This window comes from Hyperoodon ampullatus, assembly GCF_949752795.1.
Source record: "Hyperoodon ampullatus genome assembly, chromosome: 1".
NCBI lineage: Eukaryota > Metazoa > Chordata > Mammalia > Artiodactyla > Ziphiidae > Hyperoodon > Hyperoodon ampullatus.
Genome location: NC_136914.1, coordinates 110,071,296 through 110,215,474, shown reverse-complemented (window position 1 = coordinate 110,215,474; position 144,179 = coordinate 110,071,296). Strand labels below are relative to the sequence as shown.

Genomic DNA, 144,179 nt, shown 5'->3' with positions numbered 1-144,179 from the left:
TCAAGGAAAGTATTATGTTTTATGGACAGGATTTGGAGGAGACTTTAGAGTGTTTACAGATTGCAGAAAAGAGGATGGTGGGGCAAGAGAGACCGAAGTGACACCTAATGGAGCAAAGTCTAGGAAACAGTGAGAGATGATGAGATCAAGGGAAAGAGTTTTATGTCCTTTCTTAAGGATACACATTCGTGTGCTGGAAAAAAAAAGAAAGGAGGGGCACAGCTAAGTTTTCAAAAACAGCCATTTAGGTGGATGCCCATTTGAAACTTCATGTGTGATGTGAACACGGTCAATAGCCAGCATCATCGCTGGATCCTTAGCATGTGCAGAGTTCTCATCATCTACCAGGCACTGTACCAAAGCACTCACGTAGATCATCCCGTTCAATTACCACCCTGGCACCTTAGCATGATAACACCATGAAGATATTAAATGCAGCATAAACAACTTCTACTAGGAAAGCTTATCCAAAGGGTCATCTTTTTAAACTGAATTGTAACAGGAATGTCTTGGTGCCACTTATAGGAATTGAAGGGGGGTGTTCAAAACACGTCTGCCTGCAGAATACTCCCTCTGACAAAGTTCCCACGAGGCAGTTACTGGAGTAACTGGCAGTACTTTTCTGGAGTCGTAATAAAGCAAATGATTCAGTCAGCTGATTCTTTCCACTGTGTGATTAACGGAGGCACAGAACATTACACAGATCACCAAATTGCGGCGTGATTAGAGCGAAGCCCGGAAGCCTTAGCTTGAGAGCCTAGAGGACCGTATATATACCACTGTCCCAAGAAAAACCAGCCTCGCCAGTAAAAATACTTCATTAGAACAGAGTCTAGAAACAGGGTGTTTTTTTTATTGTTGCTGTTTTTTTTTATTTACTATTTTTCCTTTATTGCACAGGTAAACCAAGCATCATTTTAAGTCTTTTTTTTTAAAACAAGGTATACATTACTCAGGTAACCCTTTTATATTTTTAAACAATATTATTGAGAAATACTTGTCACAAAGATATCAGGTACCTGGATATCTGTCACTGATGAGTCTCAGTCATATTAAGTATTTATGTTCTGAGATCATAAATTAAAAAAAAAATCCTAATCATTGGGTTAATATACAGACATGCAGCAAAGCAGAAAGGGTTAACAATAATAATAATCATAGCACCAACAATAATAAAAGCTATGGAATATTTCATAATATACAGAAAGAAGTAGAAACAAATTAAATGAAATTTTAAAAGACAGCCTAAAACCAAGAAAGTGTGTCTAAGAAGCAAGGTATCTCATCAAGATCACTTTACTCAGAACATCACTATCCATTCAAACTGCCCTATATTATCCCAAAATGCCAGAGTTTCAAAAAACAAACCCTAAACTCAAGAGGTTAGTCTCACCTCACACCTCAGACACAACTTCACTTATCATTGCACAGGGAGTCTTAAAACAAAATCTAAAGAGAGAGGGACTTCCCTGGTGGCTCATTGGTTAAGAATCCGCCTGCCAATGCAGGGGACACGGGTTCGAGCCCTGGTCTGGGAAGATCCCACATGCATCGGAGCAACTAAGCCCGTGCACCACAACTACTGAGCCCGCACGCCTGGAGCCCACGCACCACAACCAGAGAAGCCACCGCAGTGAGAAGCCTGTGCACCGCAACAAAGAGTAGCCCCTGCTCGCTGCAACTACAGAAAGCCTGCACCCAGCAGCAAAGATCCAATGCAGCCAAAAAAAAAAAAAACTAATGTAAACAGAGACTGAGACATTAAAACACAGAGAATGAAATGAGTCCTGACAATAACTATAGCATTCCAAAATCCAAAAGAAACAAAGCTAAATTGAGATGAAACTGACTATATATATATATATATATATTTGTTGCCTTAACTCGTACAGTAGAAAGATTATATTACAGCCAGATTTTATTATTCTATTGAATTCGCATAGATTGAGGTATTCTATCTACCTTGTATCAATAAATAACATTAAATGAAGTAGGACTGATTCACAGTTGGCATAATTTTTTTCTGTATTACTATCAATACTTTCCATGGACATTGCTGTCTGATACCAACACACACACCACAATCATAACGGTAAACTAAATGACTGCATACTCGGAATAGGTGGCTGTTAGAAAATACTCAGACTAATTGATAATGACATCATGCTGGTATGCACATCACAATGTAAATGAGGCTTCCAGACTCATTTATGGCTCTTTTATTCAAAGTTTAGTACTTATTACTTTTTTTCATGCTTTAGAAGTTTCTTCTTAAGGCTGTGGGATTACTCATTCCTGCTGATTTTGCCCCTTGGAATTGGACCAAGAGTACCAATTTTTAACTGTATTTTAAAACAGATGCTTACCAGCAATGAAACAGAATTGAAATGTCTAATGGAAACCACATTACTAAAAGAAAACAAGCAAAGAGAAAAACTGATTAACAGATTTACCCAGGCAGCCATTTGGCTTTATTAAAAATTTGAATTACTCTTTGCATCAAAATAGAAGAATAGTTTCCATGCTTTTGTCTGAGTATGTGTGAAGAGAAACCACCCAAATGAACACTTTTCTTTAATGATGTATGTTGAAAGGTGGCTTAAAATCCATCTCAAACAAGTCTGTAAACTTAAGTGACTTCTCGGGGTCATATGAAAGATCTAGGAATAAGATGCAGAACTCTGAACTTCCCCTGAAGTGTTTGTAAAACTTAGCCAGATTTAGCAAAACCTGGACAGAAAACAATGCTTGATATAATGCCCAACTTTTCTTTGGCTCCTATTAGAGATAATTCACAGCAAGACCACATGGTTTCCTAATGTCTCAACTCCTTTTTCTAAAAGCTCATGTTTCTAGAGCCTCCATTATTCTCCATTCTTTCTCACTAGAAAGTATAGAGGAAAATTAAAGAAATAGAGCTGGGGCCCTGATGAAGATGTAGAAAAAATTTTCTTTTTCTTTAAGTTACAGAAAGCTGATCAATCACAATATATGGTAGTAAATTTTTAAGTGCAAGAAGGCTTACTTTTGCTGAGTTTTACCCATAAGAACATTCCTCTATGTTTAAAATAATTGCACGTTACATATATAAATCATAGCATGTAATTCACTGCCTAGATATTGTTTACCTATTACACTGTTCCTGATGAAGGTGGGAGAAGACTTCATGTGTTTTCAATTTCAAAGAGCTGAATAGGTTTTTTTTTTAATTAATAGACCATCTACCAACAATTAATATAATGAAGGAGGAGAAAACACTTTACTACCACAAGTAATTTACTGAGATGTAAAATCGGGATCAGGAATGCTGGAAACATTAAGAGAAGCAGGCTGTGATGATCTCACCAACTGATATCACTGTAGGCATTTTTCAGTGTACTAGTAATTTGGCAGAGGGATGGTCTGACAGTAGCTCTACATGTTGCTTAGCTGAGAGCTTCCCTTGTAGCATAATACATCACGGAACTGAAAGCATTCAGCTTTGTTTTACAATTCACAATTCAGCCCAGGTGGGCCACTATTACACAATAACTGTGCAGCTGTTAGTATCATTGCCTAAATTGCCCTTCCTTTTTAAAATTTACAGTATAATCTGCTCAACCAATAGATACGAACGTCCAAAAACTCAGCTCTTATTTACCATTTACTCCCTATAAAGGTCCAAAATAACTAACAAATCATTCTCAAAGGAATTCCAATTATGCTGCCTGTTCCCTTAAAGAGTATAAAGGAGTAAAATGTCAGCATTGTAAGAAATACAGTACTCACAACACCTGCTAACAATACATACTGTATAAAGCACTTAGGCTGTAATGCGTTTCTGGAAATCATTTCAGAAATTTACAAACATAATTTTTGGCCTATCTTCCCACCATTGTAAAGGCTCTGCCATGTGCTCCAATTTTTATCTGAATTGCACGATTCTCTGTTCCTGACGTTAACAGGGAGGGAGGGTCCTACAGACACATAGGTTATGTCAAATACATAGATTTTTGTCAGTTAATGCTCGTAAAAATTAATAGCTTCTGCTGAAACTTTCTGATCCCAATGAAATTGTTCATTTATTTAACTGATCATGTTTGTCTCCATCCAGGAGCTGTTGAGCACATCCAAAGAACTTTCTTCAGTCTGACAAAATGATAAGTAGAACATGTGTTTACTCATTTGTTTTTAAGGCTTTTAAAACATTTTTTTTGGATGTTCTAAGTGCCTTCAGAGAGGACAATAAATTAAACAAATTAGTGAGTGAGAACTGAAAGGTCAGACTCAAGTGCAGCCTATGACTTGTTAATAGATAGTAGCTAAAATAACACAGGCTACTATTCTGATTATTATACAGGTGAGACTGACTACAAGCTAAAGAAGCTGTTACAGAACCAAAACCTGGGTCCGCTCACCTGCGTGCAGTAAAGTCAATCTACTGACCCCAGGTTGTGGTGAAGGAAAGTGCAGCGTTTATTGCAGGGCCCCAGACTAGGAGTCCAGGACAGCTAATGCTCAAAAAGCCTGAACTCCTGATGGGGTTTCAGCAAAGCATTTTTAAAGGCAAGTTGAGGGAGGAGAGTCCGAGAGTATGTGATCAGCTCATGCACAATTCTCTGATTGGTTGATGGTGACGTAACAGGGTGTTGTCACAAGGGTTAACAATATCAATCCTTAGATTCTAGTAGGTCTGGGGGTTATGGTCATCAAGTAGTTAATTCCTTCCATTTGGTGGGGGTTTTAGCATCTGTAAAACAACTCAGGAAAGGTACAGCAGGTACAACAAGTCTACAAACAATAAATGCTGGAGGAGGTGTGGAGATAAGGGAACCCTCCTACACTGTTGGTGGGAACGTAAATTGGTGCAATCACTGTGGAGAACAGTATGGAGATTTCTCAAAAAACTAAAAATAGAACTACCAGATGACCCAGCAGTATGCATCCAAAAAAACCAAAATCATTAATTTGAAAAGATACATGCACCTATATTCACAGCAGCATTATTTATAATAGCCAAGATATGGAAGCAATCTAAGTGTCCATCAACAGATGAATGGATAAAGATGTGGTATATATATATATATATATACATACAATAGAATATTAGCCATAAAAAAGAATGAAATTTTGCCATTTGCAGCAACATAGATGGACTTGGAGGGCATTATGCTAGGTGAAATGTCAGACAGAGAAAGACAAATACTATATGATATCACTTACATGTAGAATCTAAAAAATACAACAAACTAGTGAATATAACAAAAAAGAAGCAGACTCACAGATAGAGAACAAACTAGTGGTTACGAGTGCGGGAGAGGTGGGGAGGTACAACCAACGCTCCGGCAGTCAGAGATGCAGCTGTGTGACCATGCTTTATCTAAAAGGGAGAACCCCAACTAATGCCCATCGGAGATGAAGCCAAAATGACTGTCCAAAAGGGAAAATCCCAACCAATGCTCTGCCGTAGGCGAGGGCAATGCAATAAGGAAGGATACCATGGTGTCATCACACGCGAGACCCCATTACTCACCAAAGACGTCTCAAGCGGCCAATGTGAGTGCCTTGTTTTCTTCACCACAGAAGCTCTGTGGGCCAAGGACGCCAGTGTGGCAGCAAGAGCTGGGGACCATCCCTGAGGAAAAGATGCTTAGGTAGCTGCTGGACAGGTCCTGGGAGCCACCACGAGTCAGGGTCAATGTGCCAAGGGGAGACATCCACTCGGGACCGTCCGTAGCCCACTTTGGGTACCAAAATTATTACCAAACCAAACTTGGGTCCGCTCGCCTGTGAGCAGTAAAACCAATCTACTGGCCCCGGGTTGTAGTGAAGCAAAGTACAGCGTTCCTTGCAGGACTAAGAGTCCGGCACAGCTAACGCTCGAAAAGCCAGAACTCGTCCGGCAAGTCACTTTTAAAGGCAAGGTGGGGGAGGAACGTCCCAGGGTATGTGATCAGCTCGTGCACAACTCTCTGATTGGTTGATGGAGAGGTAACAGGGCGGAGTCACAGGTGTTAACATTACCAGTCCTCAGATCCCAGTAGGTCTGGGGCTGTGGTGCTCGTGGACATTAAGTAGTTAATTCCCTCCATTTGGTAGGGGTTTTAGTACCTGTAATACAACTCAGGAGATGTGCATCAGATACTATTATCTAGGTACTTCAGAAAGGAGCTAAAGCAGAGGATATGGGGGAGGGGTCTACCCCAGGGAAGTCCCGTAAGGTCCTGCTCAGTTACAAAGACTTCAGCCAATATATTCTCTCTTAACTAGTCTTTTTGGCAACTTTTGTGGGATTTATCAGAAGGGGAACATGTTTCTCATGAAATTTCTGCAATATCATGTTTAAAATCAGTTCAGAAACAGATTTACTCAGGCTTGCGCCTTATATGCATCTTCCTTTATTGCTCACACCGGCCAGGTGGGCTCAATATCTGTTTTCTTACTGAAGTAATGTTTCCCTCTGATATAAGTATTTCTACTCTGAAGTATTTTACTAAAAAGCCTATGAACATACCTGACACAGTTTGTGGCTATAATCTCAATGAGCAGTTTCTCAGTTTGTGTTATTAAAAAGTTATCTGATCCTGATTCTGTTGTTTTCTGCTTCTCCAAAACAACTTTTCTTCATTAATTATTTATTTCATATATATGAGATGTGCTCACTGCCCAAGGACTTCTGGGCTTGTGCATAAAACTTAAACTAATTCAGCAGCTAAAATCCCTCAAACTAAAATGAAATTACCAAGTTAATGGAGCAGTGTAATCAACCCAGAGTTAATAAATATGGTGTGGCCTTAATAGATGCTGTAAGAACAAATGTCAATACATATTGACAATTTGCCACGTGAAAGCATGACATTTATTATGTTTATCTTCATGTTGTCACACATTTATTATTTTTATGGTCCAGCTCTACTGAGTGCATTGGAAGCATAGTATTGGGCCTTATGGAAATAAAAGAAATAAACAATTTTCCACTTTCCAAAAGTATGTTATCTAGGATTTAAAAAAATAGCACACATTTAAAGTTCACCAGAGGGGTTAGTTCATCAAAATACACACACTCCCACTAACATACAGTGTGAAAATGTGCCTTTAAAGCTGATACAAAAACAGGAGTCTGGAAGAGAGGTTTTTAGTTATAAACATACTAGATGGTGGTTTTTTGCACCTCTTTGGGTCGTTCATTCTTCAGTGGGGAAAATATTTAAACTGGTGGGAATCTGTTTTTTGCATGGAAGCACATAATCCTTTGGAGCAGCCATGGCTGGCTCTTAACTTCTCCTAAAATCTGCTTATCAATATCTGCTTGCACAGCACGTTCTGTATTTCAGATTCTGAGTTCAAGAATGAAAGTGCTCCCCAAACTGATTGCAGAGTATATGGACCCTTTAACTTAAATATGCTTTACCAAATTCTGCCTAATCCCTAAACTAAATGAAGAAAGAGATGCAAGGACCTCACACAACCAGCCACGTCGCCTTTTGGATCTCATTTTTCATAAGCTTCTTGTTTATATATTCAGAGAAACAGTGATAAACTGCCAGAAACAGAGACGTGGCTTTTACTTGGGTAAAAAAATTAAAAATCACATTATTGATTATTTTCATTAACAACACTGAAATGCTTTGAGCTTTCTGTAACAAAAATTTTTGGTGACTAAGCCAATGTTTCAGAAACAGGATTTGGGCAGTGGAAACAAAATATTTTTCGAGGGAAGATATGAGAAATCCTCCATGAAGAATCACAGTAAGTAGCTCCAGGAGCTTTGGGTACAATGGTTTGTGGGTAATTGAACTTCAAAAAAAATTTTTTTTTTAAACTTTTGTTGATAGTTGTTGAAATGGAGTGATAGATACATGGAGGTTCATTATACTGTTCTCTGTACTGTTGTGTAAGGTTGAAATTTTCCATTAAAATGTAAAAAATCATGCTGCCTGTTTATTATGGAAAATTTGCAAAGTACAAATAAGCAAAAAAAAGACAAATCACACAAAGACACCACATATTTTAGTGAACATTCCTCCAGTTCTTTTACTAAATATGTATATAATACATACTATATATATTATACCTATATATTAGTATATGTATACAGACAGATACATAAATGAGTATCATGCTGTGTATATCTTTGTGCTGTGCTTTTTATTAATCATGAACAATTTCTCAAACATGATACTTCATAATCATATAGAATTTCATTTTATGGATCTAACAATTTATCTTTGCCCCATTATTTGACATTATTTTATTTCTCTTCCCTAACCCCACGATTATAAACAATGTTATACCAAAAATTACAGATGAGTTTTTCAGATATGTATGATTATGTCCATAGGACACATTTCTAAACATGTAATTTCCAGGTTAAGGAGTATGCGAATCTTTATATTTTGATGCATATTGTCATATGAACTTCCAGAAACTCTATTAATTCACAGGTCCACAAGAAGTACCTGAGAATTTGTGAATTTTGATTGGCAAGAGATACTATGATTGTTTTAACTTGCATTTCTTTTATCTTTATTGAGGTTGAACCTTTTTCATGTGTTTCTTTTCATTAATGTTTCTTCTTTTAAGATGTGCCAGTACACACCCTTGTTTATTTTTCTAGCTGGGGCATTTTTGTTTTTCTTATTACCTCAATCCATTTCAATAATTCCACTAATTCAATACAAATTTTGGGTTAATATTTTTTCTCAATCTTTCTACATGAAGACATGGCTTCCATATAAATGAAGCTATTTTCAACATATTAATCAACCACTGAAGATAATTTTCTCTAGTGGCTAAAGTAATACTCATGGAAATAAATATTATGAATGCCCACCTCTCATATTCCTCGCAGAAAATAACTTACATTCTGTCTACATAAGAAGGTGAACTTCAGGTGTAAGTCACCAAGTGAGTTGAGGGGTAAGGAGTAAAATTTGGAGACCTGTAGTCACAGCAGTGGCAATCTCAAACTCAAGTGAATTGTCCCTTTACCACCAACACCTCAGCAATCACCTCCTTCCAAGTTCAGTCACCTAAAGTCAATGACTGAGTAATGAAATCATGAAGGTTTTTATACTATTCTGTTTCCTTGATGTCACGATTATATAGATTAAAATAAATGAGAGAAAACACATTATTTTGTTTATTGGACTATTCATATTTTAAAATGGAGCAGTATTTCCTACTTTCATTTAGGGCAACTATGGGCACAGTCTGTTATTTCCTAATTCCCTAGGTAATTTTCTTTATAGAAACTACTTCCATGTTTATATCAATAGATTTCAACCTATACCCCCTCCTACTGAATTTTTAAAAATTAAGCTTCAATAGGTAAATAGATGAAAGTATTATATTATTTATATAAATGTATGGTATATAGTCTATTTTAACATGCATTTATTATAACTATAAACATATTTACTTAGTATAACATATTTGTTTCTAACTATAAAAACTAACATAATGAGACTATTCCAGCCATGTCAGTCTCAATATTGAATTTATTCCAATATTCTGACTTGGCTTCATAATATTAATTTAAAAACTTGACCTACATTAAGTAATTGCAGATGGTAGATTAAAATAAAGAAAAAGCTTCCCTGTAGTCTCTCCTGTAGTAATTCAGAGCTCAAAATAAAAGCAATTATATATATATATCTCAATTATAAGTCAGGCAAAAAAGCATCTGAACCTAACCAATGGTGCTAGAATTACCATTCATATAACATTATATAAACATGTTATTGGTTCTTTTTTTCAATGAGTTGTCAATGATTCCACTATGATAAGAACACACAATCAGCAGACATTCCCGATCCTACCTTGTGCTACACGAGCTGTTTTACAATTTTATGTTGAACAGGCCTGCTAACACCTGAATTTTCTTAATCATACAAAATTTAAACATTCCTAGACAATGAAACATTTGTACAATGTTCAAATATATGCACAGAAGTGGAAAAATTTTGCACATGTGCAAAAAGTACCTAACCCATAGTTTAATAGGTTGAGACCCTCCAATATGTCAACATGTGAATTATTATATATTTGAGTACATGGTTTTAAACCGAGTTTTAAAGATATGGCTAATAATAGATGCTTTGAAAAACTAATGTCAAATCAAATGTCACTGCAACCTCCAAATACAGTTAGGAAACCACTGCTTTGAGACGCAGTACAGGATGCACAACGTGGCCCTTGATCAGATAGTCCTGAATTTAAATTCCATAGCCTCCACTAAATAGCTATGTTACACGGGGTAAATAATTAACTTCTTTAAGCTTTGGTGACTATATCTGTTATGAAATTTAAATAAGAAATGCACAGAAAGCAGTTAGCCAGAATGCTAGTTATGATAATGGTGATGATAAGCTTGCTCAATTGTCATCTCTTTCCAAGGCCTATCCTGACCATTCTACTTGAAATTTCAATATGCACAGATTCTCCCAACCCCACACTTCTGATCCCCCTTCAAGCTGCTCTGTTTTTCCCCATAGCACTTATCACTTTCTAATAAACTATTAACCATCAACCAGTAGGATATGATTTCCAGTTAAAGAAACATCACATATAATATCAGGCTCTTTGCAGATCTTAAGTTCTCAAATTTGCATAGACAAAAAGCCTTCCAATATACTAATTAGTGGGTTCTTATGTCTTGAAATGGAATCTAGGTTTAGTACCTCATTAAAATGGAATTTTTGAGCAGACAGAGAGAGTTTTTGTCTTTTTGTTTTTTCTGTTTAGTCTTCTTGATATCCTGTAACTTGAAAACTGTGATATAAAATTAATAATACATAAATACTGTGATATAAAGTCAATACACCTTATATTGCATAAGGGAATAAGAGAGGAAAGAAAACACCCACCCACACACACACACAAACACATTCATAACAAAGTAAGTAGAAAATACTCATGACAATTATAATCTTTGTTTCTGTAACTCATCAGTGGTGGTAGTATTTATAACTACCTTCTTCCACTACCTGTTACATATTCTTTTTGCCTTCAGCAAGCACTTCAGCTGGTCATGGTTTCTTGTCTGGTGGGGCGACCTAAACCTTCATTCCAAAAGGGTCTGGGCCATTAGTAGTCCTGCCTGGATTGGGTTTTGGTAGTTTTCTATTGACCTTAATCACAGGGCCTGGTAATACTAACAGAGGCCCTAAGGGGTCTCCTATATACAAGATATACTCTTCTTTACCTCTGTTGTGGAGTAGTAGCCCAATTTCCCCTTGGTAGTCAGGGCCAATCACCCCAGCCAACACTGTAAGTCCCATCTTCGCCTGTTGATTCAGAAGTATGGGGTTCGTCTTAACATCCAGTTCAATGGAATCATTGTTGTGTCTCCTCGTAGAAGCGTTCTTCCCTCTGGAACTAAGACCTCTAGGCTAACAGAGCATAAGAACATGGGAACAGGAAGCAAAATTTTGCCAGTGGGTCATTAAGGTAGTAATAGTTTTGCCACTCCCATTTCCACTCCTTGATTCCTGGACCCATGAATCCTGACTGTGGGAGAAACAATACCATATACTGGATGCTGGTTCAGAGCATGTACAACCATCTGGATAACCTTGCCCCAGGCCTGCAAAGTAACTGAGTCTTCAAAAGGCCATTCCACTGTTCCATCAAGCCAGCTACTTCAGGATGATAGGGGGAATATGGTAAGGCCAGTGAATTCCATGAGCGTGGGCCCAGTGCTGCACTTCTTTTGCTGTGTAGTAAGTTCCTCCATCAAAAGCAATGCTATGTGGAATACCATGACAGTGGATTCTGATGATTAAATGAGATAATGAATGTTATTTTCCTTCCCTAGAATCATAAACATGCATATACATCAGAAATGTTTAATAACAGTAATACTGTGTGTTTGCCAAAGTGATCATTTCAGGCTATGAATGCTTTGGGAAATTATATTGTACTAGAATTTTCAGAGATGAAGTTTCCTTAGAGATTACCTAATGGCTTTCAAACTTTTTAAAGCTCAAAATCCTAAATTCACAAGAAAGCTATTATGTAAAACAGGTAAAATTAGACTTGCTATATTTAAAAGTAGAGTGGGGCGGGATACAGCACAGAGAAGGGGGCAATACTTGCTCAGCCAAGGCCCTTCCCAGAACCCCCAGGATAAATTTTCTCAAAAATATATTCAAAGTGCAATGGAGCCCCCTGCCATTAATTAAATGGCACCCAGTCACTTTTAGGCAGTCTTAGGAGGAAAAAAAAATCAGTGAAACTGTTTTGATCATACATATTTCACAAATGTAAAACGTAGGATAAATTTTGAGTTTCACAAAAATTGTTTATGACTAACTCAAATCATGTGTTTAAAGATTCTGCTTGCACTTCAGGAATTTGCATCCGTTTGCCTGGATGAACGTTCTGGAAACGGTGCCGTTTTTTTCAGTGGAAGCATTTTCACTTAAGGTGTGTATCGTTGCTTAGGTTTGCTAACTTGTTTTTTGCATTAAACTACTAGTCCACAAATATGGATCAAGGACTCAAAAGTAGTTCCCTGAGGTGTAAAAGGAGTGGTAAAAATACTAACGTAAATGCTACAATAAAGAACAATTTTTAAATGAAAACAATTAATGTGCAAATTATAAATCTACACACGCAGGGAGAAGTGAATCTGTGAATGACATGCGTTCTCACAAGCATGCTCCCCTGCCAGGTGTGTCCCTCCCGGTTTCCAGGTGAATTCCCCAACACCACAGGGCACAGGGGAGGTTTTACTGGGAAAGGTCAAACCTTGAAGGCCAGGATCAACAAGAAGAGAAGAGGAAGGCACTGCTCCTCCCCCACACTCCCTCATCATCCATGGAGAGGGATGGCCAGGCCCAGGTTATCTGTTATTTTGCCTTTTTTAGAGGGCAAGTTTTAAAGAAGTCTTGTCAAGACTGGGACAGACAGCTGCCCAGGACATGGATAGCACAGGACCCACGGGGAGTTCTAATCCCCGCTGTTGGCTGTGAGTCCTGAGGCAAACCATCAGTTCCTCCACATGCAGAATGGATGGCAGTGAGATACAGTCTTACCTGGGTAATTGTTCAAGGTCACTTACAGACAGTACTGCTCATTGCACAACAACTAAGTAGAGGACAGCAATGGTGTTGATCAAGCCAGGCTTAGTCTTCCACACTAAATGTTTTGGAGTTAATTTTTGCTGATGTCAGCCAAGGTACCAACAGGAAACAGATGGCACAAAGGTGGGAACTGAGGGAATTTTGGTAATGGAGCTATGTATAAACACGTGGGCAGACAACAGGGAAACCAACAAGGGATGGGGAAGCAGCCTGGGGCTCCGCAGCAGGGGGCAGCCATTACTACCCCTAGGCCTGAAGAGGAGATGGCGGGGCTGAGGGACCAGAAGCAGCCATCAAGTCCTTTGGTGTAGGAACCCGGCCACTCCCAACTTGTAATCCTGCAGGAAGGAAACAGGGAGAATAAATGACCCTGACCTCACTTTCCTACCATTAAGCTGATGGTGTTCCCACTGGCCGGACCCAATCACAAGTCTGAGGGTGAGGAACTTGGCAAATCCAGCTGATGGGTCAGCCTTCCAGGGTACAAGGTCAAGTGGAGAAGGCAGGAAGTGGACATTAGGGACAAACAGAGAATGTCCACACACCAAGGAAGACAGGACCCAGGGGCAGCCCTTGAGAGGAGAGCTTTAGGAGAGCAAAGGAGGTAAGAGACCAATCGCAGGGCATGGAGTGGTTAAGGAGAGGTGATGAGTAAGAGACCCTTTCTCTTTTTTTTAAAGATTATCAGGAAGAAAAGGAACAAGTTACAAAACTGACTTAAAGAGGGCTTTGGGTTAGGAAAAAAGAGTATTTTCTGATTCGGGAAAAAGACAGAATTTTCATCTGAAGGGCCTAAGGATCCACTGTAAAGGGAATAACTGGAGAAAGAAAGAATAACAGATATGCCCACCATGGGAGAGTATAGAGTTTTGAAGACAGGACACAGTATTACATGAACAAGGTCAAAATCATACCAACTGTTAATAGAAAATCATTACACTCCCCTCCCCCCCACCAATAATAGTCAGTCATAGAATGCATTCTACTGCAGTAGGTTTACGATGCCATCTCCTAAAAGTGCTTTATTAAGGTGAGACTTTAAAATGTTCTCAAATATGACTTGAACAGATTAAGGCACTTGATTGAAATGAGAAGACCAGATGTGAGAATTATGTAAAGGTTAAGAAAATGAAATATATTTCAAATTTGATTAGCAATTGGAATACTTTCTTGGCTAAAAATTAAATATGTAACCAAGAGTGAAGGCGATTATTCACAAATTAAAATGCTTCTTACAGTTTTTCTTTCTACATCTAACAAATGTATCTGAAGGCTTGAATACAGAGTGTTATCTAAATTCCACCTCCACAATTTTATGGTCTCTCAGTACTATTTCAAATTGGAATTTTTCCAGCCTGATCCTCTTAGACTATCACGGGTGTCACCTAATAGATTGAAGACCTCAGGAATCACAGTGTTAGAACTACTACTATGTCATTAATCTCATTAGTGACATTATTTCATTTATTGTTAAAGAACTTCACTTATACTTAAAATGAGCCAGTAACACATAAATCATGAGTGGAGTAGAAACGTTTCCCTACCCTAAGAAGACAGCTGAAATCTCACCATCGGTTTTCATTGTCTTATGTTTCCACACCAGACCATCAATACCCATTATAAAATTATCTAGCCCTTTCCTAAATGTTTCTCTGGTATGGTTTATTTTAAACATCCAATACCTCAATTGGTAAAATTATGAAAATAACCCTCTTCAAGAAAATCTGATTCCATTTGTAAAATCTGCTACTTACAGGTTTATAGGTGTGTAGATTGAAGTACTTTCATTAGAACAAGGGCCAATCCAATTGAGCAAATAATAGTATCAAGCTACCCCATATTTCACTGTGATGTGCTAAAAGTCAGAGGTCTTTTAAAAGAAAATAATTGTAAACTACCAGACCCATATGTTTCCTTTTCTCTGCTAGCCTTAAAACAATAAACTAAGATAACGAATGGAATTTTCAGGCTTCAGTGAGAAGCCTTTATCTTCAAAAGAGACTTGAGAAGGAAGACTTAACTGACCTTTCCATGTAAGAAAGCATATCACCTACTGAGATGTATCTTTCTTGTTGGCACCTCCGTACAAAAGAAGTGAGAAGCTAAAATCAGCTTCAACTTGTGCAAATTAAAAGTAACCTTCAGGCTAATGGGTTTTCAACACCACTCCTTACTGGGCAAAAAAATTGTGCCCCGTAAAATTAAATTACCTCCTCAAAACTGACTTCTCCAATAAATTATGATATTAAATACAGTAAAATTGAAATTCCTACAAAACAATTCCCCCCTCCCTGGGGTAACCCTCCTGTCACTGTTAGAACTGATTCCATCTTTAATGGAGTCCTCCATCTAGCTCCGGGGTCCAAAACCAAAAAGGGGTGAAGAAAACATAAAAACTGTCAAAGAAATGGCAGAACTATTAAAAGCCAGGAAAATAAATCAGACATTTGAGAAAACTAGAATTACAGTTTAGAGAAATAAATGCTTTAGCAATGTACCAAAGGCTAAATTTAAAGAATGTGAAGGGTTCTTACTTAGCAGAAGATGACCCGTTGTTTTCCATTTCTTTGAAGTAGCGATCAGAAGGAAAAAATCAAATAATTAAGCACTGTAATGAGTTTGTAAGGTGGTAGCACTTAAGTATTAACTCTGGCAATCACTAAAAATTGACTATATTTTCACTAACTGAGGAAGTCTAACATAGTCCTTTTTAAACAGTGTTAGAAATCATAAACTCATTGTTGAGTGAATATTCTGTACTAAGAGCTAAACCAGTTTCTTTAGGCATGAAAATATCAAGGAAAGGAGGACTCCACAGTCCACTTAAAAGACTAATCAGGGCTTCCCTGGTGGCGCAGTGGTTGAGAGTCCGCCTGCCTATGCAGGGGACATGGGTTCGGGCCCCGGTCCAGGAGGATCCCACATGTCGCGGAGCAGCTGGGCCCGTGAGCCATGGCCGCTGGGCCTGCGCGTCCAGAGCCTGTGCTCCACAACGGGAGAGGCCACAACAGTGAGAGGCCCGCGTACCGCAAAAAAAAAAAAAAAAAAAAAAGACTAATCAAACATATACAAAAGTAGAGACAATTCATAAACACCAGTTAGTACAAATTGTGTGCAAAATCTTAATAGTAAGACAAGATAAGGCACAATTATCATGAGGTTATATAAAGCTGAAGTGTTCAATTCGGTTTGAAAGGCAGTGGGCAAATGTAAGAAGTCTATAATGGAAATATTTTGGCAGGTGTTGTACAGGATGGACTAAAGTCAAGAGAAACGTACACATTAATACTAATCCTAATAATATCTGACTACAGGTACCAGATACTATTCTAAACATTCCCATATATTAACATGTTAAATCCTCACAGTAATGCAATGAGCCCGACACTGTCATTATCTCATTTTACAGATGGCGAAAGTGAAGCATTTAAATAATGTCTGATTTTTTGCAGTAAGCTTCCTGCATAGCAACTCCCACACAGGTTAATATAAGCAAAGCACATTTCATTATCAAAGCAGGTACTATCATCCAGAGAAGACTACTGATACTATTACTAAATATATTGTTTTTCAATGTTTTTATTATGGAAAAATTCAAATATATATAAAGTAGAAATAACAGTATAATGACCACACCCCCTCCATGTACCCAATCTTGATTCTTCCACTATACCTCCACTCATTATCCATCTACCCCTCATGATTTTGCAGTAAATCGCTGGCATTTTACCATTTCATCATCACTAAATCTTTCAGCATGTTGTCTCTAGAAGATAAAGACGGTTTTTCCTTGTAAACATGACAATAACCTCCTAACACTTTAAAATGACAATTCCTTAATATCAAATATCAATCAAGGGTCAATTCCAATAATATATCTCACTTTAATACTTATTGAGAACTTGCTATGTGTTCGCAGTGGTCACTTCCACGTACACTAGTTCGTTTAAATTGCTTTTTTTTTTTTTTTTTCTTTTTTTTCGCTCTTACTAACAGGAACGAGTCTGTCTCTACTCGGTGATTCAAGGCACCGCCGCGGGCCTTCCCGGCAGAGCGCCCCGCAGCGGCCGGGCCCGGATCTCCCGCTCCCACCGCCACCGGGTCCCAGCCCTCTCCCAGCTGGGGACGCGGCTCCGGACCGGAAGCCGCTGTGCGTGGTGCTCACTTCCCCAGCCCAGCGACCCCGGCCCCGCCCCGGTTGCCCCGGCGACGAGGGGCCGCCGTGCGGCGGCTGGATCATGGCGGCGTCTGTGGGGACGACTCCCGGGGGGACGACCCCCGCGGGGATGACTCCGGCGGGAACCACGCCCGAGTCGGAGGTACGCCGTCTCTGCCCGGTACCCGCGACCCCCGAGCGCCCGCCCCCTGCCCGCGGCCGAGGCTGGTCCTGGGGAGGCGCCTCCCGCTGGGGGTTGGGTGCGCGGACCCGAGTGGCGGAGGGTTTTGGAGCGGGTCCCGGGCGGCGCGGGCTCCAGGGGAGTGAGAGGGGGTCCCGGAGCCACCGTCCCGCGCTCCCCGAGCCCTGCCGCTCGACGCGCCTCGTGCTCTCGAGTGTAAACTAGAAATCCTTCCGTTGGACGGTTCCTTCGTTGCCCCAAAGGCCTCACAAGGACGCGCTTTCCCCCGGATTCTCAGCACTTGAGAGGGAATTCTGGCAATCTTAAATGGGCCCGACTCTTTTGGAAATTACTACTAATTCACTTCAGATGATCACAGTTCCTGTTGCTCAAAAGCTGTCGTGGAATAATTACTCTTCATTGGTAGTGGATAGATTAATATTTGAAGACAAGTGTTTCCCTTATTATTTTGCTGTTTCTCTAAATAATAAATACATAATAGGAGATGGGACAAAGGAGGAACGCCTGGAAAAATCGACCTTCCGGTTATGGCTTAGTTGCTCATCAGCCCCTTGTTTTTAGGAAAAGTATTTAACGTCCTAGGGCCTCCAGTGGTTTCCTGTGTAAAATAAAGATTTTTCCTCAGGCCCCTCCGAACACCAGTTCTCAGTAATAAATGGGTTCTAGGTAACTTGAGTTACTCACAAGCTTTGTATCCTGAGATTTTAATTAAGAATATATGCCAGATATTACTAAAAAATGTTTAAATCTTCACATACTTGAGTCAATCATGTTGTCCTAAGAAGTTTTTTCTTGTTTTTTTAAGACTCTGAAGGTGAATAATGTTATAATTAACATTGCTAGGCTCAACTTACTTATTTGTGTAAATAACTTTTTTGTACAGAAGATAAGTATAGCTGCAGTTTTTTTGTTTGTTTTGTTTTTTTAGCTGCAGTTTTATAAATGAGGAAACGCAGAGCCAGTGAATTCAGTGCCTTGCCCAGAGATGTGCAGGTCATTCCCAAGCCATTCTTCCCAATACTGTGTGCAGACCACTAAAGTTTGCGGATTCTCCTATGAGCCTTTTGAAATTAGCATACATTAAAAATACATTTTAATGTGATAAACTGGTTACTAACCCAGTTACTCCCTTGTGATCTCTAATGTAAGTAATATAGTTTCAAAAGTGGCATAGGAAATTCCCCAATTAAATCGTGTTATTTAAATATATACAAAAACGTATGAGAATGTACAGTTGTCAGTGTACACCCACATATATAGTTTCCCATGTAGATAATGTCCTTTGTAAGAAAGACTGATAATTTGGGGTTAATGAGCCTGTACTTCGAAAAAAAATACCCCATAATTTTTTTTTTTAAAGATGTGAAGAAGTGCCATGTTCCAGGAAAAAAATAATCACTTTTTATAATGGACGAGTCAAACGAATACATATAGACGTTAGGTGATTATCTGCCATCTTAGCCCTGTCAGTGGGCACTTTTGTAAACTTCTTGGAGAAGCAGGTATTCCCCATGACAATCAATAGTCTTTTAGTTAGTAACAAACCGAACAAATCAAGTTGGAATTTGGACTCACTTAACTGTGCTCATTTACTAAGATTAACACACTGCATGGTCAAAACTCCATTTTCCATTCTAATGCAAGCAGAGTTCCTATAATTCATGGAGTAGACAGTTGATCCTTAGTGTTACATCATTCATTAGAATAAGTCCTTCATGCCACTCATTTGTGCCCACTGTGGGTTTCAGGGGTTAGATAGAAAAGACAGCAAAAATCTCTCTCGGTGTGTCTGTTCCCAAGGCTACATCTTTTCAGTTAGGTACTGAAAGGTTCTTCTCAGGTCAGATTCTTTTCTGAGTTGATCCCCCAAGACCTAGTCCCTTATAGTATTATTTCTTAATAATTCTTTATCCAAATTGACTTAGCCAGTGCACCATCCAGTCATCTGAGCCAAGCAGTAGTGAAATATTTCTTTTCTTGCCAAGTCTGTTGGAAATAAAGCATAAGCTTCCAATAGTCTGAGGTTTCCCATTTGTTGTTTGTCCTCAGTACCTAAAATAAAAACAGCAAATTATCCCAGTCGTATAGTAGGCACTCAGTAAAAATATAGCTTAACTAATTGAAATTATAGAGGGTCTGAGATATGCCAGGAATGTAGTTATAGCTCAAAATCTGCTCTATAAGGTACCTTGAACAAGCAGACATGAGATGCAGGTCCAGGAAAATATTTCTTATGTAATATTGCTTAAACTTTTTTTTGCCAACTTTCTGAATTCAACAATCCAGTTTCTTTAGTAACATGGGAGTAAATGCCTCCTTCTAAAAGGTAAGACTAAGCATTTGGGAGATATCTATTTAAATGCACAAGACCAGAGAAATGACGACAGTCTGAAAATAAGTATTTCCTACGTATAGATCTGTAACTGAAAGGAGTTTATAAATGCTCCTAAGTTAATTTATAAGTGAGTTTGTAAATGAATACTTAGAATTCAATCATCAGTCTTTTATCAATAGTTTGCTCATAAGCTGACTTTCTTAATATCTTCAAAAATACTATTTGGGACATGTAATCATTTAAGTATTATATGTAAAAGGACTATACTTCAACTCATATCAGAGACCTAAAAGAAAATGTAAATGATTATTTCCCAGTTGCTCCTTTTGAATAATTTCCCTTAGTGTTAACAAATCCCCTAACAGATGACATTTATTCAATGCCTTTGGGACTTTCTCAGGCCAAGGGGACACTTGCATAATCCTGAGTGGAAAGATGATATCACTTGTGGTAAAAGCCTCAGTGTGTTTGGGGGAGGCCATAGACAATTCTCTCGACATTAGGCGGTCCCTATGGACCATGAAAATAGCCCCTACCCCGTCATTGGCAGGTTAGAGAGAAACACTTGGGGCTCAGCTTGGGCACCAAGATGACCAGTTTCCTGCAGTTGCAATGTCATTCATGAGGTATTTATTGAAGCCATTTACAGCACATGGTGTAGATCAACCTGTGCAGGGCTATGAGGAGGATGCCAAAAAGTTGCTCAAAATATTGTTGAAAAAACAGTGCTAATATTCCTTAAAATGTGAATATACAGTAGCATTATTTATCAGACACTTAGAACCTCTGAAAATATTGGCCTTGGGCGTGGAGGTATTGACAAACATTTGGGCTTGTCTTTCATCTTACCATTAGTCTTTGGGTTTCCTATCTTATTCTTATTTCCTGCTTCTCCCCACTCCATCCTCCCTTTCAGGTTGCACAAATCATCTTCAATTTTTTTCTAATATTTAAAGTTTTATTTTACTAAAGTTAGGTCTTTAACACAGCTAAAATTAATTTTTGATGGATGTACTGTATATTTGAAATGAGGATCTAATTTTGTTTTCTTCTAGACATGAACCATCAATTATGCCAGTTTCATTTACTATAAATAAGCCATACTCTCTTCCCATGGAGAATGGACTGACTGCCGCTCTCACATTACATATGTACATGAATGGGCACAAGAATGGCTGAAGAGTCAGTGGAATAGAATAGAGAATCCAACATTTATATATGTATATGTATAAATTTATACATGTAGGTATATTTTTAAATTTCCATTCTCTATTTTTTTACACTGACTAGTTTGTCCATTCTTGTGTTACTGCCAAACTATTTTATATTTAACTTTAATGTCTGATTTGGAAAGGTCCCTCTCACTATTTTTCTTTTTCAAAATGTATGTATTCTTCCATAAGAATTTGAAGAAATGATTTCAGTAGTTACAAAATGATACAGAATGATACAGTTGAGATTTGAGATTGTCATTGCATTATACTTGTAAGTGGGAAGGATTTAGTTTTAAAATTTTTATTTATTTTATTTTTGGCTGCATTGGGTCTTTGTTGCGGTGCGCGGGCTTCTTATTGCGGTGGCTTCTCTTGTTGCGGAGCACCGGCTCTAGGCGCACGGGCTTCAGTAGTTGTGGCTCATGGGCTCTAGAGCGCAGGCTCAGTAGTTGTGGCGCACGGGCTTAGTTGCTCCGTGGCATGTGGGATCTTCCCGGACCAGGGCTTGAACTCGTGTCCCTTGCATTGGCAGGTGGACTCCTAACCACTGCGCCACCAGGGAAGCATAATATTTTTTAATTTGAAGGTTTCTAATCTCATCAAATCTTGTTATTAAACTTTGATAAAGTTTATAATTTCTTTAGGTACTATACCTTTCTTATATTTTTAATCAAGTTTTAATCAAGTTTAATCAATTATAATGCCATTTACATTTATAATTAGTTTCTAATACAGAGGAGAGCAGTTAGCCTTTGTATGTTTATGTTATATGTAACCATCTTACAAGTTTCTTATTAGCTCAAACCATGTTAGTACAATGTCATGTTTGTTAGGTGCTCAGGCATGTAATCTTCAAGTAAAGATTTTTTAATTTCCTCATTTCTAATATTTAAGCTACATATTTCATTTTCTTATTATATTATTAGACCCTCTATAGTGAGTTTAATTACAATAATGTTACTAGCCAGAATCCCTTTTTAGTTCCTGGTTTTCATAAGAATACATCAGTGTTCCTTCATTCAATATAATGTTTTGGCATATAATCTTTTTTATGTTTAGCTATTCTTTTTTAAAATATTATTTTTATATTTTGGCTGCGTCGGGTCTTAGTTGTGGGCACGGGATCTTTTGTTGTGGCATGTGGGCTTCTCTCTGGCTGTGGCATGCAGGCTTAGTTGCCCTGTGGCATGTGGGATCTTAGTTCCCCAACTAGAGATTGAACCAGCATCCCCTGCATTGTAAAGAGGATTCTTTTTTTTTTTTTTTTTTTTTTCTTGGTGGTACGCGGGCCTCTCACTGTTGTGGCCTCTCCTGTTGTGGAGCACAGGCTCCAGACTCGCAGGCTCAGCGACCATGGCTCACAGGCCCAGCCGCTCCGCGGCATATGGGATCTTCCCAGACCAGGGCACGAACCCATGTCCCCTGCATCAGCAGGCGGACTCTCAACCACTGTGCCACCAGGGAAGCCCTAAAGAGGATTCTTAACCACTGGACCACCAGGAAGTCCCTAGCTTTTCTTTTTTTAATTCATATTTTACTGAGAGTTTTGCTGCTGAATTCTTACAAATGCCTGTTTATTATTTATTTTTATAATCATATTATTTTATCATTTAATTTGACTTAAGTATATGAGACTTGTTAATGATAATCTGTCCTTGCATTTCTGAAATTAACCTTATTTGGTCATAATGATAGCTTATTATTCTTTTAGTACAATGCTGGATTCAGTGTTCCAAGATATTATTTTAACTAGAATTTTTGCATCTGAATTCATTAATGATTTTGACTTATAATTTCCTTTCTGTGCTAATTCAGGTTTTTGTGTATAGCCTGTGCTGGCTTCTAAAAAATGAATTATCTACGGTCTGTAATTATTAGACTAACAGAATTTATGTGTTCTTGATTGTTCAGTAGAACTTTAAGTGTAAACTATCTGGACATGGTGACCTTTTAAAAAGTAGACTTCCAGTTTAGCTCATGTTTGGTCAGGTCCATTTCTTCCCTTACCCTTGGTCAAATTTGAGAATGTATATATTCCTAGGAAATCACCCATTTCCTTGTAATTTTCAAATGTATTTCTATTTAATGTGGCATGTATTTATTTTTTCTTTAATTGCATTTGCCCAAGATTTGCCTATTTTATTCATTATTTTAAAGAACTAGCTCTTGCTTTTATTTATCCTTCTTTCATCTACTTTTTGTCTTAAATTGGCTCCTTATGTTGTCCAGGACTGTAGTGAGGTGAGTGAGGGGTGCCAAAAAATTCAGTAGTCAAGAGAAACTATATTTTAATGCAATATTTTAAAAACCAAAATTAATGCAAAAAACCCATAATGGATCTAAATTTTAAATAAAGACATCATCACTATTACTGATTTTTCCTTTTTGCCTCAGGCTCCAACATGGCTCGACACAGCGCTGCTTCTTAGTTCAGGCTTTATTTTCAGGCTTGAAGAAAGCCTTTCAAAGTGTGGAAATTATAGACCATTCTCTGTTCTCTAAGACTGTGAAACACCTCTTAGGCATCTTTCGTGAACTGTGCTATCTTTCTTTAGTGGACATTTATTAAGAGTCTTGTAAGACATACCACTGATGGATACAAAGGTGACCCCAAAAGCTTAAATTCTAGAGGAAAGACATGTACAAATGTGGAAAGTTTAGGTGACATTAGAGAAAAAAATTCAGAGAAAAAGTTATCTGACAATATCAGGCTTACAATTTTAATGCTTCTGGAATAACAGCTAAAATCCAGCAGGTGGTGGAATAAAATGAGTTACAGTGCAGTTTAGCTTACGTATTTTCCTAGTCAGAGATGTAATTTTACAGAGAAAGTGATAATTACATATTTACATTTTTATTAACCTATTCATGAATTTTCCATTGTATCTTTAATTTTCACAAATCAGAACGTATGTATCAAAAGATTAAAGATTTTTAACCACCTTATATCCTTTCTAGGTACATGGCAGTGTATAAACAAACAAAAGAAAAGCTCTCGTTTAAAATAGGTCCAGGAATTCAATTTAAGACAAAAGAAAACAAAAAACCAGAGGCACACCCTCCTACAAGATGATTATCTTAAGCTATCAAGTTTTAATAAAAAATGAGGCACTAATATTAGGCACCTTAGCTAGAATTATTATTGTACAAAAGATTAAGATTATTGTATTCTCTTTCAGTGCTTGTGTGACCTATTTTCTCCTGTTCAGAAAATTTTCAAATCTAATACAATTGATCTGAATGTCTATATAATGTTCCTTTCATATATATCTTTATTCATTATGAATAATGATAGCAATCTTGTATGTAGTAAAACATATCAGAATGATTTTTTAACATGAATCCAAATTTAGGTTCAAATGCCTTGCTGTAAGTCACAGAATTCATCAATATTCAAACCATCATGAGATCTCCAAATCCAGGTCCTGCTTTTTATCATGCTCCATCATCTAACAATGTCATCACAGGATGGAGATAAATTCAAACAGTTGATAAACAACCTATGTTGACCTAACTAGGACCTGCAGAATTCTAAAAAGAAGTAAAAGATTGAATGACTGTCCCTGAGGAATTTACAATCTAATGGGATTAACAGTAGTAATAATTATACTTTACTGCTAATAATAAAAAAAAATACATGTAACTAACAAATATTTAAACAAATATATAGCCATACATTATGGACTAAAATACTATTCTGTCTAAAAACTGAGTGCATTTAATTCGATTTACAAGTGTCTGAGTGCCTACTAGGTGCGAGGTATTATATTAGATACTAAAATATTTTTTCTCACTATATTTATAATCTAATAGTATGACCTACTTTAGGTTAATTTGCTAACTCTAAGATTATGAAAAGATAGCTAATAAAATAACATATTTTATTTCTAAGTTGGATTTTTAAAAATAAAAATATAATATCCTAATATTAAATTACAAACATTAAACTGATTTTCATTACCAATGAGTATTAGCTTTGGGATTTTTCTGTTCTTGAAATAAGGCAGGTTTGGGATGTGATCTTGTTTACTATAGCAAAATGTTTCCTACTCTTACTTATTGGAGCTTATTCACATGGAAAACTAAATAACTGTTGAATTAAAAACATTTGTGCCATCTCTCCCCCAAATCTCACAATCCTTTTTAAATTATTTTTTAAAAAATTTTGTTGAAGTATAGTTGATTTACAATGTTGTGTTAATTTCTTCTGTACAGCAAAGTGACTCAGTTATACATATATATATTCTTTTTCATATTCTTTTCCATTATGGTTTGTCACAAGATATTGAATATAGTTCCCTGTGCTATACAATAGGACCTTGCTGTCTATCCATCCTGTGTATAATAGTTTGCCTCTACTAATCCCAAACTCCCAGTTCTTTTCTCCCTACCCCTCTTCCCCCTTGGCAAACACAAGTCTGTTCTATATATCTGTGAGTCTCTTTTTGTTTCATAGATATGTTGATTTGTGTCATTTTAGATTCCACATATAAGTGTTATCATATGGTATTTGTCTTTCTCTTTCTGACTTCACTTAGTATGATAATCTTTAGGTCTATCCATGTTGCTACAAATGGTATTATTTCATTCTTTTTTATGGCTGAGTGTGTCCATCAGACACACACACACACACACACACACACACACACACACACACACACAAACACACACCACATCTTCTTTATCCATTCATCTGTCAATGAACATTAGGTTGTTTCCATGTCTTGGCTATTGTGAATAGTGCTGCTGTGAACATAGGGGGGCATGTATCTTTTTGAATTATATTTTTTTCTGAGTATATGCCTAGGGGTGGGGTTGCTGGGTCATATGGCAACTCTGTTTTTAGTTTTTTGAGGACCCTCCATACTGTTTTTTTTTTTTTTTTTTTTTTTTTTTTTTTTTTTTTTTTTTGAGGTATGTGGGCCTCTCACTGTTGTGGCCTCTCCCGTTGCGGAGCACAGGCTCCGGACGCACAGGCCCAGCGGCCATGGCTCACGGGCCCAGCCGCTCCGCGGCATGTGGGATCTTCCCAGACCGGGGCACGAACCCGTTTCCCCTGCATTGGCAGGCGGACTCTCAACCACTGCGCCACCAGGGAAGCCCGACCCTCCATACTGTTTTCCATAGTGGCTGCACCAATTTACATTCCCACCAATAGTAGAGGAGGGTTCCCTTTTCTCCACACCCTCTCCAGCATTTGTTATTTGTAGACTTTTCAATGATGGCCATTCTGGCTGGCATAAATCTCACAATCCTTTATTTTCATGGAGCTACTGGTGTCTTATCTCTTTTTCAGTCTTCTTTTCCATCCCCCATTCACAGCTCTTCTCTTTATGTTCTAGCTTTGGGCAGTTTCATCCATTCTTATACTTGTAGTGACTCCTAAACCAACATCTGTAAACTTGACCTTTCTTGACTCTAGCATTTCTAATTAACCTCTAAACATTTCTTCTATGTATATTCCACCTAAAATTCAACCACTGAAACCAAATTCATCATCTTGCCTTCTTAAAACTAGCATCATCTTCCAAAACTCTTATTTCTGTTGGTGTGATAAGAGTGTCACATATGCTTTTACAGATTGTACTGTGAACAAAAGGACTCAGCTGAGGGTTGAGCAGGAGCTGAATCTATACTCTGTTCACAAGTGGTGCACTTGGGTGCAGGGCTGCGTCAGCCTTAAGCCTTTTAGTACTTCCTCCACCCAGAGAGGATGCCTTTGTCTAGTTCACACAAAGGTGGCATATGTGCTGTTGGAGGCCCTATCAACACCTTTTTCTTCCAGTCACCTATTTCAGAAACTCAGACTCTCCATTCATTCTTCCCTCTTTTAGTCCCCCAAATGTAATATGTTGTATTTATCCCTTTCTGTTCTGCACACTGCTGGGAGCCCAGTGCAGCCCAATGCCTCATTCCTGAACTATTCTAACAACCTTTTCATTTAACTCTTCCTTTTTGTCCTTCACCCTGCTACAGAGTACCCTTCATTAAAGCATAGTTTTGTCATTTCATTGCTCAAAAACTTCATGGTCCCTTATTGCCTGTAAAGAACAAACTCTTCAGCCTGTCATTCTTCAACCAGCCATGGTCTAAAATATGTATTGTGCCTTGTGCAGTATCTTGTGTATTCTAATCACTCAGTAAATCTTTATTAAATTATTTAAGATCTCCTGTGATATTTTTCCAATGCCCACCTTCCACTTAGGTCCAGCTAGTCCCCTGTGTGTGCCCTAGGCACCACTGTGAACTACTTTATATTTACAGAACCGGTACCCAACTGTCCTGTCTTTATCACCTTGGTGTTGCTGAGTCATTCACCTGGGACATTATCCATGCTCAGTCTCGCAAAGGCTATTTCTCTCTGTAGACTTTCCTTGTCGTGTTGCTGTCCTTGTCCCTTCCTTCCTTTAGACTGAATGACATCTTTATTATGGCTCACTTATTCTGTTTTCTTGTTTTAAAGTCACTTATAGTTTGTTCCTTCCACAAGATGTTAAGCTTCTTGAGGGTAACAAGTCTTTCTTACTTGTCTTTGCCTCCTCTTGTGCCCGAAGTTCAATGAGGAATATATAGATATTCAAAAATGTTTGTTAATTGAAAACCATCACCTCACCCAGTTTTAAATAGGTTGACTAACCATTCAGCTTTTCAAAAGAGAGGTACCATTACTTAAAGACGGAAAGGAAAAGAGATTATCTAGGAGACTGTTGTTTTTAATTTTTTTCCTGATAGCAGTGAGACAAAAGTAAGAACAGATTTTGATATCATTTGGATTAATATGTGAAACGTGATTGAAATAACTTATTCCACTTTTTTTTTTGGTAGAAAGATACTGAATTCCAGGAGCATGAAAAGATTCTGTGTCCAGATTTTCTTTCAGTTGCCCAGATCACCGAAATGCTAGCAGAGGATGTAGATGGAGTTCAACAGTAAGTACTTCAATATTACAACCAAATATGGAACAGTTCTAGTTCTGCATCTATACATGGTCATGATATGTTATTACACATTTTAAACTTTTTTCCAAAATATTTGTTATTATATTTTGCACAGATATATATATCCAGACTGTGGAACACAAAAATTCTCAAACAACTGACTTTTTCCACTGCTCAGCAGTCTTTTTTATGGGAGAAATGGATTTCAACCAACTTGCTAATCTTAACAGAGAATAGGGATTTATTGTTAAAAGCAGCCATTAGTATATGCCATCTTCTTTTCTCTTTCATTTGTAAAACTGTCAGTATGCACAAGAACCTTTAGGTCTTCTTTCTTATCATGACAAGAGTAAGATGTATTTTTTGTAATATTAATAGTGAATACATTTTATAATTTTGGAAATCCTGAATATTAGCCATCCACCTGTGATTTTTATTGGATATGAAGCTATGCTAAGTATTCTAATCCCATACATTTTGCTTAAATATGTGAATATAACTGAATTTATAGGCATCAGTTCTAATATACGTACATCCGGTTCTTAAGGCCATTGATTTCTACAGTAGATCATTTTCTTAGAACTCTAATATATACTCAGATATATCCACCACACAAATTCTGAAAAGGTGTTTTTAGTAATCATTCATTTTAAAAATTATCTCACTCTAATAATGGAAGCCTGATCGGTTATAATGTGTGGAGTGTGGGGACGATGTGATGATGTTCTGGACTGTAATGTTCCAGGGTAAGATTTCTGTAGGCCAGTCGTCTGGATGTAAGCAGGGCATTGTCGACCATAATGGGCAAATGGAAAATAACTTTGTCAGTGGTTATCATGTGCAAATCTTACAAATATTTTGGAATAGAGGTGATTTACTGCTGAGAAGGAAATATGACAGATGTACTTGCTGGAAGAGAGATTTGAGAAGGGAAGGCATATTAAGAGCAGGCAAATGGCACTGACAGGCCTTTTCCTGAAATGCTCTTCACCTCCACTGCCTTCAAATCCTGCTAGAAATCCTGGTGATCTGTGATTTGGTCATACTACTTACTATCTGCATTTTTAGAAGTATTACTCAATTAAAAATTTCACAAGTTTAAGAATTTCATGGTGATGTTACCATATTTATAGAAATGAATGGTCATTGGGAATTCTTATTTTTTAGTGTCAGAATTGATTAGAAAAATGCATTTATTGTATTAATATCACTGATTAAGCTTCAAGTAACTATTATCTTCAATTTCTAGGTAACCCCAAATGTTGTTGGTCATTGAAATGCAAAAAATAGGTATTTAAAACTAGGCAGGGGGCTTCCCTGGTGGCGCAGTGTTTGAGAGTCTGCCTGCAATGCAGGGGACACGGGTTCGTGCCCCGGTCTGGGAAGATCCCACATGCTGTGGAGCAGCTGGGCCCGTGAGCCATGGCCGCTGAGCCTGCGTGTCCGGAGCCTGTGCTCCGCAACAGGAGAGGCCACAACAGTGAGAGGCCCGCATACTGCAAAACAAAAACAAAAACAAAAAAACTAGGCAGATTGTAGATTAATACGATGTAAATGACATATATTTAATATAGTTTATAATTTATTTGTATTAAATAATAAATACAAGATGTTATATTAAATGCAGTTAATATTAAATAAAATTTATTGCAAACAAGTGCTTTTTAGACTTGTGTATTTCTCATCACATCTTAAGTTGTACTGTGTATGACCATCTTTTGTGACAATCTTTTTCTCTTTTTCAATTACTGGCTCTCTTTTTTGTTAAATATCTAAATTCTGAAAGTATTTTTAATCTCTAAGAGGTGAGGTCTAGAAGAATGTAAATGATACAGAGGGTGATACAGAAGTTAGCTGTATAGAAACAACCAGGTTTAACAGCAGGTTGACTTAAAAGGTCATTCTTTTAGGATGTGCCTATGACCATCTCATTAATAGAATTCACCTGAAGTAATCTCAAATTTTAGGGCATCAATTTTGGATAAATGATACCAGTTTTATGTCAGGAGCCATTTCTTTGAAAAGTAATTTTCTTGAGGTTTTTTACATGATTTTTGTAACAGTAATCCTGAATTATTTGTAGCCAGTCATTAATTTTCCATTTAAAATAGCATTATTATAAATGGGGATTATACACCTTTCAAAATGACAGAAATATAATTGAGGTATCCCGTCACCAAGTGGCAAAAGTATGCCAAAACCATACAGTCTACGAAGTTATAAACCTAGTAAAATAAATTATGGGACATTAGCACATTTCCCTACCTTTAAAAATTTTGTTGCATAAAAGCAACCAACCAAATGAAACATTAAAGTATCATTAAAATATATTTCTGGAATACACTTCAAGGAAAGTTAAATGTCTGGGTACATTTCTCATCATTTCCTAACTACTATCTATGATTCATGTTTTAATGTAACCCTGATTTTATTTACAGATCCACCCAAATCCCTTTTGAAAAAAGGATAGGGACTAAATTGAAAATAACTATTTAAACACAGAAGTAAGGTCGAGAGATCTTTTAATAACCTTTCTATAATTGGTTTCCATGAGCTGTTCAGCTCTTGCCTTAAGGCTTATTTCTGCATGTCATCATATTTAAAAAATAAAAGGCACTCCAATTTCAAGAACAGGCAAGAATAATGTAATATTTTTACTGAAATTCTTGGTGAGACAAAGTAGGTAGTTACATCACCTATCACTATAGCAAAACTTCCGAAATCACTATTAAGCATCTTTTTCTCGTTCCTTACATTCTCTCATGCTACATCTGTGGCCATCTCTCCCCTCTCCCCTGTTCCATCTCCCTTTATTCCCAGAGGAAAAGCTTACAAATTTACCAGTAAAATGCATGGAAACTTTGCATTCAAACCACAGCAGTGTCTTGCTCCTAACGCCTCCCTGCTTAGTTTCCTTTGGAGTGAAATAACTGAATGAAGGATAGAAATGTTAAATATTTAGCCTGCAGTTCAAGTTGAAGGTTAAGATTCAAATGGTACTATGGAAAGTGATGGAGGGGACATTAGGGAAAGAGAGCGAAGGTGGAGGAAACTTAAAGAGACTTCACCATATTATTCTTAGGCAATTGTCTATTAATGTATAGTTAAAACATTGAAAAAATAAAAATGTAAAGTAAAGAATACATGCCACTATTCAGGTCAGATATTTAATTAAAACAATAACATGCAGATGAAGAATACACTTAGAAGGAAGACTAACTTCTGGAAACAGAAGAAAATGTTCGGCAAAAGCTGATGATTAAAGAGGGTGTTGATTTCATAAAACAGATAAAAGAAGAGATTATAAAATACATAAATTAAGAAGCTTTTAGCACCAAGGCAAGAAACTAAGGTAAAGAATAAATCCAATATAGAACTTATCTTGCTGAAAATCAAGGCAGTAATGGAAAACAAATTTAAGAAAACATTCAAAATGCATATTAAAGCTATTGGAAGATGCTAGAATATACATCTAAGTGTATCAGAAAAAAATACTTTAAACTTCATAAAATAAAAGTTTGATAGAAGATAAAATAAGAAAAGTTGCTGTTCAAAACTATGTATCAAACAAATATACTCTTATTGTAAACTGCCCCAAAAAAGCTTTGATTTAAATATTTTAATAGAATAAAACTTCATGTATTACCTCATCTCTGGGATAAAGAAAGTCATCTAGAGAGGAAAATTATCAGGCAGGCCTCAGACTTTTCCTTAGCAACATTAGGTAGCAGAAATCAGTAGAGTGAAAAATAGGTAAATTTAGGGAGTCAAAAGAATATAATTCAGAATAAAATACTAATGGGGTTGTTTTAGTTAATCCATGTATTAGGTGAGGTAGTATTTTATTTTCTATGTGGATAGTCAATGCTGCCAGCATCATTTTTGAAGAATTCATACTTCCCTCACTGATTTGAAATACTACCTCTGTCATATACCACTTCCCATATATATTGGGTCTGTTTCTGGGCTTTCTGTTCCATTGGCCTATTTGTTGATTCCATTAAAATACCACAAGTTTTTATTACTATAGACATTTTCTTACTGACTTTTACTTAAGACTAAATGGTATTATACATTAAACATTGGAGAATAAATCTTGCTGACTGATATCCAGTGCAAATGGAAGATGCCTGGCTAGTGAGGTAACCTTCTTCCCCAGATTGCCTCCCCATTCATTTCTGCATTTACCATTTGATTTGTGTGCTTGACAAAATGTATCAGTTGGGATGCTTTTAATTGCATGTAACATAAAAAACTGATCATACTGACCTAAAAATAAAGTATACACACATTTACACACACACACACGTATATGTAAAATATCACATAACGGGACATTCAGAGATAAATTGACTCCAGGGTTGGTTGACTCAAGTCCTCAATAGTATCAAGAAGTAAGGCTTAGTCTTAGGACTGATTTTTCTTATGGTTATAAAATAACTGCCAGTAGCAGCCAAAGCTACTTACTTAACTCTTCTGATTTTTGTTCCACAGAAGAAAATGAACCTTACCATTAGTTACGAATTAACTAGAACAATTTAGGAGAGTGTTCACTGTAGATCAATAATTATTATAGAGAATACCATATACTGAAAGGCATTATACGGCATTATGAGAAGGGAGATGAGAATCATGACTGGCTGAAAAGACTCAGATTTCACTTTGGGTGTTGGGGTCTATGCAGATACTACTGTAAATGAAATGTATGTTAGAGAGTGAGTTAAACGCAACATCAGCTTTATTTGTTCCCAGACTTGTTTAATCTTGCTGTATTCATTATTCTGATTGTGTAATTTATTTCAGTATTGTAAATAATGACTCTTTTTTTGTAAATGGCAGTATAAAGTTGTCACACACACACACACACACACACAGACATTCCCTCAGAAATCACATATAAGCATCTAGGACATACCAATTCCATTTCTACTAACAAGGAGATGCTGAAAGCACAGACCACAAAATGTGAGGATGCCCACCAGAAACACTGTAGATCAAGCAGAAGTGCAGGAGAAATTACAAGGAGGATGTACATAGTGGAAGATCTGAGAATAAGCTTAAAAATATACTTATTCTCCCAGGTGAGGAGAAAACCCTGAAGTGCCATTTCAAGAACCCTTGTTTGCAATAGCAAGACCAGAATACACAGGCTTAGAGCAGATACTTTCCATGTTTACAAGAAATAGATTGTTTATGTGATAGTGAAGAGAACCTACTCTACTTTTTCCCTTTTTCCCACTAACTGAAAAAAGAATAAAAACTAGAGTAATTGACATAAAATTATATCATATAGAAAACATCTTGTAATATGGCCAGGTTTGAGTGTTAAGCAAGGAGTTTACATACAAAGACACTGCAAGAAAAAAATTGAAGAATAGAAAAAAGAAATGGCAGGCAAAGAAAATACACCAGAAGAATATGGCCACGAACAAACAAACGAAAAATGATCAAATATTTACCATGAGTTAAGAACACTTATGAAGCAATCACAAGAGCATAAGACAGATACAGAAATTCAAGGTAGAGATAAGAAAAGGTGATGAAACATTTTTTAAAGAAGTAGAAAAGGAGAGATCTCACAGAGGTGAAATTTAAAAGCAGCCCAAGGGAGAATTAACACTGCTGAAAACACAAGGGACATAGAAGACAGTAACAAGAAAAGCATATAAAATGAAAAGGAAATTGACTTAAAATTTTTTTGAAGTTCAAAGAGAAAATTACAGTTATAGAAAAAAATGAGTAAAATATACATAATTGGAATTCTTTAAAAAAGAAAGAATGAATATTTAACAATCTAGTTCCAGAACATTGTCAGAAATAAAAGAAACTTGATTGTATACATGGAAGAAGACATTGAATTTGAGGGAAAAGGAAAACATGAAAAGTTACTATACTTCAAAGATAAAATGAAGAAAGAGGGGAGGAGAAAGAGATTTAGAAGAAGTAGAGAAAGAAGACCAATAAGAGTTTGCACGCATGCTCACTCTCTCGCTCTCTCTCTGTTTCTCTTTTGAATGCCATTTTTGTCTTAGGCTTTTGATATAACCATGAATATTTTCAGATTATGAGCATTATAGAATTTTCATTCAAGAAAAATACCTGTTTTCAAAACTTAGAAAAGGGACTGTTCATTATTTAATCAATTTTAATATCTGGATTTTTCTTTTTGTTACAGGAAACTGGAAAAGTTTTTGAATTTCAGAAATCTTCAAACCTGTTTAAAGGAAGCCAGTCTACTAGATTATTATGTGTCTGGATTTTTATGGGCAAGAGGAATGGACTTTTCTATTATTCAATATTCAAAATTTATGACTTTACTGGATATGGTACTTCATAACCTTAGAAGTAAGTACATTATTTTTTCTTTTTTAAGAAAAGAAAATTTAGTCCACTGTCTAAATTAATCTTCTTTTGTCTAAATGAATGTTCTGCAAAAGTTCCTAATTTTATTGTTTTTTAGCAAAAATATAGTTCATATCTTCATTAAGTTATAAAGCTTCAAATAATACTTTACAAGGCTAAAGTTCTCATAGTAATTAATTTGCCAGATATATTACTTTCATTTTGAAATCTTATTAGTGCCATCCATCCCCAAAATGTCAAGTAGCTCAGATTTATCTAGATATTTTTTCATTTTTGAGCTGTTTTCATCTCATCTTACCTGTAATTATTATTGGGATATCTCAGGATTACTGTTAAGAGGAGGTACTTTGGTCAATATCAAAACCCCATGAAATAGACATTATTCACATACACTTATATTTTGTGACTTTTTTTCTTACATAAAATTGAAATGAGTTACTACAGGAAATTTGGAAATTCTTCCTTGGAGCAATTTTAAATGTGATGACTTTTGTTTGAGAATAAACAGAATTGCTACTTGGAAGGAGGAAAAGAAAGAAATCTATCATTTATTTATTGCCAAGTCTGCGCTAGGCAGTATGTTTGGTTCTAATCTTTAACATACATTATGGAATGCAGAGCAACTCCTGCAGGGGAGGTATCATAATCAATATTTCAGAGTTGAGCAAGCAGTCCAGAGAACAAAGTTGCATAGCCGGGAAGTGGAAGAACTAGAACTTCAATCTTAGAGTATATAATCAAAAGACCTTGAGCACAATAAACGTAAAGGTGCTTCTAACTCAGTTGAAAGACATGCTTGTGTCTATGAGAGAGAGCTTCCTTCCTTCCTCCCTCCCTCCTTCCTTCCCTCCCTTCCTCCCTTCCTCCCTTCCTCCCTTCCTTCCTTCCTTTCTTCCTTCCTCCTTCCTTCCTTTCTGTCTCTTCTTTTCTTTTTTGGTTGTTTGCTTGTTTTTAGTTTCTTTTTTTTTAATTTGGGCAGGTAGAAGACCTTGTCATCCCTAGAGAATTGTCACCATAATCCTAGTAAAATTTATGCATGGCTTTTGGTCACAAAAAGCTTATTCTGTTCTATATATCAATTTGTAACTATACGGATGCAGGGAAAATATTAAGTGAGTTAGCAAAATTAGTAGAGAAGCCACTTCTGCCCCACATGTTCTTCCTGCTCCTCATCACCCTTAACAAGGGAAGAATTGGTAGTTCTTGTATGTGAGGAGAAGAAATCATTATTTTCCTTCTCTACAAATAGGAGAATTTCATCTTTGCTTTTACTTAGGTATGGGTGCCATGTTAAACATAAATAACTGTACCAACAGAAGAAAAAAATAATTATAATTGATAATGAAAAAAATGTATGATATTAACTGACTGATTTCAAATTATCCTGCACATAATAACGTAGTATAAAACTAACACAAAAACTGAAGTCTCAGGTAGTTAGTCCTGAGAATTCAGTCTTTTCCAGTATTACAATTAAAAATACATATTTTATTAAGACACCTGATAAATAATATAACATTGTTTCAGTTTCAGTTGTTGAACTACAACCTTCCAAAAAAGAATTCTTAGTAAATCATCAAAAAGACAGACTTTGGCTGTTTTTTTCCTCATACACAAATATTTGTAGAATCTTTGAGTACTACATGTCTTGAAACATATTCTTTTAACACTGTTGCCGAAATTACTGGGCAAAGAACAATGTCAATATCAACTTGCATGGAAAATAATAATATTATTATTGCCAACAATAAGATGAAGTAGATATGGAGATTATATGGCTTCAAAATAGCTATTATAAAAGAACTTAAATGAAAAGTTATACACATTGTTGAAACATGTTAAAATATGAAGAATCATGAAAGAAATGGAAGGTATAAAGAAGAAACATTAAAATTTTAGAACCAAATTATACAGCGACCAAAATTAAAATCTCACTGGATGGAATCAATAGCAGAATGGAGAAATCAGTGAACTTGAAGATAGAACGATAGAAATTATCCAATCTGCACAATACAGAGAAAAAAAGACTGGCAAGCTAATGAACAAAACCTCAGGGACCTGTGGGACAATTGAAGTTCTAATATACATACCATCAGAGTCCCAAAAGGAGAAAGACTACAGTGCTAAACAAACATTTGAAGAAACAATGGATGAAAACTTCCCAAATTTAGCAAAAGACATAAGCCTATAAATTCACGATGCTGACTAGGCCACAAACAGGGTAAACCAAAAGAAAAACAACATCAACTAACTGGATCTAATTGACATTCAGAGAACAGTACACCCCAAAACAACAGAATAGTCATTCTTTTCAAGGGTGTATGGAACATTCACCAAGGTAGACTGTATCCTGGGTCATAAAACAACCTTAAATGTAAAGTAACTGACTTATTTCACTCTGTATGACAGACTCTACGTCCCTCCACCTCACTACAAATAACTCAATTTCGGTTCTTTTTATGGCTGAGTAATACTCCATTGTATATATGTGCCACATCTTCTTTATCCATTCATCTGTTGATGGACACTTAAGTTGCTTCCATGTCCTGGCTATTGTAAATAGAGCTGCAATTAACATTTTGGCACATGACTCTTTTTCAATTATGGTTTTCTCAGGGTATATGACCAGTAGTGGGATTGCTGGGTCGTATGGAGGTTCTATTTTTAGTTTTTTAAGGAATCTCCATACTGTTCTCCATAGTGGCTGTATCAATTTACATTCCCACCAACAGTGCAAGAGGGTTCCCTTTTCTCCACACCCTCTCCAGCATTTATTGTTTGTAGATTTTTTGATGATGGCCATTCTGACTGGCATGAGGTGATACATCATTGTAGTTTTGATTTGCATTTCTCTAATGATTAATGATGTTGAGCATTCTTTCATGTGTTTGTTGACAATCTGTATATCTTCTTTGGAGAAATGTCTGTTTAGGTCTTCAGCCCATTTTTGGATTGGGTTGTTTGTTTTTTTTGATATTGAGCTGCATGAGCTGCTTATAAATTTTGGAGATTAATCCTTTGTCAGTTGCTTCATTTGCAAATATTTTCTCCCATTCTGAGGGTTCTCTTTTGGTCTTGTTTATGGTTTCCTTTGCTGTGCAAAAGCTGTGAAGTTTCATTAGGTCCCATTTGTTTATTTTTGGTTTTATTTCCATTTCTCTAGGAGGTGGGTCAAAAAGGATCTTGCTGTGATTGAAGTGTTCTATGTTTTCCTCTAAGAGTTTTATAGTGTCTGGCTTTACATTTAGGTCTTTAATCCATTTTGAGTTTATTTTTGTGTACGGTGTTAGGGAGTGTTCTGATTTCATTCTTTTACATGTAGCTGTCCAGTTTTCCCAGCACCACTTATTGAAGAGGCTGTCTTTTCTCCACTGTATATTCTTGCCTCCTTTATCAAAGATAATGTGACCATATGTGCGGTTTATCTCTGGGCTTTCTATCCTGTTTCACTGATCTGTATTTCTGTTTTTGTTCCAGTACCATACTGTCTTGATTACTGTAGTTTTGTAATATAGTCTGAAGTCAGGGAGGCTGATTCCTCCAGCTCCGTTTTTCTTTCTCAAGATGGCTTTGGCTATTTGGGGTCTTTTGTATTTCCATACAAACTGTGAAATTTTTTGTTCTAGTTCTGTGAAAAAATGCCAGTGGTAATTTGATAGGGATTGCATTGAATCTGTAGATTGCTTTGGGTAGTATAGTCATTTTCACAATGTTGATTCTTCCAATCCAAGAACATGGTATATCTCTCCATCTATTTGTATCATCTTTAATTTCTTTCATCAGTGTCTTATAATTTTCTGCATACAGGTCTTTTGTCTCCTTAGGTAGGAGTGAAGTAAGTCAGAAAGAGAAAAACAAATACTGTATGCTAACACATATATATATGGAATCTTATTTAAAAACAATGGTCACGAAGAACCTAGGGGCAAGACGAGAATAATGACACAGACCTACTAGAGAATGGACTTGAGGATACGGGAAGAGGGAAGGGTAAGCTGGGACAAAGTGAGAGAGTGGCATGGACATATATACACTACCAAATGTAAGGTAGATAGCTAGTGGGAAGCAGCTGCGTAGCACAGAGATCAGCTCAGTGCTTTGTGACCACCTAGAGGGGTGGGATAGGGAGGGTGGGAGGGAGGGAGATGCAAGATGAAAGACATATGGGAACATATGTATATGTATAACTGATTCACTTTGTTATAAAGCAGAAACTAACATACCATTGTAAAGCAATTATACTCCAATAAAGATGTTTAAAAATAAATAAGTAAATAAAATAAAGTAATTGAAATTATACAGATATATTTTCTGACTATAATGGAATGAAACAAGAAATTAATGATAGAAATATGTCAGGAAAATCTCTGAACACTTGGATATTAAACAGCACAGTTCTTAACAGTCCGTGAGTCAAAGAGAAAGTCTCAGCAGATATTAGAAAAGATTTTTAAGTAAATGATAATAAAACATGAAAATTTGTGTGATGCAATTGAGCCGATGATAAGAGGGAAGTTTCTATCAGTAAATGCTTATATTAGAAAAGAATACAGTCTAAAATGAATAAGCTTAAACTTTAGGAAGCCAGAAAAAAAGAACATGGATCAAGCAGAAAAGAAAGAAATAACAAACAGAAATCAATGAAATTGAAAATGGAAAACCAATGGAGAAAAATCAATGAAACAAAAATCAGGATCTTTGAAAAGATCAATAAAATTGATAAACATGAAGCAAAACTAAGAAAAAAGAAGGAACAGGTTATCATTATCAGATATAAAAAAGGGATATCACTAAAGATCCTGCAGACATTAACAGAATATTGAGAATGCTAATTATATACATACATTAGAAAACAAAAAGGAACTGACTAATTCTCAAAAACCACAAACTAACAAAACTCACCCAAGATGAAATAGGCAACCTGATATTCCCATAATGATTTAAGAAAAATTGAGTTTGTTGCTAAAAACTTTTGGAAAAACTTCTTCAGTCCCAGATGTTTTCACTGGAAAATTCTATTAAACATTTAATGAAGAAATACCACCAATTATATATAACCTCTTCCAGAAATAGTGGAGGAAAGAACTCTTCCTAACTCATTTTATGAGGCTAAAATTATCTTCATACCAAAACCTGACAAAGAGAGAGAAGAAGGAGAGGTGAGGGGAGAGGGAGAAGAAAGAGAAGGAGAAGAAAAAGTAGAGGAAAGGTGGGGGAGTAGGGATAGGAGAAGGAGAAGAAATTACAGAGCAGTATCCCTAATGAACATAAAAAACATTCCCAACAAAATGTCATCAAAATGAATCAGGCAATTTATAAAAAGAATAATATGCATGACCATTTGGGCTTTATCCCAGAAATTCAATGCTGGTTCAGTATTGAAAATCTGATCAATGTAAATAGTTGAAAGAAGAAAAGAACACATGATCATGTAAATACATGCAGAGAAAGCATTTGACTAAATACAACATCCATTCATTATGTTTTTAAAGTCAGAAAATTAAGAAAAGAAGTGATATTTGTCAACCTCATAAAAGACATCTACAAAAAAGCCACCAACATGCTTAGTGGTAGAAAGACCAGATTCTTTCCCCATAAGATCAGGGTCAAGGTAAGAATGTCTTCTCTCACCACTCCTATTCAACATAAGAATAGGAGTCTTAGCAATAAGTGCAGTATGGTGAGAAAAAGAAATAAAACACATGCAGATTGGAAAGGAAGTAATCAAGCAGTCCCTGTTCTTATATATATATATATATATATATATATATATATATATATATATATATACAAAATTATACAGAATCAAAACAATTCCTAGAACTAATGAGTTTAGCAAGGTTGCAGGAATAAGGTCAAAACAGACAAGTCAGTTGTATTTCACTATGCTAGCGATGTACATTGGTTACCAAAATTTTAACAGATAATATCATTTACAATAACTCAAAAAATAATAGAAGTACTTGAGTATAAATCTAACAGTGTATGCAATCTATATGCTAAAATGATGATAAAAGAAATAAAACCTAAACAAATGAAAAAACATACTGTGTCCTTGGATTAGAAGTCTCCACATGGTAAAGATGTCTTCTAGGGCTTCCCTGGTGGCGCAGTGATTGAGAGTCCGCCTGCCGATGCAGGGGACACGGGTTCGTGCCCCGGTCCGGGAAGATCCCACATGCCACGGAGCGGCTGGGCCCGTGAGCCATGTCTGCTGAGCCTGTGCGTCCAGAGCCTGTGCTCCGCAACGGGAGAGGCCACAACAGTGAGAGGCCCGCATACCGCAAAAAAAAAAAAAAAAAAAAAGATGTCTTCTAAATTGATCTGTAGATTTAATGCAGTATCAATCCAAATCCCAGCAGGATTTTTTCTAGACATACTTGTTGATTTTTTAAAATTTATATGGAAAGGCTAAGGACCTAAAACAGCTAAAATTATTTTGAAAAATAAGATTAAAGCTGCATCCGTCTTACCACTCAATTTAAGAGTTACTATAAAGTTACAGTAATGAAGTCAGTGTGGAATTAGTGAAGAGATGAACACATAAATTGATGGAACAGAAGACAGAATTCAGAAATAGACTCACACAAAAAAGGTCATCTGATTTTTTTTTATAAATATGCAAAAGCAATTCAGTGGAACCAGGTAGCCTTTTCAATAAATGTTGTTGGAACAACTGCTCATCTATTTTGAAAAAAATACACTTCAGCCTGAACTTTCACTTGATACAATTAAATCTAAATGGCTCAGATATAAATTTAAAATATAAAACTATAAATCTTTTAGAAGAAAACATAGGAGAAAATCTTCATGACCTTGGGTTATCAAGAAGTTGTTAGACATGAACCCCAAAACATGACCCATAAAAAAAATTGGATTTCATCAAATTTTAAAACTTTTGTTTCATGAACATCATTGTTGAAAGAATGAAAAGACAAACTATAGACAGGGAAAAATATATTTGCAAATCACATATCTGAAAAAGGACTTGTAGTTGTAATATATAAAGAACTCTCAAAACTCAACAATAAGAAAACAAACAACCCTATTAATAATGAGCAAAGCCATGAAAACCCATAACTTATGTTTAACCATCAGACAAACCCAAATTGAGGAACATTGTACAAAATATTTGACCAGTCCTTTTCAAACTGATAAGGTTATCAAAAACAAGAAAAGTCAGAGAAACTATCAATCTAGGGGAACCTCAGGAGACATGACTACCAAGTGTAATGTGGTATCCTGGATGTGATCCTGGAACAGAAAAAGGACACTAAGTAAAAATTAAGGAAATCTAATAAAATATGGGCTTTAGTTAATTGTAATGTATAAAATTGGTTTATTAGTAGTAAATAAAGGTACCATGATAATGTTTGATGTCAAAAATAAGAGAAACTGTGTGGAGTATGCAGGAATTCTCAATACTATTTTTGTAATTTTTCTATAAATATAAATCTTTTCCAAAATAAAGTTTATCTTATTTTAAAAATGGGCAAAGAATTTGAATAAACCCTTCACCAAAGAAGATATAAGGATAGCAAATAAACTCCTGAAAAGTTGTTCAACATCATTTGTCATTAGGGAAATATGAAATAAAACCACTATGACTAATATGTATAAAATAGATAACTAATAAGAAGCTGTTGTATAAAAAATAAATAAAATAAAGATGTTCAAAGAAAAGAAAAACACCACTGTGAAACCACTACACAACTATTAGAATGGCTAAACTAAAAAATACTGGCAATCCCAAATGCTGACAAAGACACAGAGCACCTAGAATTCTTATGCTTTGCTTTTGGAAATGCAAAATGGCACAGCCACTCTGGACAATAGTTGGCAGCGTCTTATAAAATTATATCCCATCCATCCTACTCCTAGGCATTACTCTAAAGAAAGAAAAACATATGTTCACCCAAAAACCTGTGCATGAATGTTGTCTAGCAGCTCTATTCATAAGAGCTCAAAACTGAAAACTGAATGTCTATCAATAGATGAACAGGTAAACAAACTATGGTATATCCATACAATGGAACACTACTCAGCAATAAAAGTGATTGAACCATGATTCAACAATTTGGATCCGTCTCAGTAGCATCATACTGAGTTGAAGTCAGTCTCAAAAGATTGTATACTGTATCATTACATTTATGGGAAATTCTCAACAGGACACAACTATAGCAGTGGAGAACAAATCAGTGTTTGCCAGAGGTTAGGGTGAGGAGAGGACATAAAAGGATAGCATGAGGGAGTTTTTTGAGGTGATGTAACTGTTCTGTATCACAATTGTAGTAGTGGTTACATGATCTTTACAAGTGTTTAAGTTCATAGAACTGTACACCAAAAGGAAAAGTTAATTTCACTGTATAATTTTTAATAATATTTATGTATGAAAACAAAGATAAAAGATTTAGTGAAAGAAAATATATATGCTCTAACAAGAAATAGAAACTATGCAGAATAAACTTTAAAAAAAGTAATGCACAAGCTCTATATGAAGAAAACTTCAAAGAATTTTAAAGCCACAAAGGAAGTTTTTAACATTTGGAAAAAACTTACAATGTTCTTTGAAAGACCTAACATCATAAAAATGCTAAATCTCACCAAGTTAATTTATAATATAAATATGCCAATAAAAATGCCAACAGTTTTTTGTTAATGTTTTTGCCTAGGGGTGGGTTACTAGGCAAGTGATTCTAACAAAAAAATGTGGAAAATAAAAAAATAGAAATAGCCAGAAAAACTGTCTTTTAAAACTGTAACAAGCTTTAGTGTATCTTAGTAGTAGTAGTACTAGTAGTAGTGTTATAAAATCTCAAGTATTTTAACACAGTGGTGAATCACTAAATAGACCAAAGGAACACAACAGAAAGTTAAGCAGTTGACCCAATCACTGGAATTCAGTATTTGGTAAAATGTCATTTCAAATCTGTGGTGAAAAGATAATTATTCAATAGATAATACTGGGACGACTGGGTATCCATCAAGAAAAAAATAAAATGAAGTTGGATTCAAACCTGTCTTTGTTTATAAACCAGAATACATCCAAATGGATCAAACCCTTAAATGTAAAATAAGTGGAGCCATAAAAATGTTAAGAGAAAAACATGGGTTAATTTATTTATAGCCTTGGATGGGGAAGACCTTTATAATTATGCTTCAAAATTCTGAAGCCGTACAGACAAAGATAGTTAAATTTGATACATGAAAGCCAGAAGTCTGCAATGAAAAAAATACCAGAATCAAAATAAAATAAGAATTAGAAACTGGGAAAAGCACTGCATCTCAGACATCAACAAACAATTAAGTTCTGTAATGTAAAAAGAGCATGCAGAAGCAAGAAGAAAAAGACCAATAGTGCAATAGAAGAGTATGCCAAGGATATGACTAAAGAAATACAAATGATTCTTAAACAAATGAAAAGTTCAGCCTTAAAGATAATAAGAAAATGTTAATTAAAACTATACAGAAATGTCATTTGTCATATATCAAATTGACAAAACTGTAAAATTTTGGTAGCATTCTCAGCTGTTAAAGCTGTAAGAAACCAAGTATTCTCTATATGTCTAATGGAAGTAAAAACCCCCTTGTGGAATGTAGGTTAGCAGCTGTCTATCAAATTTACAAATGTATTGTCTCTTTGACAAATGTGTTGTCTCTTCCTAGCAATCCAACTTTTGGGAATTTATCCTACATATCCACTGGCACACGTATAACCTGACATGTATGTAAAGTCATTACTTGCAGTAATGTTTGAAAAAAGCAAAAGATTAGACACATCAACTGAAAACATCAGTGTGAATTCTTGTTTAACTTAATAGATATACAGATGAATAGTTGTATAGTTAAGTGTAAACACATATATACACATACTTCTTAGCTCTGTTCACAAAGAGAGCCAAAAAGCAATGACATCCAGTGGCAGTGAGCATACCATCCAGGACCCAGTTCTTGGATTATAATTTCATTCTCCAAGAAAAGGAACCAGGACTCCTTAGAAAAATGGCTGATTGTAGACCTAGAGCAGGGAACATAAAAGGTGAGCCTGGGGGTATCTTGTAGTGGCCGAAAGAAAGGGCTAAAAAAACAGAATGATGGGGGTATGTCAAAGAAATAGAGAAGCCAACTGAAAAAGCACCCAGTGCCCAAAGTTAGAATAATTTGAACGAAATAATATAGTATTGAATTATAATCCAAAGTATAAAATTAACATCCATGAATCCATACTGATGGAAATTAATGATTGAATAAATAATTAACTGGGGTAAAAGAGACAAATCTCCCATGTAAAATTCCCAATAATTTATGTAGATACTTCATCCTCAACAAGTTGAACACCATTTGCCACCCCTTAAGGGAGGGCTGCAAACCTCTTTCCAAAGAGGACAGTATAGAAAGGGGGAAAAATAGTAACTTTATAGTAGAGAAGCCTGACAGATACAACCTCAGCCAGGTGACTAAGGCTAACACCACTAGTGATGAGCCAGGTTAAATAGCAATACCCTAGATATAATGTGATGAGAATGGCACCATAGTCTTCCTCTCCAAAACATTTAACCCCTGTCTAATCATGACAGAAGTATCAGATAAACCCAAATTTAAGGACATACTACAAAATATCTGACCAGTACTTTTCAAAACTGTCAAAGCCTTTAAAAACAAGGAAAATATGAGAAACCGTGCTAAGGAGACGTGACGACTAAACGTAATGTGTCCTGGAGGGGATCCTGGGACAGAAAAAAGGCTTTAATAAAAACTGAAGAAATCCAAAGGGTGAACTTAAATAATAATATATCACTATTTGCTCATTAGGTGTGTCAAATGTACCATAGCTATATTAACAATGGGGGAAACTGTGTATGAGATATATGGGGACTCTCTGTGATATTCTTGCAACTTTTCTGTAAGTCTAAAACTACTCCAAAATTAAAACTTTACCTGTAGGGATTAGCCTATCCCTAAATTGGAATACTGTGCAGCGGTAAAAAAGGAAAGAATGAGGAAGGTTTTCTAGGTATCATATGTTGTTACTGAGTAGAGTAAGGTGCAGAATTGTATTCTTTTGTTTATGAAACAGAGAGAATTAGTATTTATCTATGTCTTTATTTGTTATATATACAAAGAAATGCTGGAAGAATACAGAAAAAACTAATAAAATTTTCTGTGCGAAGGATGTAGGAACTGGGCACATGGACAACAGGATTGGAGGAAGTCTTCTCACAGTACACCTTCACATATATTTTTTGAACCATATGAATATGTCATCTATGACTTAAATTGTAAAAAGAAATGCATGACATGAACAGTCTTAAGCTTTGCAACCTCTGAGCTGAGAATTCACAAACTAGAAACAGAATAAAGGAAAGTAGAAAAATTTCATGGATCTCACATTACAAATTTGACAAGAGATTTCCATTTTAAATGTTTTCCATAACATAACTTATGAATATTTCTTTTATGTGAAACTTTATATTGTTGATATCAGTTCAAAAATGAATTTTTAAAACTTGAGCACAATCAATCCAAGTACTCATAAACTATGACAGAGTGAAAGTACGTATGTAAAACCTAACCAGAAAAAAGCAAGGGATCTAGTTTTCCTTCTGGCAGAAAAAAAAAAATCCTCTCAAGCTTTTCAACCTAACAAGGTTATAGTTACCATCAGGAAAGAATGTAATCTTAGCTAAGTGTGCCAGGGAAGGAGGTGAAGTATGTTTATACTTAAACTAAGAGGTAGTGGAGGCCTGAGCACATAGTGAGCACTCGCATCCCATCCGGCAACATCTTCATAGAAAAAGTACCGAAGAGCACAGTTTGAGCTGTGAGCTGTACTGTGGCTGACGGTTACCAATAAAATTCTAGTGTGGGGACTGTTACTTTATACTGACTCAGTTTCCGATCTATCCCTTGTCTCAGATTGTGCTACATTATCCACAAGATATTCTGCAGACAACCCACCTGGAATCAAAGTAGATCAAACTAAAAGATTATGGAACGTAGAATTTATACAGTTATCTTAACAGTATATATGTATTTTTTAAAGATTTTTTTTTGATGTGGACCATTTTTAAAGTCTTTATTGGGTTTGTTACAATATTGCTTTCTGTTTTATGTTTTGATTTTTTGGCCTTCAGGTGTGTGGGATCTTAGCTCCCTGATCAGGGATCAAACCTGCACCCCCTGCATTGGTAGGCAAACTCTTAACCACTGGACCGACCACCAGGGAAGTCCCTTAACAATATACATTTTGAGATTCAGTTTTTCCAGGGCCTGACCAAGGACAGGATGTAGAGTATTAGACTGGGTATTTGGCCTCTATCTAGGTCGATGGGCCAAGGTTGATTCTCCTCTATATAACATGAATGTGGTAAATAACCATAGAATGCTTTTTAGTTCTATGAAGTTGAATTGTTTTTCCTCCAAACAGGAATGATTATGATGATAATGATAATAATAATAATAATTAACATTTATATAGAATTAACTTGTGTCACTCACAGTGCCATTTGCTTTCCAAATACTTTTGCACTTAATTCATGCACAGTCTTATAAAATAGTTCCATTATTCTCCTCATTTTAAAAATGAGAAGAATATATGAGATTCAGAGAGGTTAAATCTGAACCCCAGAGAGCAAGAGCCCATCCTCCTGACTACGTGAGATGTGCCTGGCTTTGGGCTAAATTCTAGAAAGCACTATATACATGTAATGTATATGTATCTTTTCAGTTTACCAAGAGTTTCCCATGCATTCCTTATTTGATCTTCACAACAGCACTATTATTTTGAGAATTGGTATTATTCTCATTCACAGATAAAGAAAATGAAACTCAGATTACCTAGGTAGTAAATGGCAGTTATGAGGTACCAATCTAAATCTTCCAGCTAATTATAAGTATAGTATGTCCTTTCATTACCCTAAATTTTCAAGGATAAATTTTATTTCTAAAAGCGCTTAGTATTTAATTGGTTTAGTCTTTCATATTTTAATCACATCACTAAATGTGATTTTTAAAAGGGCAAACATTTCAGTTAGATAAGTGAAATGATAACTTTCCTAATTTTTAAAGCCATTATCTGTAGAAAGACATTAGACATAGAAAAACAGCTTTAAAGAGTCAGTTATATTTTAATATAAGGAAATAGTAATATAAATTTATTTTTGTGCTTGATAAGTATAATCACATCTAGAATTAGAATCATCTAAATTTTTTCTCTGCATTTCTAATTAATACCATTTTATTAATAAAATGATTCAGATTTTAATCCATTCATTTCTTAATTGCTTTTATCCAACAGATTTTTCATTTCTGAAATTACTCTTACTATTTTCAAAAGAAGTTTATCATAGAAAAAGAAATAGGGACTTCCCTGGTGGCGCAGTGGTTAAGAATCCACCTTCCAGTTCAGGGGACACAGGTTCAGTCCCTAGTCCGGGAAGATCCCTCATGCTGCAGAGCAACTAAGTCCGTGCACCACAACTACTGAGCCTGAGCTCTAGAGCCTGAGCGCCACAACCCCTGAAGCTGATGCACTTAGAGCCCGTGCTCCGCAACAAGAGAAGCCACCACAATGAGAAGCACATGCACCGCAACCAAGTAGCCCCCGCTCACCACAACTAGAGAAAGCCCACGCACAGCAACGAAGACCCCAATGCAGCCAAAAATAAATAAATTTAAAAATAAATTTAAAAAAAAAAGAAATGTTCGGTAATAATTGAACTCCACTTAGAATGATACAGGAAAGCCTAGTTATCCAGTAATAATTCTATGTATCTGACAGACATAAAACAGGATCTGGAAGGAAGCCATGAGAATTGGACTAGTTGTCATTCATTAAACCAGATTTTAATTATTATATAGTTTTATGCTTTTCTAATTCCTACACATAGAAAAGAATCTAGACTAAACAAATTACAAGTTGGTGTTTATAGTGTCTTCCAAAATTTTAAATTACTTTACTGTCATTTTATTAGTAATTTGGGGACCTAGCACTTATAGCCCAGAAAGAGAAGCTATGTAACCCAGAAATAATTGGATCTGACAATCAGCCTGTGTTCTCATAACTCCTCTGCACTCTCCCCTTCTACCTCCCTGAAAAAGCCACCCCATTAACAAGACGTGGAAAGTTTACTAATGGTCTCCTAAGAGAGACAGAAGTTTGGTTGGGATTGGGAAGGTGGGATTCACATTGTTCAGCACAGTTCTCCCCCAGGCCCTCATCCTGGCCACCAGCTGACAATCACCTCCTCCAAGCAACCAATCCAACCTTGTTTTTGCTAGAGCCTTTCAACTCTCCACCTCCATGCTGTTCAGTCTCGTGTCCATACACCCCTCACTTGTCAGCAAAGGACAGTTGGGACACTCCAGTTACCTGGATTCTCCTCAGGATGCAGGGAGCTGTGTGTGTGTTATAAATAATATTTGTCTGCCACAAGTAAAAATATGAAAAGAAGATGGAGGTTAATATTTGTATTATACACGTTATAAAATTTAAGTCCAAGGCTTTTGACAATTACCTACTTCTTTTTCAACTAGACAGATGCCTTAGAAGATAATTTTGCCTTGTTGTTTGTTTGCTTTTAATTGTGAGAGAATAGACCACAATCATTGACTTGTTTATTTTTGGTAATGGTGGCAAAGCGGTGTCAGTGTCACTCTTTTTGCACTGTCATCTGGCTCTCACCACCACCACCAGGCATACATTTGAGAAACAGCTTACATAAGTTATGTCTGTAGCTTGGAAAAGAAAAAAATAAAATCTTGATTTTTATATAAAAATCCATATTTCTGGCATCCACTGAAAATCTTCAGTTCCAAATTCCCACATGGTAACAATCAACTAAAGCCGAGTGTTAGTTGACTCTGTTCGTTTACATTTTCAGCTCTGGGTTTGGTTCTGCTGTCTACAGTGGCTGAGTCTACCTTGTAGGCCTTCGTTACCAGCTAATCCAACCAACCTTGTGTCGTTTCTATCTATACTCTTAATCTAAGATCATAAAAAATTTTTCTTTTCCATTCTAAAGTAATCTTTAGATAGATTGAGGGTGCTTTTTTTTTTTTGCATCTTAAAATGCAAACAAACTCTTTAGACAATTGTATAGCATTAAGGTAATTTACAGTTGTTGGGTGTGTAAGCTCCTGTTCTTTTACATAAAATGTAATTATTAACATAAACAAACAGCAATAGTTTTACCATTTATCCTCACAAATACTGAAAAATGGAATTTTTACACATTAAGGACATCTTGGGTTATTTTGTTGCCAAAACATCTATGAAAATAATGCTTTAGACTTCTTTGGATTTTATTTCAGCACTGCATATGTCCTTAGAAGACAGCATAAAATGGCTCAGAGAAGTTATGGCTGAAATAGGACCATCCTATTTACAAAAAAATGAGGAATGGAATATCTTTGATGTGAAACAAGCCAATGCTATTGTTGATTACTTGAAAATCAGGTATGGATTTTTTTCAGTAGCATTTAGTTTTCACTTTATGTTTTCTAGAAAATGTCTATTAAATAGAAGCTCATTCAATTTTTAATGAAGTTAGATATTTACAAAATTTTTGCAGTAATTAACCAACCGATAATTAGATAATATTCAAATCATCCATCCAATAAATAAAAACCAGGACATTGAACATTTTGGCTTTCTTTGCATTCTTAAAAAGAAGTTTGTGTTTGATAAGCATAATTTCATTTAGATCTATAATTCTTATCTAAGAATTTTTTCTCTGAATCTCTAAATAATACTGTTCTTATTAATCAAATGATTCTTTCAGATTATTCAGATTTGATTACCATAGACTATACTATAGGTAGTTGACCTTGACCTTAAAATTTTACATTTTAAAGAGTAACATTTCCATTTAAACGTTTATTTTAAATGCTTTGTATTAAAAATTGAAGAGATTTATGTACATACTTCCTCAAATTTATTATATACCCTGAAATATTTGTAGTATTGACCAATTAAACTCATTAATTCTTTCTTTGTGCTTTGAAAATGATGGTGGATGGAGGGAAAGTATTCAGTGATTCTTCATTGTTGAACTAAGAAATCTGTCTTTTTATATGATCTGTCACAAGGTCTGCATTAGAGTTTTGCATCTCTCCTAAGGGACATTTTTAAAGTTAGCAAATATTTAAACAAGATTTGGTAAAAATCTTTCTTTTGCCTAACTAAAAGTTTCTGCAGAATTTCTTTGTTCCTCTATTACTATATACTGCAGTACTTTCCAACTTTAAGTTTTACAATTCTAAAATAAATGGTGCTGTATGATGGTCTAGACATGCTCATGATTTGCTTGGCAAGGATCCTGGTTGTAGCCTGGAAGTTTTTAAAAAACTAATGTGTTTAATATGATAAGGTTTATATACTGGTTTCTGGCATGAATTAATAATGGTGTATGATATATTCTTATATAATAGCATTTGATATAATATGACTTCTTAATGTTACAGTATACCTCCTAATGTGTGTCTCTCACTAAAAGCCACAGTAGTCTTCATATCAATTAAAGGGAGATCCTTGTATGGGGGGGAGGGAAGGGAGTGGAAATCCAAAGCTGGAGGAGAACTTGTTCCCCAAGGTATTTCTGCCCATCCGAATTTGGAAATCACTGGGCAGGGGGAATTCTCTGCACATTTGTAGAGCATCCTTCTTTCCCTTCTCTCTCCATTTGAGCCTTCCAGGTCTCTCTTGCAGAATACATTTTTCAGCTGAGCTCTCAGCGCAAGAGTTTTATAATGGGCACCAGGACTGATAGTTAACCACAGCAGCAAAACCCATGCACTTTCTAGATGGTGAAAGATGGCAGCTCTTTTCTCTTTCATATCATCTTTCTGGACAAATGTTCATCAGCCTATTTCTTGACATTTTATTGACTTTCAGAAAATGGTTAAGTGAAGAGGGGATGTCAGTGTTAGTCACCTTTTGACCCTAACCAGGGTAACTTCACATACCAAAAATACCTAGTCTTACTTCTCCAAAAAAAAAAAAAAGTAATATTTGAAAGTTTAGTCAAATAAAGTAAATCAGAACTAGCTTTTATGCTGTTTAATCTTTATATTGTGATTTCAAAGAAATTACATGTTTTAAGTGTCTCTGTCACAGAAATTAAAATATCAGTTGGTAAGTAGGATATCTGGAATTGATTCTTAAGTTGTGTAAAGACAAATGTGCTTTTCCGCAACACCTGTTCAGAATGTCTCATGTGTCCACAAATGCAAGTTTAATGTCAATTAAATCATATAATACTTTTCATTTTAATGACCGCAAAGAAGTTTTCTAAATATGAAGCTAGCTCAATTATCAAAAAAAAGTATAACCATTTTTCAGTTTAACCTGATAATTAAGTTTAATCAACCAGTGAAAGCCCTAGTCAGTTTTGGGAGTGCGCGTTTTGGAACATGACCTATAGCACGTGAAACTTAACTGACAATAAAATTGAAATTTCGGGGACTTCCCTGGCAGTCCAGTGGTTAAGACTCCATGCTTCCAATGCAGGGGGCATGGGTTAGATCCCTGGTCAGGGAACTAAGATCCCAAATGCTGCGTGGCCAAAAATTTTTTAAATAAATAAATAAAGCTTAAAAAATTGAAATTTCATTTGATGCTCTTAATAGAGTCTACACTGTATATTCCATGATGTGTCTGTGAATTGAAAAAACGAATACCAAAATTCCTCCCCAGCATTTCTAGGAGTAATTCCTCCCCAGCATTGCTACTGAGTAATCTACTTATGCAACATATACATAACTTTTTAATATAGGACGTCATTTAGACATGTATCTGGTTCAAGGACATTATGTCATTGTATATTCTATGTATTCCCTGGAAATCAGGTGAAGGTAAAGTGCACAGGCATATACTCAATATAAGAAAACACTTATAGGGCTTCCCTGGTGGCGCAGTGGTTGAGAATCTGCCTGCTAATGCAGGGGACACGGGTTCGAGCCCTGGTCTGGGAGGATTCCACATGCCGCAGAGCAACTAGGCCCATGAGCCACAACTACTGAGCCTGCGCGTCTGGAGCCTGTGCTCCGCAACAAGAGAGGCCGCGATAGTGAGAGGCCTGCGCACCGCGATGAAGAGTGGCCCCCGCTTGCCACAACTAGAGAAAGCCCTCGCACAGAAATGAAGACCCAACACAGCAAAAATAAATAAATTAATTTAAAAAGAAAAAAAGAAAGGAAACACTTATAAAACACCTCTTCCGGGGCTTCCCTGGTGGCGCAGTGGTTGAGAGTCCGCCTGCCGATGCAGGGGACACGGGTTCGTGCCCCGGTCCGGGAAGATCCCACATGCCGCGGAGCGGCTGGGCCCGTGAGCCATGGCCGCTGAGCCTGCGCGTCCGGAGCCTGTGCTCCGCAACAGGAGAGGCCACAACAGTGAGAGGCCTGCATACCGCAAAAAAACTAAAAAACACCTCTTCACACAACTGTACTTCCTGGCGTGGAACCAGATGTCTTGACTATTTTCATTCTGAGTAGTCTCCCTTTGATTTAGGACCAAGACAAGATGTTTAACAAAAATAGTTTAGGGGCTTGACTCAGCTGGGAGTCCAAAGGAAGAGGAAAAAAATACATTCCCATAACAGAAGTGTCACTTTGTTCCCATGTGAGGCCATTTAATATCTCCCTGGTAATGTGAGAGAACCTCAGCTGTTGGTGGGGACCAGAGCAAGGCAATGGTGGTATGACTTGACCTGCCCCTGAGTAAGTGCCTCCCTTTGGTGGCCCCCCTCCCCTTGTATGTCTCACTGTAGTCCTGGCCTTGCCCAACCCTGTATCTTTGGCCACTGCATCCAAGTCATGCATTTTATTTTCATTGTAAGAAGTGAATTTCTTTTTTGGTATGGGATAATCTAATAACTGTATGCAATAAGGAGAATAACATGGAAAGATTATGAAATTGCAGGAAGGAAGATTTATGAATTGACTTCGTTGTGTGACACAAGATGGGGAAAGGAAAGTTTTAGACTAGTTAACTGAGAAGAAGCCAAGCTATTTCCAAAATATTCTAGTCTTTAATTTTTCTACTCAGAGTCAGTTATTGATAATGTAATAGTTTTAACCTTGAAGCTTTCTCTAGGTAACCAATGTAAGGGAAGGAGAATTTGAATTTATTTTGCTTCACTGAATCATCAAACTTCACTAATCTTTTTGTATTGTCTAGCCAACAAATCAAAGTAATGTCAAAAGCTAAGCTAGTTTTCTGTATGTTGATGACTAATTTGAATGTAGTCAAAAACAAAACAAAACAAAGCAAACCATGACTGAGTCTGTACACCCATCACTTTTTAATGGATTGTGTTAGTAGTGAGATCAACTGGTAATATAACTCAGAGAGACCCAGCTGCCTGAGGATTTCTTCGTTGATTTCAAATGAATTGAAACTTTGATCCATTACAGCATTCAGGAGAAGCCATTATTATACATGCTCTGTAGCTGCATTTTGCAAATGTTAATTTCTCAGTTATATTAAAATCAATTTTCTTAAATAGCAAAAGGCACCAGAGTGAAAGAGAAACCGCTAAGACAATTTTTTGTTCTTTGGCATTTTGCTGTATTATGAGTCTATTAATTTTCCCAACCAGCAGGAAGAGAATTAGAAAAATTCAAATATTATCACGAACAGGATATTAGAAGTCAACCCTTCAGTAAATTTTTAACTCTCAGTAACACATTGCTGAGATCTTTAATCTTACTTGAACTATATATTTTTAAGCTCTTTTAGCTCTTTATAGTTTTTATACACTGACCATTTAATCTTTCGGGTAGGAACTAAAGAAATTATCTTTCTCAAATTAATTCTTCTCTTTGATGTGTAATGGAATATTCTTCAAGAAAATCATTCATCTAAAAAGTATTTCAGTTAATGTTGCATCATTCTTCAGGTGTTATCAGAAATTACTTTAATCTTGAAACAGTTTGAGAACGTGAGAAGTAATTTATATGGAAGTAGCCTATAGAATTCAGTGCTATTCATATGAGAGGAAATTGACTCCAGTTTGGAGCAAAACATGAAAAAGAATGTGAAGTTTGGTGTTATTTAGAGGCAGTGCAATATTTGGTTGTGAGCCAGGAAAAGTCAAGATGAAATCTACCCCAAACCTATCCACTCATCACAGATTAGTTTACTGATATTAATTTAGGTACTGTGTTATATTGTCAGTGTCTCAAAAAAAATAAACCTTTAATTTCTTATCATTTCTGGGCAACTTATTTTGGAGTAAAGGAGGTGGCTAACTTCATATTAGTGTTTAATATCTTTAGCTTGGTCAATTCAAACATCTTTCGTGTAATAAATATTCTTACATATTTGCTCTTTTTTCCTGAAATAAATTTATCAGCTTTCCACATTTATTTTGTATTTCAGCTTATTTCAACACTACAAGCTATATGAGTTTCTGTTCTTTTCTGCCAGGGAAGAAATTGTGATAGGAACTGAGGTAAGTAGTTTATCTAGATGGAACCAATTAAGCTGAATCACTTAATGCATGCTGATCAGCATCTGGATCTTTAACAGCTTAAAGCAACTTCTTGTCAAGATTACTCAAGTGTTAATATAACCAACTAGTAGTTTGCAAAAAGAATAATTACATAGAGTGAGCTTTGGATTAAGAAAGTAAGCTGTCTTTTGGCATTAAAAGCATTGTTAATCGTGTATACTTTATGTACTTATGGATTATTTGACAAAGCTCAGTTGGATAGAGTATGTACGTCTTCATACAAATAAAATCAGGAAAAGTGAGATAAATTAATTCTGTTAAATCTCTTCTAATTTCACATTTATTTTCAGTGTACTCATTGTTTAAGGCCTAATTCAAATCCCACTTCCTCAATAAAGCAGACCTTCCTTAATTGTATCACATCTCAAAGGAAGGGCTTAGATAAACTCTTTAATCATGGTCTATTATTTTATTCCAATAGATCTCTTTCTGCTGAATACTGGCTACTCTTAGCACACCAGTGAGCATGTAAATCTGTACCATGTTTTATGGTTTTCTAATTGTTTCCTGTGGATTGATATAGTTAACATAATCCAACTGTAATTTCCTTGAAGGCAAGGATCATGTGCTATTTTTCTACACAGCATATAGTATAATGCAGGACATAGTGACCCCTCTTAATACAACATAAGTGATTCAGTGACAGTGCATATAATAGCAGTTCTACAAGAAATGGTCTACTTAAAGATACTTTTGAACAGCCTTACATATAATCACATATATGTATTTACTAGAAATGAATCCTGGGTAAGAGAACATCTTAAGGAGGCTAAAGATGCCATCAGAAGTGCTCCTTAGATTCTCAACAGCTTGAGGAGGCTGTATTGCCTAGAAATATAGGAGATGGGAATGGCCATGGTCAGACATAAAGTGAATAAGGGATGGGACTTCCGTGGTGGCGCAGTGGTTAAGAATCTGCCTGCCAGTGCAGGGGACACAGGTTCAAGCCCTGATCCGGGAAGATCCCTCATGCTGCGGAGCAGCTAAGCCCATGCGCCACAACTACTGAGCCTGCACTCTAGAGCCCGCAAGCCACAACTACTGAAGCAGTGGGCCACAACTACTGAAATCCACGTGCCTAGAGCCTATGCTCCACAACAAGAGAAGCCACCACAATGAGAAGCCCGCACACCGCAATGAAGAGTAGCCCCCGCTCGCCGCAATGAGAGAAAGCCCGTGTGCAGCAACAAAGACCCAACACACCCAAAAATAAATAAATAAAAAATAAAATAAATTTATTAAAAAATAAATAAAGTGAATAAGGGGATATTTACATTATCTTTATAATTTCCCTGATATTAAGAACCAGATGGAATGTGCCAAATGTTCTGTCTTCCCTAGTATTGTTATTCTGCAGTTTATAAATTGCTTACTTCATTAAACACCTCAGTCGCTGTGTGTCGGTCTCCACTTGGGTACTTGTTCTAATGCTGGCCTTTTAAATGAGCTGAAGGAAAACAAGGAACCCTTTTTGCTTTTGACTTTCCTTAAAGTTTCTTCTTTGCAGTCTCCTCATACTGTAGCTTAAATTAGGTGTCACTTGACAAAGTTTCACTGACAACGTTTCCATGTCAGAATTACATCATACAGTGTGACAGCATTGCAGTAATTATCTGTTAGGAATACAATCCTATTTCATCTATTCAGCAAAACTTAGGGGAAATGGTAGTGGCTTCAATAGCAGCATATGCAGACATTTAGAATCATCAAGAAAAAAGTTTCATAAAGAACTCCCTTTTCCCTTTGTTAATTACACAATTGTGCCTTTCTTCTCCATTGTAAGGTTATATTTAGGTGACATTTATGCTTATGGAAAGATAAAATGGAGAAAGCAGACAAGGATTGGTTCATTTATTTTCTATTGTCTTTTGTATTTTCCCCAAGCTGACCAGAGCTATAAAAAAAAAAGTCCTTAAGGAAGGGATATTGGGTCTTAAAGAATTAGACCGTTCATAGAATTTTGAAGGATTAACCAAAGCAAGTGTTACACTACAATATTTTATGGCATTTTAGAAGTGTCTGATAACCTTTGGTGCAAATACCGTTTTTTAAATTAACAACCTTTCATTGAGGAAGCAGAGGCCTGCCCCACTAATGTAATTATTCATACTGACCTCAGGGCTCTGGAACCAAACAACGGCCATACAACAGCCATATAAATGTTCCAAATTTAAATCTCAGGCAAGCATTCAAGGTAGATAACACTGACGAAATTTAGCTTCTTTCTTAGTTGTGGATAGATGATTATAAGAAAACATGTAAATTGCCTCTAAGAATAATGGCTAAATTTTAATTCTGATTACTAATAGAGAACATAAATAAATCATATTCATACTTTTCTTGGGTTTTAGTTTATAGAAAATTGAATTTGTATTTTTTAATTTAACAATTGTTTCTAGCAATTTCTACTCACCTTTTTCAACATATTTCATGTTACACCTTAGAGGCATATTTTCGGTAAGTCATTATTCTTGACCTGAGATTTTTCGTAATCTAGAAATCTAATAGGTATAGTTCTATATGCAGAATGTGTTGTAGTTCATTCAGTGGTTTTCATAGAATAGTGTTGTTCACAATATACATTGAAAAAGGCAGTAAACAACTAGAATGAGCTAGAATAATGACCGAACGGAGCAGAAAATGAAGGCAGCAGATACTTGTAGTTCTAGCCATCTTAGTGGATGAAGTACTGTGTGACACTTATTTTTATAGAGATGAGGATTCCCTTTTAAGCACCCAAGCCAGGAGCTCTCCAAATCTATTGTTTTGACAATGCAATTAGACCACAGATCCAGAGACTTAAGAACTGTAAGGGAACCAGAATCTCCTTAAGGAATATATTTTTTCTTTAGCCTTAAGAACCCACCCAGAAACCTGGAAACTGCTATGTCCTTTGCTTTTGTTACCTGAAAACTAGAAGAAACAGTGAATACTTGCACACAAAGAACGCTATTGGATATTAGCAATGATGATGGTCAAAAAAACTCATAGCAGATACCCTAAGTCTTGGTTCTAACCAGGTATCTACTGCCAGGCATCTACTAAAATGAGATGATGCAGCTATAACAATTATATATTCAGTATTCCACATATGTTATCCAGTTCCTATTGTGCTCTAGGCCTATGCTAAGTTCTCGGGGTACACAGTGACGAGCAATGATTCTTGTCCTCAAGGAGTTTATTGTTGAATGAGAGGAGAGAGGTGATTACATAAGTAATTACAAAATAGGGTGGTTTCCAGTAACAAGTGAAATCTAAGAGGAAATCTAAAGGTTGTGAATGAGTTAGCCAGAAGTGCATTTTATATTTTTGGTGCAAGTGAAAGGAATTCCACTCAAAATAATTAATTAAAAAGTCGGGGTGGGGGATATTATTAGATCACTAATTGGTAAATGCAGGGGATGAAAGCTGGACTAAAGCCAACTGGATCTAAGTATTCAACAATGTTATTGAGTGTGTATGTAAATACATGTGGGTGTGTGTATGCATGCACGTGGTTCAGTCTCTCATCTCTCCTAGACTTTTTTCATTTCTTTTTTCTGAAGGGCCTTGTTCCCTTATACTGCAGACAGGCTTCCAGCTGGTGGTAGACATGAAAGAGGCAGCTCCTGTTTAGCAACTCCAAAAGAAAGAGACATTCTTCCTCCCAGTATTATTGTCTGTGCTTATGTCATGCATCCACTCTCAATTAATCACCAGGGCCAGAGGAGTAATGTTATTAGAAGACCCAAGTTAACTGTATTGAATGGGTGACAGAGGATGCATAGGTCCCCCAAAGCAGCAGGAAGAACTTTTGCAAAAGGGAATAGTGATTTTATTAAAAGAGTGAACTAAGCACACATGTACAACTCCTCTTCCATCTAAAATCCCATAAAAGACCAAAATTTTCAAAATTCATAATGCTGTAGATAAGAGCTTTTATGACATCTAAAATTATAGATTACTGATTAGATGAAACTACAGCCCCATATGTACTGAGAAGATGCTACAGAGTTAATGCTGCATTTATTTAGGCATCCTCAATTAATACAGAAATGGGAGAAAGCTTTAGAGGGAAAATAATGAAAGCAAGCAGAACAACTGCACCATTTAGTCCGTTTACCTTCTGCTGTTTATGTAGAGCACTGGGACTCCATGACATTTGCTCCAAAGCTAAAGAAACTATTGTGGACATTGATGCCAAAGAGAAGGGCAGTTCTAGAGTGACCACTGATGTTCAGAAGGGACAGTGAATACACCCTGAATATAAGCTACTGGCACACCTACCTACCATCATTCTTTACCCCTCCCCTACAGTCTCTAGAGGCAAGCTATGGCAAACAAACATCCACAGACAAATGAACCAGGATCATCTAATGTAAAGATAAATCAACAAGCAGTTGAGGAAAATAAAATCATAAGAGAGGGATTCCCTGGTGGCACAGTGGTTGAAATCCACCTGCCAATGCAGGGGACATGGGTTTGCTCCCTGGTCTGGGAAGATCCCACATGCCACAGAGCAACTAAGCCCATGCGCCACAACTACTGAGCCTGTGCTCTAGAGCTTGCGTGCCACAACTACTGAGCCCATGTTCTGCAACTACTGAGCCCATGTTCTGCAACTACTGAAGCCGCATGCCTAGAGCCTTTGCTCCACAACAAGAGAAGCCACCACAATGAGAAGCCTGTGCACTGCAACGAAGAGTAGCCCCTGCTCACCACAGCTAGAGGAAAGCCCATGAGCAGCAATGAAGAGCCAATGCAGCCAAAAATAAAATAAATAAATTTATTTAAAAATAAATAATTTTTAGGGGGATTGGAACCAAGATGGCAGAGTAGAAGAACATGCTCTCACTCCCTCTTGCGAGAGCACCAGGATCGCAACTAGCTGCTGGACAATCATCAACAGGAGGACACTGGAACTCACCAAAAAAATACCCCACGTCCAAGGACAAAGGAGAAGCCACAGTGAGACTGTAGGAGGGGTGCAATCACAGGAAAATCAAGTCCCATAACTGCTGGGTGGGTGACTCACAGACTGGAGAACACTTATACCATAGAAGGTCACCCACTGGAGTGAAGGTTCTGAGCCCCACGTCAGGCTTCCCAACCTGGGGGTCCAGCAATGGGAGGAGGAATTCCTAGAGAATCAGATTTTGAAGGCTACTGGGATTTGATTGCAGGACTTCAGCAGAACTGGAGGAAACAGAGACTCCACTCTTGGAGGGCACACACAAAGTGATGTGCACATTGGGACCCAGGGGAAGGAGCAGTGACCCCAGGGGAGACTGAAGCAGGCCTACCTGCTAGTGTTGGAGGGTCTCCTGTGGAGGCGGGGTGGGGGGGCGGCTGTGGCTCACCATGGGGACAGGGACACTGGCAGTGGAAGTTGTGGGAAGTACTCCTTGGCGTGAGCCCTCCCAGAGTCCGCCATTAGCCCCACCAAAGAGCCCAGGTAGGCTCCAGTGTTGGGTTGCCTCAGACCAAACAACCAACAGGGAGGGAACGCAACCACCCATCAGCAGTCAAGCAGATTAAAGTTTTACTGAGCTCCGCCCACCAGAGCAACAGTCAGCTCTACACACCACCAGTCGCTCCCATCAGGAAACTTGTATAAGCCTCTTACATAACCTCATCCACCAGAGGTCAGACAGCAGAAGCAAGAAGAACTACAGTCCTGCAGTTTGTGGAACAAAAACCACATTCAAAGAAAGACAAGATGAAAAGGCAGAGGGCTATGTACCAGATGAAGGAACAAGATAAAACCCCAGAAAAACAGCTAAATGAAGTGGAGATAGGCAACCTTCCAGAAAACGAATTCAGAATAGTAATAGTGAAAATGATCCAGAACCTTGGGAAAAGAATGGAGGCAAAGATCGAGAACATGCAAGAAATGTTTAACAAAGACCTAGAAGAATTAAAGAACAAACAAACAGAGATGAACAATACAATAACTGAAATGAAAACTACACTAGAAGGAATCAATAGCAGAATAACTAAGGCAGAAGAACGGATAAGTGACCTGGAAGACAGAATGGTGGAATTCACTGCTGCGGAACAGAATAAAGAAAACAGAATGAAAAGAAATGAAGACAGCCTAAGAGACCTCTGGGACAACATTAAATGCAACAACATTCACATTATAGGGGTCCCAGAAGGAGAAGAGAGAGAGAAAGGACCAGAGAAAATATTTGAAGAGATTATAGTTGAAAACTTCCCTGACATGGGAAAGGAAAAAGCCACCCAACTCCAGGAAGTGCAGAGAGTCCCATACAGGATAAACCCAAGGAGAAATGTGCCAAGACACATAGTAATCAATTTGGCAAAAATTAAAGACAAAGAAAAATTATTAAAAGCAGCAAAGGAAAAATGACAAATAACATACAAGGGAACTCCCATAAGGTTAACAGCTGATTTCTCAGCAGAAACTCTACAAGCCAGAAGGGAGTGGCATGATATACTTAAAGTGATGAAAGGGAAGAACCAAGATTACTCTACCTGGCAAGGACCTCATTCAGATTAAATGTAGATATCAAAAGCTTTACCGACAAGCAAAAGCTAACAGAATTCAGCACCACCAAACCAGCTCTACAACAAATGCTAAAGGAACTTCTCTAAGTGGGAAACACAAGGGAAGAAAAGGACCTAGAAAAACAAACCCAAAACAATTAAGAAAATGGTCATAGGAACATACATATCAATAATTACCTTAAACGTGAATGGATTAAATGCTCCAACCAAAAGACACAGACTTGCTGAATGGATACAAAAACAAGACCCATATATATGCTGTCTACAAGAGACCCACTTCAGACCTAGGGACACATTCAGACTGAAAGTGAGGGGATTGAAAAAGATACTCCATGCAAATGGAAATCAAATGAAAGCTGGAGTAGCAATACTCATATCAGATAAAATAGACTTTAAAATAAAGAATGTTACAAGAGACAAGGAAGGACACTACATAATGATCAGGGGATCAATCCAAGAAGAAGATATAACAATTATAAATATATATGCATCCAACGTAGGAGCACCTCAATACATAAGGCAAGTGCTAACAGCTATAAAAAGGGAAATCGAAAGTAACACAATAATAGTGGGCGACGTTAACACCTCACTTACACCAATGGACAGATCATCCAAAATGAAAATAAATAAGGAAACAGAAGCTTTAAATGACACAATACACCAGATACATTTAATTGATATTTATAGGACATTCCACCAAAAACAGGCGATTACACTTTCTTCTCAAGTGCACACAGAACATTCTCCAGGATAGATCACATCTTGGGTCACAAACCAAGCCTCAGTAAATTTAAGAAAATTGAAATCATATCAAGCATCTTTTCTGACCACAACGCTATGAGATTAGAAATGAATTACAGGGAAAAGAACGTAAAAAACACAAACACATGGAGGCTAAACAATACATTACTAAATAACCAAGAGATCACTGAAGAAATGAACGAGGAAATCAAAAACTACCTAGAGACAAATGACAAAACACAACGATCCAAAATCTATGGGATGCAGCAAAAGCAGTTCTAAGAGGAAAGTTTATAGCTATACAAGCCTACCTCAAGAAACAAGAAAAATCTCAAAGAATCTAACCTTACACCTAAAGGAACTAGAGAAAGAAGAACAAACAAAACCCAAAGTTAGCAGAAAGAAAGAAATCATAAAAATCAGAGTAGAAATAAATGAAATAGAAGCTAAGAAAACAATAGCAAAGATCAATAAAACTAAAAGCTGGTTCTTTGAGAAGATAAACAAAATTGATAAACCATTAACCAGATTCATCAAGAAAAAGAGGGAGAGGACTCAAATCAATAAAATTAGAAATGAAAAAGGAGAAGTTACAACAGACACCACAGAAATACAAAGCATCCTAAGAGACTACTAGAAGCAACTGTATGCCAATAAAATGGACAACCTGGAAGAAATGGACAAATTCTTAGAAAGGTATAACCTCCCAAGACTGAACCAGGAAGAAATAGAAAATATGAACAGACCCATCACAAGCAATGAAATTGAAACTGTGATTAAAAATCTTCCAACAAACAAAAGTCCAGGACCAAATGGCTTCACAGGTGAATTCTATCAAACATTTAGAGAAGAGCTAACACCCATCCTTCTCAAACTCTTGCAAAAAATTGCAGAGGAAGGAACACTCCCAAACTCATTCTAAGAGGCCACCATCACCCTGATACCAAAACCAGACAAAGATACTACAAAAAAAGAAAATTACAGACCAATATCAGTGATGAATATAGATGCAAAAATTCTCAACAAAATATTAGCAAACAGAGTCCAACAACACATTAAAAGGATCATACACCATGACCAAGTGGGATTTATCCCAAGGATGCAAGGATTCTTAATATATGCAAATCAATCAATGTGATATACCATATTAACAATTGAAGAATAAAAACCATATGATCATCTCAATAGATGCAGAAAAACCTTTTGACAAAATTCAAAACCCATGTATGATAAAAACTCTCCAGAAAGTGGGCATAGAGGGAACCTACCTCAACATAATAAAGGCCATATATGACAAACCCACAGCAAACATCATTCTCAATGGTGAAAAATTGAAAGTATTTCCTCTAGGATCGGGAAAAAGACAAGGATGTCCACTCCCACCACTATTATTCAACATAGTTTTGGAAGTCCTAGCCACAGCAATCAGAGAAGAAAAAAGAAATAAAAGGAGCACAAAATGGAAAAGAAGTTAAACTGTCACTGTTTTCAGAGGACATGATACTATACATAGAGAATCCTAAAGGTGCCACCAGAAAACTACTAGAGCTCATCAATGAATTTGGTAAAGTTGCCAGGTACAAAATTAACGCACAGAAATCTCTTGCATTCCTATACACTAATGTTGAAAAATGTGAAAGAGAAATTAAGGAAACACTCCCATTTACCACTGCAACATAAAGAATAAAATACCTAGGAATAAACCTACCTAGGGTGACAAAAGACCTGTATGCAGAAAACTATAAGACACTGATGAATGAAATTAAAGATGATACCAACAGTTGGAGAGATATACCATGTTCTTGGACTGTAAGAATCAATATTGTGAAAATGACTATACTACCCAAAGCAATCTACAGATTCAATGCAATCCCTATTAAATTACCAATGGCCTTTTTTACGGAACTAGAACAAAAAATCTTAAAATTTGTATGGAGACACAAAAGACCCAGAATAGCCAAAGCAGTCTTGAGGGAAAAACAAGGAGCTGGAGGAATCAGACTCCCTGACTTCAGACTATACTATAAAACTACAGTAATCAAGACAGTATGGTACTGGCACAAAAACAGAAACATAGATCAATGGAACAAAATAGAAAGCCCAGAAGTAAAGCCACACACCTATGGTCAACTAATCTATGAAAAAGGAGGCAAGGATATACAATGGAGAAAAGACAGTCTCTTCAATAAGTGATGCTGGGAAAACTGGACAGCTACATGTAAAAGAATGAAATTACAACACTCCCTAACACCATACACAAAAATAAAATGGATTAGAGACCTAAATGCAAGACCGGACACTATAAAACTCTTAGAGGGAAACATAGGAAGAACACTTTTTGACATAAATCACAGCAAGGTCTTTTTTGATCCACCTCCTAGAGTAATGGAAATAAAAACAAAAATAAACAAATGGGACCTAATGAAACTTCAAAGCTTTTGCACAGCAAAGGAAACCATAAAGAAGACGAAAAGACAACCCTCAGAATGAGAGAAAATATTTGCAAACGAATCAACGGACAAAGGATTAATCTCCAAAATATATAAACAGCTCATGCAGCTCAATATTAAAAAAACAAACAACCCAATCCAGAAATTGGCGAACACCTAAATAGACATTTCTCCAAAGAAGACATACAGATGGCCAGGAAGCAATGAAAAGCTGCTCAACATCACTAATTATTAGAGAAATGCAAATGAACACTACAATGAGGTATCACCTCACACCAGTCAGAATGGGCATCATCAGAAAATCTACAAACAAGAAATGCTGGAGAGGGTGTGGTGAAAAGGGAACCCTCTTGCACTGTTGGTGGGAATGTAAATTGATACAGCCACTATGGAGAACAGTATGGAGGTTCCTTAAAAAACTAAAAATAGAATTACCATATGATCCAGCAATCCCACTACTGGGCGTATACCCAGAGAAAACCATAATTCAAAAAAACACATGCACCCCAATGTTCATTGCAGCACTATTTACAATAGCCAAGTCATGGAAGCAACCTAAATGCCCATCGACAGACGAATGGATAAAGAAGAGGTGGTACATATATACAATGGATTATTACTCAGCCATAAAAGGGAACGTAATTGGGTCATTTGTAGAGACGTGGATGGATCTAGAGACTGTCATACAGAGTGAAGTAAGTCAGAAAGAGAAAAACAAATATCGTATATTAACGCACATATGTGGGACCTAGAAAAATGGTACAGATGAACTGGTTTGCAGGGCAGAAATTGAGACATAGATGCAGAGAACAAATGTATGGACACCAAGGAGGGAAAGCGGCAGGGTGGTGGGGGTGGTGGTGTGATGAATTGGGCGATTGGGATTAACATGTCTACACTGATATGTATAAAATTAATGACTAATAAGAACCTGCTGTATAAAAAAATAAATATTATTCAAGTCATCCAATGAAAAATAAATAAATAAATAAATAAATAAAATTTAAAACTTTGGAAAACAATCATAAGAAAGGTGTGTGGCTTCCATGGTAGTGCAGTGGTTGAGAGTCCACCTGCCGACGCAGGGGACATGGGTTCTTGCCCCGGTCCGGGAAGATCCCCCGTGCCATGGAACGGCTGGCCCCGTGAGCCATGGCCGCTCAGCCTGCACATCCGGAGCCTGTGCTCCGCAACGGGAGAGGCCACAACAGTGAGAGGCCCGTGTACTACCAAAAAAAAAAAAAAAAAAAAAAAAGAAAGGTATGAAACTCTATGAACAGATCAAACAATGACTAAGGAACAGAGTTGACAGAGCAAATGGTAGAAGACCTAAACTCTAATTAATATTCTCAGAAAAGTTTGAAAGTTTGTTTTCTTGATAAATGAACTGATAGAGATCTTGTTTATTAAAAATGAGATTTGAAAACTTTTACTAAAATATCAATTTTATGTTGATAGGCTTGAAAATCCAGGAAAAGCTATTCAGGGAAGTGTAAATTTTACTTGAGAAACTATAAATTTACTTGAGAGAGTGTAGAAAACCTGAATAAAAAGATAACCATATAAGATATTGAAAAATCTACATGTAAAAATGGCATCAGATGTGGAAGGTTTTACAGGCTATTTCTACCAAAATTTCGAAGAGTAGATAATTCCCTTTTATGTAAATTATTATAAAGCATAGAGATGGAAAGCTTTCAACTCCTCCTCTGAAGTTAGTATAATCCTGAGAAAGTTTTAAATGTACTCTGTGAATTGATAATGAATTATAAGCAAAAATGGAAAAGAATAATACAAAGTCATAGGCAACCTCAGTTACGAAAATAGATGCAGTAATCTTAAATAAGATATTAGGAAGTGAAATATAGCAAAGGATCGGATGTTCAAATAGTGTTTATTCCAGATATGGAAGGATGGTTTAACACTGGGATATCTATTAATATAATTCAGTACATTATCAGATTAAGGGAAGAAAAAACCAAGTAATCATCTCAATAAATATGGTCAAGCATTTGATAAACATCCATTTCTCATTTTAAAAAGACTCTAGTTAGTCAGTAATATAGAATTACACTCTTAACTCATAATAGAGTATACCAAAAATTAAGATCTCACTAAAATATCTTAATGAAAACATTAAAATACCCACAAGGAACAAGACAAACCTGATTACTTTTACCCAACATTGGATTTTTAGTTCCTAGCTAATGTGATAAAACAAAAAAGAAGTCAAAAGTAGAAGAAAAAGAAAGGTATTGAAAAACAAGATACAAAGCTGCCATTGTTTGCAGGTGGTATGATAAGAAACCAACATGAAGAAAATATTGCCCTATATTTTAGTAATAACCTGGTAGAAAAGGATTACATTAGTAATAATGAAAATCATAAAATGTCTAGGAATGAATCTAACAAAATGTGCAAGAATAATGCAAAGAAAATTAAGCAGTTTTAGTAAAAATAAAAAATTTTAAATCATGAATAAATGGAGAGCAAATTTGTTCCCAGTTGAGGAGACTCGATTTTATGAAGATGTCATGTCACTCTAATCTGTAAACTCAGTATAATCACAATCAACATGCCATGATTTTTGTAGCATTTTACCAAGTAATTCTTTAAAACAAATTTTTTTATTGCAGAACGTTTCAATCATATACAAAGTAGAAGGAATAATATTAACTCTCATATATCCATTACCTAGCTTCAACAGTTATGAACTTATGTCCATAATTGTTAAGTATTTTAATGTATGACTCTAAAATGTATTGAATTAAAGTAACTCTATAAGATCATCAAATACACAGTTAGTGTTCAAAAGCCCCTGATTATAACTGGTTTGTGTCTGTGTTTTGGTTTATTTATATATTTGTTTGTTTGTTTGTATGTTTTAGTAGCATCCAAATAAGATACCTACATTGCAATTAGATTGTTATTTTTAAGTTATAGGTTCATTATTTGTATTTTTTTCTATTTCCTTGCACTTTATTTGTTGAAGACTCCAGGTCTTCTATGCTATAGAATTTCCCACAGTCTTGTTTGCTAATTGCATTTCTGTGGTATCCTTAAGATGTCCCTTTATCTTCCATATTTCCAGTACATGGGTAGTTAATGTTGGAAGACTGACTAGATTTCAGTTCAAATGTTTAGCAAGAATGATTTGTAGGTGGTTTTGTACAATTTTATTAGGAGGTAATGTCTCGTTTTCTCTCTTTTTCTCTCTCTTTTTATATTTTGTCATTCTTTTTTCATTCATGAGCTGGATATTTCTATAAGCAGAAACTTACACTGTTCAATTACTTGATTAAAGTGAGATATGTGTTATATAGAAAAGACAGGATAAGTTCTTGATTTTCCTCCTTTCTCTAAGTTTTCAGAATAATAAGCTGAGTTTTTAGTATCCTCCAAAAGTGATCGTGGTAGACTGAATAATTTTCCTTCTAAGAGGAGAAGGGAGGAAGGAGAGTCAGAGTCAGTTAAAAGGAGAGAGATTTGAAGATGGAGGAAGAGGCAAGGAGCCGAGGAATTCAGGTGCCCTTTAAGAGCTGGATAAGGCAAGGAAACAGATTCTCTACAGATTCTTTGGTAGAGACTCTAGAATGAATGCAGCCCTGTCAACACATTAAGTTGAGGACTTCTGACTCCCAGAACTATAAAATAAATTTGTACTGATTTAAGCCACTGTTTGTGGTAATTTGCTATAGCAGGAATAGGAAACTAAAATAGATTTTATTGTGTTTTGTTTTGTTGTGTTTTGATCCATTTTAATTACTATTCTTAATGCTCAATTTGACTCATTTTGACCAGTGATCCCATTGGTTTATTTGCCAATTCCTGTCAGAATATCACCCTGCTTTAATTACCATACCGTTATAGAATTTCTTGATATCTGCTACGGCAATGCCTTCTTAGTGATCTCCTTCTTCAATGTTTGGCTGATTATATAGTTCATACTAAAATGCTGTAAAAGAAATGAAGAATATCTTTGATGGGCTTATTAGTAGACTGGAAACAGCTGAGGAAAGAATCTCTGAGCTAGACAATATTATCAAAAGAATACTCAAACCAAAAACCAAAGAGAACAAACACTGAAAAAGAAAAACACAGAACAGACTATCCAAGGTCTGTGGGACAACTACAAGAGGTATAACTTACATACATTGGGAAAACCAGAGTAGAAGGAGAGAAAGGAACAGAGGAAATATTTGAAATAATAGTGAATGAAAAATTTCCCAAATTAATTTTCTTATATCCTGGGAGCCCAGAGAACACCAAAGATGATAAATGCCAAAAAAAATTACAACTAGGCATATCATTTTTAAATTATATAAAATCAAAGATAAAGAAATATCCTGAAAGAAGTTAGGAGGGTAAAACTAACTCAACCCAAAGAGGAAACAATATAAGAATTATTTCCAACTTCCTCTGTAAAACCATACAAGCAAGAAATGTGTGGAGTGAAATGTTAAGTGTTGAGAGAAAAAAAACTACCAACCTAGAATTCCGTACCCTGTGAAATTATCCTTCAAAGGTGAAAGAGAAATAAAAACTTTCTCAAACAAACAAAACTTGAGGGAATTTATTGCCAGTAGACCTCCCTTGCAAGAAATGTTAAAAGAAGTTATTTATAGAGAGGTAAAATAATACAGGTCAGAAACTTGGGTCTGCATAAAGTAAGGAAGTGCATCAAAGAGGGAATAAGTGAAGGTAAAATAAAAACTTTTGTTTTTCTTATTGATTTATCTAACAGAGAAGTTGGTTTAAATAATAATAACAATAATGTATTTGATTATATATATATATGCTTATCTACAAGTGACATAAATTTCATCACTGATACAAGGGACAACAGGGAGAAAATAGGTTTATTTTGTTATTATAAGGTCCTCACACTACCCATGAAGCAGTATAGTGTTATTTGAAATTGGACTTGGATTAGATATAAATGGATATTGCTCTAGAGAAGGCACTGAAAGAGTAACTATATATGTGATATGGTAAGAAATGGAAAGAAAAATTACAACCAGAAAGGCAGGGAAAGAGTGGAAGACAAAAATAGGAACAAAGAACAAAGGCAACAAATGGAAAACAGAAACAAATATGGTACATATTAATCCAACTATATCAATAATCACTTTTAATGTCAGTGGTCTAAATGCATCAATAAAAGATATTGTCTTAAAAACCAAATGATAATCTCAGTAGATGCAGAAAAACCTTTTGACAAAATTCAGCACCCATTTATGGTAAAAACTGTCCAGAAAGTGGGCATAGAGAGAACCTACCTCAACATAATAAAGGCCATATACAACAAACCCACAGCAAACATCATTCTCAATGGTGAAAAATTGAAAGCATTTCCTCTAGGATCGGGAAAAAGACAAGGATGTCCACTCTCACCACTATTATTCAACATAGTTTTGGAAGTCCTAGCCACAGCAATCAGAGAAGAAAAAAGAAATAAAAGGAGCACAAATTGGAAAAGAAGAAGTAAAACTGTCACTGTTTTCAGATGACATGATACTATACATAGAGAATCCTAATGATGCCACCAGAAAACTACTAGAGCTCATCAATGAATTCAGTAAAGTTGCAGGATACAAAATTAATACACAGAAATCTGTTGCATTTCTATACATTAACAACAAAATATCAGAAAGAGAAATTAAAGAAACAATCCCATTTACCATCACATCAAAAAGAATAAAATACCTAGGAATAAACCTGTGTAAGGAGACAAAAGACCTGTACTCTGAAAACTATAAGACGCTGATGAAAGAAATCGAAGATAACACAAACGGATGGAAAGATATACCATGTTCTTGGATTGGAAGAATCAATATTGTCAAGATGACTATACTACCCAAGGCAATCTACAGATTCAGTCCAATCCCTATCAAGTTACCTATGGCATTTTTCACAGAACTAGAACAAAAAATACTAAAATTTATATAGAAACACAAACGATCACAAGTAGCCAAAGCAATCCTGATAAAGAAAAACGGAGGTGGAGGAATCAGACTCCCTGACTTCAGACTATACTACAAAGCTACAGACATCAAAACACTATGGTACTGGCACAAAGACAGAAATATAGATCAATGGAACAGGATAGAAAGTGCAGAAATAAACTCATGTACCTATGGTCAATTAGTCTATGACAAAGGAGGCAAGATTATACAATGGAGAAAAGACAGTCTCTTCAATAAATGGTGCTGGGAAAACTGGACAGCTACACGTAAAGACAGAAATTAGAACATTCTTTAACACCATACACACAAAAAAACTCAAAATGGATTAAAGATCAAAATGTTAGACCAGATACAATAAAACTCTTAGAGGAAAACATAGGCAGAACATCTTTGACATAAATCACAGCAATATCTTTTTCAGTCCATCTCCTAGAGTAATGGAAATGAAAAGAAAAATAAACAAATGGGACCTAATTAAGCTCAAAAGCTTTTGCACAGCAAAGGAAACCATAAACAAAACGAAAAGACAACCTACAGAATGGGGGAAATTATTTGCAAACAACACAACTGACAAGGAATTAGTCTCCAAAATTTACAAACAGCTCATGTGGCTCAATATCAGAAAAGCCAACAATGCAATCAAAAAATGGGCAGAAGACCTGAAAAGACATTTCTCCAAAGAAGACTTACAGATGGCCAAGAGGCAAATGAAAAGATGCTCAACATTGCTATTATTAGAGAAATGCAAATCTAAACTACAGTGAGATATCATCCCACACCAGTCAGAATGGTCATCATCAAAAATCTACAAACAGTAAGTGCTGGATAGGTTGTGGAAAAAAGGGAATCTGCATACACTGTTGGTGGGAATGTAAATTGGTATAGCCACCAAGGAGAACAGTATGGAGGTTCCTTAAGAAACTAAAAAATAGAGCTACCATATGATCCAGCAATCCCACTCCTGGGCATATATCCAGAGAAAAACATGGTTCAAAAGGATAGATGCACCTCAGTGTTCATTGCAGCCCTATTTACTATAGCCAAGACAGGGAAGCATCCTACGTGTACATTGACAGGTGAATGGATAAAGATGTGGTACACATATACAATGGCCTATTACTCAGCCATTAAAAAGAATGAAATAATGCCATTTGCAGCAACATGGATGGACCTGGAGATTATCATGCTAGGAGAAGTAAGTCAGAAAGAGAAAGACAAATAACATATGATACCACTTACATGTGGTATCTAAAATATGACACAAATGAACTTATCTACAGAACAGAAACACAGAGACATAAAGAATAGACTTGTGGTTGCCAAGGTGGAATGGGATGTGGGAGGGAAGGATTGGGAGTTTGGGATTAGCAGATCCAAACTATTGGGTTGGCCAAAAAGTTCACTCAGATTTTTCTGTAAAAGGTTACGGAAGAACCCAAACGAACTTCTTGGCCAACCCAATATTATAGAGAAAATGGATAAATGACAAGGTCCTACTGTATATCACAGGGAACTATATTCAATATCCTGTGATAAGCCATAATGGAAAAGGATATGAAAAAGAATGTATATATATTTATAACTAAATGACTTCACTGAAATTAGCACATTGTAAATCATCTATACTTCAGTTAAATGAATTTAAAATTTTTATGTGGTTTTAAATACATAGAGAATTAAAATAAACAATGATAATACCTTACAAATTGAAAGGAAGGTAAGGTAAATGGGTTAATGTATTTTGTTTCTGTCATTTTATTGAGAAAAGTAAAAGTACTGATTTATAAACATTTAATAAGTTAAGGATGTATATTGTAATCTCTAGGGCAAGCATCGCATAAATAATAAATGCTAAGCTAGTAGAGGAGGAAAATTGAATAATAAAATCCATTGGTTTAAAGTGCTAAATTTAAAATTTCTCATGTAAAAACATGAGAAAAATATGGAGGAAAAGTTTTTTAATTTTGAGATTAAATTTAGTCGTATGATTGGCTGCCTAAATTTTTCTAACAGCTTAATAAAGATACTATGAAGAAAAATGTTTTTAAAAAGGAACTTGGAGGGACTTCTCTGGTGGTCCAGTGGTTAACAATCTGCTTCCCAATTCAGGGGACTCAGGTTCGATCCCTGGTTGGGGAATTAAGGTCCCACATGCTGTGGGGAAACTAAGCCCACACGCCACAACTAGAGAGAAGCCCACGCGCCACAATGAAGAGCCCATGCGTTGCAATGAAAGATCCCACATGCCGCAGCTAAGACCCAACACAGCCAAATAAATAAATATTTTAAAAAAATAAAAAGGATCTTGGGGGACACCCCTGGTGGTGCAGTGGTTAAGAATCCACCTGCCAATGCTGGGGACACGGGTTCAAGCCCTGGTCTGGGAAGATCCCACATGCTGCAGAGCAACTAAGCCCATGGACCACGACTACTGAGCCTGTACTCTAGAGCCCATGAGCCACAACTACTGAGCCTGCATGCCACAACTACTGAAGCCCGTGAACCTAGAGCCCATGCTCCACAACAAGGGAAGGACCTGCAATGAGAAGCCGATGCACCACAGTGAAGAGTAGCTCATACTCACCGCAACTAGAGAAAGCCCACACACAGCAACGAAGACCCAATGCAGCCGTAAATAAATAAATACATTTATTTTAAAAAAACAGAACTTGGAGAAAATTTTTGCAAACTACTGTATAAAGGTCAAAATTATTTTATGTACAAATAGTTCTTAGAGAATAAGTAAGAGACCAACAAGACAACAGAAACATGACAAAGAATTTGAACAGACCATAAATATTACAGATGAACAGATATAAAGATAATTAACCTTACTATTTATCAAGGAGCTACAGAAAAGAAAAGCTATTTTTCAACTGTAATATTGGCTCATAACAACAAGATTGATTAACTGCCAGTATTAATGAAGGTGCAAGAAAACACACTCTATGGCGAGAGGTTGATGAGAAGTTAAATTTATACAGCCATTCTGGAGAGCAGATTAGCAAAATCAAATGGGAATATCCTTTGTCTCCCCAAGTCTACTTATATGAATCATCTGTTGGTACATACTCATATTATATAAAGCTTTTTATTCATGGATATTCATTAAAGCATGGTTTATAGCAGCTAATAATTTCAGAAAGTGAATAAGAAGGGGAATGATTAAATAAAATGAAGTATAATCACACTATAGAAAACTATCCAGTCTTTAGAAAGAATTCAACAGATCCTGATGTATGGTTATCTTAAGATCTCAAACATATGTTTAGTGAAAAAACTATAGAAGTAGAACAATATGAATAGTGTTTCCATTTATTTTTAAATGCAGATAAACATGAAAATATATAGACGTGCATATGCATTTAAATGATAGGAAAGGGCTTCCCTGGTGGTGCAGTGGTTGAGAATCTGCCTGCCAATGCAGGGGACACGGGTTTGAGCCCTGGTCTGGGAAGATCCCACATGCTGCGGAGCAACTAGGCCCGTGAGCCACAACTACTGAGCCTGCGCGTCTGGAGCCTGTGCTCTGCAACAAGAGAGGCCGCTATAGTAAGAGGCCCGTGCACCACGATGAAGAGTGGCCCCCACTCGCCGCAACTAGAGAAAGCCGTCACACAGAAACAGAGACCCAACACAGCCTAAAATACATAAATAAATAAATAAATATAAAAAGAAAGAGTAAAGCTAAAGAAGTATTTCCTTCTAAAAAAAAAAAAGAATCCGCCTGCCAATGTAGGGGACATGGGTTCGAGCTCTGTTCTGGGAAGATCCCACATGCCACAGAGCAACTAAGCTCGTGTGCCACAACTACTGAGCCTGCACTGTAGAGCCTGCGAGCCACAAGTACTGAACCCGCATGCTACAACTACTGAAGCCTGCGTGTCTAGACCCTGTGCTCCACAACAAGAGAAGCCACCACAATGAGAAGCCCACACACTGCACCGAAGAGTAGCCCCTGCTAACCACAACTAGAGAAAGCCCGTGTGCAGCAACAAAAGACCCAGTGCAGCCAAAAATAAATAAACTAAATAAATAAATTTTTTTTAAAAAGTAAATGATAGGGGCTTCCCTGGTGGCGCAGTGGTTGAGAGTCCGCCTGCTGATGCAGGGGACACGGGTTCGTGCCCCGGTCCGGGAAGATCCCACATGCCGTGGAGTGGCTGGGCCCATGAGCCATGGCTGCTGAGCCTGCGCATCCGGAGCCTGTGCTCCGCAACGGGAGAGGCCACAACAGTGAGAGGCCCGCGTACCGCAAAAAAAAAGTAAATGATAGTAAAGACTCAAAGGGCTAGAAGGATTTGAACTAATCTTTAACGTGACATACCTTTGGGCAAGTGAGTGAAAAAGTAGGAGTTGGATAGGATATGAAGATGGACATTTTATTCTGTATATTTCAGATTTATGTTAATCTTCTACAATTTGGATGTCTTCATCCACGTTGTATTACTTGTACAATAATAAAATTGTTCCCTAGTTCATTCCTGAGAAGTAGTAAGCCACATTTTGTAAATTAAGTGCAGGCATATAAACATGCTTCCATACTAATATATTGACAGATAGAGAGTTATCATCTGGGTGTTTACAAAATTAAAGACTGAATAGAAAAAAAGTAGGTGAACTCTAGATCCATAAAATTACTTTACGAATGTGTTGCTGCCATATTTTAATTTTAAGTATAAACTTGGTTTAGCTGAAAAGTCATTTATAGATTAAAAATCTGGTATTGTGCTATAATATCCCAAAATTTCCCTAAGAAAATAAAATTGATATCATGAATTATGTATAAATAGCACATTTAAAAAATATTTATTCAGTTTAATTTCACCGAAGTGACAACACATCAAATCTTGGACCATTTGTACTTTCAAAGGTTATATTATATATACGTATTTAAACAGACACACACACACATATACATATTTGTGTTTGAATATAAAAAACTTCATAAGATTAAGTCTGCTTTAATAGTTTTCCTAATTTACAAATGTAATAGATATAATTTTATTTCTAACTGTTTAGGCCAAAATACTTAATGTTTCAGACTTTTGCCTTATAACATGGACATTTTCACACAATCCCCCTTTGCACAACTCCAGGGGGCACCGTTCACATTGTGATCTGTGTGATTAATGGAGTTGTGCATTACACAGCTGGCACAGCCGCTGGTGGAGTCCCTGTTTTCACAAGTGGTACTGTAGCAGAATCTGATTGTTATAAATATGGCATACTTAGAAAGATATTTAAAGAGAATGATAAATATACCTAAGTGGTTACCTTGCCTAGAGTCATATTTTGGCAGCCTTTCATAACCCAAAATAATACCACTTAACGTCAGCAAATATAGAAAATTCAAACGTCTCTAAAAATCAGTGAATGTCAATTGTATATAATTTTATGTTCTGAGCTCTTATTCCTAAAGCAAAAACAAAATAAAGAAAACCCTTTTTTCTTCATTATTTCAAAACCCACACAGATTATGGGTGTTAATGACACTGTACTTTAAAAATGTTAGCTTTTGGGGGGAAAGATAACCAGATAGAAGTATAAATTTTATTTTCTTTCTTTAAACTATAAAGTTATGGTGTCCTGAATAAACAAAATATGAGGCTTATGTAAACACTCACCCTTTGAAGGAAAAAAAAAGCAAAAACAACATTTGCGTGTCTGTTCATATTTTGGAATGGAGTAAGTCAACTGAAGCATAGCTATAAAGATATCTTTTTTCTCTTTAGTTTACCCTTGAGATGTACCTATCAAAATAATCTAAACTTATCCAGATGATATTTTTAATCTTGAAAAAGGCTTTTTTTGTTGTTGTTGGATGATCCTATTAGCAAACTGCTAGAAGGGAAAATCATATAGGACGTAATTTGTAGTTTGACCTGCTCACATTGGGTGTTGCTAAAGAAAATCAATCAGAAATTGTTGTGTTAAAATAACTCTATCTGCTCTGCCTGGCATGTGTGCTTGACTTTAGAATCTATCATTTAAAGCAAATGGTTGTTGCTTGAGTATACAATTTATCAGACTTCTAGTCCTCTTTCTCCAAAACACAGAAAAATAATTATCCCTCCCTAAATATAAATCTTTTAAGAGAAATTCAGGGAATCTGTCTCTAGTAAAATAATTGGTAAATGGCAGGGGCATAATTTAAAGATGGTTTCCATCACAGATCACATGGCACCTAAACTCTTAAACCTATCACTCAAGTCTTTCCATCTGTTGGCCCACTAACATTAATCTCAGTTCCTCTGTGACCAGTTCTCTGATTGAGCTAGGTTGGTCTTTTCATACAGGTTTTCTACTTACTTTTGCCTTGAAGTAAGCTTTTCCTGCTGCCTAAAATGCTCTTCAACATTTTTTCTGCCAACCCAAATCTATTATTCCCTCATAGCTGTTTGAGGGACACGTCTTTTAAAGAATGAAGAATAAAGAAGGAAGGGAGGGGAACACCATAGACAAAAATCAAACACACTCTAAAAATAAAACTTACAGCATGGGTGGAAGAAAGGCATAAGAGTGTTAATATTGTATGTAATGATTTCTTACAAAGCAATGAGAAAAAGGTAACCATACTAATGGAAAAAATAACAAAGCATATTTAGAAGAGAAAATATAGATATAGACAATAAACTTATACAGATTTCACCCTTTGTAGAACTCAAAGAAATGCAAATTAAACAAAAATTATCGGATTCTCAAAAATTAAAATGATAACACCTTGTCTTAAGAGTGTGGTAAACTGGCACTCACATATGCTGATGGTAGGAGTGTAAATTTGTAAACTTTCCAGAGAGCACTTTGGCAAGGTATATCAAATTTTAAAATATGTTTACCTTTTGAGCCAACAGTTATACTTCTTTGAGTTTATTCCAAGAAGATAATCAGACGATGGGCAGCACTATCAGTGCAGGGGTTTTTTTCAATGATAGAAAAAAAAAAAAAAAAACCCCTCTAACTGTGAAATACCTAAAGGTCTATTAGAAGGAAGTGTTCAAAATTTGTGGTGTCTCTATGTAATATAACTCTGTAATCATTAAAAGTACTCATACAGTATTATACTCATGATGGAAAGTTATTCACACTATGTTATGGAAGTGAAAAAAAACAGGCTACTAAATGTGTCTATTGTGATTGCAATTTATAATTCTATATCCATATCTATGTAGGTATATATAGACCATAGATCCTGAAGGACATACATCAAATTGTTAGTAGTAGTCATTTGATGTTGATAGTATACCAGATAATCTTTGTTTGCCCTTTACACTTGTCTATATGTCCTGAATTTATTTTTTACAATCAGCATGTATTATAACACGCAGCTGTTTTCTAACAGTAAAGACTTAAATTAGCAAAGTTTTATTCCATTTCCCTTTATTTTCCTTATTCAGCATTATTTCTTTTTTCTTGCTTATTTAACTTTAAAAGATTGCATAACATTATGAAAATGTCTGTTCTGTTTTGAAGAGATGCATTTCATGTTTATGTAATTAGGCAGTGTTCTTTTTCCCTAAAGCAAAAGGTTCTACTGCAAATGAAGATTTAATTGTTACATAGGATGAACATCTTATTATTCGTGAGTTATATAAGTCACCAAAATGTCCAAGGTGATCACAATAAGACCTAGAAAACAAAGACTCTAGCTATAGGGATTTACTCTATAATTTAAGATACTTACCTAGCCAATAGATGGCAAGAAGTGAGGGGATGAATGGAGTCTAAGAAAAATCAATATGTCTCTATTCTGTGATTACATACTTAGCAGAACCCATTAAAAATCCAAGCTTCTGGTTTAAAGAAAAAGTCATCTTTTCAATCTTCTCTAAGATGTGCAGACATGTCTAAAATAGACTGTATAAGGTTCAGTAATGCACATTTGAAAAGGGACATATTCAAATCAAAATGCGTTCAGAGGAAAATAACCTAGATTTTCTAGGACCAGAGGTCTCTGAAGAAGAAAAAACTCAGAGAAGATATAATAGCTGTCTTCAAATCTAGCAGTCTGACAGGATAAAAAGGGAGATATGTCTTGTCTGCATAACTTCCAGATGCAGACAAAAGACCATTGGCTAGCTCTTCTGGGGGAAGGTCTTGCGTAGGTATGTGCAGTCACTTTCTCAATAATGAATGACATACCCAGAAACGGAAGGGATAAGATGTGGGAGCGCAGGGCCCATGTCTTCCTCACTTTTGTACTAACAACTTTAGCGCAGATCCGGGCAAACAAAAGGCACTTAATAAATTTTATTGAATGAATTGAGAGGTAATAAATTATATCTTCATTAAATATATTCTAAATTTAACTATATGATTTTTGAAAGATATTTTGTAAAGTTGTTTAAAGTATTAAATGTGAGATTGAGCCAGATCATCTATGGGTATGTGACCATCTCTCCTAGATTTTTCTAGAATTTTATAGGACCATTCGAATTTAAGCTATTTTGTCCTATTCTTCCCTTAAGTATACTTCTAAATATTCTTCTTGGTGGTAAAGTCCCAAATTTATGATAAGCCTGTCTTATTCTGGGTAGCATATCTAATAGAATGACAAAATAGATTCCATTCTACAGACTGAAAATCATGTTGGACTGCTACAGTTGGTGTGGATAGAAAACTGCAGTTGTTTATAACTAGGAAGTCATTTATTATAAATATAGAGCTAGCTCTATCTTGGTGAATGCAGACTTAACTGTTAATAAATTTATGTAATCAAATGTAAGTCAACCAAGACTGTAGGATGATATATTTTTATTGATTTTTTCTTAAAAAGAAGATTTTGGTCACAGTTCTATAATATTGGGCCACATGGCAACGTTTCCTGAGTGTTCAAGTTTGATTACAAGGCCAGCCTTAAGGCTTGGTGAGTGTTTGACAGATGGCTGAGAATATGCAAGTAAGTATGCATTGTGCAGAAAAGCATGCAAGTGAAGAGTCAATCAAGAGAGAATAAACATGCTTAGAAAGAGGCCACCTTATTGGTATTCTGACTACAGAATCGAGCAACTTTCTATGCAAATTATGCAGCTGCATCAGCACCATTGACACTATAGGAGTGAAGAGGGAAAAAAACCCAAAGTTTTCTGTGGCAAACTAGCTCTGTGCTTGATCAAGGAAATAATATAAGGGTAGATTAGGTAGAGTGGGCTTTTTGTTTTCTGTGTTTTTTTAGTTGCTTATTTCTTCTCTTTGCTTGAAGCGCTAATGACCACAGCAAACATGGCAAGTTTAAGTGATGAATATGGAGTTTCATACCTCCCAGAGCTTGGCTTTTGGGCTAATAAGAATTTAGATGGGGGCAGCAACCTACTTTCCTTTACTTCAGGATTTGCATGCCCAGTACACACAGGATCATATAAATGTGCCAATGCTTGTGGGAAGATACACACACACACACACACACACACACACACACACACACACACACACACACTTTAAAAAGAGGAAGAACCAACAGTAGACTCTCCATTATTCAGAGAATGTTTTTCTGCCCTTATTCAATACACAGTAGCTTAAATAATTAGGCTTTCAGCTAAAGAGATCAAGTATTTTAAATGGGAAAAAAATGACACATGCAGCTAGCAAGTGAATACAGATAATTTTGCTCCACGTAAACAATGGAAATCTGACTTAAATTATCTTTTCCTTAACAAAAAGCAAAATATATTAAATAAATGTCACATATTAATATTTATAATCTGGAACAACTCACGTTTATTTTGTGAAGCCATCCCTGACTTCCATAGGCCATGCTGAATTCTCCCTATTGTAAACCACTGTTGGGATTTGACACTGAGGCGTTGTGCCTTGAAATGTTAGTAGATATGTCATCTGACTATAGCTGGGTTGCCTTGAGGCCTGCCCGTGCCTTTTGACACACACTCATACCCATGCATACATACACATAAACTCGCAGCTGATTCCTAGGAGCTTGAGGGAAATGGTGACTCTTCATATCTTTAGCCTTCTTTAAAAGGTCAGCCCCGACATTATCCATAAGGCGTCACAAAGAGATCAGTATATTCCTGTATCCCTCCAAGTTTCCGCTGTTGCTTTTAAAAATACGTGCACAGGGAATTCACTGGCGGTCCAGTGGTTAGGACTCTGCGCTTCCAGTGCAGGGGGTACGGGTTCGATCCCTGGTCGGGGAACTTAAGATCCCGCATGCCACACGGTGAGGGCACATATTCTTTTAATCTTTTCCTCTCAAGAGGTGGAGCTTAATTCCCCTCCCCCTGAATGTTGGCTGGGCTTAGTGACTCACTTACAGAGAATGGAATATGGCAGAAGTGATGGGATGTCACTTCCAAGATTAGGCTGTTAGAAAACTGTGGCTTCTGTCTTGTCTCCACGAAGCTTGTTTGGGGGAAGCCAGCTGCTGTGTCATGAGGACACTCGAGTGGCTCATGGGCAAAGACCCAGGGCCTGCCACCAGCGACAGAATGAGCCAGCAAGAGGATCCTCCCCCAGGTGGCCTTGATATGACTGCAGCCGGACTGCAGCGTGGCGAGCAACCCTGAGCCAGAACTGCTCAGCCAAGCCATTCCATGGCTCCTGACTCACAGAATGATGTTATTCTGTTTGTTTTCTTGAGCCTCCAAATTTGGGGTAATTTGTTACCTAGCACCAGATAACTTATACATTTCCCACTCACCACAGTAGCTGAACACTCTCTCTTTTGCCCCTTATTTCAGTCACCCTCCAAGTGCTCACTTCTTCATCTTTCACTTTTCCTTCCCTGTGTCAGGCTGCTCCTGTTCATAATAGGTGCTTAATCAATATCTGTTCATAGTGTAACCAAATTTTAATTTGTTTTGATGTGTGCAAACAAAAATTATTTGAAAAACAGCATTTTTTTAACAGTTCAGACTAGCATTATAGAGAGACGTGTTTAAGTGTGTGAAGCTAAGACTTTTATAAGCAAAGCTTACTACTGATAACCATATAACTTCACCAGGAGACATTGGACTCAATGTGCTCTTTGGCTTCAGGAACAGGACTAGTTATGCATTTCAGCTCCAGTGGGCAAAGCTGCTGTGCAGTTTAAGCTTATCAAGTACTTTGCCCTAAGGAACAAATTATAGGCTCAAGATCACTGCCTTCTAAATGCATTTCCAGTTGTAGATGTTGCCTGTAATCTTCAGGTTGTTGTCTATTGTCGCCTTTAATAATCAAGATATTTATTAAACAAGTGCAGTGCACCTACCACATTAAGTACTCTGGGAACTTACTGTTTGTTTGTTTGTTTACAAATATTACTTTTACTACCAATATGTGGCATTGGTTAGCAAAATAAACACAAGTGCTCGTAATGCTAAACAGTCTAGCAAGAAAAATGGACATTAATTTAATAAAATCACAGGCATATAATTACAAGCCAAGTACTATAAAGGAAAAATACAGATTATTGTAAAAAAGGAGATTAGAGAGTGCTCTCTAATCTGAGGATTAGTGGATCACAGAAGGCTCCTCTAAGCTAGTTATCTTTTTGGGTGGAGACCTGGGGATAGCAGGAGTTAACTAGGCAAAAGGGTAGAGGGAAGGGAAGTTAAGTTAGTGGAGCATTTACTATATGCCAGGAACTGAGAACTTTAAGTCAACAATCTTCACAACAACTATAGGACGGAGGCAATATTTTAACCATGTCTTAGAGATATGAAACCTGAGGACTAAGGTCCACATGCTTAAAGAGTGTCCCAAACTTCTACAAAGGCTTTGATTTAATCCCTAGGGGCACCAAAGAAAGCCTTGAATAAAAGAGACAGTTTAGACCACTTTTAAGTTAAGCAGCATGTCATAATATTGATTACCCACAAAAGTTCGAGCAATTAAAACACAAACAAAATAGGACACAGTTTAACTTTATTACCTTCCAAACATACACACACACACAAAATAATAGAAATAATATTACAACAAAGTTATTTTAAATTAGTCATTACTTTTACAATCCTTTCAAATTCTTTATGCTTTCTATGCAGGAACCCCATGATGTTCTTTTTTTATGTGATAAATACTGCTAACCAAATACGTATCTTTGGCTTATATAGTTTATGAAAATGGATGCTGTACTGTATATTAAGTTACAACCAATACTGAGAAAAGAGAAGTGAAAATACTTCATTATTCTTTGTTAAATAATGAATGTTTTGAAGTAATGTGATCATTAAATGAATATAACTCGGATATAAATGTAAATTTTTCAAAACTTGAAATGTTCCTTAAGGTAAACTCTGGCTGAAGTTCTGAATATTTAATTGTTCTGTTTTCACAAAATGAGTGCAGTCACCTATTCAACAGAATCAGTTATCTAGTTACCTAAAAAATTCTGCATTAAATATTTGGCCTAGTGCTTAGATGTTTTCTGTTTGCCCCCCCAGATCCACTTTCTGCCCTTTTCTACCCCACTCTGTGCCTCAGAAAACCAACATTTTTGGAAATCATCAATAGGCTCCTTACCCTCTGACTTCTAGCTGGGCCAGTACAGGGACATGGGTGGGAGGAGAGAGGCTGAGGTGGTCTGACTCCCAGCTCCCTCCCTGTTGGGTCACTGCATGTTGGGTGTGGCCTTTACTGAAGGTTAGAGTTCCTGTCCTGTCTATACAGCTCTTCCCTCTGTACTCAGAACTGCTCCCTGCCTTCCCCACTTGGCCCCAGGATGAGAACAGTTAGAGTGCCAAACCATCCTTGTCACTTTCCCCCAAGCCAGCCTGCTTTTTTTGTAAATAGCCCCCTTTTTAAGCCCTCCTCAATTACCAAGCATGCCATTTTCTCATAGAACCCTGACTATATAGTAATCGATAACAAGAGTGGCCTCAGGAAACAGACCCTCAAAATGGGATTCTGAACTGACTGTCCACATATGTGTGTGATAACTTACTGTCCAGATAACTTATTGGGCAGGAGTTGGGGGAAATAGGGATGCAACATGGAGGAACATGGTTGAGTTGACTTTAAGAGAATGGAACAAATGATGAAACGAGGCTGAGCAGGATGAATGTATTGATATATTCACTCAGGATTCAGGACTCGAAAGTATGACTTGAATGCCGAGGAATGGCTTTATTAGTCTGCTGGGCTGGCTAAGCGAGGGATGAATTCAGTGGTGGCCTACGGTCAGTTAGAATGATGTGCTAGAACTTCCATGCTATAATGTAGGGCAAGAATTCAGATAGTTCAGGGTGATGAAATAATGTACAACCTATTTAGCCACTTGCTATCCATTACCCCTGGGAGTGTCCAGAGGACATACACTCTTCATCAAGGCATTAAGAAATGCATTGGTGAGGGGTCACTACCATCACTGGTCACCCGATGGTGGTGGTTCTCTGTAGGCTGACTTCTGAGCAGGGGAGTAAGAGACTGGGGACCATGTTTGGTATGTAGATCACACTTGCTGTTCCTATGACACGTTTATACTTTCTTAACCACTAAATGAATTTCTAATAATATTAGGGAGAAAAGAATGCTGCAACAGAACCCCCTTTTTAAAGAAATCTCTAGTAAAATCTATACTGGTTACTAACGCTTTAATGAATGTTCTCTGTTTAATTGATACAAAAAAGTACTGGGTCTTATTTCAGGTTTGGCACAAGGTAGAAACAGAAGCTGATACATAAGCTTGGTTCAAAGGTAAGCCCTCCCCACTTACAGGTTGGGTTATCATTGACAATTCTCTTAATCTCTATGCAGCTCAATTTCTTCATCTACAAAATGAGGGAAATAATATCTGCCTCCTTTAGTTGTGAGGATTAGCAAAATAGAGGACAGTGCCTCAACTAGCAAGCTAACTAAGTTTATCTTCTCCTGGGTTCAAGCACTTTGGGCTTTCCTCTCTCATAGCTCTTATAACTTCATATCTCATACTGTATTGCAGACCACTTGAGTTTAGGATGCATGTCTACTTGTCTCATTATATAAATCCCCAGTGCTCAACATGTAGACAGACACACACCAGACACCAGCCATGTGAGCAATTGAATGAATAAGTGTGTTCTTTTGAAAATGAAATGGAAGTGGTCAGTTTATTATTTACCTTCCTTTTCATTCCTCTACCTATGTTTAAACTCAGTCTCCATCTGCTGCCTTTAGAACCATGGACAAACTACTTAGCTCTACTGAGCTGTGCGTTCCTCATCTGTAAAATTAGATAACACCTCTTATTCTCATAGGAGTGCTGTAAGAAAAAAATTAGATAACAATTAAAATATCTGGAAAATAGGAGGTACTACATACATTTTATTTCCCTCTTTGTATCTCAAGTGTCTGGCACATTATAAGCACTGAAATAATGTTTTCTATGGTGGATCACACATGAAGTTCTAATTTTGAAAGCTTATACCCCATTCATTCCTTAAAAAAACCTGAATATCAGATTACTGCCCATGAGTTTGCAAAATATTTTTAAGCCTTTTATGGTTAAAATGCTCTAAGAATTTGGAAGAGGCTGCACTTCTGAACCTTATTTTAATAAATCCAAAATGGATAGATGTGGAAAATATTTAACGTTCAACAGTTAATTTTGAATAGAAGAGATAGTTAATTTTATCCCTTTTATTTCTACAAATCATAAGGAGAGACAGTTTAGATAGGTTATTCAAAAGAGACTCCCCAAATCATTTCTAATGGGATACATCAACTCAAGTGTGGCCCAAAGATTATTCTTAACAAATGCACATATTGTTTGACTTTACTTGGAATAAACAAAAAGCTTAAAATTAGATTATTGCTTAGACATAGAGCCATTAAGTTAAAATAAGGCCAGACATTTGGAATTAATTCAGTTTAAGATAGTCACCTTTAATTAAAACATGGCTAAAATATATGGATTGCTTTATTAGCTTTATGCCATAACCATAAAAACTTACTTAAATTTTCACAGTAAATGCATAGTGCCTTTACACACATTCACAAATACACTAATCAATGCCTTTCAACAAATTCATTCTACATACCTAGAGGGACTCTGACAACCAATAAACCACTAAAAACAAAAGACAAAAAAAGGAAAAATTTGTTTTAAACTCATTTAAATCACTATTGGCCTGACTTCCTTTCTTCCATTCAAAAAGAGAAAAAATATATATAATTAACAAAACTCAATGCTATTTCTCTCATTTTTCTTAGGGCTCCAGCACTGTATCACTATCTAAAATATAGCTAATGTAAACTGATTTAGAAAAAGAAGCTTTACTTAGAGCCTTATTTGCGTCAAGTGGCTTTTCAAAAAACACATTTTTCAGATTAGAGGAAATGTTTGTGGTAACATAAGCTCCACTTGCCATTTCAAAATGATAAAATGAATTAAAGGGTGAAGGACATGAATTAAAGCATGAGTGACTTCATAAAATAAGCATTTTACATAATTTGTACATTTAAATTTTTGTTACCTCAAAATGAAGACAGAATGATTTAAGAATGTAATACATTTATTCACCAAAAGCAACAAGAAACTCACTTAATTACTATTTTAAATAAATTTTCCAGTGAGTTTTTTGTGTATATAGTCAATGGAAACCTTTTGTTCTGTGCCACAGATTTCCAATTCCTAATACAGCATTGTGCCTGGAGGCTTGAGATGCTGAATTTGTGTGTGTGTGTGTCAGAGTGTGTGTGTGTGTGTGTGTGTGTGTGTATGTGTGTAGAGATATAGATATAGAGAAAGAGATGATAGAGACTTTATTACAATAGCTTCTTTAAGGAGCTCTTATAGTTAACTAGAGAAACCCTAAGTTTCTGTTGAACACAGTTTGGATCCTAAAAGCAGTTGTGATGCTTTTGATATTCCCTGAATATAAAGTAAACTCAAAAATATTCTCACTTTTCAAAACAGTGAATATATGTTCTTTGGGGGCATTAAACAATAAAGCATAAATTTTACAAATAATTATGTATCTTTCTAATGTAAAAAATACTTCATCAAAAAATAATCATTTTGGCACATCTGCTTATGGCTCTGATGGAGTATCTTGTAACAGATCATGCTGTAATCAGGAACAAATAAAAAAGTGGATAAATTTTTTAAAATCCATTTGAAGGATTTGGAGATCTTCCAAGGCAGTCAAGACTTAAGAGGCCATGATCCCAGAGAGAAGTGAGCCCAGTATTTTTGAAGTAAGCCCAAATATGTGTGCTGCTTGTGTCCTGGGGCATTTGTTTTAGGAAGTACAAGGCAAGAAGTTGAGAAGCAGGCAGAGAGCAGTCCCTAAGAAGCAAAGAAGCCAATAGAACTTTTGGCAAGTTCATAAGACTAAGAAAACAAAAATTAGAGTATGGGCATGCCACAGGTGCCAGGATTAGGAGATAAAGATCAAAGGAAGAAGGTAGGTGTATAGAAATGAGCCTAACATTCTATGACAGCCATCCACTCCAGGTATATGCTAATTCTTGAGCTGTGGCAGGAAAAATGACTCAAGTGCTGTGCAGAGAGCATCCATAGAGCATAGCAGAGCTTTTAGAGTCTTATGTTGCTGAGAGCATAACAAATTAAAGTTCAGAAACCAAGAGAGGGAAGGGTCCTGGTCAGTTGGGATCCTGGAGTGGAGTGTGAATTAAAGGTACACCTAGCCTTATATCCTAGGAGTGAAGATGAATTAAAGGTACACTTAGCCTTACAATGTTTGAAAACCAGACCCATGATTTTCTAGTCCATAATTGGATTGAGGTGTTCTGCTCCTACTCTATGCTTGTCTGGAGGAAGATAAAACAAGTCAGTGATCTGTGGGATAACTTCAGGAGGCCCAGTATATGTGTAATTGGATTCCCAGAAAGAGGAAGGGAGGAGTAGGAAAAGTATTTGAAGAAATAGTTGCAAATTTTTATCCAAATTTCCTGAAAACTAGAAACTCACAGATCCAAGAAACTCAGCATACTTCAAACACAAGACACATAAAGGAAACTAATCTATGATACATCAAATTGCTAAAAACTAGTGATAAAGAGAAATCTTTTTAAAAGCAGCCAGAGAATAAAAACATATTATCTTTGTTTCTCACAGAGGAACAAAGGTAAGAATGAGAACAGAGTTCTCCTTGGAAACATTGCAAACCAGAAGGCAGTGGAGCACTAAAAGAAAATAAACTATCAACCTAAACTTCTATATCCAGTGAAGATATCTTTCAAAACTGCTGGTGAAATAAATATTTTCCAGATATACAAAAGCTTAAAAATCCATCATGAGCAGACCTTCATTACAAGAAATGTTAAGGGGAGTCTTTCAGGCAGAGGAAAATGATACAAAATGGAAATATGGATTTATGCAAAGGAATGAAAGCACTGGAAGGGTAAATATGTGAGGCAATATACAATAATTTTAAAAAATTTTAAACATTTGACTGTTTTGAGAAAAAATAAAAACAATGTATTGTTGGATTTATAGCATATAAGGAAACTAGAATATATGACAACAATAGCACAAAGGCCAAGAAGGGAGAGACGGAAGTATATATTGCTATAAGTTTCTGTACATGAAGTGGTATGGTATCACTTAGGGTAGACTGGATTAAGGGTGTGTACTGTTAAACACTAAATCATCTGCCAAAAACTCACCAAAAAATTACAGCTAATAAGCAAGCAGAGGAGATGAAATGAAATAAAAGTATACTCACTTAATCCAAAGGAAGATAGAAAAAGGAGAAAAAGAGAACAAAGGACTTATGGGACAAATAGAAACAAATAGCAAGATGGTAGATCTAAACTATATCAGTTTTCACATTAAATGGAAATGTAAACCTAACTATATGAATTATCACACTAAATGTAACAACCCAAATAAAAGGCAAAGATCATAAAATTGCCAACTATATGATGCCTACAAGAAACACACCTTGAATATAAAGACACATACAGGTTAAAAGTAAAAAGATGGAAAATATATATACCATGCTAAAAATAATGAAAAGCAAGGAGGAATGGCTTTGTAAATATCAGATAAAACAGAGGTCAGAGCAAGGAATTGACCAGTGAGAAAGAAGATCATTTCATAATGATACAGAGGTCAATTCAAGCAGACAGACAATCCTAAATATTTATGTGCCTAATAGGGATTCGAAATACATGAAACAGGGACTTCCCTGGTGGTGCAGTTGGTTAAGAATCCACCTGCCAATGCAGGGGACTCAGGTTCGATCCCTGGTCTAGGAAGATCCCAGAAGATCCCACATGCCGCGGAGCAACTAAGCCCATGTGCCACAACTACTGAGCCTGCGAGCCACAACTACTAAAGCCTGCGCACCTAGAGCCCGTGCTCCACAACAAGAGAAGCCACCACAATGAGAAGCACGCTCACTGTGTGTAGCCCTCATTCTCCTCAACTAGAGAAAGCCTACGCACAGCAACAAAGACCCAACACAGCCAAAAATAAATAAATTTAAAATTTTTTAATTTAAAATTTATTAATAAAAGATACATGAAACAAAAACGAGTAGACCTATAAGGAGAAATAGATAAATTCACAATTATAGTGGGAGATTTCAACACCAAGAAAACTAAGTTGGTAAAAATATAGAAGACTTGAACAATATTATGAAATAGCTTGACATAATTGAACAACAGAAAACATTTCTTTTAAAAGTACACAAAGAATATTTACAAGGTAGTCCATTTCTGGACTATAAACAAGTCTAATTTCAAAGGATTCAAATTATACAAAATATGTCTTCTGATTATAATTGAATTAAATTAGAAATCAGTAAGAGAAATACCCAAATATGTATAAACTCAGTAACACAGTTCTCAATATAACCCATGGATCAAGGAAAAATCAAAAAGGAATTTTAAAAGTATTTTGAATGAAATGAAAATGAAAACAAAATCAAAATTTGTAGGATAGAGCTAAAGCAGTATTTACAGGGAGATTTACAGCATTAAACAAAAAGTCCTACATCTCTGACCTCAACTTCCACCTTAAGAAACTAGCAAAGAAGAGAAGATTAAGCATAAAAGAAACAGAAGAAAACCAGTAATCAGGAACAGAAACCAATAAAACAAAACAAAAAAGGCTGAGCTGTTATTTAAAAGGTCAATAAAAATTGATAAATCTGTATCAAGACTGAGTAGAGAAAAAAGAGAAGACAAAATTACCAATATCAGCAATAATAGAGGTTACATCACTAAAATTTCTACAAATATTGAAAGCATAATAAGGGAATAGTATTGTCAAGATCTGTTAAAGGACTGAAATTTTACATACTTTACAAGTTAGCTGTCATGGTTTTATGGATGCTTGCAGAAGGCTCCCAGACAGCTGAGCCAGAGACCGAGTTAAAGAAATAAAAATTTTAAATACCAAATTACACTCAAAGGAAGGATAAGCAAGGAAATAAAAAAACTAAGAGCAGAAATTAATGAAATAGAAAATATACAACCAGTAGAGAAAATTAAGAAATCTATGAGGTAATTCTTTAGAAAAAATAATAAAATTGATAATCTCCTAGCAATACTAAGAAAAATAAAAGAGAGAGAGATGGCACAAAATACAATGTCAGTAATAAATTGGGCATCTCTGAAGATCATTTAGACATTAAAAAATAATAATATAAGCAACATTAAACCTAAATTTTCATACTAGATAAAATGACAAAATTTGGAAAATTCTAATAGCTCTATATCAAAGAAATTGAATTTAATTAAAATATTTTTTTAATTAAAATATTTTCCACAAGGACATTTCCAAGGCCAGGTATCTTCATTTTTAAGAAAGAAATAAAACTCATCTTATATGAACTTTCAGAGTTCAGAAAAAGATCAACATACTTAAACCTAACAAGGACATTACAAGAAAGGAAAATTCTTGACATATCTCCCTTTAACATACATGCAAAAATTCTAAATAAGTTGTTAACAAATCAAATCCAATGATATATGAAAAGATAGTACACAATGAACAAGTTGTTTATTTCAAGAATGCAAGATTTGTTTAATATTTGAGAATCAGTGAAATTTACCGCATTAAACTAGAGGAGGGCAATCATATGATCTTCCATTAGAAGCAGAAAAATCATTTCATAAATCTGACACCCAGTCATTATAAAATCTGTTAGCAAATCTGGAATAGAAGAATTAATGGTCATAATCATCATAATTAATGGTTAAATATTGAAACCTTTCCTCCAGAGAATGGGAATAAGGATGTCTCCTCTCATTACTTCTGTTCAGGATATGCTGCCCATCCTAGCCAGTGCAATAAGGCAGGGAAAAATTGAGGGTATAGAAATAGGAAAGTAAGATTTAAAACTCTTATTTTTCACATTTGATGACCCAGTTGTATATGTAGAATCTACAGAAGAATTATTGCAACTTATAAAAGAATTTTGTAAATCAATGGACATGTGACCAATATACAAAATATGTTTTTTCTGTATATCATCAAGAAATAATTAGGAAATAAAACTTAGTAGAATGACAACATTTATAATAGCATCAAAAAGCATGAGATATCAAACTGGAAGTTTGTAAAGCATATATACATAGAAGACTGCAAAACATTATTGAATGAAATTAAAAGAATATATAAACAAATGGAGGAATATACAATGGCCATGGACTGGAGGCCTCAATATAATAAAGATATCAGTTCTCTCCAAATTTATCTACATATTCAAGGTGATCTCATTAAGGGTTCCAGCAGGTTTTGTACATATAATTGATAATCTGATTCTAAAATATATAAAGAATCTCAAAAGGAAAAAAGAACTGAAACAATCTTGAAGAACAAAATTGAAGGGTTTATACTACCATGTTTCAATGTTTCAAGATTTATAAATCTACAGGAATTAAAACAACTTGTGTTTGACTTAATGATGGACAAATAGACCACTAGAAGAGAATTAAAAAGTACAAGAAGGGAACCATACTTACAAGGTCATTTGCTTTTTTGACAAAGATGGCAATACAGTGCAGAGGGGGAAACATGGTCTTTTCAATAAGTGATGCTGGGTGAAGTGTATATTCCATAAGAAAAATAGGACTTCCCTGGTGGCGCAGTGGTTAAGAATCTGCCTGCCAATGCAGGGGACATGGGTTTGAGCCCTGGTCCGGGAAGATCCCACATGCCACGGAGAAACTACTGAGCACAAGCTCACAACTTAGCTCAACAACTGAATAGTTGCTCACAACTACTGAGTGTGCCACAACTACTGAGCCTGTGCTCTAGAGCCTGCACACCACAACTACCGAGCCCGCACGCCACAATTACTGAAGCCCACGTGCCTAGATCCCATGCTCCGCAACAAGAGAAGCCACCGCAATGAAAAACATGCACACCACAACAAAGAGTAGCCCCCGCTCACCACAACTAGAGAAAGCCAGCAACAAAGACCCAACGCAGCCAAAAATAATTTAAAAAAAAAAAGAAAAATAATGAATCTGGACCCTTAGCTCACAATATAAACAACGGTCAATTCCAAGTGAATTGTAGATCTGAACATGAAGGTAAAACATTTAAGCTTATAGAAGATAACAAAAATATATCATCATGGCCTTAAACAGGTCACAAAAAATAATAACATAAAAGAAAATGTTGATAAACTGTACTACATTAATATTAAGGAATTTTTTTCAACAAAAGACACAATTTAAAGGATAAAACTTTAGATTGGGAGAGAATATTTGCCACATAAAATGTATGTGATAAAAGACATATTCACAAATAGATAAAGAACTACAAATCAGTAAGATATGAGACAGATAAACCAATAGGAACAAATGGGCAAAAATTTGAACACACACTTCACAAAAAAAGATATCCAAATGAAAAGGTATGTCCATCTTTATTAGTCATCAGGAAAATGCAGACTGCTGGAAGCTGACCTCTCTCCACATGGTCTCTACACATAGTCTCTCATGTAGCTAGCTGGGCTCACTGAAGGGTCCTTGGATCCCAAAAGTGAGGGTTGCAAGAAGAAGGAAGCGGAAGCGCTCAGTCCTCTTGGAGGTTAGGCTCAGAACTGGCAGTGTCACTTCGACCATGTCACATTAGGGAAAGCAGTCACAGGACCAGCTAGGATTCCAAAGGGAGGGGAAGTAAACTCCACCTCTCAATGCAGGGAGTGACAGAGGATTTGCAGCCATCCATAACCCATCACATCTTCCCACCTCCCTCAAATGTATGCTTGTCGAAAACTAGCTCTGTCATCAAAGTTCATTTCAAATCCTCTCTCTTTTATGAATTATTAACCCCCTAAACTGAAAATAGTTCTTCCATTTCCCCCAGATAAAACAGATGAACTCTCATTTTATCTGTACCTTTCTTGGGGCACTTTTAACTTTAAACCTTGAATTATTTATGTAAGTCTTATCTCCTCTACATTTTAAATAACATTATTTCTAGTTGCTTAAAGAAGAAATTCATATTGTAGAAAATAACCAGCATCTATTTCTGAATAACATATGCCTCCCCCACATTGCTTTAAACATGTGACATAATTAGTATCATTTATTGAGGAAGATTAGAATAAAATTTAAACTTTCTAATAGGCCGATATTAGGTACTTCTGAGGGCATTTGGCTTGCCTCTTTCTTCCTTATCCTTAATTATATTTTTAAAATACAAATAGGCAAAATGACAGTAATGTTTGTATATATTTTACCAGGCTCATGTTGGTGACGGGCTGGGGGGCAGGGGACGTCATAATAAAAGAAACAAAAGAAAATAACACATAACGCAATGGCTAAAGCTTACGCAGCTCTTAACTATATGCCAGGCACATCTCTGAGAACTTTATCCTCCTAACTGCCCTACAAGGTTTTGAAGAAAAGGAAGAAATAACCAAGGAATGAAGAACAAAGGAAACCAAAGAGGCAGAAAAAGAAAATGTAACCTGTATAACCCCAAACAGTTCCAAGACTTCTGAAATTCTAACATAAGTTGGCTACATGATGAGGAAAGCCAGACTCTAAGAACATACTCAAGAAATGACTTTAGAAAAAAAAAAAGGGCATCTTTCCTCCCAGATTAGAATCTACATTTCCCATTTTTATATGGAGTATGGTCTATCTCATTCATTCTAATTTTTGAAAGCAAAATCATCCATTTTCTGACTTATTGGAACTTCCAGGGTTTCAAATTACCTTAGAATAATTTTTAATATAATGTTAAACCCTTTAACCACCCATACAGGAGAAGCAAAGCCTGACAATAATTTAATTTTTTTAAAAAATAAATTATTTATTTATTTATTTTTGGCTGCGTTGGGTCTTTGTTGCTGCGCACGGGCTTTCTCTAGTTGCAGCGAGTGGGAGCTACTCTTTGTTTTAGTGTGTGGGCTTCTCATTGTGGTGGCTTCTCTTGTTGCAGAGCACGGGCTCTAGGTACACAGGCTTCAGTAGTTGTGGCATGTGGACCCAGTAATTGTGGCTCGCAGGCTCTAGAGCACAGACTAAGTAGTTGTGGCACACGGGCTTAGTTGCTCCATGGCATGTGGGATCTTCCTGGACCAGGGCTCAAAGCCACGTCCCCTGCATTGGCAGGCAGATTCTTACCCACTGCGCCACCAGGGAAGTCCCAATAATTTAGTTTTTAAAAATTGTGTTCTACCTAGAGGTAATAGTCTACTACTATAATTAGAAAAAAGTAAACACATTACTGATACCTTTGTTTGAAAGCCAAAAAGTATTATGTGTTCAGTGCTATGCTCTTTATGACTATTGAAAAATAAAAAAGTGTAATATGGTACCTGACATCAGAGAATATACAGTCTATTTGAAAAGACAAAACTAAATATTTAGGGAATTAAAAGGAAGGCTTTAGTTTAAAAAATAAAATAAAAGGTCAGGAAAGAGGAATCACTGTGAAATATAACAGCAAAATAAAATTTGTTTGAGGAGTTGGGAATTGAGGTGAACCTACAAGAAGGGCAGAATTTAGAAAGGTTAGCAAAGAACATTCCAGATTTGAGAAAGTGGAAATTAGTATGAGCAAGGTCATGGAAGCAAGATCATTGTTACATTTTTAACCAGATAACAGGGAAGAGACTATTCATCTTGAGCAAGGCTACTTATTGGAGAGTGTTGGAAAATACAATTTAATGGGTAAGGTAGACTAGATTATGACAATCTCTAAATGGATGCTAGTCTGTGTGGTTCAAGCTTGGTGCAATAAGCAACTTGAAGCCATTTTCAAACTTGACTGTGAGAGTATTTAATGAACTGAAAGGAACTTTACTGAGTTTTAACATAGGAAAATTCTTCCCAAAGCACAGTTGGAATGAAATCTTCTTACTTGTTTGCCATAAATTCAGCATGATTTTTCCATAAAGAGATTATTATTTTTGACATAAAGCAAACGTCAGTGTTTGGGTGTATATTTGTGTCCATGAACACAATGATGTGTGTAGGTGTTTTAGTTTCCAAAGTCAGGGTCATGAGGCAGGTTAGGGCTACACAGTGCCACAGCAACTAAGCCTGCTGTTCATTTCAGTCCAAAAAGTAGTCAATTCACTGGAAAACGATCAACAAATTTTAAATTAAAACAGTTACAAATTATTTGTGAAAGTAACCTCGGTTTGTTTAAAGAATTATAAAAATAGCATGGTTTTCCATAAAGAGATTATTATTTAAACATGAAGCAAAGGTCAGAATTTGTGTGTGTATGTGTATACATATGTGTGTATGTGTGTGCAATTGTTTTAATTTCCGAAATGGGGAATCAATTTGGTCATGTCAGTTCATGAAGTAGACAGTTTACTGGAAAAAGTTCAAAAAACTAAGTTTAAAACAAAATATTTACCAGTTCATTGTGAAAAGCTCCTGTAAGTTTATCTAATGAAAAGTATTAAATACAGGTGTTATTTCATGAGACCTAACAGCTTGTCACTCTGTTATGGAAATAAATTTGATTACTCTGATGGGATACATTTCTCACAAAAAATGTTAATTTCTACCCAATGCCTATATCTTCTGGGTGCTGAGAAATTGATTTCCAATTCATAATAAGAAGTCCAGCAAAACTGCCAATGAAAAACTTTCATCAGTTACTTTTCATTTCATAAATATGCTTTGAAAACACTTTGTTAATTTTACAGAAAGTCATTAGGTTAAATAAATTACCTTTTGGATACACTTACTAATGGAGCAAAATAATTCCAATATATAATTTACTTCTAAGTGCCTCAGAGTTTCAGGAAGTATTAATAAAGCCCTGACTTCCTGTATCTTAAACCAAACATTAAACCAAAGTCTGATCTTTGCTTTCCTGGGTCTTTTTTTTTTTTTTTTTTTTTTGTGGTACGCGGGCCTCTCACTGTCGTGGCCTCTCCCGTTGCGGAGCACAGGCTCCGGACGCGCAGGCTCAGCGGCCATGGCTCACGGGCCCAGCCGCTCCGCGGCATATGGGATCCTCCCAGACCGGGGCACGAACCCGTATCCCCTGCATCGGCAGGCGGACTCTCAACCACTGCGCCACCAGGGAGGCCCTTTCCTGGGTCTTAATAAAACAAATTACAAAAGTTATAATGGACTTCTTGGAAAGGTAATGACATATAGGCATGTTTACGGAATTCCTTTCTTTGATTTCCAACTTAAATTTTAAAAGGTTAGGCCTAAACAGAAAACTATAATGCCACCAAACAACTATTAGATACAATTCTATTTAGACCACGTTGAGAAAGGATACTGAGAGCCAAGCCTAGAATCTCTAGTTTATGAACACAGAACAGAGTTGTAGGTGACATATGACAGAAAATCTAAAGATTCCCACTTTTTTGTTGTTGTTAGCTTTGAAAAGCCAGAAAATACTCAGCATAGGTTCTAGTCTTCTACTGCTGATAAGCAAGATTGGCAGTAGCTGGGAAATGGCTTCTCCAAGCAGCAGGCTGTTATCTCTGACTTGTCCTTTTAATCAAAAACATTGCTATCTTGGGGCAAACATTAAGCTGTAGGGTATGAGACCCTTCCTTCCATGTTTTTCTCTAGCTCTTTCTTAAACTCCTGAACTGGAGGATGCTTCTCTGTGTTAGGAGTTTATCCTGTTTTGTGATTTGCTCCTTAGTTTCCAGTTACTGATTTGAGGGGACATTAATGGGCATCAGAGAGAAATTCCCTCAATCAAAAATAAGTAAGCAATTTTTTTAAAATGGATCTATAATTAACAATAACAACCAAAAAAATCAGAATAAAGGAAGAGAAGGAGGAGGTGGAGGGAAGGAAGAGAGGTAGATAAGAAAGAAAGAAGACAGGGAAGAGAGGGAGGGGAAAAAGGAATGAAAAAAAATAGACCCACTAAAGATAGATGAAGAAGATATACCCTAAAGAAAAAAGTTTAAACTTAATGCTTTGTTCTCCCCTCCCCCCAAATTAAGGAAACACATGTCATTTAAAGATATAAAACAGAATGAAAAGGAAACAGATATTCTAAAGAGGGAGAAAAATGATGACACTGAAAAACTGGAAAATATTTAGAAATAGTGAAGAGTAGAAATGACACTGTAGAAAAACCAATCCATGACATCAAAAGCCAACTTTAGAAAATCATGCTAGAAATGTGAGGGAAAAGACACAGAGACAAGAATTACAGGAGATGCAATGGAGATCTGATGTACATAGGACTGCTACATCTGAAGAAAATAGCAGAATGAATGGAATAAAAAAAATTATTTAAGAAAAGTTGAAATAACATTTCTGGAGTGAAGGAAGACAGGAAATTAGTCCAGATCATATGACGTGGACCAAATATGCTCATGGATGTTTGGATAAGATCAAATTTCAAGGACCTTTAGGCATGGACCAAATGTCTTATGGATGTTTTAGACAGGACCAAATGTCCTGCAAGGTGAAGAACAAAAGGTGTCAATGTCCTAGAAGGAAAAGGTAAAGAATGACAAACCCCAAGACATCTCCATGTGAAGTTATTGAACTTCAAGGTTAAAGCATTCAAGCAGTAAAACTAAGTCACCAATAAAGGAAGAGGTAGAAACCAACAAACGCAGACTTAATAATTCTCCTTAGCAGTTTTAGATGCCAAGGAATGTAGAATAATGTCAATGGAGCTTTGGGAGAAAAGAGATTTGACTCTAGAATTGCACACTCAGTCAAACTGGTATTCAAACATCCAGACAATATGAAATCAGCTCACACATACAAAGTTTGAGGAAGCATATATCCCAGGTATCCAGGTAACGTTTTTGAAAAATCCATTTGTCAACACAATCCAGCTGATATAGAGGATCATCCAAATAAAAACTACAGAAATGGCAAAGTCACATGATGAAAGATGGTTGGTGAGTACTGAATTCAGTTGAGCATAAAATTAAGGCCAAATTACTAATTAATGAAGTATAAAACAATGTATTTTTTATTATTCCTGAAAGAAAAACTACCTTATGTTGAAGTTTCAGAAATAGTGGTAAAAGACTCAGTGAACACCACAGTATTTATCAGAATTCTGGGCATGAAACAGACAACATCTTCAAAAAACTTAAAGATCTTTTTACATAAGGATGAGAATCTCCACAGCCTGGTGAGCACCTATTAACAATCAACAGCAGGGAAGGCATTATTAATACCTTTGGCAGATTGTAATACTGTTCACCCATTTCTGTTTCTACCTGGGGAGGCTTATACTTCCCTGTTTCATTGAAATTAGACTTGGCCATTACCTGTCTGAGCCAATAAAATATGAGCTGAAATGTCATGAAACAGATGGGAAGAAGCTCTTAAAACCAGTTTGTGCTTCTCCATCACCTGAATCCCAGAGTGAACATCAGGAAGCAGCACCACAACCAATAATTAACAATAATTAACCATTGTAGTTGTAAGTCGCTGAGGTTTGGGAGTAAGTTTTTGACAGCAGCAAATTCATCCTTTCTCACTAGTATACTAGCCCTAGGGCTGACAAGGAAAGGTAAGGGCAAGGTGTCACTAGAAATGAGAAGTGAAATCATGGAAGGGCAGCCACAGAGTTGGAGCTGAAGTCTTAAAGAAGCACAGTGCAGTCCAGAACCATAACAAAGCAATAGGGAATGGGGCAGTAAATACCCTGACTTTTCTTTCCTCCTTGCCCTCTCTCTTACATCCTGCTTGTAGCTCCATTTGCCCAAATCCAACTGGAAGCAGAAAAGTAAGGAATTAAGAATTCATGGTCACAATATGGGTATCCCATAATTGTTCTGAGATAGAGTTTGGGTGCAAAATCTTTACTAGGGAATCAACACCTGTGAAGGGAAAGAGGATGAAGCAGGATTGGACCGAGAAAGGCACTGAACAACAAGGCAGACAGTGAGCTCCAAAACTTCAGCCAACCCATCAGAGAGCTCTAGAGTGAGAATTATCCATCAGATCCTGTCACATAAGGTCAAAATGGCCAGCCATGTGCCCATCATGCCAGCACTGAGAAGATCGATGTCAACTGGCTGGGTCATTTTGTCTACTTGGTTGTTTAGTTCTTAAATGGCGGAGAGCCTCTGGTGGGCATTAACATGTGATATATACACACAGACACAAATTATATTTAATCTTCATTTCTTTATATTTCTTGTCTACAGAAAAGACATTAATTTAAAAAATCACCAAAAATTTTAAAGATAATATTTTAGCCCCAAAGAAAACCTCAACAAATTTCTATATTAGAAATAGTACATAATACACTGTCTGACAATAATGCATTAAAATTAGGAATGAAAAACAAATGTACAAAGAAACAATACAGTAGCTGTTTGCAAATGTTAAAATTCTCTGGAATGATTCTAGCCAAAGATTAAATCTAAACCAAATTGCTAAAAAAATAACAATCCAAATACAAATTGCCAAACCTGGGGGACACAACCAAAGCTCTACACAGGATCTTAAAGTTGTTTTAATATGAAACAATTAAAAAATCAAAAGAGGTTAATAAAGCATTCTACTCAAGGGTTTAGGGAATAAACAACAGTAACAGCAAAACAATCAGAAGAAAATCATTAATTAAGATAAAAGCAGGGCTTCCCTGTTGGAGTAGTGGTTAAGAATCCGCCTGCTAACGCATGGGACAAGTGTTCAAGCCCAGGTCCAGGAAGATCCCACATGCCACAGAGCAGCAAAGCCCATGAACCACAACTATTTAGCCCACGTGCCACAGCTAGTGAAGCCCACGCGCCTAGAGACCATGCTCCACAAGAAGAGAAGCACTGCAATGAGAAGCCTGTGCGCCACAACAAGAGTTGCCCCCGCTCACCGCAACTTAGAGAAAGCCCATGTGCAGCAATGAAGACCCAACACAGCCAAAAATAAATAAATAAAATAAATAAATGTATTTATTTAAAAAATAATAAAAGCAGAAATTAATCTTCAAAAGAAAAGCAGTAGAATTAATAATTGCTCTTCACTAGGTAAAATAGTAGGTAGCCTAAATTTTAAAAACATAAAGGACTAAAGCACCAATACAAAAATAAATATGAATTCGAAAGCAGGAATAACCATAGATCACTACAGAGAAATGTGGTTGAAAGGGAAGAAAAAATTATCAAATTAGACAAAAGATGATATTGAAATCCTAAACCAACTAATAACTATAAGGTGAAAACTAAAAACATAGACGTCTTCAGAGATGAAATTTTTTTAACCTTCAAGGGATAGAGGTTGACATGTATTTAAACTCTTCTAGGGGTAGAGAAAGAAGAAAGTCTGCTCATATTTTTTATGAAGGCAAATAATGATTCCAAATCTTGTCAAAAGTAATCTAAGAGAGAAAACTACAAATCAATTCACTCATGAATATTGGTGCAAGTTACCTAAGTAAAATTTGATCAAGTAGAATTCAGTGATACTTTAAAAGAATAACACACTGTGATCAAATAGAGAGTTATTACAGGAATGCAAGGATGGTCCTTTGACATGCATCCCTTAATAGACGAGAAGAAAAAATATGTTATCTTCTTGATAAATATTAAAAAGCATTTGATAAAATTTAATATTCACACATTATATTGATAGGACCTGTTATTAAAATAGGAGTAGAAGGATACCTAATATTTTTAAAACACGCATTTCCCAAACCAAAAGCTAAGATACAAAATACTACAAGCATTCCCATTAAAAATAGTCACACGATGAGGGTTCCTGGGTGGGGGGGGGATAAATTAGGAGTATGAAATTAAAATATACATACTACTATATATAAAATAGATAACCAACAAGGACTTACTATATAGCACAGGGAACTATACTCAATATCTTATAATAACCTATAATGTAAAAGAATCTCAAAAAGAATGTATATATGAATCACTTTGCTGTACACTGGAAACTAACACAACACTGTAAATCAACTATATTTCAATTAAAATAATTTTTTAAATGAGGGCTCCTGCTATTATTTACCATTTTTATGGCTTATAGCCAATCTAATAAGGGAATGAAATAAGAAGTATATTATTCTGCTTGGGCTGCCATAACAAAACTCCACATGGCTTAAACAATAGAAATTTATTTTCTCTCACTTCTGGAGGCTAGAAGTCCAAGATCAGAGTGCCAGGATGCTCACTTTCTGTTAAGAGCTCTCTTCCTGGCCTGCAGACTGCCACCTTCTCTCTGTGTCCTCACATGGCAGAGAAGGAGAGGGAGTGCTCTGGTGTCTCTTCTGATACGGACACTAATGATATTAGTGCTTATTACCTCATTTAACCTTAATTTCTTACTCCAACCTCAGTCACATTGGGGTTTAGACCTTCAACATATGAATTTGGCAGGGGGAGGCATAATTCAGTCCAAGAAGTATTAATATTGGAAATCAGAAGGCAAAAGTATGATTGGCTTCAAATTGTATAACTATTTATCTGAAAAATCCAAGAGAATCAATTGAAAATGAGAAAAAAGTAGCATTCTGTATGGTGACAAGTAAAAATTAAAATATAAAAGTCAATAGCATTTTTATGTTTAAACAATATAATTAGAAAATGTATTGGAATAAAAACTCCATCACAAAAATAAGACAAATTTTAGATAGCCATGAAAAAAGTCAAAAGAATATGATAAACCCAAATGTATAAACTATAAATTATTGAAGAACGTAAAGGAAGGCTTGAACAAAAGAAGAAACATACTTTCTTTTTTCATGGAAATACTCAATAGTGTGAAAATTCAAGCTCTTAATGTTTAAATGCAATGCAATGCCACTCAAAACCCATTAAAATTTGTGGCTGGGTGCCCTTATGGTGAGCTATGTAGACTGACAAGAGAGAATATAACAAAATTATCCTTCCAGTTGGAAGAATAAAAATATGATGTTAATGAGGAGAAACGTATCCTACCAGAACAATGATGGAGGATCTGAAAAAGGCCAACAGATCAGTGTAACACAACCAAGAGTTTAGAAAGAGCTGTGAGCATATATAGGATTTTAATATATGATAAAGATGGCATTCAAATGAATGATTGAAATATAGAAAATGGAAAAATACTCATCACCAGCTTACTCCTTCCATCAAAGAAAATGCCAGATAAATAAAATATATAAAGTTAAAAAATTAAACCGTACTAGAACTAGATGCAAATATGAGCAAACTCATTTCTAATTTTGTTTATAATTTTGGATGGGAAGTCCCTTCTGAGCATGTCGGATAAATCACAAAGAAAAATATTGATAATTATAAAACATCAAAATTACATTTTAACAGAAAGGTAACACCGAAAACAAGTTTGAAATTTTTCTTCAAAAAGAAATGTTATTTTTAACAAATGTTAAACAAAGGATTAACATTTGTAGCATCCCATAAATCAATAAGAAAAACATCTCAACAGTAAAATAAATGACACAAACAGCATTCTATAAAAGAGGAAACAAAATGGCCACTAAATATATGAAAAATACATTGAGGTTCACTAATAATGAAAGAAATACAGACAAGATAATGTGATATCATCCTCTCTTTATTGGATTGGCAATGCTGAGAGTTAGCCTATCTATGTGTGAGAAACTGTTTGTGGAAATCTAAACTGCTACTCTGCGAGAGTGCAAAATTTGTTAAAATGTATCAAAATTTTAGAATGCATACCCTTTGACCTGGTAATTCTAATTTTATGGCTTTATCCCAAGAAGATAATTCAGTGTGGGCAGAGATATATCTATGAGGATTTTCCTCCTAGTGTTGCTTTCTATAATCATGAAAATTGGAAAATCGTGTCCCTGAATAAGAATTGATTAAGCACATACTGGTACATCCATCCAATTTTTTTTTTAAATAAAGTTATTTATTTATTTATTTTTGGCTGCATTTGGTCTTCATTGCTGCGTGCAGGCTTTCTCTAGTTGCGGTGAGCGGGGGCCACTCTTTGTTGTGGTGCGCAGGCTTCTCACTGCGGTGGCTTCTCTTGTTGTGGTGTGCGGGTTCTAGGCAGGCGGGCTTCAGTAGTTGTGGCAGGCAAGCTCAGTAGTTGTGGCTCGCGGGCTGTAGGGTGCAGGCTCAGTAGTTGTGGCGCATGGGCTTAGTTGTTCTGTGGCATGTGGGCTCTTCCCAGACCAGGGCTCGAACCCGTGTTCCCTGCATTGGCAGGCAGATTCTCAACTACTGCACCACCAGGGAAGCTACATCCATCCAATTTAAGACTACATACCCATTAAAAAAGGTGAGCTCATGAATTTTCACATGAGATTGACAAGGAAAGATTACAAAATATCTATATCATATCATCCTATTTCTTAAAATAAATATAATACACATGTATAACATTAAATGTAGCAATATAAAAGATATGGCTTTATTTTATGTACGTATTTGATTACATAGAAAAATATCTGGGAAAATGTTTATCTAAATGTTAATAGTTTATGGGATTTTGGTGATTTTAGTTTTTTTAAAATATTTTTACTATTTCATATTGCTTGATCTCTTTTAAGATGATTCTGTTTATTTTTATGATCAAAAAGCAGTAAAATCATTTTCATTGGTGAGGAAATTACTATGACAGGGACCATGTTACTTACAATATTTAGAAAATACTATTATTCACGAAATCATATATGATTGCCCAGAATTGGATGACTTCCTTTAAACTCTCACATCACATTATGACACTTGTATAAATTAAAATTAGATTTTTAAGTTATTACCTTCTGTTAGATTATACACTCCATGAAGTTAGGACATTTACTTATTTAACTGACTTTCCTACAGTTCTTAACATAGGGAAGTACTCAGCAAACATTTATTCAGTTGAACCAGTTGGACTTATGCAACCACTTTTTAAAAACCATAATATTTATACCAATACTAATAAAACTGGAATTTTCAAAGATCCTAAATTTTCAAATCATTCTGGTTTCAAAAACCAGACTCTGCATGCTGAATAAAACAAAGCAGAAAGATGAGTTTATTGCAGGGTTTTCACCCTGCAAGCCAGGAAACTCAAGGCCACAGGAACAAGGAGTTCTGAGTTGCTCACAGACTAAGGAATTTTTATGGGAAAAATACATAAGTTATCTGGCTTTTTCAGTGGATTTGTTGCCTAGTGGTTTTCTTTTTTGGATCAGGGTAGCTGAGTTAGGAAACTAGAAAATCCAGAGATGGCATGAACAGACTTGGTATTTGGGTATTGGCTAGTTGTCCTCTGCTAATTTCTAAGAAGAGCTGTGAGGTTAGGTTAAGATTCATTTTTGTGCTTGTGTTGACTGACTCCATTTTGTCCTTGACATAAGTGACTCCATTTTGGTTTGTTTCTACACTAGTTAAAAAGAGAAAGACGTATAAATTGGCCATTGCATAAATCTCAAGAATAATTTTTACAATAGTTATGATTTTCATTGGTGTTCTCAGAATATTGAAGAAAGAAATTTAAACTGTTTCAAGTTAATTAAAATGCACCTAAAAGAGCTCTAGAGTTCAAAGAATGTACAATCAAACCCCTTACACATAGCATTTCTCTCCAGCAAAAAAAACAAAAACTAGAAATGTCTGTTTTCATCCATAACTCTCTTCAAATAGCACAAGCTCAGTTTTTTAAAAAAATGATTTTTGAGTATATCTGGGATGAAAGAAAAGCAGAAATGTTTTCCTGATAATTGTGTGTCATTCTGTTCCTTTTCTGTATTTTCTCTAATGTGCATCTATGATGATCAAGAACATTTTCTAATTTTGTAAATGATCAGCATGACTCAATAAAAAATAAACCAAAATAATTTTGAACACCTAACTGGTAATATTTTTAAATATTCCTTGAGCTGGAACAATTAGATGTTTGAATTACTTACTCTGAATGCTAATGTATGAATACTTTTCTCCTGTTCCACATTCATCTCTCTATATATAAACTATTTAAATCACAGTATAATTATGGAATATGTTAGTAGAAGGAAGGCAGAGTGTTTTATCAATGCCTGTAAGCATCATTTACATTAGCATCTGTTACAGAACTGGTCTTAAATTTTATTTCTAGAGACTTAAAATCTGTGGGTCACACACATTCAATGTTTTTAGACTGTAATGTCATAGGACTAAAACCATTTTTCAACCTTCCTTTGTTTTTCAACATGTTTTTGAATGCATCTGAAGAAATGGATATTGTGTTTTTCTGGTTTCTTTAGATCCTTTCAGCCCTGGAAGTCTTGTAATGTGTTGTTGAAATTTTTCTTTCTATTTTTGTTGTTTTAAACACACAAACTTAGCTCTTATTCATGTTTATATTACAAGACCTTTAACAATTGGCATATCAGTTCTCAAATGTTTGGTAATAAAAATATCTTTCTTGAAATATGGAAGTAGGAGATAGATCTGCCAGTGTAGCAATTGGCCTGTCAGTATTTACAAAGCAGCACTTAGTGTCACCAGGTGATTGCAGATTTCTGGGCAAAAACATATCAGTAGGGGGCTACCCTCGTAAGTGAATTTATTAGATATCCCCTTGTCAATTAAAAAGAAAGAATAATCTATAATATTTTTATTCATTTTATAGAATATAAAGGGAATACAACAATATTAGTTTCTTCTATATGCTTATATAGCTAACCTGATCGTTTCAATTAATATAGAATAGACTCCAAAAGATTACTTCAGAATTTAGATTTTCAAAAGTTTTTGACAAAGCTAACCTTCAGCCAGTGCACCCAGCAGGGGGCTGGAGAGATACAGTGTGTCTATCCAGGGTCTAGGTTTCAGTTCAGTATAGAGGACTGTAATGGCCAGAGCCAAGATTGTTAATTTCCTCCTTCCTTCTTCTTCATCTACTTCCCATTCCCCTTCTTAGGGCCTGGCTGGGAGCAAGAGGAGAGAGGGAGGGCAGCATATATCTAGGGTTGAATTTTTGACTGACACAGCTTTGAAAATTGGTTACATGTGGGGGAAGACATGGAGAATATAAGTAAATATATCAAGAACAATGGGCTTTGTCACTATAGGAGAGGAAGGTATATAAGTAGAAAGGGGGAAGACTACAATAAGCCACATGGTGTTGGAGTTATCAGTGTGAACTAATGGGTTTTAAGATAGGTGGATGGATGGATAGCTAGCTAGATAGATAGACAGATAGATAGACAGATATAGAATGATATAGTGTAATGTAATGTAAATTTTTTTTCTAATTTTGTCTGCTGAGAGGACCCAGAGCAATGATACCTTAGTAACAATGAGCACAATAAGCAATCAGCTCTTGGTTTCTAAATACCATTGCCCAACAAAAGAAAGTAAGGCTCCATAGAGAAACGTCTGACTTGGGTATGGGGAAGGAAAAAAATCGGTGGTTCTGGGATGTGTTACTGTGCTAGAAAGCAAAGAGGTATACAATGAGTGATGGGACCTTGTCCAAAGGACACAGGATCAAGCTTGAAGGGTCACCTGCTAGCCAAATGGAACATAAAAATAAGTTATGATAGTAATGAATGGTCTGCTGGCTAATTTGAACATCAAAATAACCATGATAGTTATGGACTGTAACTATTTGAGTAAAATACATATCCATGAAGCATTACTGTCATAAATGCATGAATTTTTAAAATAGATATATGAGGGGAAATAGGACACATCAGTGAAATGACAACTCATAAATCAAAAAGAATAATGAAATTAGAATACTACTATTTGGTAGCTATCATCACAATAATAATAATTGATTTAGGTGTGAGTGAACAAAGAATGCTGAAACTGAAGGTGTAAGTTTGATAAGGAACTGAATCTTTATATAGTCTCAGTGTATCTTCCCACAAAAATTGTTACTAATTTTTTATTAAATGAGCACAACATGCTGAATAATTAACTTCAAAGCAGAGAAATTTAACTGATACTATCTCATCCAAATAATAAACATTAATGTTAAAAGAATGCAAATTAACATTGTTGCCTCCTGATATGTTCTAATGAGAAGGATATAACATCAATTCTGGTGCAGTCCTGTCAAAAATGCATAAATCATGAGGAACATCAGAAAAATATTCTTGGGGCTTCCCTGGTAGCGCAGTGGTTAAAAATCCGCCTGCCAATGCAGGAGACACGGGTTCGAGCCCTGGTCCGGGAAGATCCCACATGCCTCAGAGCAACTAAACCCATGTGCCACATCTACTGAGCCTGCGCTCTAGAGCCCACATGCTACAACTACTGAAGCCTGTGTGCCTAGAGCCCATGCTCCCCAACAAGAGAAGCCACCACAATGAGAAGACCGCACCCCACAACGAAAAGCAGCCCCCGCTCGCCTCAACTAGAGAAAGCCCACACGCAGCACCGAAGACCCAACGCAGCCAAAAATAAATAAATAAATTTTTTTTAAAAAAAGAAAAATATTCTTAAAAGTTACTGTTCTAGGCTCTTCAAAAATGTCAAGTTCAAGACAGATAAGGAAAGACTGAGGAACTCTATTATAAACTGCAAGAGACTAAAGAAACACTTAAATACAAAACATTCTTCTGGATTGGATCCTGGACCTACAAATGACATTATTAGGATAACTGGCAAAACTCTATTGCAGTCTGGGGATTATATGGCAATATTAGATCAAAGTTAGTTTTAATAGCTGTTCTTTGGCTATATAAGAAAGTGTCATTGTGCCTAAAAGCATATTGAAGTCTGATGAGAAATGCAGCATTGGTCTGCAGCTTAATCCGATGGTTTTATCGGTGGTTCTACAGGAACTCTATGGATTATTTTTATAACTTATGTGAAAATTGGAAGTTATTTCAAAAATAAAGTAAAACAAAAAGCAATTTTGATCAAAATTCTATGTAATATTTTAAAAATCTTAATGTCTGAATCATGGAAACACTGAGAATGTTGATGTGGGCCATTAGGAGAATCTGCTTCCACATGTTCTAGCTCCCTTTTCTTTGGATTTTGTTACATAATTCTGCCCAAGGAAGCACAGTGTGTCATTTCATTCACTTAAGGATGAAACCCATATAAAATCCAGGGTTATAAATTTCTCATTATCTTCCTCTTTTCCCTGTTGTATTGTGGAGGTTTCTAGTACTCACCTAATGTCTTATTTCCCCTTCTGATTATTCTTGCTTTAAAATAGAAACATCAGTCACCCTCAAAATACTGATTTTTTCTTGGAGTCAAAGTTGGAAATTAAATTGATTTTTGCAGGAAAATTTTGATTAGTACTTAAGAAATGAAGCATTCTGGTTAACCAAAATTTGCTTTTTTTTGAAAGATTTTGTGAAAAATCTTATTATTACCTCTTCCTGACTTTGGTAAAAATAAAAAATGAAAAAGAAAGTGAGGAAAAATGAAGAGGAGGGAGGGAGGAGAAAGAGAAAGAAGTGGAAAAGTCAGTAGAAACTTGGCCCATCCCTAACATAGATCCCAGAACTTGCATTTTTTCAAGTTACTAACGTAAAGTCATTTGACTACAACTGAAACAATCCCACACATTTATGGGCAACCGATCTTCAACAAGGGTGCCAAGAATACACAATTAAGAATGGATGGTCTCAACAAATGATGTTGGGAAAACTGGATATTTACAAGCAAACGGGTGAAATTGGACCCCTATCTTATACCATACACAAAAATCAACTCAAAGTGGATTAAAGACTAAATGTAATACCTGAAACTGTAAAAGTCTTAGAAGAAAACATAGGGGAAATGATATTGATCCTGGCAGTGACTTCATGGCTATGATGCCAAAAGCACAGACAAAAAAGCAAAAATAGACAAGTGGGACTACATCAAACTGAAAAGCTTCTGCACAGCAAAGGAAACAAAACAGAGTGAAAAGGCAACCTATGGAATGAGAGGAAATATTTACAAATCATATATCTGATAAAGGGTTAATTACAATATAAGAAACTCCTATAAATAGAAAAAAAAAAAAGCAACCTGATTTAAAAGTGGGCAAGGAGCTTGAACAGATATTTCTCCAAAGAAGACATACAAATGGACAGCAGGTATATGAAAGATGCTCAACATCACTAATCATCAGAGAAATGCAAACCAAAACCACATTGAGCTGTCACCTCACACTTGTTAGGAAGGTTATTATTAAAAATTTAATAACAAGATATATTTATGTGAAGAAATTGAAACTTTTATATACTGCTGGTGGGAATGTTAAACGGCACAGCCACTTTAGCAGATAATAAGGATGTTCCTCCAAAAATTTTTAAATAGAACTACCATATGACCCAGGAATCCCACTTCTGATTATATAGCCAAAAAAATTGAAATCAGGATTTCAAAGAGATATCTGCACTCCCATATTTATTGTAGCATTATTCACAATAGCCAATGTATGGAAACCACCCAAATGTACATCAACAAATGAATGGGTAAAGGGAATGTGGTATAGACATATAATGGAATATTATTCAGCCTTTAAAAAGAAGGAAATCTTACCATTTGCAACAACATATGGACGGACCTGGAGGACAATGTGCTAAGTGAAATAAGCCAGTCACAGAAGGACAATTACTGAATGATTCCACTTATATAAGGTATATAAAATAGTCAGACTCATAGAACAGAGTGGTAGTTGCCAGGGATGAAGGGAGAGGTAGGTGGGGAGTTGTTCAATGGGTATGTTTCAGGTGTGCAAGATGAGTAAATTCTGGAGAGCTGCTGTGCAGCATAGTGCCTGTACTTAGCAGTATGGTATTATACACTTAAAACTTGTTAAGAGGATAGAGCTCACGCTAAATGTTGCTACCACAAAAATAAATAAATAAATAAAAGAAGCAAGGAAGACACAAGAAATCTTTTGGAGGTGATGGATATGTTTATTACCTCGATTGTAGTGATGGTATGACAAGTGTTTGCATATGTCCAAATTCATCAAAATGTATTCATTTAATATATGCAATTTTTGGTATTTAAAAAGTATACCTCAGTAAAGCTGGAAAAAAATTTTAAATGGAAGTTTCAAAAAAACAAAAAATCCAATAAGTTGTGTTCTGGTTAGCTAGATTCCAGATTTAAAAAGCAAAGGAAAACCTTGATCTTATATGATTCTATTATTTAAGTATCTGACTATATAATTTGCCAATTTTACTTGAGTAATATATAAAAGTAATTTTTATTATGTGCAAACCGATTATCCAAGCCTTACTTTCTGATTTTTTTTTATTACTTTTAAATCTACTGTCTGAGTTCTTTATTGGCTAAAGAATCTGTAAGTATGAGCTAGAAGAAAAGATATTTAAATTAAAACAGTCTGCCTTGAGTCCCCAGGGGAGTGATGAACTAGCATTTTAATTACCAACAAATTTAATTATTCAACCCAGGTGTGAACCATAAAAAGTTTAGCGAACTCCTCTGTTTTAAGTAAGTGCTTTGCATTTGTATGAATATATGATGCCATCCATCCATTTCTAATATAGAATGCAGATTCAGAAAACTGTCAAGACTCATACTGTGGTTACAACACTTCAACAATTTATAAATTCCCAGAACATTGCAGCTATCAGTATTAGACTATAAAGAGGGACATGTACCACCCAAAAGTTAAGCCCATTGATACGGGGATTTTCATCACTGCAGCTTTCTACCCGTCTTTCCCTTCATTATTAGGATTTATCTAAATGCCATTTTTTGGCAGAACTATAATGAAACAAGTAATTTCTTTAATGGAAACAGATTTGTTATGTAAAGTTATAGAACTACATCTATAACCACTGCTCTTGTTGCTCTTTAAATTTAATGAAACTTTCTATTCAATAAAGCTTTCTTGGACTTGTACAGCATTCTGTTAGTCCTCAGAATAATAAGGCAAGGCCCACAAAGACACTTGGCAATTGTCAAGATTACAATTACTTTTATATTGATTTAACTCTAGTAAAATATCAGGGTATTGTTATCTCCTGGAGAACAACTTGAAAATACACTAGTGAAACTGAAATTTAGGACCAGAGGCATTTAAAAAAATCTTAATTTGGACCAAATCTCCATCTTTATCATTACAGTGAACGTTTTCAGATCCTTACTGGGATGAGGTGAACCAGTTTGGAAATGCTTTGGTATTTATGTTTTGATTCTATTTCTATATTCGCTAAGATTGATTTACCCATCTACTGTCTAGTTAGCTAGACATACCATTGTAAGCAATGTACCATTTTTAAGTAACACCAATTTTATATACCATTTACATATACTATTTATAAATACATACCACTAATAAGTAGTAAATGCATTTATCTGTTGTAATGTCTTTTGGTTTTGATTGCTTAGCCTGATAGTTCTAAAATATTCCTGTTGTTACAATATAATATAATTTTAACCTCTCTAGATTTAGGTTCATCCAGCCCATGCATCTTACCAATTTTGCTGTATTTTATGATAAGATTTTATGTTGAATGTATGCCACAAAAGAAAGATTAAATTACCTATACTCTTTTTTCTTTAATCAAGAAAAAAAATTGCCACATGTGAAATCTACCTATCTTGAGTTTTGAAAACTAGAATTTTCTAATCCAGGAGAAGGACTCACTATTTTAGGTGCTTAATCAAGGGTCAAATAATGATAGAATGGGTTGCTGTAGTTACAATTTATACCAGAGTCACACTATAGTGCCCTCCTGTGGAGGTTTCATTAAAACTTTATTTTTGTGCTGATGAGAATGATTTTCAAAATAAGTGACAAAATCATTGCATTCAAATTACTGAAGTTTGATATAGTTTGGTCATTTTTTTCATTTGTAACTAGATGTTAAATTACTTTTAAAATATAAAAGCATTCACAGTTCAGAAGATTTGCAGTTCAAAATACAAACTGAGGAATGGCAGCTTTTTATCTATATTTCTTCATTATTTTATTGAAATGATTTCTTTCCTTGATTTTTCCTTAAATAATTAAATAATAAAGGGGAAAGAGAATAATCATATCCTTAACTAGAAAGATAAATTTTTCAGCTAAGACATTCTCAGATTTATGTCATGAAAAAGTTTCATTGTTAGAAGCATAAAGACTATAATATTTTAAAATTACAACAGAAAAATTGACAATAAAAGTTTAGAATGTACACTCGTTAATATATACAAAAAAACTGTGCAAGAGGTGACTTTTTTTTATCTCAAGCTTTTTTTTCTCAGTTTAAGATTTAAACTTTTTTCTGAGGGTAAATTAATGTCACATATTAAGGTATTTATTTCAAAATAATTTGGTTTGTTTTTCCTCTCAGCTCTAAACTTTCTTTTTCTTAATTTCAGGAGTACAGTAACGTAATTTAATTACCATATGTGGCATGCACATGCATATATATGTGTGTGTGTAAAAAAATAAAAATAAAATTAAAAAAATATATATATCCCAAGACCTTTTTACTCTTGGTCCACATTTATAATCAAGTTGACGTACAAAAGTCTCAGATCAGTGGATTTAGGTGTCCCGTAGTCCCTGTTGTATTGATATTTAGTCTTTTCCTCTGGTGGCCTACTGCTTTACTACCCAACCTTTTTCATTTGCTAATGCCTGCTCACTACTCAAAACACACCTTACTTCTTTAATGGGAAATTAAACAGGTGTTAGGAACCACTAGAACCTAATTAAAAGTTTTCTGAAGAAATAGGAGAGAAAAAAAAAAAAACACTAAAAAGAGTTGAGACAAAAGCCAGAAAGCTATCTGCAGCATTTTATGTCAACAACAAATACAATGGATTTTTGTCTCCTTACATAAATCTCTTTAAATCTGTTTCCTGCCAATGGAAAGGGAAAAACACTGGTTTTTCAAAGTTTAAACATCTGTAATTACAGACTATCAGGCAACTGGCAACATTCATAACTAGAGAAGTAAGGGGAGCTCTTTCTGAAGCAATAGCCATGATCAAAGAGATTATGAGTAAGCTCATCCAAACTAGAAGTGTTGGACACAATCTTAAAATAAAAACAAAAATAAGATGAGATAACGTGGATCAGAGTGGAGGATGGCATTTGTTTCCTTTAGTAAAAATAGTTTCATTAGTGAGACCAGGTGAGATTCGAACCATACTTAAGAAACTCAACCTAACCTAAAAGTAACCTTAAATTTTTAGTTGAAGCATGTTAGTACTGAGTGTCCTTCTGTGGTGAGCATTCTTCTATGTCCTAAAGAGAATCCAGGAGAAGAATGTGATTTTCCAAGGTCAGAAATATAGGGAGTTCCACTAACAAGCAACAACATTTCTGGAGCTTCCATCATGGCATAGGCCCTGGAGGTCCTCCTGAAAAAGATGAAGGCCTTGCCTTCAAGTAATTCATTTCATAGTTGTGAATGTTGTCATTGTCTGTCACCTAAGTTCCTTGCAGGAAACTTTTTTTTTAAGTCATAAATTCCTATTCCCCTCTCTACCATGTGAACTGTGGCAAAACTGCTCTGAAGGCTTGGTGAAAGTCAAGGAAGACAAGAATAGGTAACGAAGTCAGATAAATGATGGATGAAAGGAATATGTGAGGAGATGCTAACAGTTCTGAGTCAATCTTTCCTATAGTCCCTTCTCTTAGTTCTGAAATAATGTGGTTCAGATATCCCACCAAGGGAACCCTATCCAAACCTGACCGTGTACCTGAATCACCTATAGTGCTTTTAAAAATTAACTTTTGATCCACCACCACCCCCCGCCATAATTCTAGTTCAAGTAAGTCTAGATAGGACTTGGCATCTCTAGTTCTTAAAAGTTCCATGGTGATTTTGATGTACAAGCATGGTTGAAAACCAGCAGATTAAACTTTGTCTGCCCAGCTGGGTGTAATTTGCTGGCATAGATTCTACCCTCTCCTCCCCCAAAGAGATAAGAATTTAGTATATATGGTAGAGTCTCTGAATTGTCTCCCAACATCCATTCTTCCCTTTTTCCCTTAACAGAAGATTTTTAGCTGGGCACATAGTTGACTAGGATAGACTTCATTTCCCAGCCTCCTTTCCAGTAAATGTGTAAGTAAACTTGGCCACAAAGAGTTTTGGCTGATGAGATGTAAGCAGAAGTAAAGTGTGGATCTTAACGGAATTGTCCTTAAAAGGAAGGCATGTACCCTTCTTTTTTGCCCTACTCCTATTTTTCTGGGTAGAATATGAAAGGGATGGCTTCACATGGAGCAACCATTTTGGACCATGAGGTAATCTTGGGAATGGAGGCCAGCATAGAGGAGCAACAAGCTATAAAGAGCCCAGACCCCAAAAGACTTCATACAAAGCAGATTCAAAGTAGCAGCTTTCTTTTGCTTACTTCTGGACTTTTATGAGAAGACAAGATAAAATACTACCTTGTTAAAACTGCTGAATTTTGGGTTTTCTGACACGTTAACAGCTAAATGCTATCCCAGTACACCAATGTCACTACTTTACAGTGTTAACAAACAAATATTATCCATTTTTCATTTTGAAAATTAAATTAAATTAGATTTAAAACATTTTTAATGATAGCTCCAGAATCAAAATGTTTTTTATAGTTTCTCTTCTCAAAATATTTGTATTTTTCATATAATTCTAATGTGAAAATTTTTGGAGTATACATTATATTACCTAACAATTATATTGGACAGTATATGTTGTAGCAGTTTGAAACTTCTTGCAGATTATATTCAGTTAAAAGCCTCATTAATTCAAACCCAAATAATTCAGAATTTCAGACACATCAACCTGGTCTGCACTAATAGTAAAACTTTAGTCTATAAAAGAACAAAGACACATAATGTAGACAATATTACATGGAGGCTGTTTATAAACAGCCTCTGTTCTCTTAAGTAGGACAGGGTTTGAATTTGGCAGCATTTACTGTTTATATGCAAATGGACATTGCTAATTATAAATGAAGTGCTTTTTTTCCTAAGTCATTAAGGTAGATCCAGAATCTCTACTTGTAACATTTTATTAACAGTTTATTTCAGTTAATGTAGCAGTCTTTTTAACAGGGGTTCTGCAAGAGAACAAAGTCCTGCAGAAAATTATTTAAATGATTATTAATTTTCTCAAGGATGGTACATAGCTAGTAAGAGTCTAGATGCACAGGAGAGAAGTTAATTCATTATAAACAGTAGATGCCTTGGGCATGAGGGCTAAATTCTCTGGAAATCCTGGTTGAGAGGCTGAGAACTGCTATGACTTGGAAGTAAAGTTCTATTTAGAAAATATGCTATAAATCAGACAGCTGTCAAATTCAGAATGGCTTTCCACTCAATTCATCCAAATTAATATTTGATAGATATAAAAGTAGCTTTAATTTTTCAGAAATTTGAACTCTTTTTTTTATTCCATCTTTGGTAAGAACTATGATCTAAATGTTATAAAAAGCAATTGATAAAAGCAGTATTTTGAGCAAAGTAACTTGGCAATGTTATACACAACATCGCGAAATGAAAAGCGATTGGGGAACAGAAAACTAAAGTAGGAAATTGAGAAATGTTAAAAAAAATAGGACTAGGATATAGCAATGGCAGTGGAAACGAATAGACATATGTAAGACGTACTATAAAGAAAATTTAACATAGAAGTTGATGAAAATTTGGATATGAAAAACTAAGAAGTTAAGACGAATAAAAACTTGTACAGATTTGAACAAAAGAATATAAAAGTAATTGTGCCGATATGGAGGGCCAACTGTAAATTATATGTGAATTTTTGACTGCATGAAGTGTCAGTGCCCATTACCCCTGTCTTGTTCAAAGGTCAACTGTACATTCCTACCAGCATTGCATGAGGGTTCCATTTTCTCCACATCCTAACCAACACTTGTTATTGTCTATATTTTTTATTATAGCCATCCTAGTAGGTATGAAGTGTATCTCATTGTGGTTTTGATTTGCATTTGCTTGATGGCTAATGATGTTGAGCATCTTTTCTTCATGTGCTTATTAGCCAGTTGTATATTCTTTTTGGAAGAGAGCTTTTCTACTTTATTACAAAGAGAAGAAGCCTTTATGTGGTCAGAAAAATACAAGGTTGATCTTTTTTCCCTTCCTGTGAAACACTACTGTTCAAACAGCAAAGCGACTCATCTCAGTTCACCTCTTTATGTTCTATCACATTCACTTTGGAATGGCTGCCTTTGGCTGCTGAAAATCTAACCCTTTAGTGAAAAGGGTGACAAAGTCCCCTGACCAGCAGTTCTAGAATATCCATTTTTACCTGGTGCTTCGATGTATACCTCCAATATACATCTCTTCTTTGGAGAAATTGTTCACATCTTTTGCCCATTAGAAAAATTGGGCTATTTGTCTTTTTATTGTTGAATTGTAAAAGTTCTTTACATAGTCTAGATACAGGGTTTTTAAAAAAATATTTATTTATTTATTTATTTGGCTGCACCGTATCTTAGTTGTGGCACCCAGGATTTTCGTTGCCCCATTCAGGATCTTTAGTTGTGGCGTGCAGGCTCTTACTGGCAGCATGTGGGATCTAGTTCCCTGACCAGGGATTGAACCCAGGCCCCCTGCATTGGGAGCGCGGAGTCTTAACCACTGGACCACCAAGGAGGTCCTTTGATATGGGATCTTTATCAGATATATGATTTGCAAATCATTTCTCCCATTCTGTGGGTTGTCTTTTCACTTCATTGATGGTGTCCTTTGAGGCACAAGAGTTTTTAATTTTGATGAAGTTCAGTTTATCTATTTTTTTTCTTTTGGTTTCTTGTCCTTTTGGTGTCATATCTGAGAAATCATTGCCTAAATCAAGATCATGAAGTTTTATACCTATGTTTTCTTCTAAGAATTCTGTAGTTTTATAAAATTCTTGCATTTGGGTCTTTGATCCATTTGGGTTAATTTTTGTGTATGGCGTGAGGTGCTAGAGATCTGACTTAATTCTTTTGGATGTGGATGTCCATGTGTCCCAGCTCCATTTGTTGAGCAGCTTCCTTTTTGAAAGCAATGGACACTATATCCCAACCTTACCCACTTTGGTTCCACCAGGCTGCTATGAAAGAAAACGTAGTTCTTGAATCACCAAGAAATCCCAGCTCCATCTTTTTAAATCCCCTTTCACAAATCTACCAAGGTGACTTTTCAAAAGTTTTTCCTACTTTGAACTGAGATGCTAATTTCTCTATTTTATGCTTCACTCTGTCCAAATATGTTACTTTTTCCCAGTATATGGGAAAATACCATATATGTTCCTTTTTTATTGTAAAAATTATACAACTTTTTATGTTAGTGTTTCTTTTTTTTTTTTTTTTTTTTTTGCGGTACGTGGGCCTCTCACTGTTGTGGCCTCTCCCGTTGCGGAGCACAGTCTCCGGACGCGCAGGCTCAGCGGCCATGGCTCACAGGCCCAGCTGCTCCGCGGCATGTGGGATCTTCCCGGACCGGGGCACGAACCCGTGTCCCCTGCACCGGCAGGCGGACTCTCAACCACTGCGCCACCAGGGAAGTCCTAGTGTTTCTTTTTTATGTCTTTGTTGGATTTTTTTTCACAGATTACAAATTTCCTAGAAGTTAAGGAGGTGCCTGATAAAAGTTTGGTTATTTACACTATTGAGAGAATACTTAGATAGTTTTTGAAATTAAAAGATGTAGCTTTATTCTCAAAAGCCACAAATAAAAGTATTTTCTTCTGACATAACTGCCAAATCTAAACAAATGTAAATGTTTCATAACAAACCCTTTAATGATTGCTTTTAGATTTAAAACTAATATCTTTATTGATTGTGTATTACCTTCATATAAAAATAAATGTTCACTAATAATTATTCAGTTGTAAAAATGTTTCCTGCCTTCCAAATTTAAAAAATTGTCAGTGTGCATTAAAAGCATGATGAAATTCAAAAAAAAAAAAACAGTAATTGTGCCATTGACATAATTAGAAAAGACAATTTTCATAATGATATTAAGGGTTGTGGTGACAAGTTTAGTGTTAAATATATTAAATTTAATGTGATACTAGAATGACAAAATATAAACTTCCTACAGACAGTTGGAGATTTATGGTTAAACAAGTACATTAGAAAGTAGATTGAACTGGGAGAGAGAACTCTTATATAATAGTCTTTAGCCATCTTAGTGCAAGTGTGGCTTCTACCATCCACTGTGACATCACGATACAAGGTTGCATCATGATACAAGGTCATATTGTGATGTGAGTGTGTCCTTTAGGGCCAGGTCCTGGACATGTGTGAGTAGTGGTGGAGAAACCAGGTTTGAAATGTATGGAGGAAGAAGCTAGTCTATGGAAAATTCTAATAGTCATCAGCTATGTAAAAAGTTATTTAAGTCTTGTAATAGGAGTTAAATGACATTTTAAGAATGCAAATATATTTTTGAAGACCTGGAATAAAAACCCAAGTGCAAATGAAATGCAAACATTTTATTCAACAAATTTTGAATATATCATTTTAACTGTAATTTGGGCAGACTTTTGGAATGTTTTAGTTCAACAATTGAGAAATTGCAACGTCTGATTCGGACTTATATTCAGAGAACCTTCTTTTGTCATTTTTAAATTGATTTATTAAAGAACTGAGAAAAATTCAAAATATAGTAGAATATGAAATAAGAGCAATGCAGAGGAGAAATTAAATCAATAGAAATTATTCTGACACCAGTGAGTAAATTGTAACCCGCCCCCCCCAAATTCAGATCATAGCAAAAGTAGTAATTCAGTAAGAGGCACAAAAGTTTTTAATTTTGTTAAAGTTCAGTTTATCTACTTCTCTTTTAAATAGAAGCAATGAATAGGCTAGATTGCTTGATAGTCCAGTTAGTGAAGAGGAGTGAATCACATGAACACGTCGTAAAAAGATTTTAATTTCTTGCCTTTTTACAAAAAATACTAATATCATTGAAGATAACATCAAATGTATAATATTACTCTACAGTGGAGACATTGACACAAATTGGTTAATGAGTGCCATCTTTATAAGGAGTAAGATTATTTTAAATTGTTCACTGCCTAAGAGAACCTGAAAAGAACCTTAAGTCTTACAGTTCATATATGGAGGAAACTTGCCACAGGTTTTTTGAAATTTGACATCAATCCTAAAATGCACATGATATTACCAATAATGAGTTGTGAAGCTGAAATTTTTCTAAACTATATCAATAATAATAACAATTTCTATTAACCAAGCTAGAGGAAAGCCTAAGTAATCTTTCTAGTCTTTCTGTGGAAAATAATATTACAAAATGTTTGTCATATGAAGAGCTGGTTGGAGTATGAAGCCCAAGAAATAAAGTGAAATGTATTATAGATATAGGTCAAGCAGTTGACAATTTTTAACTTATTTTAAAATTTTGTGATACTTGTGGAATTTGTCAGCTTTTTAATATATCTAATTTGTTGTTAATTCCTTAATCATTCTATGTATTCACTTGTGTGATTTCTATACATTCACTTGTATACACGATTTTTTTCATAATTTAGCTTTAGGCTCCACAAAGCCTGCTCTGGCTTCTCCTTGTACCTGGTTCTGACTGGGTAGGCAGAGAAGGGAGACGAATGAGAAGATGATGGCTCCAGTCTGGGTGGCTTGGAAAGGGTGGTGGCAGGAAAGGTAGGGAGAAGTAGATTCCAAATATATTTCAGAGCAGATCTGGCAGGAGTGGCTGAAGCATTGGATGTAAAGGGTGAGGGAAAGGGAGGAACCAAGGATGCTGTGCACCCGGCCTCCCACCCCCCCGATTCTGATTTGAACAGTTGGGTGGATATTAGCACCATTACCTGGAAGCCTGGAGAAAGAACAGGTTTAAGGGAAGAAATATAGAGCTCTTTCAGACATGTTGAGTTTGTCCTGATTTCCTCACTGTACTACACTGCCTTTCCATGCTGCTTATACCTTATACTGTAGTCATGCCCACATTAGACTATAAATTCAAAGAGGGCAACAACTGACTCTTCTTTGCACTCGTGAGCATAAAATTTTCACTCAACTGAATTTAACATGTGTTGCACCAACTATATGCAAGATGCTTTACCAGAGCTATTTTTAAATCAAACTCTACCTACAAAAAAAATGCAAATCTCTAAGAACCCAGGTTTAGAATGGAATAGACCAGGGTTAGCACCTTAGTTCTGTCACCTGCTAATTGTGGGCTCTTGGAACAATAGCATAACCTCTCAGAGCCTCTTGTTCCTCATCTGAAAATAAGAATAGGATTATCACAAGTAAAAATAGAACAATGTATGCAAATGCTTATCGCAGTGTCTAGCATACATGAGCACTCAATAATGCTAGGATGCACTTGCATTTGGTTTTCTTGCCAATACAGATAATATCTACAGCACAGCCACCACAAAATCAGTGTACTAGAAGACGTTAATAGAGAGAAGTTACATTTTCAGCCTAAGAACATACCTTAAATAATTTCAGGAGGAGATAATAGGTTTCTGAACTCTTCCAGTCCCAAATAAGGGGAGGGGGACTAAAAGGCACTGTGAGCAAAAATAAAATGAATTTACCCACTTCTTTGTGCACTGTTTAACCTCCACTTTCTTAATCATATGCACAGCAGGGGAAAAACAATTCATGTGTCATGAACAAGCAGCCACAGATTTTAGCTCAAAAATCACACTAGGAAAACCACCAGCTGGAAGTAAAGCAATAAGGCCAAATTTATTTTTTTGAGTCTTGAGTTACAAGCGACCCTTTAATTACATTAATCAAGCAGCCTTCCCCTCAGCAAATGATGAGGGAAATACATCGTTCTAACTTTTGCTAAACTTGTTTTAAAAATTGCTGGATATTATTTGGACATATGGAAAATAAATCCCTTGATTTCTTTTTTATTTTTTTCTGCATCATTTCAGTGTAACTATAGCAAAAAGCAAATATACACTTGCTTCTAGACATGATTTACTCTAAAAGACTATAAATCACATTTTAAATTTAAAACCTTTACAACATTTAAATATTTAAAACATTAGCACCCCTCAAACAAAATTTCATTTTGTCATTGTTAGACTTTAACATGATAACTCTTATTTCCATTGTTCTCATTTTTGACTCTTTGATACATGTTCCCACAAAATCCCCAAGAAAATGGGCTCTACCAATTGGATGACTGTCAGTCAGAAGAGAGAACTTACTTGCCCCATGTGACAGATGGAAAACCTAAGGCTTATAGGAAATTAAATGACTTAAATGTGCAAGCCGGAACTAAACCTAGGCCTACTCGACCCCAACTTTCACCAACACCACGTGCATCTCCTGTCCTGTAATGCTCTCCTACTCTCTATGCTTTTGAACATGCACTTTCCCTGTCTGTAATGTCTGTCTGTCTTTCTGTATGGGATTCTCTCTCTCTGTCAACCACATCTGCATGCTGACTCCTATTTATCCTTCAAATCTTAATACAGGTACCCTCTCCCCTTTACAGTTTCCCTGAATCTCTTCCTCTCTTGCCTCCCACCAGAATGAAGTAGCTGTCTTTCCTCTCTACTTCTAGAACACCCTACATATACTTCTAGCAATTATTTCACTCTGCAAATTATCTTGTATGTCACCCCTACCAAGACCCCCATGCACACTCTAGATTGTGACCTCCTTGAAAGTAGAGGAATATTTCATGATCATCCCTGAATACCCAGGGCTTAGACAGTGATGGTTTATAGTGCATACTTAGTAAAGGCACACTAAAAATGATTGTATAATTGAGTTTTAAAAACATAGAGTGCCTTACTTGCTGAAAAAATTATGAAAGTTTTAAGGAGGACCTGGGAGTTTAGCTGAACTTTTGAAGATATATAGGATTTATAGAGGAGAAAGGAATGTTAAAATTTAAAGCAAGTGATTTGTAATAATCCCTGAATCGAAAATTTCCAAAATACAACATCGTTAAAGGAAACATCAAGAAATTTGAATTATATTCCTGTCATTGCCAGAATGCAATGAAATTGAGGATGCAATAAAATAATATTTTACAGTAAGAGCCCTAAGAGTGTACATTAAACGTTTTCTGGTCTTTAAAAATGATTATTGCTGTGTAATTTACATTTTGTTCAAGTAAGTAACAACAAACATGGCATCTTTTCAATCAGTGTCACCAAGCAACCCAGCACCAGTTCATTTAATCTAATATTTCGTAAATGAAACTAGTTTGAGCCAGATAGTTCTTCTCAGATAACTAATAACAATCTTGGTTCGTGGTGAAACAAAACTAGCCCTTCCGTAGGAGGCACTCCTGTGTTGCACTGGCGTATCAGCCCTCCTCACGCTAGGAGGCACTGAAGAGTCAGAGCTGATGTCCTCAGAAAGGAGGTGCCATTAGCCCTGGTATTCACTGCCGTACAACAATCATAAACCAGCATCTAAGAATAAATACAGAACCTTAAGTGTCTTACTAAGAGAATGGAGTTTGAAAAGCCCAGTAATTCAATAAAGTTGAAATAAAATATGGTAAACATTTTGGAAGGGAGGTGCTGTGGTCTGAGTTTTTATTTCTAAATGCACACCTATATTCTGCAGACCTATATTTAAGTAGATCAGCCATTTGCTACTTTTGTCTTGGATTAGTATCTAGGCATTTGCAAGAGTAGCAGTATTTCAGTGCTATTCTTGTGTATATATATAGTCAGTAATGTTTGTCCAGGGCTTTGGGAGGAAAGGGCTACATAAATGTCAGTAGTTATTAATGTTTGGATTTTTTTATATTTAGCTATCAAATGTGTTTTTCATAATCTGTGACCAGAGGTCTATTTGTGTCCCTCCAACTGTAAACATTTTAAGCAAAAATAACCATCAACCAACAATAGTATTTGTTCTGTTCTTCTTTATTATTAAAGTAGTCTTTATCAGTAATTAGCAATTATGCTCAATTTCTTCAAGAGCCAAGTTTATTTTAACATGTTTTCATATGAAGGTGGTTTAATGCCACTTACTCCTCTGCCTTTGGGTGATTATTATGAAGAGTAGCTAGCTGACGTGGTGTCCACCTACATACTCCACCATGCCCTTCCCTTCTCTGCTCTTGTCTTTGTCTTATTCCCTAACTGGCACATCATTCAGTCATTCTGTCGTCAGCTAAATAAAGTGTGACTAACCCAATAGTCTTCTCTTCTAACCTAACTGTAGCCATTTTCACATATCATTATAATTGATTGTACAGGTGTTTGTATCCCCTGCCTTCCAACTCCACCTTCAGACTGACTCCTGTGAGAGCAGAAATCCTGCCTGTGATGGGGCTGCCTGGATGGAATGCGTCCAGATCAATTGAATTGAACTGAAATCTAAATCTTACACAAGAAGCAAAACTTCTTTTAAATGTGATCTGGTACAGCATGAAGCTTACTAGCGGAAAATCAGAGCAAAGCCAGCAAAATGGCTTTTTACTTTTCTCTTAAATGGTATTTCCACTCTATTTCTTTGGAAGAGCCAATGTATTTTTTTTTAAAGGGGTCGGGAGTATGAAATAGTTGGGTTGACCTACAACTGGTTCTCGAGACTAGAGTTCAACTTCCAGTTTAGGTTAAAAAAAATAGATTTGGGGTCCTCTTACCACAGGCCTATCCGCTAATACATTTTTTTAAGAATCATACAAATTCCCATGTTTGGCATTGACTCATAAGAACAAGAATGGTCGAAATTTACTGGCAGGGCTACATAAAGCAGTCTACAAATACAGGCCTATACTCTTTCTGGCTCAAGCTAGCAACATTACCCCTTCACTTTTATGAGCACTAAATTCCACTCTAGTTTTAATAATAATAATAAAAAATATAATAATAAAATCTTGCTTATATAAGAGGTTCATCTTGTTAAAAATACGTTGAGACTCATGGTACTTTATAGGACCCAATTTATACTCTGATGATTTAAAGGTGATAACTTCATGTGATTCATTGCCAACTAGTTCTGAATTTTAATAATATAATGACTCATCATGATTTTTTCATTTCTTAGAGAGCCAGCTTGGTTAAAACCATTATAGTTGTTTTTACTGGGGTCATCTGAACTACGGTTCCCAGAATGCTCATTAAAGGGACATGCTTGTGCGTTCTGAACAGCCGTAATCTATCATGGCTGGTGCCAGGTCGACACATTATGAGTTTACAGTGTCAGCCCAGTGAATTAAAGCTTTGTTGTAGACCAGCTTGCTATGCAGTTATTTCCAGTTCATATCCTATAAATCATCACTCTTCACATGACAATCGGCAATTTCCATTTAGCATTCTAAGCATCCATGTTTTGTCTTAATTGTGCTGTCTGATTCTGCACCTAGAACAGTGTGACATGACTGGTACCGATAGCTTAGAAAATAAATTTCACTGTCACCAGAACCTATTTAAGGAATATTCTATGTTCTCACTTTTTTTGTTGTTGAGCTGTTTGGTATTTATGTTAAAATAATAGGAAATGAGTTTAAATAGAAACACTTCTCATGTCTTATCTCTGCAAACAAAAAAACATAATTTACAATAAATTAGCACAACAGTTGTTAGTGTAGTTCAGCTTTATTTTGCAATTCTCACACCTAAGCTCACAAGATGACACTTTTTCTGATAAGGTAATCTTTATATGGTAGTCCTGTAGTTGATTAAATCTGACAGATGCTAGTGAGATGAAGTTCAGAGATATAACAGCAAACACTTTTTAAAAATTCTCGTTAAAATAATAAAATGTCTTATGATATACCAGTAGAAAAATTGATCTGACAAAGGAATAAGTTAGTTACAATGCTATATTTCTGTATCCAATTATTTACCAATAAGCAAGTAAACAAACCAATAAATTGTAAGGAAAATGGTATTTTTTGGAATAAAGAATTACTGTAAAAGATTATCTTCCCAGTCATTTCTTAGTATTTACCATCACTGCTGAGCCGAATGAGAATAAAATTTTCAAATACAAACAGAGGCTACAGGGACTTCTCTGATGGCACGGTGGTTAAGAATCTGCCTGCCAATGCACAGAACACGGGTTCAAGCCCTGGTCCGGGAAGATCCCACATGCCATGGAGCAACTAGGCCCGTGTGCCACAACTACTGAGCCTGCACTCTAGAGCCCGCAAGCCACAACTACTGAGCCCACGTGCCACAACTACTGAGCTCGTGTGCCACAACTTCTGAAGCCCGTGTGCCTAGAGCCTGTGCTCCACAACAAGAGAAGCCACCTAGATGAGAAGTCCGCTCACCGCAACTAGAGAAAGCCCGTGTGCAGCAACAAAGACCCAACGCAGCTAAAAAATAAATAAATAAAATTTAAAAGAAAAAACAAAACAGAAGCTACAGAAATAGAATATGTCTTTTCATAACACTTTGATACTCTATGTGTTCTTCCAGACATGCCTTGAACTCCAAATCCTTCAGAGGTAAAACCTTCATCTTCTCCTAGGGCAATGATGATAATTAATGGGCTGATGTTTCCAATGATACTCCAATCCTGAATCTGTTAAGGCCTAGTTGTAGACTGAATAATTAGACTAACCTAATTAATACTATGACTTAGTTGTGCAATGTACCTTTATTATTTGAAAGGGTTTAGTTCTGGTTTCTTATATCTAGCAGAATTTTGAAACAGTAGCTCATTGTCCTTGCTTGTTTTTGATTACTTAAATGATGTTAGCTTTGTTAAAATCGATTTATATTACAACCTATTGAAGCACTATATTATAGCACGTGCTGTTTTCTGATTTTCTCATCTAAATATCAGTTGCCTAATGTACAGAGTTCATGTATAAATACCAGGAAGTTCCCTGGATCGAGTAAATTAACATGCTGGGCCAGATTCTCTGGCTTCATTAGCAACCCCTCATACCAAGGCTGTGTTCATACAAGTGTGAAAACCAGAACGATCCTTCAAGGGTTTTCCTGGCCTGAATAATTTCCTCATCAGGGAACAGGCTACACTCATCCTAGTATTCTGGTCTTACCGCCACAATCTATTCATTTTGCATAATTCCATGGACACCCCCTGGAAGAATCTAACCATTAGCATTGCAGGAAAATGTAAAGTCAAGGAGCCAAGCTGGACACCCAGATGAGGAGCAGCCTGAGTTATAGGTCATAGTGGGAGGGCAGGGGAGAGATACAGAAAAAAATTTCATAAGCTTTGGCACCCTCTATGTCAATAGACTATATAACAGGGGGAAATAGTAACAGAATGATTTAGTGACCATATGAGACCACAGTGATCTCCTACATTCAATTATTCAATAAATATTTATTACTTTCCCACTGTCTATCAGTCACCTGCCAGGCATTCAAGTAGGGAACAAAACAACAAAACAGACCAAGTCCCTACCCTCAAAGAGCCTTGTTTAGGCTTTGTTTATTGTAGACTTAAATATGTGACATGAAAATCTAAAAATAAAAACAAGCTTCACACTTTTTTTTTTTTCTTTCTTTTTGCGGTATGCGGGCCTCTCACTGTTGTGGCCTCCCCGGTTGTGGAGCACAGGCTCCGGACGCGCAGGCTCAGCGGCCATGGCTCACGGGCCCGCTCTGCGGCATGTGGGATCCTCCCGGCCCGGGGCACGAACCCACGTCCCCTGCATTGGCAGGCGGACTCTCAACCACTGCGCCACCGGGGACAAGCTTCACACTTTTAAGCTCTTCCGACATGCCAGGCACTGTGTAAGTGCTCTACACACGTTGATTTAATCCTCACAAAAACGCATGCAGTGGGTAACTAGTGTTATCCCCATGTTTTAGATGAGGACAGCGACCCTTGCTGGGGGACGATGGATGAATAAGCATCCTCAGAGAGCTGCAGTTATGCCTTTTGCTTGTGACAATGAGAGTGTTTTCAATGTAGCAGATGACATAGGTTTTTTTGGTGCAAAGAATTTAAAAATAATATTTGTACATTCTCTGTTTCTCACTCAAAGAAATGAAAGATTCAAACTATGAAAACAGGGGCCTAAAATCCGCAGGACAGAAGCAGCACTGTATAGTCCCTATAGGACAGCTGTTGAGATAAAGCCAAAGCACCATGGGTTTGTGCTAGAAAAGTAACTTGGCACAGCTGTCTAATTCTTTTTATGAAATGGTTGGAACTGATCAGAAACTAGAGCCGCAGGATGGACAATGAAAGTCGTCCACAACAGACCTAATATCTTATTCACCCAGGTTGACTTTAAAATTATATCAGTCATGAAAATTATTTAACTGTCTTCTGTCGTGAGTCACTGGGCTATATTTAATTTTAATCATTAAAATGTAAAAATAATAAAAGCCACCAAAATAGTCTATAGTCAATTTTCTGATAAAGCAAATTTGTTTTTTTCCCCATTTGTGATGTAAATGGCCTCCAGAAAGTTTTTCGGAGCTAAGTGTTAATTAGAAATATGGAAATGGATTTAAAGTACATTACAGCACACGGTGGAAGAATAATCACAAGAGATTTATTCACACAGCCATACCCATTTCTCAATGTATTTTTTAACTATCTAGGTTATTGGTTGTTTTTCTGCGTGCCTGTTCCTAGAAGAAAAAAAAACAACTGTGATTCCAATGAAAACAGTAATTACAATTACAACAAATAGGACAAATTGCTATTTGATCAGGAACATGCAGTTTTAGTCACCAAAAGCAAACTGATGCTCCTAGACTTTCCTATTTACTCAGATGAATTAAGCACGTTCTCAGATTTCTTTATAAACCAAAAGCTTTTTATATCTTGCCATCTTAAAAAAAAAGTTCAATCCTCCATGCCTTACTTTTGTTAACTTATTTTGGAACAATGCACTGTGGTGCTGTGAGGAACCAGTGAACACATTCTCTTTCTGAAATGCCCTGAGAACTTATGCTTTCAGATGCTTATGATTTCTAGTAAGCATATATCATTTTACTTTTCTGGACTTCTATTTCCTCACTTATAAACTGGAGAGAAACATTTTGGGGGAATCCATAAAGAACCAGTGGGGTTTCACTTGCCCCTAAGCATTGGGTACATGGACTTTGGAGTCAAATAGATCTGGGTTCAAGTTCTGAGGGAATTCCACATTCTCTAACTATGTGACCTTGACCAAGTTACTTAACCTCTTTGAACTTTAGGTTCTTCACCAAAAAATGAGATCAATAAAACCTCTCCTCACAGCGTAGTGTGAATTGAAGGACCTAATATTTGTAATGTGCTTTCTAATTAGCCCAATGCCAAGCTCAGAGCAAGTTCCCTATGAATGAGAGCTGCTTTTTTTCTTCATCAATGTGCATCTTCCTGGTGGTGGCCAGGACTGCCACAAGTCCAATGGGTACCATTCACATTGTTTTGGGGGTCGAGGGTGCCAGCAGACAACCCATGGAGAGCAATGTGAATCATGGCCCCTAGAGTCAGGCAACTCAGAAAGTCTAACAGTTGTCTGATGTTACTCCCATCAGGAACTACATGGGGGGAGCGGTATCTCTGAGGAATTCTTTAGAATTTTAAACTGCTCTTTGTCTATGAGGCAACTATTAGTCAGTTTAAGCAATACAGTCCAGTCTGTGAAAAGCCGTTTAGTTGTTTGGCATTGTGCTAATCAAACAAATACTCTAGGGCTCCATTCATCAACTGAGAAATACAAGCATTGCCCTGATGCAACAATAAACCATTAGGTTGGCTTCTCCAAGTGGTATCATTTTTCAGGACACACTTTTTAAACTGAATCGGAGCTGATCAGACTGGCAGCCCTGAAAAATTTTAAATTAATGGTTACCCTAACGGAAGACTCAACACCTAATGAATGCCTCCTGCCTACAAAGACCTGATCTGGTGTCTCATGATCAGTAAGACATGGTCCCTGCCCTCAGGAAGTTTCCACGAAGTGGTGGGAGATCACTCATCCACGGCTGTAATTCAGGGCACAATGTAACACGTACCATAAGAAGAACAAGCAAATACTCTGAAGCACAAGAAAAAGGTCACTGAGGTGAATGAGCTGGACTGGAAGCCCAGATGGAATATCAGCTGACAGGGATGAGGGAGAAATGCGCTCCCAGCAGAGGAGGTAACACAGGCAAGACCCTGGCTGGGGAAGCACCTCCATCTATGCTTTTTTTTTTCTTATAATAAATATTTATTGAGCACCCACTGTATGCCAGGCACTGTGCATATTGGGCACAAGCCAAGTAGTCCAGTATGGCTGGAGCTCAAGATCTCTAAGGCAAGAACTTGGACCCAAAGCCTACCCAATGGGCATTGTCATGAAAAAGAAGGGAGCAGGTCTGGCAGACATCACGGAGGTGCCCCTAACACGTTTTGTGACTGATTTAATGTTAGGGACAAGGGAGAGTTAACAACTGAAGACAACCTCAAGATTTTGAGTCTGGTAACCAAGAAGCTGGTGACGCCATTGAGAGATAAAACAAATGGAGGAGGAGCGGGTTTGGAGAAGATAATTAAGTAGAAATAAATGGACAAGCTTCAGCCTGTCTAAGATTCCAGTAAGTACTGAGTGTGTAATCCAAATATTCTTCTACATCATGACATAAAAATACTGAATCTGAGGTTCTGTATAGGCTGGCGACTGTGAGTCTTGTATAAATAGAGAAAAAACCACTTGAAATATAGTAACATAGGATAGAACATCTGTAACTAGACTAGAGATGACCTAGTCCAACCCCCTAATTTTACAAATAAAGAAACCACATCTCAGACATACTCTCTACTGAGTGGCAGAGCCAGTCTAGGACTCTGACTACACATTTAAGGGGAAAAAAAAAATCCAGATTTCTAAAACATTCAAATCTGGAATACAGATACCACCTAAATTTTTCAGAGTTGATGTTATTTCAGTTTGTTTGTTTTTAACTAAACTAGCATGATTTACAGCTTATAGGTGAAAGATCTTTTCTGATAAAATTCTATTGCCATATACGCCATTGTCCACAAAGTCAGTTTCATAGTTAATTTCCAAGAATTCAGATTCCATGAAAAGCCTCAGAACTTTAGGGTACCTAGAGCTGTTCCTTGCAGGGGAAGACATGCCTCTTCTTAGGTCACTGAAACAATGACACCCCTGTGTACATAACAAGGGCTGCCCTGCGTGGAAGGAAGGGCTTGGGTGCTTCCTGAAAAGAGCCCTGTTTGTAGAATGCTGAGCACATAAGTGTAATCAACAGCAGTTTCCTCTGAAGCAAGAAAATCCTGCCCTGCTGACCAGAGAGTGCCTAATACAGTTACAGAATCAGTTAGTGTAGATTTTAAAAAGGAGGGGCGAGGGAGGTGGCGGGAGCTAAGCAGAGAGGGAAATATTTATAGCTGTGACAACATGTTTCCTTGTAATAATTTATGAGCCCACTGGAGAAAAAGGAAACATACAAACTATGAATAAAATATCCAAAATATAAACATTATGCCTTCTGCAAATTTTCTTTAGTTAAAAATTAAGGTTGAGGTTGACTAAAGTAAATGAGTATATTTTCGTGGTCTCCTATTTCCTTGATGCTAAGGCTTACCAACTGATTTACAACTTCCTGTGTTGTTTTTTAATCTATATTTGTCAGCACATTTTTAATGTCAGATTACTTAAAATAGACATCTTGGGTCTAAGAGGTCAGGAATAATAATATTATGTTGACTTCTCTAAATATTTCATAGCACTTACAAACATTCTAGTTTAAGCCAAAAAAGCTTTATATTTCTAAATGAAATAAATTTCAATATAGTTTTAAGATTTCTTTTTCTTTCAACTGATGTCTTCAGGGCAGAAGTGCAGTTCAATCCACATACTTTGAAGTTAAGTAAATTACATGTATAGATTTATCCAAATAGTTTCAACCTCCTTTTACTCAGATAACTTAAATTGGGAAAATAACAGGAAGTCCATGAAAAGAGAAAGACAAGAACCAAGGACTCAGGGTTCTTCCACTGTAGTTTCTCTTCTAACTATTATGATTTGTAGTCTCTTATAATTTCTGCAAATTACAGGTACTTGTTCAAAAAGAGTATTATCAAGTATAAAAGCCATGAAATAGCTTAATCTTCATATAAGCTACCATAAGATGTAATTAAAATGCAACATTTATAAAATCAAAATTTTAAGTTTATATTTCTAATTCAAAATAGGCTCTCCACAAAGATAATTGCATAACTCATTATTCTAACTGATACCTAATTTCCTAATTCTTAAAACAAGAGATAATTTAGAGTATTTCCTCAATTTTAAATACTAAAAACCTCAAATTTAAATAGAACACCCTAGATGAAACCAAACAAAAATCATCCATGATCAGAACTGTTTGAAATACTTTATTCTGAGTTCAAGGATATGCCTTTTAGAGTATAACTTAGTAAGCTAAACAAATATATCCTGAGTGGCTTCTAGAAGATATTTTTGAAAAGAATTAGTTATTTTCTAACTGTTTTTAATGGAACCAACCGTATTTTCAGTCTCTCACCCTGAGGAAGTTGCAAGATAAGGTCAATCCAAGAATCGAAACTAAGTACAGTGTTGAACTTAGTAGTTTTAAGAGCTCTGGTATTTCAATTTTCACAAGAAAGACATGTTGAAAGTTTGCCCTAACTTTGCTTTTGACGAAATTTGTTAAAGGAAATCTTTTTTGAATTGAACTCAATCTGGGAAACCACAGGCCACATAGGATGCTGAAAAACAAAAGATAAAAAGAGTGATAAATTGTGGGGGAGGGGAGAAGCAGGTTTTCTCATTTTGGAAGTTGGGCATAAACACTCTCCTTTTCTAAATGAGGTGGTTTGCAGGAGTCCTGACCAGGCCGCCTACCTACCTAATTATGTCATGCTAGTCCCAAAGGAGAAGTTGTTTGGATCCAAGGAATTCGTCAAATCAAAGGATATATGTTTGAGAGTTTAAAAATTGAGACTATATGGAAACAGGGTGATGACATGTCCTCATTGACAAATTCTTCTGAGTTAATTGGATTGCTTGGGCGATGTTAACAAATATAGAAATAGCATGAACCAGTATCCCCAGCATGGCTACTCTAATCTCTCTTCCAGTGCTGGCATTAGAAAGATGATCCTTTCAATAATAACAGTAATTATAAATGATAATAATAATACACCTTTGGCTTTAATAATACTTTCCCTTTGAAGAACTCCCAACATTTTTACCCACATTATCTAATTTGTACCCTGAAACAATTCGATGAAGTAGCCAGGTAGCGATTATCATTACCTTCCTTTTACAGATAAATAAACTGAGGCCTAGGGATTTCTTAGCATCACACAATTAGGAATAGAGCCAAGTCTAAAGCCTATCATTCAGTGGTCTATCTTCCACATTATTGCCATCTTTAGAAACTCTGGGTATCTGAAGTACTGTTCTAGCTTTCATGAAGTGTTTGCACCAGAGCCAGATCAAAACATCTTTTCCTGTTAAATTGTATTTACATTACAAGAAGATATCCTTTTTCAAATTCATTAGAGAGGGTTTTGTTGTCTGAGGTCATTAAGTTAGGAGTACTCAATTTCTTTTCAAAATATAGTGTTTCTTTTCAAATTATAGTGTTTTCTTATGCAGAAGTACACTTAGAAATACTAAAGATGTCTTAAATGCTCTGGAATCAGTTTAACTATCTAACTTTTTTAGAAAAAATATCAAGCCCATGTTAAACAATATCAAATCAAGAGATACAAATAAAATGGGCACAAGGTGTTAACTGGAGTGCCCTAGCCAGATTGCAAATTGGTTTACTGGGGCCCACCAACTTAAATTCCTCTTTGCAGCTTCAGCTGGACGGGGTAGTCTTCATTTCCTGTCCTCACTTGTACTGTGTTACCGTTCACTGTCTAGGTGATTAGCTTGTGAATCTGATGGTCTCAGAGCTCTATTAAGTTATAAATGTTCAAACTACCAGTATGCTGTGGATAAAAATAGAAGTTGCTATTAGATGTCTATTCATACCCTGCAGAAGCCTGGCAACATTTTGAACCTTTCAAAACGTAAATACTGCATATTAAGCATAGGAAAGAAAATTAATGTGCTGCATTTGTGAATTTATTTCCAAGTCAAAAATGCAAAGCGGGAGGAGGACTCTTGTAGCAGAATTGATCTTCTACATTTATGTTAAGAAGTTTGAAATGGCCTGAACACAAAAGAAAAACACTTTAGAAATGGATTAATTTTAGTTTCTCTGATAATCTCAGCTTTTGAATTTCCTCTTTTGATTTTAAATTTATGGCTTCAGTATGACATTACCAGAGTTGATTGCATTTTGCAGGTGGCACTCATGTGTTGTTGCTTTATGTGTAGTATATTGTGGGCAATGGGTTACAATTTGTGTTAAAATTTTCCAAAATGACACAGTACTTCTTAATTAGACTTGCAAATGAGTAGTGACTTTTTTTCAAGGAGAGAAAATAGTTAAAACATTACAGGAAGTTTTGTGCTTTTTTTTCCTTAGTTAGTATTGGGAGAAGTTTGCCATAAAGTTTTCTTCCTGAAACTTTGACAGTTTGTAGTAAGTTTTGATTTACATATGAAGTCATCATCTGACAATTCCAAATAAGTGTCTTTTTGAAGCATACCAGTTTTTTATGTGTCTATAGCTCAAAAAGAGTTTAACAGATTTATCTTGTTTTCTGCCATTCGAAACAGTAAAAAGTTGTCATCTCAATGGCATTTTTAATATTTTGAATAACCTAATAACTAAATGTAATAAGTTAATAATTGCCATCTTAATCATAGGTTTCAGTGATACAAACAGTACCCACAAATCACCTACACTCTTTTCAAAGAAAAACAATCATAAATAACAATAAACAAAAAAATAAGAAAACAATAAACTACAGTTAATGCTACCAATGTTAACACATAAAGTAGAAAAAGAAAACATGCAGTAACACAATTTTCAGATAAAATCTTTACACTTCTTCTCAGACACAGTAAGATCTAGAAGCAGATTCTAATTCTTATAAGTATTTTTCAGACCTAAACTGACCCCGTCTTTAGTTCCAGGAGGTTCAAAATTCCTATCATTTATTCCCATGGTAAATGTCCATTTCATACTGAATATGTAAATTCTTAAAAGAGCTCTAGTGATTTCATTTGGCTTGTAAGTAAAGATCTTGGATGTTTTTAAAGCTACATAATGTTTGGTGATGAAATTTTGTACTTATGAGTATTAAATTATGCCAAAAAGCCATTTACTTGATATTCTTTAAATACCATGGCACAATGCAACTAAACTCAGATTATAAACCATCTTAAATAACACTAATGCAATGTGCACTTAATGAACACTATAACTAACTTAATTTTCATGTAACAGATAACATCTGGGGGAAATGTATATTGGTAAGTTATGCAAAACTAATTTCTAGCGACCACATCTGTAGATGTTATTTATTGTATGTTCACTTAACAGTTCATTATTCTGTTTAGAAATCTATTCTCTTCTTTATTAGAGCTTTTAATGTACTCACCTTAGTTCAAATGGTCTGCTCATTATCAGAAAAAATATAAATGGCATTCACATGGAACAACATGATTGTTTTTATTATATCCATTTGTGTGCAAGCACTCAAAAATGGCAAGAGAAACACATTTATTGCTTTACATTCAAAGTAATATTTAGGAGGTATTTGAAAGTCAAGCAAAACCAATCATTTGGCCAAATGATGTACGTGTATAATCAGAAACTCCTGATTTTTAATCTCAGCATTAGGCCTCAGGCAAGTCACTTAAAGTCTTTCTCTTTGTTTTCTGATCTGAAGATTATGGGTGCTATTCTCTTATAGACTAAAAGAGGGGGTTGCTAAATCAGAGTCCCAAATAGGAGTGTTTTTTTAATAAACATACTTGATCCTTTTTCTGTTTTTATTTTAAAGATTTAAGAGGTAACATATTATACTTTTGAGGAAAAAATATGAGACAATTACAGTTCTACAGGAATGTATAAAATAGTTATAAAACTAGCTTTATTTAATTTGCTTCAACTATTCATAGACGAGGAAATTATAACGTTCTTTCAGAAAATCTAACTTAATAAAGCTGACCATGTCTTTCTGTTTTAAATAGATTTTATTACAGAACCAGTGATGTTGTAAAACATGAGGTTTTGTTAAAAAAAAATACAAAGGCCTAATTGTATTTTTTAAAGAAAGTATTGCATCAGACGGTTTCATTTAAACATATTTGCTGGCTCTGTGCTCTCACCACAATTATTGATTCTAATTTTCCTTCAACTTGTTTTTTAAAAAGACTACTTAATGGGGGAAAAAATCACTATGATGCTTCTGGGCACTATGTTTATTTCAAACTATGTATTTGACAGTGTACCTTCTTACTACTAATGAAATGACTTTATATTTACCCTTATCTGAAATTGGGACATTCCTTTCCCTTACGGTATCTTACTAATGTAGCCAAATGTAACTCTTTGTGAAAGAGAAAAATGTAGCTGTGGTTTGGTTCATTGATAGTATGCAAAACACCCTGAAGTAAAGAAATTCTCACTGCCAGTTTTTGTGCATGAATTAAATCAAATGAATAGCTGTATGAGCTACACTCATAAAAATCAAGGAAAAGAAAAGCCCAACTCTCAGTCAGAGCTTCAGGTTCTTGGGATAAATAGGAGCTTCACTCCACCAAAGAAATGATGATGTGGAGCTGAGGAGTACACACACACACACACACACACACACAGACACACACACGGACACACACACACACACACACCTTATTTATTTTACCTATAATATTTCAGAGGATTTAAAATATATTTAGCAGTTTCATTTTTCTAGCTTGGTAAAATAAAGAGCAATATAAGGTGCAGGAGGGTAAAAAAGAAGTGTGGTGAAAAAATGGTACAAATAATTTTGTGGGAAGATGAAAATGCTTGTATGTCCCATTTCGGAAAAAAAAACAGTATCTTATGAAAGTGAAGAGAGAAAAGGATTGTTCTCATAAGTTTTTTTGATCTTCTATTTCGATTAACATTTAGTCAACTTAAGATAGACAATCTGTAATGATGTCATCTAATAGAATAAAGATTAAGTGCTTAATAATATCAGTTAGTATTGGGAAACTAACTAATGTTAGTTGCCACAAATGTGCCAACATGATGACATATTACAGTTTACTGAAAACTGCATCAGCCACAAAGTCAGCACACCAGGGTTTAACTTCCATCCCTGTCACCATGTAATTATTTGACCTTAAGACAATCATTAAATCTCTTGATTTCCAAATTGCCTTGACTGTAAAGTTACGACACTTCAGTCCTTCTATATATTTATACTACACAGCAACTTCCTATAAAATCAAATTAAAATTAGTAATATGAATTCAAGGCAAAATACATTGCTATGACCAAGCAATAACCTAGCCTCCAGTTCATTCCAAAACCTATCTAAATCAAAAATATTAATATGTAAAAGATGAAGTATTATAACATGTAAGTTTATTTGAAATATTGTGGAGAAGTTAAAAATGAATATGATGATTTCAGGGTGTTTCCAGGCCCCATGGGATGGTAATTATTTGGTGAGTTTACACATTTCTAGATTTTTGTCTTAAAACTTGTAGGCTTAAAGACTGTCAGCATACAGTGGGTGGCTTCATCTCAGGGCCACAAAAACAAGCTCCCGAGACCTCACTAAATAAACTAGAACATGGATTTATTGATTTCCAATGAGGAATGTAACAGGCATGAAGATCAGAGCACTCAACTGGGTGTGTCTATAGATCATCTGAGATGGGAAGGCACAGATTACTATCAGAATGTTGCCTTTTAAACATGAAATCAGAGCAAGAGGAACCATTTAGATGCATCAGATGTTTAATGCCATCAGTACCCTCATCTCCGCTCTCTCCCCCAAGTCATGGTGAGATGGACACCACATAAGGTGACTTCTTTAACTCATTTCTTCATTTCCACTGTTGACCACCCGTCACTCTTCCTCTGGTTGGCACTCTTGCCACAGAATTATTAAAATGCTCACAGTGGCATCTTGCCTTGCCCTGGGTGTTTCTGCTTGACTTTTCAAATCTCCTCTCTGATTTACTGTATGTTGGCTATATACATTAACCGTTAGAGCCTTTATTGTCCTCCTCACCAGGTTCTCTTGGCCACTTCACCATTGTTTCCAAGAACAGCTATGCTCTACTAGTAATATCAATCACCATTAGGCTGTTATTGAGTGTTTTAAGCACGAAACCCTCTGCCAGAACTGGAGAAGATGCACAGAGGATCTAAAACATGGTCTCTATCTCCAGAGAGCTGGTAGACAGGAGGAAGGGGACACTGACCCATGAAACAAATCAAGATCAAGGCCGTACAAAATGAAGTTCTAAACTACATGGTACAGAAAAATTAGACAGTGGGTGAAAGTAAAATGCAAATTATCAGGTACAGAACACAAAAAGCACTAGAGAACTAAGGGGTCAGCGACGTCAAGAATTCAGAGGCGATGGCACTTAAAAAATAATAGACTTGGAACTTTATAAATATTGCCTGAAATTGTGATTACTCACCAAAGACTCTGTCATAATACAGCTCTTCTCTTCCCCACTAGCAATTGATAGAGGTTGTGAAGCCTGCAGGTCACCCTTTCCCTGATCCTCTAGAAGAAGGAATCTCATTTGATATTTACTCAACATTCATAGAGCCGCCTCCAATACTGGATATGGAAATGAAGGTATATTTCCTTTTGTCTCTTAATTCACCCTATCTGAGCATTATATTCTCTAGAGGATAGGAGAAGAAGAACAAAATGCTCTTCTATCTTCTTTCCCTCTGATTTTTCCTAGCTAAATATAAATATTTCTTTTGGCGTTGATTCACAAGTGGGCCAGCTGAGGGTGGTTCAGCAATTTTAATTACTTCTACTCCATCTTCCCCAATCTCCACCTTCATTTTCCCCAGAGTAGGTAAAAGCAGAATTCTTGATATGTCATGATGCTCATGAATAATGAAAATGCAGGAAAACGTCAAATCAAAATCCTTCCAGATTGACATCATTTCTGATAGAAAACTATCCAAGAGAAGCCTTTACTATCAGTAAAGGCTCCAGAAATCACTTGAGTGTTGTTTACTTTTAATATTCTAGGGGTTGAATCAAGAACAAGGCCCTGAAGAGTCCCAGCCAGAAGCTGACACTTCAGAGACTGATCCATTAGTTGGTTTCACCATTGAAGATATAAAATTGGTGCTGGGTCAAGTCACAGATGACATTTTGATCAGCATTCAGGTACTCAGCCTTGATGGTGTGCTCACTTACTTTATTACTGGTTAATTAGCCAACCTCAACCTTAATGTCTATAAACACTACCCACGCTCTGCCAGCAGGAGTGATGCTGATGATGGAGGAGTTCAATATAACATCTCCACATAACTCTCAGTTGAGTCATCTAAGACTCAGTAAGATCACAAAATAAATTCACCAACAGCACATAGTGTGGTGCGTTATCAGTTTACAGATCATTCAGCATTGAGACCTAAAAAATAACATGATAAAGACTTCGTGCCCAGTCACACTGTAAGCAATTGCTCATGCAAGAGTAATGGGAGGACATTTCTATATAGTAAACACTAAAGCTCAGACCATAATTCTTAGCTAAGACCTTTCACCGACTTCCTACAGAGAGGCTTTCATATCTTTGAACTCCTTCTCAGATGGTTTGCTCCTTTTCACATACCACTAATAGCTAATGGCTATGTATATTAATGGTGTTATCACTGAAACCAATGGCTGCATGAAAATGGTGATGGCAACAGCCATCTCAGTAGCAACTGCCAATGATGAATCAGTTGGCTAAGTTTTATGCTTAATGTATTTTGCCCATCCAAAAACAAACAAACAAACAAAAAACATTTCTACCTCAACACAAAGGCTTGCATCATTTCCTAGGCAAAATGATTAAATGAGTGATTTCCATATTTTGAGAGGATTTATAATTTCTTGTGGCAATAACAATGAATCAGTAGGACAATATACTGCATGTTTAAAATATGAATGCATCTCAGGGAAAGATTTAGTTGTTCTCTGGACATGAGACTATATATAAAAAGCACACTGTATTAACAACTAATTTAGAAGGAGCAAAAGATTAGCTTGGCAATAGCATACCTTGTTAGTTGTTTAATCATCAAATGTTAATGTGCTATTTACATGAATATTTAATGATTCAATGCCAACAGAATCAGCCAAAGTCCTCGGCTTAATAAGGGGTGTTTAGTGTTTACCAGAAATAGTGAAAGGACACATTTTACACAAAGCTTTATTGTTAACAACCCTATGAATGTAATAACTGGTTACTGTGTAGAAGGGCAGAATGCAGTTGAACTAAGCTAAGTTCAGAACATATCTCCTTTTTAGATTTGATAACATTTCATCTAAATATAGTTTATGTATAATCATGGCCCTGGGCTCCTTTGTGATCCTGCGGCTCTGAAATTATCACCGAAGGACTACTAGACAGTAATAGAATTGTTTGCAGGCCCCCAAAATTGAAAACATCTTTACCGAGGCCATGTTCCATGTAGTGAGCAGTATGTTTTTAACTATTCATTGAAAAAAGAGTTTTAAATTAAGGCCTGCAGCATTTATATCACTACTCTCTATAGCAGAAAGAATATGATTGCTATGTGTGTGTTATTGTCCCACTGGCCTGCAGCCATCTTTACTGAGCTTGGACGTCCATTAGCTGGCTCATCTAAATGTAATTAGGCATAGAAAGAACTTGGACCAGAGGTGAGGGATACAGATCTTTCAGGTGCCTTGATCACTTCCATGTTAAGTAGATTCATGGACATTAGCGTGGGCCAAATTATTGCCAATTTTTCGATAAAATTGCATGGTGACGTGGATTGATACAGTGTTTCAAGATAGCAAACCCCTTTACATATTTTCTCTCAAAAATCCTAGTAAACTCCATGCAAATTAGGCATGATACTTACCTGATAAATAAATTGAAAACTTAGAGACACAGAAAGATTGTCATTTGTCCAGGGTTTCCAGGGTCAGAAACTGATGAAAGGCCCTGATTGGGAGCTGTGAACTGGGTTCTAGTTCTAATTCCAGTGTTATCCACAGAAACCACATAACATCTAATATCATGACCAGACTACTTTGGTTTTTAATACTCCAGTGGTGTGGCACTTTTTCAGTGTTTACTCTTGTGTCTTGGTCAAATTCCAAGTCGGGTAATTGCTCTCTGCTTACCTAAATTTCTCCCCCTGTTTTAGATGGGTAAGTTATTTTCCACTTCTAAAAACTCCTTCCAGTGTTCTTGGCTCTTAAAACTGTCTCATCGCTGTTCAAAGGTAGCCACTTGTCAGTGGTCAGTGTATATAAACCTTCTGAAGACACTGACTTGCTGTAGGAACATTTAATGAATTATTATTTGTAAAATGTTTTACATTTTCCAATAGTTTTTTCTCCTTCTTTATTTAAAAATCATACTCTTATTATAATTTTTGTAGGAAAAGGCAGTAGAGAATTCATGTTTTAAGTAGTTTTTTCAGAGCTTCTCCTCCAGCATGGTTACAGGCATATTTCACTTTCTGTAATTCAGAAATTTCTGACAATAGTGTGAATCCTTAAATTTTTTATGTTAATCTACTTACTTTCCCATTGACTCACTTTATAATTTTAGAAATTTATTAAGAATGAAGTTATCTTGGCCCTGAGATGTTAATTAAAATTATACTGAATAGAGCAAACATTTTAAGCTTATATAGTTTAGGTATTTTAATTTTAAAGATACATTCAAAATGAAATTAGTTTGGCCCTGAGTTGTGTAATAAAAATTATACCCAATGGAGCAAACCTTAATATATTTAAAGAATTATATTTCAGAGAAATATGAATGCTAGCACTCAATTCTTACATTAAATGTTGGCTGTTGGCCCTGTCTAAGCAATAGGGCAAAATAATGTGAAAACCTTGAGGGAAGTTTGCCATCTTGGGACCATAGGTATTTTTAGGTCAGCTTGAATTTCCAGGTTAGAAAAGCTGAGTGGGAAATCACCTCAAGGAGTGATCACTGAAAGGGTATTGAACTCAGGTCATGGATTTTCCATTCTTTCCTAAAAGGAAGTAGAACCATACCCTACCCTGGGGGTTGTAGGATAGCATGTCTGGTCAGCAGTGTTCTGAGGATTAACACGGAGACACCATAGACCAATGACAACCTGTTCTTGCCCAGACGGGGAGTCTTGTCATCTAGCGCCCTATCATCATGGTCTAGAGATCTGAGACATGTCCCTCTGTCAGCTCTAGCAGGTGTGCACCTGACTTTCAGGAGCCTTTTCCCCAGAGCACACACTTGTGTCAGTGAATTCTGTCTCAGTGAAATACCAGAAAGACCTCCAGGTTAATGTGAAAACCTTGATGAGACAGTGAAACAGAAGCTGGAAGATGATAATACATCTGTTCTTAGTTGAAAAGAAATGAGATTATTGGTGGATATAGAATACATTAATTGAAAGCGGGGAGAGTCAATTGTCTAGTTAGAGCAGTGCTTCCCGATCCTTTGGAATTGTAACAAGATCATTTCTTCAAACCATTTCATTCCCTGTATGGTCTAATATATAGCATGCCATAAAGAAGCAGAAGTAATCTATTTTTAAAACATATCACAACATCCTATTAATGAAATAGTATAATGTTGGTGAATATATCACAAAATTAGGAGTTGGAATTATGAATTTAAAAGCTAACATACGTGAAATTTAACATACTTAATTTTAAACTACTTAACTTTTCAGATAAGAACTAAAGGTGGTTGAGTGGCTTGCCCAAGGCCACAGAGCTAAACTAATCCCTAGGTCTCCACACTTCTAGACCCTGGCTCCTTTCAGCTCTTCCAAAATTATGCCTGCGGGGATTAGTGGACCCTGAAATATGACAGTTCTTTTGTAACCCGGAGGACCATGTTCATCCCTCATTGCCTCCTTCACCCAGCCACCAAGAAAGGAAAAGATGAGAAGCTAGAGGCCAGACTTGACCCCAGGGCTTAATAATCAAACTTGAGCCAAAAAAGATCGATATTCACACGAGAACCCAGAATTATTGACACCAATGTGATCTTTTCAGAAATAGCAACTCTTATCTGATGAGTCAGATAAGGCAACCAGGTGAACCTTTGAAAACTACCTATTATAATTACATTTATAAATAAAGAAATAAGAATGAAGTTATATCTGGACCAAAAACAGTATTTGATTTTTAAAATTTCTTCTATATAAGCTAAAATAATACATTTCTCAAAATACAGTTACCCTGATGTCCTCAAATTAGGTTATAGACATTAATATTTTAAACTTCAAATTACTTATTAACATTTATGTGTATGAACTACTCTTCATACACTTGTCAGCTATTTTAAATCACCTGAACTACTTCTCATACACTTGTCAACTATTTTAAATCACCTCAACAAAAACACCAGTTTTACCATGCCCCACCACTGGTTTCTCTATACATAGTTTTATAACCCATCATGAAAAAAGGAAGACATTTCCAGGGCTACAAATGTTCAGATAATGTGAAAATATTTTTGGAATTATGCAGGTAGCAATGTTAGTCCACAGAATATCTCTGCCAGAAGCTAAATGCTATCACAGCCATTGCAAACACTAAAACCTGTCAACAACTGCTTACTTTTTTCTACCAAAACTGTACCACAAAGTGGCATAATTCCAAGAGTTATATGTGTGAAGAATACTCTTTAATTATGAGAATCATTCTAATTGTGAAATTATTTGTGTTGTTATTTCACAACAGAAGGTTTCTGGGATCTCATTTAGAATGTATTACACAGGAGACAAAAACATCCATTGCAAAGGGGTGGCAGTACCCACAACACTGCAATAACTGAGCCTAGAGCAGTTATTCTGATTCGGTGCTTATTGGTAAAGTCTGTCTGAAAATGCAGATAAATTAGCCTATCTTCTAACACAAGGCTATGTGAAAAATGGCTGTCCAAATACCACTTCCTGTTCACAGCAGACATGCTATACATTGGGAATGTGCAGAGAAATATGATAAAGTGTTATCACATCACTCCAGGCTGAAACACGGCTATGTCTGCAAAACAGGAAGGTGTGTGAGGGATAATGTGTGTCTTTAGGCACTATAGTATGTCAAAACCGCAAAGACAATGTGCACCAAAAGATAGCTCCATCATAACCACTTTTTTATGATTGTCTTCACAGACCAAGATAAACGAAAAGCTGCGAATACAGGAAGAGGCCTTTAATGCACGAATAGAAAAATTGAAAAAGGCCTGAGGGCTCCAAACAAGGAGAGTGATGCTAAACTTCACAGAAACAAACAAAACCAGCCAGAATAATAGACTCTCTAGAGCACCAGATCGCCTTCATTTAGCTGGGAGAGGAAAACCAAGCCCCAATTTTTATTATCCTAACTAATTAGAAAAGTATTGGGCACAATTTTGCTACCTCCTGTCCCATAACAGCCTCTGAATTTATTACACTGTGTGTAATAAGAACATTTTGTATATAAGAGTTTGGAGAATTATATATAAAAATACAATTACTTTTACAATACTCCTTTGACATTTTGACTAGTAAATGTTAATCATCTTCAAGGAGAATGAAGTCAACTTTTTAAAATAAAGAAAAAAATAATAATTTTATCCACACTGACCCAAATGAACTGCCACATTGCTGAAGCTTTGTGAACATAGACCACCACCGCACTGCTGAGGATAAAACTTGCTAAACAATAGCGATTCAAGTGCATCTACTAGGGGTTTTTTTCCTCCTTAAATCAGTTGGTTTTCTTATTTAAATGTTTCAGTGTGAAACCAATTTTCTGAAATTATATAATGCAGTTTGAAGCACTTTAATTTATTCTGTACTGTATTTGTTATTTCTAATCTTGTTACTCTCCCAGGAGAATACATGACCTATATAAAAAGAAGCAATGTATAAATGGTTATTAAAGACCAACCTATATATAGATTGTAAAAATCTTAAATACAAATCAAACTCACAGAGCTCTTAAAATTAACCATTATATTGCAGTAGAATGATTGAAAATATCTCAAGCCTTTAAATACCTTTATTGAAATATAATTTCAAAAGAAAATATCCATTTGTTGACAGATTGTCCCTAGTTGGACAAACTAAATTAACTACTACCTCGGCCCTTTCCCAATTTCTAAGACTTCCGAGTATTCTAGAGTGTAGAGCCTTGCTAGGAGGGGGCCATTCCTCCAAGAAGTTTCCAGTTTATACTGGAACCAGATGTACTTGCATCTGGGTGGCACTTGGTCGAATATGTTCTGTCCATGCTCTGCCCTTGTGCTATAACCTTACCTACTTACTCTATCTGTACCAAAGGGATTTGCCCAAAATGTATTCATCTGGGGCCGAGACAGATCTGGCAGCATTTGATATTTTTTTAACTACATTGATCATCAAAAGAAGAGAAGTCCTTAAGATGAAACCGTGTTTACTGTTCACGAAGTTCCGAGTCTGGAAGGCCGGGAGATGTGCCGAGATGTTTCTTCCTTGAGCTGTCATGCCTAACTGAAAATGCTGATGGCCATAGAAGATCACTAGGAGGGCTCACAAGTCTTGATTTCGCCAAGCAGTCTTTTTCCAGAGAAAATAGAGGTGAAAC

The 144,179-nt window shown here is 36.0% G+C and overlaps 1 protein-coding gene across 1 annotated transcript; it reads left to right on the top strand.

Moving 5' to 3' along the window:
* Window positions 1-34,187: 34,187 nt before the first annotated feature.
* On the top strand, window positions 34,188-142,972 carry CABCOCO1 (ciliary associated calcium binding coiled-coil 1; the record flags this gene model as incomplete). The annotated part of the gene is made up of 6 exons (XM_079714825.1): window positions 34,188-34,257; window positions 49,588-49,732; window positions 54,659-54,731; window positions 137,100-137,222; window positions 137,634-137,774; window positions 142,745-142,972. 6 exons carry the CDS (start codon window positions 34,188-34,190, stop codon window positions 142,817-142,819), a joined length of 627 nt encoding a protein of 208 aa, XP_079570951.1. The 3' UTR covers window positions 142,820-142,972.
* Window positions 142,973-144,179: the final 1,207 nt, after the last annotated feature.